This window comes from Mobula birostris, chromosome 13 (assembly GCF_030028105.1).
Source record: "Mobula birostris isolate sMobBir1 chromosome 13, sMobBir1.hap1, whole genome shotgun sequence".
Lineage (NCBI taxonomy): Eukaryota > Metazoa > Chordata > Chondrichthyes > Myliobatiformes > Myliobatidae > Mobula > Mobula birostris.
The window spans coordinates 33442047-33586225 of record NC_092382.1 but is presented as its reverse complement, the minus strand read 5'-3'; the positions used below and the strand labels follow the sequence as shown (position 1 = coordinate 33586225).

General features: G+C 45.3%; 1 pseudogene; it reads left to right on the top strand.

The window, feature by feature from the left end:
* The first annotated feature begins 49793 nt into the window (after window positions 1-49793).
* On the top strand, window positions 49794-108012 carry LOC140207884 (uncharacterized; annotated as a pseudogene).
* Window positions 108013-144179: the final 36167 nt, after the last annotated feature.

Sequence of the window (144179 nt, the reverse complement as noted above, 5' to 3'; positions counted from 1 at the left end):
CCGGAACACCGAAAGCTGTGAGGATAGGGTAAAATACAATCCTTACTTGCCGGATTGTCGGTAGAGCCATTTTTCGGGTATCGTACAAAATGTACCGCACTCCTTGCAGGAAGCGCCAGTCGCCTGCGTTCTGATCTCGCTGCCCTTTTAAATATTAATCTATACCCCGTTTAAAAAAAACAACAACAGCAATAAAGGTTGCACGACAACTCGAGTTAGTTATATTCAGTTAATAAACAAGGTGACGTTTCTACTTCTGTGTTCCCTCGGCACCAAGGGAAATACTTAAAGCTCAGTTCATAACACCGTCTAGTAAAGTAGACAATCAGAAAGTCTTTAACGCTGTTCCGCGCATTCCGGATTGAAATGCCCGTCATGACCTATCACCTACTTCTATTGTTGCCATCACATTCATTTTATTTGATATTAATTGTATGATATCTCGCTCTATATCTCACAAAGCAAATGTTAGCTTTGAGTTAGCTCACGATTTATCCTAAAGACAATCCCACATCGTATGAACTTTACAGCGGGCTTGCACAGTCTGTGTTATTTGCCCAGTGTAATTGTAGACCACAAGGATTTCATCATCTTATTCCAACTTTGTCCATACTTCTTCAGTCACACTGAACTCACCAACCCATTGTGCGGGCGTGATTGACAACGACAGCACGAAATGTATTGAAGTAACCCCTGATTTTTGACATTGAAGGTTAAAGATCTCGACAATAACCTCTGTGATGAATATTACCGATACCAAATGCGCATCGGCTTTTCTGGCGCCGAATAAGGTCTCAATAAATGGCGGTGCATATTATGGATCATCATTGGCTCCTCATTTCCATCATCAGAATCGGAACCAGAATCACGTTTACTATCTCCAGTAAGTGTCGTGAAATGCGTGTGCAGTGCAATACGTCCAAAAGCGCCAAAATGAGTAATAAGAAATAAACAAACAAGAGAGTATAGCGCAGAAAGAATGCAAACAGTGACGTAGTTTTTATAATATAGAAAAGTTTAGGAATAGTTTAGAAAGCCGATGCTTGAAGAGAATAAGTTCAACTAAGATATACGAGGCTTGGCGAGTATTTTGGTGATACTGACGACAACTCCCTGGACTTTTACACAACCATGGACAAGGATAGGAGTAGAATATATTGTGAAGTGTTTAATTTGTGGGAGTACCCATCATGACGCTATGAGGCAGGAGCCTGGGGATGTGAACTGGGAACGGATGTGTTCAGGGAAATGCCCAGCAGAAATGTGAAGGTTGTTTAGGTTGCCCTTCCTTGGTGTTCTGGGTAGGTTTGTCGCGCTGAGGTAGGGAAAGTATACTAACTCGAAGGGGTCACGGTTGTGACGAGATGTGGAATATCCATTCCCGAGGAAGAAAGAAGCATGCTGAAGGCTTAAGAAGCAGAGATCATCAGAGACGCTTCTGGAGAGTTACAAGGTCATCAAGAAGGAGGCAAACAGTGGACATAAGTGTTAGGAGTGTGCATTGGCGAGGAGGAGAACAGGAGGACGACAGCGTAGAAACGATGAAAGATACAAGAGGAAAGAAACATGTGCCTGGAGTCGCAGGCGGTAGTGGATGTTGTTAATGAATGCTTTGCTTCAGTATACACCACTGCAGAGCTTCCCAACAGAGTTGATGCCGTGGACCAGCACTATTAAGCAAGGAGTCCATAGACCACAGAGTAAGAACACCAGAAGGCACTTGATGAATGTGGGAGCAGCGTGAACAGGCTGATATGCTGGAATATGTCAAGGTTTAGAAAGAATGTGCATTGGAGATTTTGAAGAGTATGAAGACCCCGTGTCCGAACGGAATATTGCTCATGTTACTACGGGATGCGTGGAAAGAGATCGTTTCGACTTTGGTGATTATTTGTGCGTCATCACTGACCACAAAAATGGGACCAAAGGATTAGATAGTGGGAGGGTATGGACAAGTGTCATTATTTTGATCAACAAAAGGTAACAGGATTCACCCTGGAAATGATAGACCAATGGCTCTTACTCAATGATGGCAAAATTGCAGAGATTTCCTGGAGATACAATTTAAGAGGTCTCCGCACATCAACCTGTAACTGAAACTTAGACTTCCTCACCAGTCGTACCCAGACGGTGAAACTAAACAGGTGAACATCAAATCCTCAAACCCTGAACACAGGATCCTTACAGTGGTGTGTACTGAGCCCAGTTCTCTACTCTCCCTTCGCCTATGACTGCACTCCTGTTCACGCTACAAACTCAATCATCATAGTCGCAGAGGACACAATAGTGACTGGACTAATCACAAAGTCTAATGAATCTAAAGTTAGAGAGGATGAACTTCAGCCTTCCAGTCAACATCAAGAAGAAAATAGAAATGATAGTCGACTTCAAAAATGCCAGAAGTCTCGAACAAGGCCCATTGTTTCTAACCGGTGACGTAATGGAGAGCGTCATCAGGTGCAAGGTTTTGGTGATGAATATCACCGAGCAGCTCTCTCGGTCCATCATGAAAACCTCATTGGTGGCGAAAGCACAACAGTGACTATACTGTATGAGATGATTAGGGAGAGCTAATCTGTCTCAAAAACAGCAGGTCAACATTGTATGTGCTAAACTCTAGAAGCAGCGAGACAGATTGCAATCCTCTCAAACGGTCGATTAGGACTGCTCAAAACATCACTGGGACTCAACTACCGGACTCGGAGATAATCTTCAACTCCAGATGCCTACGGCAACATTAAAGACCCATCCGATTTCGGATATTGTCTGTTTAATTTCCTGCCATCCGGTAGGAGATAGGGAATCATCTTCTCCATGACAGTAGACTGAAATAACTTCTTCCTGAGGGCCATTGCAAATATCTGTTTTTGCCCAGTATGCGGGAGGAAAGTAATTTCGTTGTCTTCAGCAATGACAAAAAAGTTCCATTTTATTCCATTCATTTGCAGAAGCACAATCTGATTAAAGATATTCCACAGGACTTTCAGAAGAGCAGAACATGTGTCACGAACCTAAGTGAATTCCCTGAGGAATTGGAAAGGAATATTAATTAAAAACCGAGGACTGGAGGTTGTGAAAATTCATTATAGTATGGTATTTTCGCCCATTCAGTCAGCTCATTCAAGAAGGCAGGAGGCATGAGTTCCAGGGAAAATTACCTATGTGGATTCAGAGTTGGTTTCGCAGAAAACAAAGGCTGCGGTGGCCTTCATGAGATGGGCGAATGAGTGCAAGGGTCAATAGATGATTTGGCAGCTCTGTAAAACCCTGCTGAATCCGCATTTGCTGTCTTCTGTCCCGTTCTGGTCGTCACATTGTAGGAAGGATGTTGAAGCGTTAGAGACGGAGCAGAGGAGATTTACCGTGATTATGAAGAGAGGTTGTGCGAGTTAAGAATTTTCTTTAGGAGGACAGGATGTGAGCTGTGACGTCAGAAAGGCGTAGAAGATGATGAGAGGCAATGGTCGATTGCACAGCAAGAGAAACTGCATATTTCCCAGGCAGAAATGGCAAAAACATGGAGTCATAACCTTATGGAGTTGGGCGGAAAGTATTGTCGTGATGGCAGAGGCTTTTCTTTTACACAGTGAGTGGTGTGTACGTACAACCCTTTGTAACTGGTGACGTAGCGTCATATACGTTAGGGACATTCCATAGACTCTCAGATAGGCACGTAGATGAATGGAAAGATAAGGGCTATGTTGTAATAAAGGGTCAGATTGATCTTGGAATAGACTAAAACGTGGGCAGAAACGAGTGCCTACGATACCGTATTTCTGTATGCATTATGCGCTCATGTGTTGCTGAAACGCTCAGGGTGTGACTTGTGACCAGGTACCTCCTTACTGAAGACAGTAATGCAAAGTGTTCTGCACCTTGAGGGTCCGTAATGATGGATGCCGTCTTGTACAGGCATTGCTTTTTGAATATGCTGGGGAGCCTGATGCCATTACTGGAGATGACAACTTTACAACACTTCGTGGCTTTTTCCGATCTTCTGCATTAGCACCTCCACACCTGACGGTGATGCAACAGCCTGCACACTGTCCATGGTGGACCTCTATAAACTTTCTGGAGACTTTTGAGACATGATAAATCTTCTCAAAATTTCCTGTAATTGCATTAATTCTTCTTTCCCAATTCATCATCTACAGAGTTCTGGACCCACGGGAAATCGAAGCCGCTCGGCCTATCCTCTGCTGACCCGTCAATGAAGACGTAGCTGTTTACAGTTCAAATTTCAAAGTGTATTCATTATCACTGTACATTTTTTCAACATTTAGATTCGTCTCCTTACAAATAACCACACAACAAAGAAAGCCAATAGCACGGGTTAAGAAAGAAAATCGTCAAACATTCGATGTGCAGGGAATAAACAAACAGACCAATGCTGCAAAAGATAAACTTAAGCAAATAACATTCAGAACTGAAGTTCAGGAAAGTAAGTGCCCCCCGACAGACAGGAAGCCAGACATTGCACCAATCTGTCCCTTCTCCAGTCCATTGTCCAAACTGGTCCTTCGATGAAAACGTCCAGACATCACGTCGGTCCTCGCTTTCGGACTTGTGCGCTGCTGCTTCGATACGCTCTCGGGTCTGGCCTCACCGCCTCTATTCTGCTCATTCCGAACTTTCCAATTCGGCGATCTAGTCTCGGATCTGTCTTCGGTCTAGGGCACGGGGCCGAGCTCTGCCTCGCCTCCGCTCGCTTCTGCTCTGCCACATCGAATCGGCTCAGTCCGCTCCAGCGATGGCTGTACATTGGCTCGTTCTCGGATCTCCGACCCGGACCCCGACGGCTTGATTCGGCCTTCACGGCAGCAGCGTCCAGCGCTTTCGAGTTTTCATTTCACACTGCAAAAATGCCAGTTCATACAGGCGGTTTAAAAGCTCAACTCCGAATGGTAAGTTAGAGGCTTTTGTTAGCAGCGATCGTTTACCAGAATAAATTTATTAATAACGTAGTTTGTTGTTTTCTTTGTTTTTTATTGCCACCGGTAAGTGGTCACTGAGCTGCACCAGCACCATCTCAAACCGGAAGCTTCTCCGCCTCTTCCCACTTCTACTTCCTGGAGACCACAATCAATTCAATAGTTTCGGTGATGTTGGGTGTTGTTGTGACATCACTCAACCTGCGGATCTACCTCACTCCTATACCGTTCCTCGTCACCTTCTGAGATCCTGCCTATAACAGTTGTGTTATCAGTAAAATCATAGATGATGTCTGAGCTGTGCTTATGCCACTGTTACAATTGAAGAACGTTTACCGTGTCATCTGCAGCCGAATAGGCCTGGTGTACTCGTAGTCACCCGGACACAATGAACACGATCACACGGACAGAATTAGTAGGCCAAACCTAACGGCATAATCGACCAATCCCGTGATGTCACATGACACACCAATAAAGAGTCGCCTGATGGATCGGACGTCTTTCCGCCCCCTTTTTTTTTAGGTGAAGCCAACTGGATAATATTCCTCCTGTTTTCTGCTCCGTTCTGATAGGCATAATCCAGAAACCACAGGCTCGATTGATAGTCCGGATTCAGTGCTGTCAACTGGGGATTCTCTTCGACAAGTTGTGGGGCTAACCCGGCTTGTTCACTAGCCCGTTGTGGAACGACGGATTCACTTGGCCATCTGTTGAGGTAGTCTGGATGTCGGCGGCATACACTCAAGTGCTCAAGTAACCATCCTCAAGTGTTGAAGGAACTTGCTGGTCTCCTTTCATCCACCTTGGGCACTCAGGGCTCCGGCGGACATAAACCGGATCTCCCACCTCAATGTTCCAATGTTCCCTATTTCAGTCGTACCGCACTTTCATTGTCTCTTGTCTCTCTTACTCGTTCTTCCAGATCTGGCGCGACAAATCTAATCGGGAATGTAGCCTGCGGTCCATAAATACCTGTGTGGTGGTTTGTGAGGTTATCCGGTATCAAGAAAAACAGCCAGTAGATCCTGTGGTGCATGTCCCCATTAAACTCTTGAGTCCCCTGCATGACATCTGAGCAGCTCATTCAGCCATACTGTTTGAAGATGGGTGAAAAAGGGACGTATGCTGCGATCGAACTCCATAGTCTTCTGCAGATAGTTGGAATTCCTAACTTGTAAACGATGGACAGTTATCACAGACTACAGTATCAGGGATTCCATGCGTACAAAATACCTGAAGTGTTCATTGTCGTCCGGCTGGTTGAAGTCTTCACCGTTTCTGTCATAGTCCGGTCCGTGAATTCTGTATTCCGGTTCATGGTCCGCTCCATCGACCCTTGCTCCAGGTTTTCCTATCTACCCTGTTTCTGTCCTTGCTGAGCTATTTGAGGCAGCTGATGCTAGTTGGGGCTGGCTGCATAAATACCTCCAGAGACCAGGGCGTGGTTGCTAGATTGTTCTTGTCCTTACTCCTTGTATCCCTTCCCCTGCCTTCTGTTTGCTCGCCTGAAGCCCTGCCTTGTCTTGCCGGTAACTCTCACCTCGCCTGAAGTTCTGTCTCGCCTTGCTTTGCCAGAAGCCCTGCCTTGTCTCGCCGGTAACTCTCGCCTCGCCTGAAGTTCTGTCTCGCCTTGCAGTGCCTGAAGCCTTGCCTTGTCTCGCCGGTAACTCTCGCCTCGCCTGAAGTTCTGTCTCGCCTTGCAGTGCCTGAAGCCTCAATAAATGGCGGTGCACATTATGGATCATCACTGGCTCCTCATTTCCTTCATCAGAATCGGAACCAGCATCACGTTTACTATCTCCAGTAAATGTCGTGAAATGCGTGTGCAGTGCAATACGTCCAAAAGCACTAAAATAAGTAATAAGAAATAAATAAACAAGAGAGGATAGCGCAAAAAGAACGCAAACAGTGATGTAGTTTTTTTTTAAATATAATTTAGAAAAGTTTAGGAATAGTTTAGCAAGCCGATGCTTGAAGAGAATAAATATACGAGGCTTAGCGAGTATTTTGGTGATACTGACGACAACTCCCTGGACTTTTACATAGCCATGGACAAAGATATGAGCACAATATATTGGGAAGTGTTTAATTTGGGGAAGTACCCATCATGACGCTATAAGACAGGAAACTGGGGATGTGAACTGGGACTAATCACAAAGTCGAATGAATCTACAGACAGAGAGAATGGACTTCAACATTCCACACAACATCAAGAAGACAGAGGAAAGAAACATGTGCCTAGAGTCGGAAGTGGTAGCGGAGGTCGCAAATGAATGTTTTGCATAAATATTCACCAGTGCAAAGTTTCGCAACAAATTTGATGCCGTGGACCAGTACTATTAAGCCAGTACTCCGTAGACCACAGAGTAATTGCTTCATTGTGTTACTGAAAGAGATGATCCCCTCCGCTGCCAGATTCTTCACCAATTGTGCAATCCTAAGCAAGTTCCGATAACTACTACTTAGATGTTGACCTTTCGAAGACTCTATACCACAGATATTCCGAGATATACGAGAAACTCGGATTCAGCAGATGCTCGCTTCATGATTGAAACATTGAAAGGGAAACACCTGTTCCTCATTTGCTCTTTCCCATTTCTCACAACCTCACCGCATCTCCTTTAAGCTCGGTTAAGCATTTTCTATGAACAGTGGATGCATATCTGAGATATTTCTCCTGCAGAGAAGCGAATCTTTTTCCATCTGATAAACTCAAAATGATACCAAATGAGATTTTCTGCCTAGATATCCAAATGTTTCTTAACTTATATCTCTCTGACAGTCATGGTCCGGTCAGTAAAGTCCGCATTCCGGTTCACGTTCCGGTTCATCTTTCCTTATTCCAGGTTTTCCAGTTTTCCCCGGTTTCCGTTGAAGCACCTGATTCTCGTTTGGACTGGCTTCATAAATAGCTTCAGAATTCAGCCTCTGGCTACTGGACTGTTCCCTTCCCTTCCCTTCCCTTCCATTTCCTTCCCTTTCCTTCCCTTCCCCTTCCTTCCCCTTCCTTCTGAAGTCTTGCCTGAAGCCTTGCCTGTAATCTTTACCTGATGCCTTGGCGGGAAGACTTGCCTGCAACCTTGTCGGCGTCCTCGCCTGTATCGCTGTCAAGCTCTACAGCCGGAGCAAGACTGGAGCTTTGGTATGTCAAGATAAGGATCTGTCTATCGTCGATTGGAACTGTCCCTTTGTGTCCTCGCCTTCGCTAGGTAGGTCCGGCCGTTTGCCGCTACCTTGTGTTCTGAACCGTCTCTCTATGTTCTGGGTATGAGCCCGGCCCTACGTCCTGCTCCTTAGGAGGGGTCCTGACTCTGTGTAGAGCCCCGGCCCCAAGTCCTGTTCCAAAGGTGGGGTCCCGGCTCTGTGTTCTGTTTTCCTGTTCTCCCAAGACCACGGCTCTGTGTTCCTTTTCTCCCAAGACCACGGCTCCGTATTCCTGTTCTCCCAAGACCACGTCAAGGTCGGGTTCTCGTCCTGTATATGTGCTTTGTTCTGTGAAGGAGTTCCTCGTCTAGTCCTGCAACCAAGCCTTGAAGAACCCAAGCCCCGTCTTGTCCCGCAGCCAAGCGTTGAAGAACACAAGCCACGTCCTGTCCTGTAGCCACGTCATGTCCTCGCCTAGTTGCGAGTCAAGACGCAGGTTCTGGGTCCTTATCCATTCTCTGACGCGGAGACCAAGTTCAGGCTCCTAGTTCCCAGTTCCTTGTCCTAGTCCCGCTTTCCTAGCCTAAGTCTGTGTTCCTGTACAAGCTCCTAGTCTATGCCCTGTCCGGGCCCTAACTCTAGTTCAGTCCAGTTCCTTGTACTTCAGTGACTGCGTCTTGCATTTGGGACCGCCACCAGCACCCCCGTTATGACACTGACTCGCGATAGTTGGGAATTGATCGGGTCGAAACGGTTTAATGTATTGTGTGAAATGTCTTTGCAATTATGCCGTATAACGTTCTGGCCGTAGGCACATTTTAGAGGTCATTCAATTTGTTACTTTATCATTTTCTGTCAGAGTCATCTGATGTTCAGGTACTCCCATAACTAGCGTCGATTTAAGTACATGCACTCAGTCCACGTATATAAATTAACCCTATGTATTTACTACCTCATTGTACGTTTTATTTTATAGTATAAGTTTATATTGATATTTATTGTGTTTTTATGCTTACTTTGTTTTTTAAAGCTGCATCGGAATCGAGTAAGAATGGCTTCGTCTCCATTATGTTCGTGTGTTGATGCATGGCAATAAACAATCCCAATATTTGAGAATTGATATCGGGTTGGAGTGACAGAGAGGTACAGACTGTTCAGAGAGAAAACAATTAATGGCGAAAATGCACAAACTAAACAATAGTTAGCAGCATCTATTACCTTTACATATCGATGTTTCTGAGACAAGATTATTCAATGAAAATTATTGAACTAAGTTCAAGTGAATGCTCCTATGGGGTCCTTAATCTTACATCCCAGGATCATTATTCCCTGAGCGGTGATATTCAACAACTTCACAATCAGCACAAAAATGTTTACCGAACGACTTCCGAGTTGCTGTTCCAGTGAAGCCATTGAAAGTGTGCTGGAGTGGGTGATATTGAAGGACGGGTGACATCAGAGATCTATGCTCGGAACATCATAATGAATCCTAATGCGTGAGCATAAAGGGATATTCAGACACAGCATAACGTTTACGGTTCTCAGCTCACGGCTGTCTAGACACATATATCAGGACAATGCACAAAGCTGTCAAAATCCAGATATCAACAAGGACCATTGTTTACAACGCAGAATATGGCAGAAGGATAGGTGCAAAGTTAGTTATCTGAGCAGTCTCGCTAAAATTCACCACAGGAGGAAGTATTTTTTTGAGGGGGGGGCGTGGGGCGAAGGGGGTGTCGTGTGGGCAGAGAGGCTCCGGACACGAGTAAAATGAAATTCCCACTGGCAATTGAAGGGTGGCGGGCACCTGTTAGGCAGATATATCAGGTTATTTGTGCTCTTAGTTTACCAACGCCGAGGGTGAACCTCGTTACGTGATACAGCAAACAAGATAGGTTACGTTGGTGGCATGTTACCATTATCTTCAGTCACCAGTTAGCGTAGCTTCCAAAATAAAGCTTCGGATGCAAAGGAGCTGAAGTAAAAAATAGATCACGTGGATGAGATCGGGACAAGGAAGAGCACCTGGCCAGTGTAGACTGCTTCCCAGGTTTTACACTCTTTGGTTGTTCATTGGTGGGATGGGGGAGGGTGTCTGGGAAATTACTACGTGTTCACTCAGGTTTTCGGTTGTGTAAATTCACTTGTGTTTCAGCTGATTCAATAAGTACAGAATGTGCCTGTGCCGAACTGATCATTATTAATAAGGGAGTAATCCCTCACTCAGCATAAAGTGGTGTTAAATTCGGCAAAACATCGTGCACCAAATTCCCTTCAAGATGATGTGTATAATGTCCTCCGTTTAATTAAACCTTCACAACATCCGCAGTTAAAAAAAAACATGGTCCAGTATCTAGTGTGCTACTATGCTAAAGTGACTAGTGAAGGTTTGTTGCCATGACGATTCATGTTGCATGGAAGTATTTGTAATGTGACAGGGAATTTATTCGTCGGTATGCAAAACATTATCTACTTTGCAACTCTGATTTTGGAATTATTGTATATTTCATTTCACGGCCCCTGACAACTGGAACTTTCACCATACTGGCAGTGTCACAGTGAAAATAGATGTAGAATACTTTTTCAGAAAGACCGCCATTCAATTATCTCACATACTACCTCTTGATCATTGCTTTCCAGCGGTCCAATATCCACTCTTGACTCTCTTATACACCCTGTGTATCTGAAGAAACTTCTGTTAACTTCTTTAATTTTATTGTCTTCCATATTTTCTTTTACTTCTTAATGACTTATTAGTTGTCTTCCGTTGGCATCAGAAGATCATCATGCTTCCCAGTAATTCTCGCTGCATTGCAAACCTGCTCTATGGCTATTATGTTGGCTTTGACTTCTCTTGTTCGCCACGGTTGTACCATCTTCCCTTTAAAAGACATCTCCTCTTTCGGAAGTACATATCCTGTGCCTTCCAGATTCCTTCCGGAAATGACAGCCATTGCTGCAGTGCTGTTCATTGCTGTCAGTGTGACTTTCCAGGACAATGTTGACCAGCTCCTCTCTCATGCCGCTTTCATTCCATTTACTCCACTGTAACTCTGATGCGTCCCACTTCAGCTCTTTTTTTCGCAAATTTCAGGGTCAATTAGATCATATTGTGATCACTTTCTTCAAGGCGTTCTTTGGTGAATCTCTCCAATTATTTCCGGCTCATTACACTATACCCACTCCAGAATAGCTGATACCGTAGTGGGTTAACTTCGAGTTGCTCTAAAAAAAAATCACGTAGGCATTCTAGAAATTCTCACTGTTGGAATCCAGCACCAACATGATTTTCCCAGTCTTGCTGAATATTAAATCCCTCATGACGGTTGTTATTTTACCCCTTATGCATGGAGTTCTATCTCCCGTTGTAATTTGCATACCACATCGCAACTCTTGTCTGTGGGGTCTCTCTAAAAATCGCATCAAGGGGTTTTATCCTTACAGTTGATTAGCTCTGCCCACAATGATACAACGCCTCACGACCCTCTATCACCTCTTTCCGATGACTTGATTTCAGTTTTAACCAACACAGCAACACCACCCCTTTTACATTCTTTCCTGGACTTTTGCTACAATGTGTATCACTCACATTAAGCTCCTAGCTATAATCTTCTTTCCATGATTCAGTTGTTCTTTCCACAGCTTACACACGTATGCCAATATGTAGCTCTGCTAGAATTTATTCCACAATATCCAGTAAACAACACGCATTCAAATATAGCACCTTCAGTCCAGTATTCACCCATTTCAATTTCGCCGCCTTTTTAACTTGCAACTAATCTTCTTAATAGCAATTTTGCTCTATCATTAGCCTTTCCTTTCTAGCGGTCTCGTTACACATTGCCTCTGTTTCTCAAACAACTGCCGCATCTTTAGCACTATCACGCCGGTTCCCTGCTCCATGCCAAATTAAGATAAACTGACCAGAAAACCTCGAGCCAACTTGCCCGCTAGGACATTAGACCCCATGGGTTCAGGTGTAACTTGTCCCTTTGGTACAGATCGTACCTTTCCCAGAATCGCTTCCACAATCTCAAATGTGATCTCATTTTGATCGTTAATGTGAACGAGAAAAACGGCAACAGATCGCCCATGTGTTCGAGGACTCCAGGGATAATCAGTACTCTTCAAAGATGGTATGCCTGGCGTCAATGGTCGCGTAACCAGGACCTGTGATATACAGCATCTGCTCATAGGACCATCCTCCACCTACTCCCACATCTACACCTGACCCTGATCGGTGGGGTGGAGGGGTGTAGTGGGCGAAGCAGATGGACTCACCATAATCAAGTGTGACCTGCAGGCTAGCGGAGGAAAGGCGCGACTTACATATCCTTTATTTGGTCTATCTGCACAAAAAATAATTCCTGACATTGTTCAGTGGAGAAGTGGATAAAAAACCGAAAGTATGAAAGGAGGTTCAGCTTGTATTCAGTGGTGCAGATAATGGAACACTCATGGGAATATAATAATATCGAGTCTACATCAATTACAGCTTTATACAGCAGCTTCTTGTTCCGGTCTCGCACATTGGTAATGACATAGCAAATATGTTTCTTGAAATATCATGTATGAATATAAACACACATTTAACATATTTAAACACTTAAAAGTATTGTGATGAATGTTCCTAGTAAATGTTCAGGTTTGTTTTGATTCAACAAGGCTGTGTACAACAACAAAGAGAATTAATGCACATCACAAATCAGATTAATTGCAGTCAGAAATAGCTGTAGTTAACCCGTTGCAGCTCGGCACATCCAGAATTATGGAATACGCCATAAGTTTGTATTTAAAAAAAACACGCTATTCTTAAAGATCTTGCAATGATTTATAAACATTGCTCTAAAAGAGGAAAAGGAAGAGTTCTCCTTGATGAATCTGTCCAAAGTCTCAGCCGCTGACACGCAAACTGATCTCTCTGACCTCATGGAGAGCCACTCCCTGGATTGGAAATGCCGAACAGCAGTTATGAAACAGACACATTGAGTGTAATGCTGGAACTTCAGAAAGATTACGGGCACTTGCCTTTAATAAACAGAGTGTTCTACACTTTCAAAGTTGGTCAATTTTCACGCTGATGTTGTCATTGCTTCTCCGGATCTCAGCTCACTGAGCTGAGATGATGATCTCACTGCAGACCAAGCTGCCGACGTCATTACTATTCAAGGCCAATAGTTGACCATGATGATAATGTTGTCTCTTGAGCCATAACAGTGACCACAGTGATAATGTTACAGCCTGTCCTGGTCATTCACTGAAATGTATTCCTAAGACACCCATATTTTAAATTATTCTTCCCTGCATAGAATTCAACTGGAGATTTATCCAACTCTCCGACAATTCCCTTCAGTCAGCTGATCGCGATTACCTAGATCAAAGGCACCATAAATGCAGCATTGTATTTTGTACGTTACTGCCCCATATGACAGCGCAACCAGCAAGACAGGTGGACAATTTTTCCAGGTGCTACTGTCCTGCTCCTTCACCGTTAACCTCAAAAGCAGGATCACCGCCAAACCCATATACCGGCTTTTACCTTAAAAGTGCAACTGATGTGCCGTTATTCTGATGCCAATACAGAGATTGCAATTTGTCAACATGCATCTGGTATGGTTTCTGTATAGATCATCCTGTGCACAGCAGACTGGAAATTATATCAAATGATCACCAACAGAAATAACTTGCTTTATAGCCCAGATGTCGGAGCGAAGGGATTGAACAATTCAATGATGTAATTTGGTGTCACAAATGTTGACCATTTTAACTTTAGCTTTTGCGTAGCCGTTTCAGTCTCCACGTGTGTAGCACAAACACATACAGAATAAATCATAATCAGCATCTTCTTCATTGCTCCCGCTGGTGGAAATAATGCAAATGGAAGAGCCTTCTCACCCTGCGCGACGGGACACTATTTGGACAATAGAACCGTGTAAAGGGATTGGTAATACAGAGAGATCTGAAGAAGAACTTTTCCTACCATATATCGGAAGGAATCTCAAACGCATCGTAAGATGATTGGTGGTAGAGGATAATATTGCACAGTAGATTGAGAACGTTGCCAGATAGGAAAAGGGAAATAGTTTGGACTTCTGGAAGGTTACAACTATCAGAGACGTAGTTGATTTCTTAAATCGACCCTACGCAATACTAAATAAAGCAACCGCGAATCTTAGAAGCGAGTCACAGACTGTACACAATCAGAACCAGACAGAGGTTTAAAATCACGTTAGAAGATAATATGTAAAAGAGCTAAATTGAATTCTTCACAAAGAGCACAACATGTAGTGAGGGAGTTTTTATGGGCTCAATATCCATTCAGAAACCTGATGGCTGAGGGAAATAAGCTATTCCTGTGTTATTCACCGGTTTCCGTTCGGCCTTTGCAGGGTCACAGATATACCATATCATTAGTCTGGGGTAAAACTAAAACAACATTAGTTTCCAAAAACAAAAGAAAAATTGAAATAATATATGATTGCGTCTGCTGCTCAAGTGAGAGGAAGCATTCCAAGGACTCGAATATAGAAGAAAAATTCATAACAAAATAAATTGAATATCCGAATTAGAGCACTGGTGTTTTGTGTGATCTTCAATGGAGAGTAGATCGTGAAAAGTTACAGCGTCACCTTTCACTGCCAATAAATACAAAGTCATTGCATAGAAAGATGCTGATCCCCTGGATTAAAGTGCATCCTATCACACCGACACGATGCACCCAGCGGAACAGCATCAGCTGCCGTACAGTGACAAAGTCTGTATGACTGCTGCGTGCCCTCTTGTATGGAATATGCGTACGGGTATGGGGTGCAAGGAACATACTTTATTTTTCTCCCTCCGTTCTGATTCAACAGCTTCAGGATTTTGCAGCAAATTGGGACAAAGTACACATGCTGAAGATCATTAAACTACTAATATATCAGGATGACATGATAACTACCAGTCAGCCACTTGTAAAGGCACAGAAGGACTGTGTGCAAAGAATGATTATCGGCCACTCACTGATCTGATCCACATTGCGCTGGAGGGAACACAGTTCCCAACAGTTAATTCCATTATTTTCTGTATCTGTCCCCCTCTCTCACTGTCATTCTCACTCCCTGTCTTCCCTTCCTCCCCATGTCTGCCTTTCTTGTCTACCTGCTACTCCTGTCTCACATGAGAGCACGTTTGCACAGAAGGCTGATAGTCTTTTTTTCTCTCATAAAACCTCCACATTTCAAGCTAATGCCTCTCTCTTTCAGAACCGTCGTTCTCTGTCTCCCATTTTACGCCCGCCAAGGGAGGATCAAATGTTATTTTGACTAACTTAATTCTTTCCTAACACGGGATTTTTAAAGAAAATACATGTATTTTATTATTCTGTGTCCACGCATTCGCTAGGTATTTTCGGCCGTCTACCTCTTTTGTTGGGAACCGTCCCGTCGTATTCAGCATTCTGTGTAATGAGTCCCGGCCCTACGTCCTGTTCTCAAAGAGGGGTCCCGACTCTGTATTTCATGTTCCTGTCTCTCCATCGACCAAGGCTCTGCGTTCCTGAGTCTCCCTCGACCAAGTCAAGCCTTCGTGTTGTTGGCCAGCCCAGGAGTACCTCGCCCAACCCGGTGCTGGTGTTCCCTTGTCCTGTGCTGGTGTCTCTCGCCCTGTCCAAGAACCTCGTCCTGTCCCAGCCAACTCCAAGAACCTCGTCCTGTCCAAGTCAAGGCTTCGTGTTCTCGCCCTGTCCTTACGCCTCGCCCAACCCGGTGCTGGGGATTCCTCGTCCTGTCGTGGAGTGTCTTGTCCCTTCCTGTAGACAAGTCTTGTCCTCGCCTAGTTCTGGGGTCCGAGCCTGAGTCAAGACCCAGGTTCTGGGTCCTTGTCCAGTCTCTGGCTCGGAGTCTAAGCCCAGGCTCCGAGTTGCCAGTTCCATGTCCTGGTTCCCCTATCCTAGACAAGACCTGGCCCAGGGCCTGAATCCTTGTCTCGTCCAGGGCCTCGGTCAATGTCCAGCGTCATTTCTTCCCCTCTTCCCTTGCTTCCTTGTCACTCCTAGTCCTGTCCCTAGTACTTCAGTGTCTGTGTCTTGCATTTGGATCCGCCGCTGTCATACTTGCCAAAGGGGCTGTTGCTAAGTACTGACCATGAAGGGTGCCCAAACTTGCTTCGAGCTTTTTCATTTTTTGTTATATTGAAACTGTGAAAGATGGAAATTAAAATGTAATCCTCCTTAAAATATTAAAGAAATGTGTCATCTTTAACGTTATGCCTTTTGGAAATTAGTTCATCTTTTATTCGCTCAGCTATTCACAGTAACAGAAAATTTGACCGGGTGCCCAAACTTCCGCATGCCACTGTATTGTTGAAAGTGCTTGCTCCTGCTAGGTAACCCGAGCGGGAGCTGTGACTAAAGCCTGCTTCAGGTTGTGGAAGCTTTTCTCCCTTTTGGGTGGGTGTCCAGTCCATGATGGAGGGGAGCAACGCTTGCAGCACAGTAGAACACAATAATCTATCCTTCTTCCGGAATTCGTGAGTTCACTGTCGACGGCACCCTTCCATTCCCAGGAGAGGAAAAAAAATGTCCACTTTCGTTTTCGGGACTAGGATCTGCTTTATTGCTTTCATTCGATTGCATCCCAAACTTCGCCTACCTTTACTGAGCTGAAATCCAAGGTGTTAGATGTATCTTGGCAAAACTGTATTTTCTCCAAATACGCCCTATGCCCTCTTATCGCCAGATGTGCAAGGAAGTGTTAATCTGGGGCTGCTTCTTATAAGGTAATTAAATACTGGCTGTCCTTGTGCAAAGGAGAAAAGTGCTGAGCACAGATCGACTACAGTAAAGGTATAATCTTCCGCAGGTATAAAAGTGTGCGAGTAAATTATGACCTGATTTCAAAAAAGATGACACATTTCTTAAATATTTAAGCAAGATTATTTCTTTTTTTTTTATTTCCAGCTTTTATAGTTTCAAAATAACCAAAAAAAAGGAAAAGGGCCTGAAGAGAAAGTTTGGGCACCCTGTATCACAACTTGTAAATGCTTTTTGTAGCCAACGAAGAGTTGTTCAATTTTTGTACGGTGGATTTTCGCCCATTTTTCTTTGCAAAAGGCTTCTAGTTCTGTGAGATTCCTGGGCCGTCTTGCAAGCTCTGCTCTTTTGATATCTATCCACAGATTTTCGATGATGAGGTTCTAGAGATAGTCCATTGTGGATTTTGAGGTGTGTTTAGGATCATTATCCTGTTGCAGAAGCCATTCTCTTTTCATCTTCAGCTTTTTTTTACAGACGGTGTGATGTTTGCTTCCAGAATTTGCTGGTATTTAATTGAAATAATTCTTCCCTCTACCAGTGAAATGTTCCCCGTGCCACTGGCTGCAACTCAAGGCCAGAGCATGATCCATCCACCGCCGTGCTCAAGAGTTGAAATTCTGCAGCCTTTTTTCACCAAACATACCTTTGCTCATTGAGGCCAAAAAGTTCTATTTTAACTTCATCAGTTTCCAAAATGTATGAAGCTTGTTTAGATGTTTCTTTGCAAACATCTGGCGCTGAATTTTGTGTGAAGGACGCAGGAAAGGTTTTCCTCTGATGGCTCTTCCATGAAAGTCATATTTGTGCAGGTGTCGCTGCACAGTAGAAGAGTGCACCACCACTCCAGAGTCTGCTAAATCTTCCTGAAGGTCTCTTGCTGTCAAACGGGGGTTTTGATTTGCCTTTCTATAAATCCTACGAGCAGTTCTCTCGGAAAGTTTTCTTGGTCTTCCAGACCTCAACTTCACCCCCACCGTTCCTGTTAACTGCCATTTCTTAATTACATTGCGAACTGAGGAAACGGCTACCTGAAAACGCTGTGCTATCATCTTATAGCCTTCTCCTGAGTCGTGGGCATTATTTATTTTAATTTTCAGTGTTCTAGGCAGCTGCTTGGAGGAGCCCATAGCTGCTGATTTTTGGGACATGGTTTGAGGAGTCAGGGTACTTATGAAGCTTTCAAATTTGTATCACTTGGCCTTTCCTAACGATGACTGTATACAAGCCATAGCCCCTACAAGCTAATTAAGGTCTGAGACATTGGTAAAAGTTATCTGAGAGCTGAAATCTCTAGGGGGTGCCAAAACTTTTGCATGGTTCTCCTTTCCTTTTTTCACTCTAAAATTGTACAAAACAAAAGTAATACACTAATCTTGTTTAAAATGTTGAAAAGAATGATTCGTCTCTAACATTATGACTTTTGGAGATCAGTTCATCTTCTACTCACTTAACAATTCACAGCAACAGACATTTTGACCAGAGGAGCCCAAACTTTTGCATGCCACTATATACCCATGGACGTGGCCTCCACCTCAGTCTGTGGCAGAGTATACCACAGATCCACTACTCTCTAGCTAAAAGAAAAAAAAAATCCTCTTTGCCTCTGTTCGGAAAGGTGGTCTATCAACGTTGTCGATGAACCCTCGACTGGGTACCTCAAACATAGGAAACATCCTCTCCACATCCACACTATCCAGCCCTTTCAAAATCCCTTAGGTCTCAGTGAGATCCTCATGTATACTTCCAAATTCCAGTGAATACAGACACAAAACTGCCGAACGCTCTCCATATGCCGACCCAGTCATTCCGGGAATCATTCTCAACAATGTCCTCTTGACTCTCTCCAATAACAACAGATCCTTTCTGAGATATGGGGCCCATAGTTGATGACAACACTCCAAGATCGGCCTGACTAGTGACTTACAAAGGCTCAGCGTTATCTCCTTGCTTTTAAATCCTGTTCCTCTTGAAGTAAATGCTTTCATTGCATTTGCCTTCTTTACCACAGACTCAGACTTTAACTTATCTTTCTGCAAGTCTTGCACAAGGACTCCTAAGCTCCTCTGCATCCCGATGTTTGAATTTTCACCCCATTTTGATAGCAGTCCGCAATGGTGTTCCTTTTACCAAACTGATGATCTATTTTTTGCTCCACACTGTATTCCATCAGCCACATTTTTGCCCGTTCTTGCAATTTATCTGAGTTCTGCTGTAATCACATTGCTTCCTCGGCACTACCTACCCCTCCTGCAATATTTGTATCATCTGCAAACCTTTCCACAAAGCCATCAGTTACATTATCCAAATCATTGACAAACAGTTTGAAGAGTAGCTTTCCCAATACTGACCTCTGAGGAAAACTACTACTCACTGGCAGCCAACCACTGCTGCCTTCTGCCTGATTTGAATCTATTGGAATGATGAAGGACATTTTCAGTGGCTGATGCTCAAATTGGCGAACGTGCTGATTTACAAAACAATCTGATATGTTTGTAGCGAATTGCTTAATTTAAATAATCCTGGCACTGAGATGGACTTGACATTTGACTTACCTCAGCTCCGAAGGGAAACAGAATATCACACATCATCGACTTAATTCCGATGTACTCCTGGATACGCATTTGTATGTCGACGATCTATGGACATTGTGTCACGAATAGTGACCGCTCTGTATGGCTGTTGACGTACTCTCGTTTCATATTACATACAGTACCTGCCAGCGCACATGCACATTGTGGTTGATTGGCACACTGTGCTAATTTATCTAATTTACAAAATGTACTTTTCAGGAGTGGGCATCACTGATAAAGTTCAATATGCATCATTACTCGCACTTGTAGTCTGACAACTGCTGAGACGCCAACGTTGCTCCTCTCAAGCACATTAATCCCCGGTCCCAGCAATGAGCCGATAATTTTGTATATAATATTTTATAAGATCATAACAACACAAAAAAAAACATTTTGTGTCTCCCTACCCCCAAGTGCGTCAGGTATGAAGTTCCTTATCGACCATAAAATTTGTAGATGAAAAGGTGTAAGACAATCTTCCACATGGCTCTTTAAATCCTGAATATCATAGCGAATACTCTTGTCATACTAATCTCTGCTAATGGAAAGAAAATCTCACGGGAAACCTCTTCTATTTCATTGGTAATGTCGATTGCCCAGTAAAGGTGCAACTTTGTAATCTCTCCGATGAAAAGTTTCATCGGTGCCAGTGGTTTTGGTACCCACACCAAAGTAATGTGGAGGCACATGCGACTCTGAACGCTTCAATATCAGCATCTTCAGTCCTGCTGGAGATGATTTATATCTGCTTGTTTGGAGTAACTATATTGGATATAACAGTGAATCTCCACCAGCTATAACAGAATGTATCATTAGTAATGTTAGAGTAGGGTCACTACAGCATTGCCGGGATGCTGCATCAATTGTTTGGTTTAAATGATGTCACATTCAGGAAGGAATCACAAACTATAAGGTTAGACAAAGACTAACAGATTGACATTAGACTTGACGCATCATGATACATGTTATTGAAGAATTATTATGTGAAATGTAAAGAGAAGTGCAACATCAGTAATGTTATAGTCAGTAGGAATCAGCAAGGGCTGTGTAACAAATGCAGTTATCGAACGGAGCAGGACCTATTCACTGAATTACTGTGATACAGCAAAAGGCTGGACCTGGAGCGATGCTCTCCGCAGGCGAGGGGAGCGCTGACGTCACTCCCTGGGGGAGGGGGTGACACTGTTGTGTTGTGGAATGTGAGTGAAGGAACTTCATGATCCAGCTGCACAGTCTGTCAACTGGAGACCAGGTGGACCTGGAGCGGGATATCAACCCGTATTTGTTCATTGGCTGCAAGTAACGTCATGTATTGCACAACCCGTTTACCCATGACGGAGAATTCGTGTTTCCTATAAATTAGCAGGGTATCGTGATCCAAGTCATAAGCCGATGTGAACTACACAACGGGAGATAATTCAAGCAATTGAAAATGCGTCGATCGGCGATCCTACAGATGAAAGACGTTTGTTACCCTGTTCTAGTGGTGTTTGGTTTACCCGGTAAGTCGTATTAATACATTGTCTAACAGTTATTGGCCTTCTGCAGGACAATGTTTTTTTTTAATGAAGTATGATCAGAAGATGCAGCACAATGTATCCATTACACAAGTTGCTCAGTAAGTGCCTTATCGTTACCTGTCCACACGGCCGCTGAGAAGACTTTCTTCTGGACACATGAAGGCGTCACCTCATGTCCGGTGCAAAGAGAATGGAGGGATACCATCCCTGAAATAGCAGTAGTGTTTCGCTCAGTAGGTAATGTATTTTTTATCGTCCCTGTCAGAGAGTAACAGTGTACTGCAACACAAAAAGCGGCCATTCGGCCCGCCTTAGCGTCCTGTACCTCTGTTGTCCTCTCAACCGGCACCTGACTAACATTCGTCCACCTCCTTCCCATCTTGGCTCTGTGCAAACTTATCTTACGTGGCACAATAGATCCCACATCGTCCGCTCGCAGGAAGCTTCTTCCAATCTCTCAGCACCATCTGAGGAAATAACTTCTCTCAGATTACCCCGAAATATTTCAACTTTCACGCTAATCCTTTTATCGTTCAAAATAGTTTCACACAACCTGAGGGGAAAATGTTGGAATGCATTTAGACGAACTATACCCCTAAGATATACAAATATTTCTCAGTCCCGTCAGTATCCTTGTAAATATTCTGAACTCTGTCAGTAATTTTGATATAATTCCTTAAAGCCACGGTCTACGTGTTGGCAGTCACTCTGGAATTATCACGGTGGTACACCGTCGCCTTCACCTGTGATCGATATGTTGCCATATGCTGTCAGAAGTTTAAAACAAAATACTGCAGAGTGAAGATTGCGAGAATCCTGGCAGCAGTAATACTGGCAGTGCTTTGTTTGGAGAATATACCTTTCTTGTTTGCATTTCAGCCTCAACAAATAATTGGAAATATTTCGTGGGGTATTCGCCCAAAATTGGAATTCTTCAACTCTCCAATGTTTGTCGCTCTCAGCAAATTCAAATCCTTTCAAAACTTGCTGTGCGCATTTGGTTTAATAATTCTATTTAATGGGATGACAGCCAGGTATATCTTGGTGGCCAGCAAATCCCGGAGGGGCTTCCGAATCCATAAGAGTAAGATTGAACGTGACACGGAAATGGAGAACAGAAAAACGGGCATCATGTTACTGTTCTGTGTGTCGGGCAGCTTCATGATATTTTGGCTGCCTTCGTCAGTGACCAGTTTTATCGCCAGTCTAACCATGTATTATGATCGTGACTATAATTCTGCCCGATATATCGCTGCTCAAACCGGGGCAATGCTCACGAACATGAGTTCGTGTACAAACACGTGTATTTATGCAGCGACCCAAACTAACTTCAGGAGAGAGTTAAAGGCTTTGATACTGTCTCCATGGACCCTTATCCGGGCATTGACCAAGACAAATGTAAGTTCATCTAAGGCTCTCTCCTCTAAGTAGAATTCAGTCCCAGCTCGCACACGTCCTACAACAGGAAACATCTTGTAAAGGATCTGCGCTTTCAGTTTGATAATAAGGAAAAAAATCTCATTTAAAACATCCCCATACTGGTAATAGAAAGTGTCTCATTCGCATCTGATAATAATTAGCTCAACGTAGAAATAAAACGTCTGAATGCCTAGAATGGGCCGGATGGAAAACAGACTGGAAAACAGTCATTTCAATGCTAAAGAAACCAAACTATCTGTACCCTACATTGGATCACTGTAAAGCAGCAGAGAGTATTTCCCGAGCTGCCAAGCTGTATCATCTGAAATAGCGAAAAAGACGAGCAAAAACTTTTCGAATACGACACAACAGCCTCCAAAAACTTCAGAAGGAATAGAGAATAGAAAACAATTTTTCTCAATAATTAGTAGAAGAATGCAAATTTTGGAAATAAATTACCTGTGCCATCTTAGCTTACGTTGTGTTGTTCCGTTTGTTTCGTGGTCAGCAGTGCACCTTAACTGTATCAATAGCTCCTCAATTGACCACTCCACCTGTTGGCAATAGAAGACGATCTTCCATTCTCGATCCTGCATACATTATATTCTAGCTTACCCCGAAATATGTCAGTTTATAGAAATTAGCCCTCACTTAAGTCAGAGATCAACACCTAAATATTTGAGTACCTTCTGTGAAAACTAATAAATAAGCACACGATGCATTACTTTTCAAATTGATTTCCTTAAATCGTGTACAGATGACCCACATTCACTTTTTAATTAAATCTCAATATGGTTCATATTTTAGGGAGGCGTTACTATCACCAACACTCCACAGGACACCCAGGAATCCCATCCGCACAATGTGGGGATTACGTGAAAACAGATTTATTCAGGTTATTAACATGGAACACGAGAAGTTGATTCTCACCTGGTCTAAAGCCTACTGAGGCAAAACAACCAGCTTCAGTGTCGTTCAAACTTGTCGAACTGAATGCCTGATTTATTCACAGGGCCTGTTTATGTCATGGTCCTGGCCTTGAAGTCTGCATTCCGGTTCACGGTGCGGTCCTTATTGTTGATTTTCCGATTTTCCCTTGTTCTGTTGAGTGGCTAAATTGAAGCACATGATTTTCATCTTCGGCTGGCTACATAAACAGCTCCTGGGTTCAGCTTCAGTTGCTGGACTGTACCCTTCCCTTCCATTCACCTTCTGCCTGAAGCCTTACCTGAAGACTTGCCTGCAACCTCGTCTGCGTCCTCGCCTGTATCGCTGTCAAGTTCTACCGCCGGAGCAAGACCGGAGCCTTGCTGTGACTAGATAAGGAACTGGCTATCGTTGTTTGGAACCGTCACTGTGTCCACGCCTTCACTAGGAAGGTCCGGCCGTTTGCCGCTACCTTGTGTTGCGGACTGTCTCTCTCTGTGTTCTGTGTATGAGTCCCGGCTCCATGTCCTGTTCCCAAGGAGAGGTTCCGGCTCTGTGTTCCATGTTCCTGTTCTCCCTCTACCAAGTCAAGTTCTCGTGTTCTCTTCCTGTCCATGTGCTTCGTCCTGTGCTGGGGTTCCCTCCTCTTGCCCAGGAGTCTGTCGTTCTGTCCTGTAGCCTCGCCTAGTCCTGTCTCCCAAGACCACGTCATGTCTTCGCCTAGTTCCGGAGTCCGAGCCCGAATCAAGACCCAGGTTCCAGGTCCTGGTCCAGTCTCTGGCTCGGAGTCCGAACCCAAGCCTCGTCATGCCCTCGCCTTGAAAAACCCAAGCTTCGCCATATCCTCGCCTGGAGGAACCCAAGCCTCGTCATGTCCTCTCTTGGAGGAACCCAAGCCCCGTCGTGTCCTCGCCTCGAGGAACCAAAGACTCGTCGTGTGCTCGCCTCGAAGAACCTAAACCTCGTCGTGTCCTCGTCTGGAGGAACCCAACCCATGTCTAGTCCTGTAGCCACGTAATGTCCTCGCCTAGTTCCGGGATCCGAGCTCTAGTCAAGACCCATGTTCTGCGCCCTTGTCCAGTCTCTGTCTCGGAGTCCAGGCCCAGGCTCCTAGTTCCCAGTTCCTTGTCCTGGTCCCGCTTGCCGAACCAAACTCCTAGCCCAGGCCCTGCATCTTTGTCTCGTCCAGGGCCTGTGTCCATGTCCAGCGTCCTTTCTTCCCTACTTCTCCTGCTTTCTTGTCACTCCGTGTCCTGTTCCTGCTACTTTAGTGTCTGTATATTGCATTTGGGTCCACTCCCAGCGTCCCCGTTATGACAGTTTACTCCTTTCCTTTAACCGAGACACCAAAAAACAAAACAGGCCACTGTGTCCCTCCCGCACGCCATGTCATTCAGTAAGATCCATCCCTTCCCCGAACACTACTCCCTACTCCGCACTTGCAGCTTAAAAGACAAGTGGTGTCCGCCAACACATTTCATCTGTTGGTGTCAACTACTATTTCAGGTGCTTCTGGTGTGGCCTCCAGGTGAGACACAATGTAGATTGGGAGACTACTTTGCCGAGCTCCTATGCTCCGACCGCCAGCAAAAGCTGGATCTCCCAGTACCTCCCTCTCTCTCCATCACCATTTCCCATTTCCATTTCACTGTCTTACCTTGTCTCCTTACACTCCCATCAGCTCCCTCTTGTACTCACCGCCCACCCCCCGTTTTCTTCCTTTCATGGCATTCTGTCCGCTCACATCATATTCCTCCTTCTCCAACTCTGTATCTCATTCACTAAACAACTTCCCAGCTCTTTACTTCATCCCCATTTCAGTTTCACCTGTCACCTTGTGGGTCCTCCTCGCCTACCTCCACCTTCTCACTCTGACTCCTCAGATTTATTTTTATTTCTCCAGACGGTTTCGGCCCGAAATGTCGACTGTACTCATTTCCATTGATGCTGCCTGGCGTTTTGAGTTCCTCCATCATTTTGTGTATGTTGCCCTGATATGGATGTCACCCGCAACTTTCACTTATAGAAGTCAGTGCCAGATAATTGGACTATTTCCATGAATTCGGAGATTGAAGGATAACAAAGCACTACAGATTTTTGAAGAGCAGCTTTTAATTTCCGGGCTGCTCTGCAATGGAGATTAGGAGTGTTTTCCAAATTCTATTTCTGTCACCGAGCCGGGAACATTGCCAGCAGTTGGAATAGCCTATGGGCAGGAGATAGCTCTTTAGTGAATGACTGGACTGAGGACTAATGGGGAACATGGGTTTCTCAAAAGATGCTTAAGATCCTGAAAGTTGCCTCACAGGTGGATAGGGTAGTTAAGAAAGCTTATGGGGTGTTAGCTTTCATAAGTCGAGGGATAGAATTTAAGAGTCGAGATGTAATGATGCAGCTCTGTAAAACTGTGGTTAGGCCACACTTGGAGTACTGTGTCCAGTTGTGGTCACCTCACTATAGGAAGGATGTGGAAGCATTGGAAAAGGTACAGAGGAGATTTACCAGGATGCTGCCTAGTTTAGAAAGTATGCATTATGATCAGAGATTAAGGGAGCTAGGGCTTTACTCGTTGGAGAGAAGGAGGATGAGAGGAGACATGATAGAGGTGTACAAGTTAATAAGAGGAATAGATAGAGTGGATAGCCAGCGCCTCTTCCCCAGGGCACCACTGCTCAATACAAGAGGACATGGCTTTAAGGTAAGGAGTGGGAAGTTGTGGGGGGATTAGCGGAAAGTTTTTTACTCAGAGAGTGGTTGGTGCGTGGAATGCACTGCCTGGGTCAGTGGTGGAGGCAGATACACCTGTGAAGTTTAAGACACTACTAGACAGGTATATGGAGGAATTTAAGGCGGGGGCTTATATGGGAAACAGGGTTTGCGGGTCGGCAGAACATTATGGGCCGAAGGGCGTGATCTGTGCTGTACTGTTCTATGTTCTATGTTCTTTGCATCTATCCTTCGATACTGAAATAGCACAGGGTCTTTGAGGAATATAAGCCAGGAGGAGACGAGCGTGGAATCAAAGAAGGATATCAGTATAATGTAATGTCATTGCTGAGTAAGATTACAATGAATCCCACCGCAGTTGTACAGTGTAACTAGGAAGGCTAATTGGCAAAATACTGGAGGAAATCACAAGTCAGGCAGCAGCTATGGATGAAAATGAATAATCAATGTCTGTGCTGAGATTCTGAAACAGAAAATGTGCTCATTCAATCCAATCACTTGTAATAGGGATATTCAATCCCAAGCAATACCCTGCTGAATCTTCTCTGCACCCTGTCCAGTACAAACACATCCTTCCTGAGCAATTGTTACAGGATTGCACACGCTAATCCAACTGGCCCCACCCACAGTTCATAAAGCTGTCACAAGGTCTCTCTGCGTGTGTAATCTGTGCTGCATCTAATGACGGTAAACATGTTAACCATCACCACTTCACATTGTCTACCTGTGCAGTCACATTCAGTGATCTTCATATTTGGTAAAAGTTCAAAGTTCACTGTGGATGTATTATTAAAGACAATATATGTCACCATATGAGATTCATTTTATGGTGGGCGAGCTGGCAAAATGGCTACGAAGCTGGCCATGTGGAAGGAATCAGGGTTAATAATGGAATGCTGTTCAGATTGTTAGCTTGACCAGTGGTGTGAATGGGTGTCACGGCTACTGTTTACCATCTGTATTAATGATGTTGCAGATAAAGTCGTTAATTTCATTTGTAAATCTGCACGTGACATCAAAATTGGTGGTATAATGGACAATGGAGTGGGTTATATAAGTTTACAAGGGGGCTGAGGTGAACGTGGAAAGTGTGCCAAGGAATGGGTTCACGTTGTAACGTTAAACCTGGGCACGGCTTGCACAGTAACTTCTATGGCCCTGAAATATCTTACAGAATGGCGGGGGGAGGGGGCGGTTGTGTAGTCAGAATAAAGTTACGGATGCACAGTTCCCTGAGACTGTTGTTAAACTGTTTCTACAGAAAGATGGGGCACAGGAAGGATGTCATTGAGATGGTAAGGTTACAGAAAATATCCATGTGGATATTACCAGGATTGGAGGGCTTGAGTTATCAGGAGAGGCTGGATCGGCTGGGACTTTTCTCCTTGCAGCAGAATTAACTGGTTGCCTTGCCTTTGCTGAACAATATTAAGCCACTATCCATGTGTTCTTATCTTCGCAAGGAGCAGAAAAAGCTAATTTCACTGTCAAACTTCCCATTAGTGGATATGGAGGGTATTGGTGGTGTGTTTCATCTTGTTTACTGTCTCGGTGGTTGAGGTGAGCGTTTGAACAAGTGAAGGCAGAGTGTGTGCCCATGGTGACATGAGAAGTTCAGACAAACCCATGAAGAGGCTCCGTGGATGCGTGAGGGTCTGGCATGGACACAGGAATAGAAAAGCCTGCGTGAAGTGTTCGATAAAGCTCAGTCCACCACATGAAAATCCTTCCCCATTATTGCGCCCTCTCCACCTAGAAACCCCGTCACAGGAAAGCAGCATCTATCAACAACAGCCCCACCATCCAGGCGATTCACTCCCCTCGATGCTGCCGTTGGGCAGGAGGTACAGGAGCCTTTGGTCTCACACCGGCAGGATCAGAGACAGTTATTATCCTTTATCCGTCATGATCCTAAAACAGTGTGGATAACTTCACTTACCACAGCACTGAACAGAACCTTCAAAGGACCCACTGACTCTTGTTCTCATGTCCTTCGACTATTTATATATTTACTTATCTGCCCATTAATTTAGGTACAGTACTTGTTTGTTTGCTGTGTTTGCAGATCTTTCGTTTGCACATTGGGTGATTGTCAACACAAATTGAAAACTATCATTGATTGTGTTGCTTATCGTTGTTCTACTGTCAATGTACTTTGACATGTCAGTGGAGTAAAATCCGCATGTCTCTGCCCTCACTGGTAATGCACGGTGGCCTTTCCGACAGAGACAGTGAGAGGAAAGTTCAGTAAATTTTACAAATCCACATTAGGGTGCTGGGCGAGCGAAGACATCAGAAGACGTAGGATTTCCAAATTAGTGACAGGCTGAGGGTGTCTCTGTGAGGAGGATGAAGTAGATTTCTGAGAGTGATTTGCTATAATGCTGGCCACAGCAGGTACTGTATTTTTCCCAGGATTTCCCTATTGTGATTATCTGCGACCTGAAATTTAGTTCCCAGGCGCTCTGATAGAAGCCCGGTACAATCAGTGACCAACTGTCTCTGTTCCCTGTAGGCATTATGATTGTGTTCAACTCTGTGATTCTAGGTGGAATAAGACAGATTACAGCATGGACACAAGCCCTTTGGCCCAACTAATTCATTCTGATCTAAATCTTTCTGAGCTTGTCCCATTTCCCAGCAGTTTCCCCAAATTATCTCCTATCCATTTTCCTGCCCACACCTTATCCACATTGTAATTATAATTTTGTTCGGAGCCTCATCTGGATGCACGTACGTTATATCCGGTAACTTTCTTCGGAGGCTCTGAGTTAGCGAAATCGATTCTAGCAGAAAAGCGATGGAGCTCGTCTGGGAGAGAGGCCGCGAAGTTGGCGACGCCACAACGCGAATACAGGTGGTGACGACGGCTGCCGCCTCACGGTTAGGTCTCCTGGATTTTCAGTCGGCTTCTTTCTACGGGCCAGTTGATTTGCTTCATTTTATAACCATTCTGCTCGAACGTTGTGCATAATCGTCTTACTTCCCCGTGGGGACTCTCTGGTCCGAAATACTTCTCACACAATTAATCAAAGTATAATGAAACACTGTACGTTTGGAGGCGTGATGCTGGCAGATATTGTTGAGGTATAAGTCCGTGCGACTGGTTTTCCGATGGACGCTGTGTCCGAGGCTACAGACCGGTTTCCGTCATGTTAGAATCTCCAGGAATAGGAGGTAACCACTCTCCTCCATCTCCATCGGAAGTTGAATGTTCGGATATATAACTGTTCAGATGTCTCTGGAACGGCTGGAGTGTCTGGGGTCTATGAGGCCTCACTTAGAAGTGTAATTGACGTATCTGAAGAACCAGGTAGGGCGATGAAGCCAGAACACTCTCCTTAATGTTCCCCATGTAGAAATTAGCAAACGCCGGTCTCAAAAGCGATCCCGTGGTCATTCCGTCAATTTGTTCATTACAGTTTCACTTCCAGAGTAAGTACGTTGACGTAAGGGTGTGTTCAAAAAGACCACTGGGACTCTTTCAACGCTTGGCCGCAGGAGAACCAAGCTGTCCTTACTGCGAACTCATGTGAGCAGGGCCACCACGTGGAAACGTGGAAACGACGTGTCTTCCGGGGTCAGCTGGATGTATTTTAATCGCTTTTACGAAGTCGGTCGAATTCATGAAGCAATGCTCATACTCCAAACAAAGGGAGACAGCATAGTCGTTAGATGCGTAGTGGAGTGGTAAGTCTGGAATTGAATTGCAAACAGAGTGGAGCAGCAATGACCTGATTGGATGAAGACCAATGGAATAGGATAGATGGACGACATAGACCGTGCTGCCTGTGATGGGTTGGCCCCTTAATTATACCGGCTGCTTTTCCAAGTGAGTCGAAAGTGAAGTCAGAGTACATGGAGAGGAGGCTGGTTTCCGTGACGAGCTGAGCTGTATTCGTAACCCTCGACAGTTTCTTACAACCACAGGAGGAGCAGTTTGCTGTGCCAAGCCGTGATGAATCCGGTCAGGACACTTTCTGCAAAGGTCAGTGTGGACGTGGCTACAGGAGTGTGGGCTGCCATGATTCCCTGTATGAGGAAGATGGTGGCGGTTGGGGGGTGGGATGGTGATGGCGATGCTGGTCCCACAGATTGTCTCCATTGTCGTAGAGGGGGCAGGTGATGATGGCCTTGCATCCGTCTCTGTGTATTGATTAGGGAAAGGACCGCTCAGTCTCTGATGTGACTGCAGTTCTTTGTGCTTGAGGGAGGAAGTGCCGTGGCCCTTCACTCCTGCTGATCACTGTGTCCAGCTGCCCGGTGATGAGCAAACAGCTGGTCGTCCTCCAGCAGGTCTCACACCTGCTGCTTGTCGGGACTGCGCAGACTCAGCCCACTCCCGTGGATTCCTCCTTGACCAGAAAACTCTGGTTTTCTATAGAGCGCTGGTCAGGTTGCATCTGGACTATTGCATTCAGCTTCCTTCGCCCGGATTACGAATGATGCTGAGGATTTGGAAAAGCTATAGAAGAGGTTATAAGAAGGACCTTTAGGAAGAGATCTAGAAGGTGGAATTGTACAAACTTGGGTTGCTTCTTCCGGAGTGGCAGAAGCCAAGGGGAGAACTGAGACGATCACTATTGCCATAAAGGAAGTGATTTATCAATCTCTGCTTAGGTTCCATCTGGAGTTTGTATTTAGTTCCGGTCGCCCCATTACAGGAAGGATGCCAAAGCACTGGAAAAGGGTTAGTAGAGGTTTATAGGGAGGAGATCTACAAGGAGGATTTTCACGAACTTGTGTTATTTTTTTTTCCAGAATGGCGGTCGCCAAAGGGAGGCAGAGAGGCTTATAAGAGTCATAAATACAGTAGACAACTGTAATCCTTCTCACAGCATCAAAACACCGAATATCAGAGGACATGCAATGAAGGTGAGAGGAGAAAACGTTCAAAGGAGATGTGCGGGGGAATGTTTAAAATAAAACAAAGCAGAGAGTTGTGGGTGTCTGTAATGTGTTTCTGGGGTGGTGTCGGAGGCAGGTAAAACAATGCTATTGACGAGGTTCTGGATTATACAAACAAATACACAGAGAAGGAAGCGACATGGGCAACATGCTGGCAGATGGATTAGTTTAATCCGGCATGACCAGCTTAATCACATTAGCCCAACATCACAGACTACATTTTCATTTCCTGTCCAGCAGTTATATGGAGAAACTGAGAAATAATCACTGATGAAGGGAATTTCGTTTCCGCTCTGCCCTGAATATCAGGTCCTTCATTCTGAGTCTGTGACCCATGGTAATAGAATTCTCATTCAGGAGAAACATCCTCCCTGAAATCGATCCGGTCCAAATATCTGAAAGAATCCAACATTTTCCTGCCAATTGCAGAGAATACAGGCACAGCTCACCCACTGTCCCCTCACACAAACAGATTGCCATCTGTTGTACCAGTCCGGTTAGTGTAAGAATAGTCCCTCCACTCGCTCTGTTGCAGGGATATCTTTGCTGAGGAACTGTGACCAGACCTGGAAATGATATTAAAGGCGCTTTTTCACCAGAACCCCATAAGCCAACTCGCAGTAACACCTCTCTGCCCCGCTTCTCCAATACTCCTGTATTACAGGAGAAAATACCGTTTACCATACCATGTACCTGAATTTTAACTCACAATAATTTATTTTCAAGACCCCCCCAGGTCCCTCTGAACATTTCACTGTGCCACCACGGTAATATGGCATTTCTAGTTTGTATCTCTTGGAAAGAATGGTCTCAAATTTCCCCACACTTGGTCCATCTGCCACATCCTCACTCATTCAGTTCATTTGACATCCTCAAACTCTCTCCGAACCCCGCTCTCTCCTAAACCTGCCACCAAGCTTATAACAGCAGCAGACATGGATACAATAGATTGTGAACAGCTGTGGGGGTCTCGGACCAATCCCGGTGTCACCCAACTGGTCACTGCTTCCGAAATGGAAAATGGCCCATTTATCCCCTCTCTCTGCCTTTGACACGCTCATTGCATCTGAGTCCACACAAGCATATTATCCACAATCCCATGCGCTAATCAGAAACTTTCTTCAAATCCCTCTACACCACATTCATCAGTTCCCTGTTTTCCATCTGTTTGTCCTTTCTTCGACTCACACTGACTTTTCCAACGCTGTTGTTGCTGTCATCCGATCTATGTGGGTGGGTATGTGAGTTCTGGGTCTGTTTGTCTGCCTTTAGGACACTGTGTATAGAATACAATGGAAAATTTGACTGCCCGTGGTTCAGTGCAGCAGTTGTATTGGAAATGTCTGTCAGTGTCTCTGTGCTCTGTAACACACCCTGTGTGTAAGACAGAAGCGGCTACTCTGTACCTTGTCGCACCATAGGAGGGTATCGGATTTGAATGAAGTCTTTGCCTGTGTGTAGGAGAACGAAACTGGATCAGTGAGGGAGAATTAAATGTCAGACGGCTGTGTGAAGCCAATACCAGTCTGTCTGTCTCTCTGTCTGTCTGTCGTCTGTATGTCTGACTCTCTCTCTCTCCCTCTCTCTCTCTCTTTCTCCCTTCCTCCCCCTCCACCTCTCTCTCTCTTTCTCATTCCCCCACATAGATATACATACATATCTGAAATTGTATCTGACCCTTTTCATTCACATCCAGCCATCCTGCATCTGTTCATCTCCCAATTGATAGTACTGTTTGTACCGGTCTTCCCCTTCCTTTGCAGATTAAAACGTTTCTTCTGAATTTTCGTTTGGCCCCTGCCAGATTTGAAATGATCATAGTAGACTATTACTTCAGTAACATCACAAAATGCTGGAGGAGTTTAGTAAATGTGGTTTCTCTGTGAGAAAGCACGGGCTTTGTGTCTGTGTATGTGAGCATCAATTCTTTTGTGTGTGTATGTATCTGTATGATGGTGCTTTATCCGCCTGTGCGTGTGCCTATGTATGCCTGTGTGTATGTGTGTATTTGTGTGGGCTTGTGTGTTTCTCTGTTTGTTTGTGTGTGTGTGCTTGTTTGTGTGTGGGTGTATTGGGTCGGGGGTTGGGGGAGGTGGGTGGGGGTACTAAAGGACTGACGGACAGTTCTAAAAGGGAAAGCGCAGAACAGAAGTTCGGGGTCGGTGTTTTTGTTGGGGTCAACAAAAACGTGAAATCTGTAAATGCAGCTGCTCTGTAACAAAGCTCAGTTTTTTGTTTTTGTCATTAGCACCCCGGCATTATTTCCACCTGATGAGTCACTGCTGAGTTAATGCCCAAGAATTTTGATATGTTTGCCTGAATCGGCCAAATATTTACGTCAGAGACAATGGTGTTGAATTAAAGTGTTTGTTTCAGTAACGGTAACTAAGAAAGTTAGTCAGGGGTATAACCATATCTCGGGAGACCGATCCTATGTATAAATCAGGGGTGTTTGGAATGCATCAGGTCACAGTTCTTCCAGAGCTGTGAATTCGTGAGCAACAGAAGTCACAGATTCTCACTGAAATGGTGCATTCAGTCTTCCTGCGAATACGAGAAATTTACTATCCTTTTATTACAGCCTTTGGAATTCTCGGTAAGCCGCAGTGTCTGCTGCTCTTGCTGGAGACAGAAGATTACTTCCAATGTTGTGATTGTTTCTGTCGCTGCTATCCACTGTCACCTGTCCAGTCCCGGTGTTCCGCATTTCAGGAATGAAATGGAAGCACCGTGAGAGTAGATTCTGGGACCTGGATCGAAAACGCACTGCTGTAGAAGTTCAGCGAATCGGTTAACATCTGTGGAATTCAACGGGTTAGGCAGGGTTCTTCCAGCTGTTGTGTTCAATAACCTGATGTTCGGCTTTCTGTGTTTTTGGTCTTGTAGCAGCTGCCCTGTTTTGAGCAGCGTTGTGTTACACAGCCCGCTGAGATTACACGCATTGATTGTCTGCATTTGTATTTGAGCGGTTGTCTGAGTTAGGTGTAACGATCAAACCATCAGCTGGCAGTAACAATTTAGCAAATGTCAGGAGTTCCACGTTGCAGCGTAAAACCTACGGACTTTTAATAAATGTGTGCGCTGTGACTGAATGTGAAGCCGTTAATGGACAGCACCATGAAGTCGCTGCTGAGACAATTATCACAACCGACATGTTGCTTCCTAATTATCAATGATGTTGAACGTATTACATTACATCCACATCTGACGCCGTTACAGACACCTGTCTGCGGCACCGAGCTTGCCGCTGGCCGTAGAATTCCTCTGCCACCTTCCCCTGCAGTGAATTTAGTGGAGGCGTCACGTCTGCCTGAGTGGTTGTGTCAGATTACGCTGTATCTGTCAGAATCTGTCAATGTTCTGTTATAAAGTCAGTGAAGTGGCAAATGTTGGATTAGGAATCGGACACGGGGAATGCTAGAAGTACTTAGCCTCAGGCAGCTTGTATGGATGGAGAAACCAGTCAACACTCGTGTCAGGGGCATCTTTGAGAACAGTTCTGAGAGGAGACACTTTAACTGTTTTTTTTTCCCCACATATTCTGTTTCTCCTGGATGAGTGTTTCCAGCATTTCGTGTTTTTGTTCCGTCCTTCGGTGTTCTGTCACTGAGGGGGAGCACCGTGGAAGCTAATGATTGTCTAATGGAAGAATCCCACCATCACCGTCCGGATTTATTCATTTCGGCTGCACGTGACGGGGATGGAGCTAGTAGAAAATATTCTTACTCAGTATTGACTCCGAGGAGGTAGTTACCCAGCTATAGCTTTTCGTTCCCACTTCACCTTTCGGTAATCAGTATGGAGTCCGTATTCAGATCATATTGACTTCAGTTTACTGTGTAAACTCACTTTTCACGACTCTTGTGCACACCCTCTCGAGCCTTCCACTTCTAAATGCAAGAATAATGTGGAAATATTACAGAATCCCTTCAAGCAGCCTAATTCGTTCTGTTCTGTATTTTCTCAACTTGCTGTTCTCTGTCTCTCTTCAAGCGAACCTGGTGGCGATTGTGATCCTGTCCCGGGGAAAGTGCGGTCTTTCCAAATGTGTTACTCGCTACATGGTGGGAATGGCAGCGGCTGATCTCCTGGTCGTTATCTTCGATCCGCTACTGAGCTGGACTACTTGGCTTTATTTTCAGCGATCATTCCTGTTCATTACTGCTGTGTGCAGACCCCGTTCTTGGTTGATATTTGCGAGCACGGCGGCCTCTGTCTGGCTGACTGTCGCTTTCACCGTCGATCGATCTGTGGCTATTTGTTGTGAGAAGCTGAAAACAAAATATTGCACCGAGAGAACGGCGGCTGTGGTTATTGGGACAGTGAGTGTGCTGACCTGTTTGGAGAGTGTCCCCTGGGGGTTTGTATCGGAGCCTAGGGTAATAATTGATGGCGTTCCCTGGCATTGTGTTTATACACCGAGCTACAGGAACTCCCCCTCATGGGCGGCATTTACGATGTTTCACCGCATTTTAACCCCTTGTGTCCCATTCTTTCTGATTTTGCTGCTCAATATCCAGACTGTCAGGCGGATTCTAGCGGCCAGTCGAGCCCGCAGGGGGCTCCGGGGACAAAAGAGCCCAGAGAATGACAGGGACCGGGAGATGGAGAACCGACACAAATCCATCGCTTTGCTCTTCAGCATAACCGGTAGTTTCATATTGTTGTGGGTAACGCAGGTGGTGTTTTATATCTATCAACGGATTTCAAAGAGTGCTGTTTATTATTCTGTCATGGATCCACGTTTCATCACAGAATACACATCGGGAATGCTGCAGGTTCTCAGTTCCTGCACCAATACGTGTATTTATGCCCTGACTCAGAGCAAATTCCGAGAAGAACTAAAGAATGCGTTGAAATACCCACTGAATCGGATTTTGAAACTCATGGAACGTTAGAAATGAATGTTGAAACGTATTACAATTTAGCTGCCTTCCTTCTTCCTTTTCTATACCCCCACTCTAGGGTAAAAGGAAACAATGTGATGAGCAGAGTTACCAAACGAAGACGAGGAAATCTGCAGGTTCTCGAAATACAAAACAACACACACATAATCACATTGCAGGCTGTCGATCCGGAAAGTCGGTGATTTACTCCAAGTTTCAACGCGGCAAAGGACCAGTTTCATGTCAGAGGAATGTATACAATATACATCCTGACAACAGGAATTCTGCAGATGTTGGAAATTCAAGCAACACACATCAAATATACATTCTGAAATGTTTTTTTCTTCGCAAACATGCAGGAAAACAGAGAAGTGTCACAAAGAATGAACGACAGTAAAATGTTAGAACCCCAAAGTCCCCCCCCACCAACTCCCCCCTCCCGCGCGTAATCGGCGGCAAGCAAAAATGTTCTCTCCCCCCAGCAAAAAAGCGCAGCCGCTACCGAGAACAAGTGTGAGCAAGGCGACAACAAAGACACAGCCTTGCAATTACTCCGAAAGACTATCGCATTTCATCCGGTATTCGACAAACCACAGTTTCTTTCTCTCCCCAATAAGGGAGAGAGAGGTTTCCCCCATTTTCAGAGCAAGCGGGAGACATAACAGCGACCCGCTGGTTTGCAATGTTAAAAAATCCGTTTCTTCGCTTTTTTACCAGTCCTGTGCCTCTATATCGCAAAGATCTCAAGTCTTCGGACCCAGAGCGAAATATTTGCCGACCTCCCGGACGACACACGTGTCTCCTGCCGTGACATCGACTCTCGATCTGTGTGTCGATACGACCTGTGTTACCGACATGGCCGAACCCTTGGCCGGTCCTGAAATCTGCAGAACCGGTCCCATTCCCACAAGAACGTCTGTGTTTAACTCCAGGTCAGGGTCTTCAAACGAACCTTGAAAGGGAAAACCTAAGGATGTTAAGATGGGAATAAAGTTGTTTCGAAGATGCAAGCAACTGAGTCGCTGTTTAAAGTCACCTTAACTCCGCTTCCACCTCTTTTCCATTGTCGCTGCCTGGTATGCTGCGTTCCTGCAGCATTTTGTGTGCGTTGTGTTAGAGTTACAAAGCAGCTGTTTACAGCTGATCCCAACCGCATCACTGGCCTCAGCGTCCCTTTTGCATCTCAGATGCCGCTCCTCTCAAATTGAAACCTGGGACGAAACTTTTCTTTCCCCTGCTTTCCGATTCTGAAAACAAAAACTGCATGATCATGGAGTGTATATTCGTCTCGATCAAACACTCCTGCTACCGATATAACCTGTCTGTCTTTTCACCCTCTTTTTTCTCATTTTCATCTGGTTCTCCTTTTTTTCTGCCAATTTGAATTATATTCCAGTAACAGATTTTAACCGTTTTACAAATGGCGACAGAGTACCAATATTTTTACTTATAGTTCTGTGTGTGTGTGTGTGAGAGAGAGAGAGAGAGAGAGAGAGAGAGAGACAGACAGAGAGAGAGAGAGAGAGAGAGAGAGAGAGAGAGAGAGAGTAAGTTGTTGACTGTTGTGAACTATAGAAAGAAGGAGGGGATGAGAACTCATGTATTCAAATCCTGTTCAGTATCAATACGGCGCTGTCAACACGGATCCGCCTCAGGACAGATAAAAAATCGAATAGTGCGCACCGTCAATCACCCAAAGTGCAGGAAAAAAAGCAGAATGTGCAGACAATAAAAGTAAGCAAATAGAGTTCAGAACTGAAGCTCTTGAAAGTGAGCCCACAGCCACGAAGCCAGTCATCACGGCAGCTGACGCAGGAGTCCATTGGATGTCGGCCAGCGCCAATACCAGTAAACCTGACGGAGCAGTGAGATGAACCAGCCCTTCCCTCGCTCCCAGCCCCGACACCATGACGGGTTCAATCTGACACGGCAGTCAAATTGTCCAAATGTCCGATCATTCTTCGCTTTCAGTCCAGGGCCCTTCCGCTTCCATATTTTCTCAGCCATGTTAATCCGGAATGCAACAAAATAAAACGAGGTACGGATAGGAAAGGTGAAATATCAGGGTAATCCAAACAGTTACATACAGGAATAAGCCAAAAGTCTTTCTCAAATATTCAGTATAAGAGAGGCAAAATGGATATTGGCGCTGTACAATGACACTGCTGAGTGTGTAATGCAGTTTAAAGAAATGTCGTATGAACTCAATATCTATTATGCCTCAGCCTTCACTGTGAAACACACCAACAGTGTACTTAAAAGTGCAGACAGTCAGAGGAGTGGGTGCAGTTTCTCTTGCTAATGAGTAGGTACTTGGGATGCTGGAAGGTTTGATGGTTGATAAGTCACCTGGACAAGATCGACGACACACTAGGGTTCTGAAAGAGGTTGTTGAGGAGATGGAGAAGGGGAAGGAGTAGTGACAATAGTATTGGGTTGTTTGGTTGTATGCTGGCAGGATAACTATATCAGGCTGCGTCACTACGTCCAGCACCAACGTCCTATTTGAAATCCAGACCCTGTTTATTATTTCTCTCCGAATGGAGTTGTTGGCCCAGCAGTTTTTCTATCTGCTTTAGACACTGCGTTTGATCTCCACTGTTACATTTCTTCTCTGATAATGATTTCGGCATTACATTCAAAATGCGTTTAAATCAGTGTATATTTTACGCATTCCTTCCACTTTGCTACTCGCTAATGTACTTCTTATCACTCTTTTCTTTCACAAACCTTCTAAAACTGATAGAAGTATATCACGGAAATGCCCCTCGCAGCTGCCCTCCCCACAAATATGTTGCCTTCTTATTAAGGTGGTCAGCTTATCTTCAAGACGGGTCATAAATCAAAATTGCTACTTCTAATTAGTCCTTCTGTCACTTGGCTTGCTGCCTCCATTCCACCCAATTCCCCAATTAAGCATTCTTTTGAATTGGCTACGTTTAAATTTATTGGCTTACGAAGTCTCGTGAGCAATCCTCCAAATATTTATCACAGATTTTTTAAATTTTCCTTCATACCACCATGACCAGAGATGTCTCCACATTGAGGACAATTCCACGTTACCTACTTAACTATCAGAGTGCTTAAAAAAGGCAGATTTGAGTGTGATCTATAGTTATCGAGAACTTGTTTTCAAAAACATTGAATGGGAGCACCCAGCGACTAATGGATTGCAGGGAAGTGAATTCATTGAGTTATTGTTTTTTTTTTGACCCAATATGCGAAAGCACCGCAGAAAAGGGGAGGCCTGTCAAGATTTAACATTCTGTAACAATCAGGATAGAATTTTGAATACGGAAGTTGCAGATTATTTCTAAAATCGGCAGCATTTCTCATATTTTCTACATCAGCAACGTGGTCAGCTGACCGTTGCCATCCCGACATTGTTATGTCTATTGTGTGTGTGTGTGTGTGTGTTAGTTGATGGACAGAAGGAGAGGTCAGAATGGGTAACCGCAGGGGCAGTACATAAGAACATCAGAACATAAGAACATCAGAGCAGGAGTAGGCCATCCGGCCCATTGAACCTGCGCGGCCATTCAATAAGATCATGTTTCATCTGTCCGTAAACTCAGCTCCATCTCCCGTCCTTTTCCCCATAACTCTTAATTCCCTTTCTATGTGAAAACCTATTAAATTGTTTCTTAAATATATTTACTGAAGAAGCCTCAACTGCTTCCCTGGGCAGATAATTCCTCAGATTCACTACTCTTGGGAAAAATAGTTTCTCCTCATCTCCGCCCTAAATCTTCTCTCCTGAATCTCCAGGCAATGTCCTCTAGTTCTGGTCTCATCTACCAATGGGAGCAACGTTCCTATTTTTATCTTATCTATCCCTTTCTTTTTTTTTATTATGATTCTATCTGATCCCCTCTCATTCTTCTGAACTCCAGAGTGTATAGTCCCAGGTGCCTCAACCTGGTCTCATAAGTTAACCCCTTCATTCCTGGAATCAAACTGGTGAACCTCCTCTGCACTGCCTCCAAAGGCAGTATATCCTTCCTCAAGCATAGAGACTGAATTGCATACAGTACTCCAGGCGCGGCCTCACCAGTACCCTATATAGCTGCAGCATGACCTCCCTGCTCTTAAATTCAATCCCTCTTGCAATGAAGGCCAACATTCCGTTTGCCTTCTTGATAAGCTGCTGTACCTGATCGCCCAGTCACCTAGCCTATCTATATCCCCCTGTAGACTCTCCAGATACTCTGTACAATTGCTTTTCCACTCAGTTCAGTGTCATCAGCAAATTTTGCTACGTTGCACTCAGTCCTCTCTTCCAAATCATCACCGTAAATAGTGAACAGCTGCGGGCCCAGCATTGACCCCTGCGGCACCCCACTCACCACAGACTGCCAACCGAAGAAAGACACATTTACACCAACTCTCTACCTTCTGTTGGTTAACCAATCCACTATCCATGCCAATTGAGGACATAATGAGTGCAATGGATAGAGGGAACAGGTGAATGTTGTATACTTGTATTTCCAGAAGGCGTTTGATAAGGTGCCGCATAAGGGACTTATGAATAAGATACGGATGCATGGTACTTGCCCTTTCTGAATCCATGCTGCGTCTGTCTAATGGAACCACTCTGTTCTAAATATTTTGCTATTTCTTCCTTAATGACAGCTTCAAGCATTTTCCCAACTACAAATGTTAAGCTAACTGGCCTATAGTTGCTGACTTTTTCCTACATCCTTTTTTTTTTAATGTGGTATGATATTTGCGGTCTTCCAATCCGCCGGGACTGTAAAGAGTTTTGATAAATGCTTAGCAACGCGTCTACTATAATCTCCGTCAATTCCTTCAGCACGCTGGGATGCATCCCATCAGGACCAAGGGACTTATCTACCTTCAGATCCTCTAGTTTACTCATCACTATCTCTTTAGTGACAGTGATTTTATCGAGGTCCTCCCACACCCATTTCGTGCATAGCATCCTTCTTTGGCATATTAGACGTGTCCTCCACCGTGAATACCGACACAATACAGTCGTTCAATGCCTCAGCCATTTCCTTATCACACAATATCAATTTCTCTTCTCGTCTTTGAAGGCACTACGTTGACCTTAGCCATCCACTTCTGTTTTATATATTTATAAAATCGTTTGCGATCTGTTTTTATATTTTGTGCTAATTTACTGTCATACTCTATCTTCCCTTCCCTTATTTCTTGTTTAGTTGGTCTTTGTTGCCTTTTAAAGTTTTCCTAATCCTCCAGTCTCTCATTACTCTTTACGACTTTGCACAAACGAGCTTTTGATTTGATACTATTTTATTTTTTTTTATTTCCTTATTTATACAACGCTGGCTCTCCCCACACTTACTGTCCTTACTTTTGACTGAAATAGATTTTTTGTTGAGTACTGAGCTCTTTGAAAGTATTCCACTGTTCCTCAACTGTCCTACCAAATAGCCTGTACTCCCAATCCACATTAGCCAATTACTCCCTCATCCTGTTGTAGTCTCCCTTGTTCAAGCACAATACACTAGTTTCAGATCTAACTATTTCATCATCCATCTGAATAAGAAGTTCAGTCATACTACGGCAACTCTTCCCAAGAGGATCCCCGAGTACAAGATCGTTAATCTTATCTGTCTCATCGCACAGGACTAGATCTAAGACAGTATTTTCTCTTTATGCATTATATGGAGTCCTCCTCGAGACTTCCTTGACCAACCTGATTCACCCAATCTATGTGGATGTTAAAATCCCCCATGACAACTGTCGTTCCGTTTTTGGTTAATCGCCTGTGCCGCTGCAATATTTTTATTAGGTGGCTTATAGAAAACACCCACCACTGTGTTTTTCCCCTTTACTATTCTTAATCTCTACCCATATGGACTGAACATTCTGCTCCGTAGATCTTATATCGTCTCTCACAATTGCCCTGATCTCATCCCTAATCAAGAGTTCAACCCCACCTCCTCTGCCTTCCTGCCTATCCGTATTACCTGATAGCCTTGGATATATAATTCCCAGTCATCACACCTTGAAACCCCGTTTCTGTGATGGCCACTAAATCATATGCCTTTGTACTGATCTGTGCCACAAGTTCAGTAACCTTTTTTTTTTTCTAATACTAGGGGCATTCAGATAAAGAGCCGTTCCACCCATTGTCCTTTTACAATCTAGTGACCTATGCGATTTTTTTGTTTTTTGCTTTTATGCACTCTACTATAACTTTTTTTTCTTCACTAACTCCAGCTTTGGGCTCGGCATCACTTCCCTCTGTAGTTTGGGGCCGGACGGCGATGGTGAACTCTGTTTATAGATGAACAATTAGACAACAAAGACATTCAATCTGTAAGTGTGGCTGCTTAGTGACAAAGTTCAGTTTTGTCATTAGAGCTGCGGCGTTGATTCCACCAGATGAATCAGTGCTCAGGTAATTCCGAAGAATGTTGATATATTTTTTTTCCGCAATCGGAACAATATTTACATCTCGGCGTTCAACATCATCGTCCCAGAAATCCTCCACTCCAAACTCACCCAGCTCACTGTCTCCCCCGCCATCTGTCAGTGGATCACAAACTTCCTGACTGACAAGGTGAACAAGTGAGGCTGGGGAGCGTCATTTCTAGCACCCGGACAATCAGTACCGGTGGCCCTCAGGGACGTGTGCTTTCCCCACTGCTCTTCTGTCTTTACACTAATGACTGCACCTCACAGGAACCATCTGTTAAACTCCTGAAGTTTGCAGACGACACAAATGTCTTTGACCTTATCCGAGACGGTGATGAGTCTGTATACAGACGTGTGGTGGAACCGCTGGCCCTCTGGTGTGGTCAGAACAATCTGGAGCTAAATACGCTCAAGACTGTGGAGATGACAGTGGACTTCAGGAGGAGCCCCCCGCCCCAATACACCCCCCACTCACTATACTTAACAGTATTGTGTCTACTGTGGAGATCCTCAGGTTTCTGGGTGTCACGATCTCCCAGGCCCTGAAGTGGACACCCAACGCGGACACTCTTATCAAAAAGGCTCGGCAGAGGTTGTATTTCCTACGTCAACTCAGGAAGTACAACCTGCCTCAGGAGCTGCCGATTCAATTATATTCAGGAACAATTCAGTCTGTTCTCTGTTCGTCCGTCACTGTCTGGTTTGGATCAGCTACCAAACAAGATTAGAATATACTCCAAAGAACCGTCAGGGCTGCGGAAAGGATTATTTGTGTGAAGCTGCCCTCGATCCAGGACTTGGATGCATCTAGATTCAGGAAGCGAGCAAGCAGCATCATTGTAGACCCACCACACCCTGGACATCACCTGTTCCAACTCCTTCCTTCTGGTAGGCGCGTTAGATCACTGTATGCCAGGACAAATAGGTACAAGAACAATTTATTTCCGTATGCCATCAGTCTTATGAACACTTGAATTTTCGTCTATTATAAACCAAGTCCACCTGGACATACACAGGAATACCTCATTGTATATAGCTCACGATTATTTGCACTATTTTTCTGTTTGCTTTCTGATTCTGTAGAGCGAGATCTCAGGGAAACCGGCATCAAATTCCCTGTATTTGTCCACATACTTGGCGATAATAAAGGATTCTGATTCTGATCAGAGTCAATGATGTTAAATCATAGTTTCCGTTGAAGTAATTGCAACTAGGAAAGTTAGTCAAGGGTTTAACTGAATCTCTGGAGACCGATCCTCTGTATAAATCATGGCCATTTTGCATTAATACGCTCAGAGCTTCTGCCGCAGCTGTGAATTACGAGCAACGAATGTCAGATTCTCACTGAAATGGACTATCCAGTCATCGTGTGGATAGGGAAAGTTTACTATCCATTTATTTCAGCCTTTGGAATTCCCGGTAAGTCGCAGAGTCAGCTGCCGTTGTTGCGAACTTAAGTTTAATTCCAATGATGTGATTGTTTCTGTCGCTGGTTTCCACTGCCACATATCCAGTCCCAGTATTCCGCATTTCAGGAATTGGATGGAAACACTCGGACTGTGGGTCTTGGATTTGGATATAAAAACACACCGCTGCAGAAATTTAGCGAATCGGCCAACAGCTGTGGAATTCAACATGTTAAGCAGCGTTCTTTCAGCTGTTTGTGTTCAATAATGTGATGCTCGTGTCTCTGTGCTGTTAGTCTGGTAGCAGCGGCACAGCAATTGCAAATATTGTGATTAAACACTCAGGGAGATTATACCGACTGATTGTATTTGTACGTGAGCGGTTGTGTGACGTGTAATAATCAAACCATCGACTTGTGGTAACTCTTCAGCTAATGTGAGGAATTCCATGTGGTAGCACGGAGATTGGGGACTTGAAAAAAAAAATGCGTGTAATCTGACTGAATGTGAAGCCGCTGAGGAGCAGCAAAATGAAGCTGTTTCTGAGCAAATTAACTGATGTGTTGTTTTACAGTTACAAATACTCTGAAATGCACTCTATTCTACTTACATCTGACACCGTTACAGACATCAGACTGCGGTACCTAGTTTGCTGCTGGACGTTCAATTCCTCTCCCCAATTTCCCGGTGTTGGATTCAGTGGGAGGCGACACGTCTGTCTATCAGGTTGTGTCAAACTGCGCTGTATCTGTTGGAATCAGTCAATGTTCTGTTGTAAAGTCAGTGAGGAATAGGAAACAAACACGGACAATTCTGCAGGCATTGAGACCGAGACAGCGTGTATGGAAAGAGAATCCAGTTAACACGCGTGTCAGGGCCCTCTGTGAGAACAGGTTTGAGAAGATACACTTTTAATGCTTTTCCACACAGGTTCTGTTTTGTCTCGATGAGTGTTTCCAGCATTTTCTGATTTTGTTTTGCCCTTCGGCTGTTCTGTCGCTGACAGGGATCACCATGCAATTTAAAGATTGTCTAATGGAAGAGTCCTGCTATCAGCGTCTGGATTTACTCATTTGCTTCACACAAGACGTGGAGGCGCCGCTGGAAAATGTTCCATCCAGTACTCACTCTGGTGGGGTATTTACCCAGTGTTAGCTTCCGCTCCTACCTGATATTTCGGTCATCAGTAAGGAATCCGTGTTTAGATCACATTGATTTTATTTTACTGTGTAGTTCTCTGCCTCGTCCAGATCTGCACCATTTCGTCGCCCTTCCACGCTCACGTGTAATAATGAAGTGGAATGCTACGAAATTCCCTCAAATTGCTGCATTGGTTTCTGTTTAGTATTTTCCGAACTTGAGTTTCTGTGTCTCTCTTCCAGCGAACCTGGCGGCGATTGCGATCCTCTCCCGTGGAAAGTGCGGTCTCTCCAAATGTGTCACTCGCTACCTGGTGGGAATGGCAGCGGCCGATCTCCTGGTCGTTATCTCGCAACCGCTGCTGACGTGGACTGCTTGGATTTATTTTCCCCAGTCTTTGCTGTTCATCACTCCTGTGTGCAGACTCGGTACATGGTTAGTTTTTGCGAGCACTACAAACTCTATCTGGCTGACTGTCGCTTTCACCGTCGATCGATTTGTGACTATTTGCTGTGAGAAGCTGAAAACAAAATATTGCACCGAGAGAACGGCGGCTGTGGTTATCGGGACAGTGAGTGTGCTGGCCTGTTTGGAGAGTGTCCCTTCGGGCTTCATATACCAGCCTTTGGTAATAGTTGATGGTGTTCCCTGGTATTGTGTTCATACACCGAGCTACAAAAACTCTCCCTCATGGGCGGCATTTGAGATATTGCACCGCATTTTAGCCCCTTGTGTTCCATTCTTTCTGATCTTGCTGTTCAATATTCTGACTGTCAGACGGATTTTAGTGGCCAGTCGAACCCGCAGGAGTCTCCGGGGACAAAAGAGTGTACAGAATGACAAGGACCGCGAGATGGAGAACCGACGGAAATCCATCATTTTGCTGTTCAGCATAACTGGTAGTTTCATATTGTTGTGGGGAACACAGGTGGTATTTTATGTCCACAGACGGATTTCAATGAGTTTTGCTTTTTATTTTGTTTCTGATCCGCTTTTCATCACAGAGGAGACATCAGGAATGCTGCAGATTCTCAGTTCCTGCACCAACACGTGTATTTATGCCCTGACTCAGAGCAAATTCCGAGAGGAACTCAGGAATGCGGTGAAATACCCACTGAACCAGATTGCGAAACTCATTAAGCGTTAGAAATATATGCTGTAAAGTTTCGTATTTCAGCTGCCTTCATCCTCACATTCTGTACTCACACTTGTGGGTAAATGTAAGCAATGTGATGAACAGAGTTACAACACAAACACGGGAAAATCAGCTGATGCTTGAAATTCAAAACAACGCACACAAAATCAGCGTCCTGACGAATAGTGTCGGCCAGAAACGTTGACTGTTTACTCTTTTCCAGAATTGCTGCCTGGTCTGCTGAGATCCTTCAGCATGCTGTGTGCATTGCAGCAGAGTTACAAAAGCGCTGTTTGCAGCTTTACACCACGGCGTTTCCGGCCTCAGCGCGCCGGAAAACTCCCCCTTGCACATCACCTCCGGCCCCGAGTAAAGCTGGAGGTGAATCTGTTGCTCTGGTTTCTCTGTTCTGACAATGCTTCCTGATGTTGCAGCATGTTTTCCTTTTTATCAACAGCTCTTGCTTCCGATATAACCCATCTCTTCATTAAACCTCTTTTATTTTCCTCTTTCTGTACCTGCAGCCTCTCTCTGCCACCATGAACTATCTTCCGGTAGCAGATTTTGCGATTTTAAAACTTACGACAAGGAAGCAAGACAGAGTGGTAGAGCGAGGGAGAGCGAGAGCGATAGTGAGCATGGAGAGCGCGAAAGTCAGAGAGAGACAGGGAGAGAATAAAAGCGAGAGGGAGACGGAGAGGGAGGGAGATTCGGAGAAAGGGGGAGTAAAAGGGAGAGAAAGACTGCGGAAGAGCATGAGCTAGAGAGAGAGAGTGAGAGAGAGAGATGGATTGAGAGAGATGGAGAGAGAGAGAGATGGAGAACGCAAGAGTGGGAGAGCGTAAGGGAGAAAGTGGGACTGATAGCGGGAGACGGAGGGGCAAGAGAAACAGAGATAGAACGAGTGGGAGATAGAGAGAGTGTGGAAGAGGTAGAGAGATAGAGAGAGGGAACAAGTGTGGAGAAGGAGATCGAGGGAGTGCGAGAGCGATAGTGAGTGTGCAGAGCGTGAAAGACAGAGAGAGACAGGGAGAGAATGATAGATGTGATGGAGAGAGAGCGAGAGGGAGACAGAGAGGGAGGGATTTTCGGAGACAGGGAAAGCGAAAGGGAGAGAAAGACTGAGGAAGAACGTGAGCTAGAGAGAGAGGGTGAGTGAGAGAGATAGAGAGCGTAAGAGTGGGAGAGCGTGGTAGAGAAAGTGGGACAGATAGCGGGAGAGGGAGGGCAAGAGAAACAGAGATAGAACGAGTGGGGGAGAGAGAATGTGGCAGAGGTAGAGAGAGAGATAGGATGAGAGAGAGAGAAAGAGAACGAGTGGGGGGAGAGAGAGGAGAGGTAGAGAGAGAGGTAGAGAGAGAGAGAGAGAGAGAGAGAGAGAGAGAGAGAAAGAGAGAGGGAGAGAATGAATAGCAGAGCAAGAACGAGAGCGACTGACGCAAAAGGGGACCAGATATGGTCTAATCATATGCAAAATGCAGGAGGAATTGATGTCAGGCAGCAACTATTGGAAATTGTGCACTCGCCGTTTAGGTCTAAGGCTCTTCAACAGGTTTGGGAATTAAAAAAAAAAAAAGATCCAGCTCTGCTTAAGGTTCTCAGCTCATTACAATGACTGCTTACTCTCTTCCATAGATGCTTCCTGGCCTGCGGAATTTCTGCAGCACTTTGTGCGTGTTACCTGGATTTCTGACATCTCCAGACTTTTACTTGTTTGTGATTGGTCTAATACTGATCAATATCAGAGTGATATTGGATGGTGCCAACACGAAACCGACCCAAGACAAACATGAAGCGAATAATGAATGAAAAGGACCGTCTAATAGATTGCAGAAAGCAGAAATAGACACATGATAATTGATTGAATTATCAGTTATTTTTGAAATCACGGAAGCGGAAAGTTGGACAGTCACTCTGAACAAGCACAAACTGGAAGATTATCATTCAGCGGATTAGAACACAGATTACTGGGCGACGCAGTGATTCAGCCATTACACATGTTTGCTTGAGAGAAGGGCAGGATTAGTAGCTAAACATTCCAGATGACTCACGCAGACCAGACGAAGGACAAAGAGAGTGAGGAGCTGCGCTGCTGATGATGCAAAATGTCACAGAGGCAAAGTCATCCCAGATGCTCAACTAATCAGACAATGCGGAGCGAGCTCAAGAACTAGACATGTGGAATTACCGTAATGGGATTGTATCTGTAGCCTGTAAGAGAGATATGCCGGGAGTTTATGGGCTGATGTAAAAAACAATAGGGCAGCTATAGTGGGTGAATAATCTCCTCAGCGTGACTGTGATTCTCTTATAGCATTAGGTTTGAATGGGGTTTAGGGTTTCGGTGCGTTCAAGAAGGTTTCCATAATCAACATGTAGTTGGAAGACCAGGGAAAGAGATATTCTTGACTTAGCATAGGGAAATAACATAATTGGATTTCCATTGGGAAATATTTACGGAGTATAATTCTGGAGGTTTTTCAAACGGTTATTGATAAGAGTAAGAGTGGACCTGCAGGAGGATAAATGCAAATTCGGAGAAGTCTAATGTCAGTAGAAATGGGCTGGAATTTTAGAGAGTTGTCATTGTGCCGATACTATTAGTTAAGTAAAGTATATGAATGTCACTTACCGTCCTGTTGGTCAAAATTCTTTGGTACCATCCAGGTACCTATCCAAACTTCTTTTAGATGGTGACACCGAGCTCATATTCACCACTTGTGCTGGCATCTCATTCCACATTCTCACAACCATTTCAGTAAAGAGCTTTTCCACATGTTCCTGTTAAATTTTCACCTCTCCCACGTACCCATGACCTCTGGTTGTCATCCCACCCAACCTCAGTGGAAAAAGCTGCTTGCATTTACCCTATCTATACCCTCAAAATTTTGTATACTAACAAATCCTCAAAGTAATGTATAATTTCCTTGTTTATGTTTAGAGCCTTTTTTAGATGTATAAGATGATGAGGGGCATTGATCGTGTGGACAGCCAGAGGTTTTTTCCCAGGGCGGAAATGGATAACAGGAGGGGGCATAGTTTTAAGGTGCTTGGAAACAGATACTGAGGGGGATGTCAAGAGAAAGGTTTTTTACACAGAGAGTGGTGGTGCGTGGAATGCACTGCCAGCTATTTGTGTGAGAGTTGTTCAGTTACTGTGGGGCCAGGAACCCATGCAGTTCAGTGGGAACAAGGAATAATACCAATGGACAGAGTCAAACTGAGCCAAGTCACAGATTGGAGACAGTAGAAATGCCGCATTCTTAGAGAGACAGGAAGAGCATCAGAGAATTTGATGGTCATTCCAGATACCAGCACTGTGCCCAGTTAGAAGGTGATTTCTCTCCCCAGCTTGGGTTGAACCTCACTGTAACAGTGTGTTGTCAGATCATACCTAGTCAACTCAAGTGATCTCATCTGAAATACTGTCCTTCACTCATTGATGGATTTTGTAAATCTTTTTACAGGTTAAAAATGACAAGGAATTTGTCTACGGGAATCTCGAACACAACACGCTAGTTTTGCTGTCTCTGTCCAAATAGTTAAGAAGTGGAACACAGGATTCACTCAATCATCCTTCCTGCTCAGACTGTGGGGAGGGATTCACTCGATCATCTGAACGACTGACATGCCTGTCATATTACACAGGGGGGAGCCCATTCATCTGATTAGACAGTGGGAATGGATTCAGTCGGTCATTTCCACTGAAGGTGCATCAGCAAATTCACACTGGGACAAGGCCATTCACCTGTTCTGTGTGTGAGAAGGGATTCAGTTGGTCTTCCCACCTGTGGACACACCAGTCAATTCACACTGGGCAGAGGCTGGTCATCTGCTGAATTTGTGGGGAAGGATTCACTCGGTCATCTGACCTAATGGCTCACCAGTGAGTTCACACTGGAGAGAGGCCATTCACCTGCTCAGACTGTGGGAAGGGATTCACTCAGTCATCCACCCTAATGGCTCACCAGCGAGTTCACACTGGAGAGAGGCCATTCACCTGCTCAGTCTGTGGGAAGGGATTCACTGAATCATCCTCCTTAAAGAGACACCAGTCAATTCACACAGGGGAGCGGCCATTCACCTGCTTAATCTGTGGGAAGGGTTTCACTGAATCATCCTCCCTACTGGGACACCAGTCAGATCACACCGGGGAGTGGCCATTCACCTGCTCAGACTGTGGGAAGGGATTCACCTTCTCATCTCAACTGAAGGACCATCAGCGAGTTCAAACTGGAGAGAGGCCGTTCACCTGCTCAGTCTGTGGGAAGGGATTCACTGAATCATCCTCCTTAAAGAGACACCAGTCAATTCACACAGGGGAGCGGCCATTCACCTGCTTAATCTGTGGGAAGGGTTTCACTGAATCATCCTCCCTACTGGGACACCAGTCAGATCACACCGGGGAGTGGCCATTCACCTGCTCAGACTGTGGGAAGGGATTCACCTTCTCATCTCAACTGAAGGACCATCAGCGAGTTCAAACTGGAGAGAGGCCGTTCACCTGCTCAGACTGTGGGAAGGGATTCACTCAGTCATCCCACCTACAAGCACATCGGTCAGTTCACACTGAAAGGAGGGATTTCACCTGCTCAGAATGTGGGAAGGGGTTCACTTGCTCATATGAACTGAAGGTACATCAGCGAGTTCACACTGCAGAGAGGGATTTCAACTGCTCAGACTGTGGGAAGGGATTCACTTGCTCATATAAACTGAAGGTACATCAGCGAGTTCACACTGGAGAGCGGCCGTTCACCTGCTCAGTCTGTGGGAAGGGATTCACTGAATCATCCTCCTTAAAGAGACACCAGTCAATTCACACAGGGGAGCGGCCATTCACCTGCTTAATCTGTGGGAAGGGTTTCACTGAATCATCCTCCCTACTGGGACACCAGTCAGATCACACCGGGGAGTAGCCATTCACCTGCTCAGACTGTGGGAAGGGATTCACCTTCTCATCTCAACTGAAGGTACATCAGCGAGTTCACACTGGAGAGAGGCCGTTCACCTGCTCAGACTGTGGGAAGGGATTCACTTGCTCATATAAACTGAAGGTACATCAGCGAGTTCACACTGGAGAGCGGCCGTTCACCTGCTCAGACTGTGGGAAGGGATTCACTCAGTCATCCACCCTAAAGGCTCACCAGCGACTTCACACTGGGGAGAGGCCGTTCACCTGCTCATTCTGTGGGAAGGGATTCACTTGCTCATCTAAGCTGAGAGTACATCAGCGAGTTCGCACTGGAGAGAGACTGTTCTCCTGCTCAGACTGTGGGAAGGGATTCACTTTGTCATCTCAGCGACTGAGACACCAGTCACTTCACACCGGGGAGTGGGCATTCACCTGCTTAGTTTGTGGGAATGGATTCACTCAGTCATATTACCTACTGGTACACCAGTGAGTTCACACTGAGGAGAGGCCGTTCATCTGTTCAGACTGTTGGAAGGGATTCACTCGGTCATCCAATCTACTGGCATACTGGTCAGTTCAGACTCGGGAGAGGCCATTCACTTGGTCAGAATGTGGGAAGGGATTCACTCGGTCATCTCAACTACTGAGACACCAGCGAGTTCACACTGGTCCGATCCCCGACTAAGAGTTAAGGAAGAGATTCTCTCAGCCAAATCAACCATCATTGAGTTCCCACTGGGGAGAAGCTGTTCACCTGCTGTGAATGTGGGAAGTGATTCACTCAGTTATCTAACCTTGTGACACCTTACGGGGTTCACACTGGGGAGAAAGTTTCAATAAGCTGCATGCTGGATATTTGTCCATCACCGTTGCTGAATGTAATTTCGAGAGTGTCTGACGGTGCTGAACTGTGTAATTATTGCTGCTGCTCAGCACACCCAGTTCTGCACCCTGGTCACTGGGAATGGGAGGAGTTTCTTCTGCTGCACATTCACCTTTAATGGGACTGGAGTTTAATATTCTGGATCTGAGATAGATAAATCAGTTCTATTTTAAACTCTGTCTCTGGTACTTAGTGAATTTACAACACAACTAGTGTACAGTAGAGAATCAACTCAGGCCGGCTGGACCCTGCCAGTGATTCTGTTCTACAACAGTCCTTTTAATTCCTCCCCTGTTGTCCATCTCTCGCTCTCCCTGTGGTGATGGGTTCCAAACAGTCACCACTCTGTGGGTGAAGAGGTTTCCTTGAATTTTCTGCAGACTGAAGAAGTCGAGCTGACTGCAGTTCTGTCTGAGATGTTCTTCACCCCTCTAATCTCTGGGCTGAGGAAGAAGGACATTGGGAGATAAACTTATTCAGGGCTCATTTCCACATTATGGGTCATTTTCCCTGCTTGTAAAGGATTGTCAGAAAAAAAAATACAGTCCTCTAAAGACTGAAAGCAGAATGGGAAACCATCAGTTGGATGTTCAACGAAGCAGGGTCAGAAACCAGAGGCTGGTCTGAACAGGGCAAAGTTTTGGGCTCTGGATGATGGTCGGGGTAAGAATGTATGATGAGGAGAAGGGAATCAGCAGCGGGGCGTTGCAACGAATGACAGAGTAACCACGTTTGGAAACTGATTGGCAGAGAAAATAATTCAGTTGTCTGACTGATGACACAAACAATGCCTGTGGTGAGGTGCTCCACTGGTCGAGGACATGTGTGTGTTGAGAATGGTTTTATCTATTGAGGGAGTTGTTCCTGCTTGTTTATCCCGTAATATTATATCTGGATGGTTATTTTAGATTATCCTATCAGATGTATTGATTATCATATAAATTGTGAGATTCTGTCCCTAACTGGATCAGGCTTGAATTTATCGTGCCTAAATGAAGTTATGGTGGTCATTCATGAGTAGGTATTTTAAAGCAAGATTTTGGTGAATGATATTTGCCACTTGATTGTACCTGCATAAGTAATCAGATTGAGTTTACCTGCTGCAGGATCCTGGAACGTGTTGGATTGTGTCTGGTTTCTCTTGGCAATTTCTGCATTTCCTTGTTTGTTTGTTTTGTATGTTTTTTTTTTCTTTTTGTTAACCACCTTGTCCAGTATTTCTGCAAGGAACCCCTCTGTTTCTGGGAAGAGGTCTCCAACTCTCAGTCAGGTGCTCGATGCTTCCTTGTCACCATCTTGTCTGCTCAGATCATTGGGATGTCTCCCATGGAGGGTCGTACTCATTCCACTGGTTAATGTTTTCTTCCATAGTGATGATTCATTTTTCTGAGTTAGCCTCTCATTTAAGTTTTTTCGTCTGTATCTCTTATCACAATTGCATATGCACATGGGGCACTGAATCCTGTTATTTTTTGATGAAAATATATACTTAGAAGTTTTCTCTGACTGTTGTGTGATTTTTTTTCATGTGTGTTATTCTTCCTCCTTCTATCCAGGGTAGTGTTAATCTAAGTGGGTTTCAGTGTAAATAGTCTTCTCTAAATTTGTTATTTCGGTTCTTATTTATCTTTGTAACTTTTACTGATTGAAATGGGTCCAAGATATTTTTATATAAAAAAGTCAATGTCGGTATTGATGAAAGTGTTTATTGCCTTTGTTGTATTTGTTAACTACTGAGCTCTGTTTGGCAGGTTTTTTTAACAGCCTTGAACTAAATTTTGTCAAAGGTTTTCTCGATTTTGCACTACTTTCTATTGTTTTTGCTTGTTGATTTTCCAGATATGTGGGTATCAAGAGTCCCAAAGATGGGTCTTGGCCCGAAATATTGATTCCCATCCATAGATGCTGCCTGACATGCTGAGCCCCTCCAGCACTTTGTGTGTATCTCTCTAGATTTCTAGCATCTGCAGGTCCTTTTGTTTCCCAGATACTAATGTGTTTCTTGAAAGAACAAGCCACGAACAAGCTGGTAGTGGGGTTGTGTGGCCCTGTTGGTAAAATATTAAATAAAATCATTAGAAAGACATGGCATAGGGTTGGAAGGTGTACAATCTGTGGGTAGAACAGCAAATGTAAAACAAAAAAAAAATCCCTGATGGGAATTGTATAGAGGCTCCGAAACAGTGGTCCACAAATTACAATGGGAGATAGAAAGTGCGTGCCCAAAGGGCAATGTTACAATAGTCATGGGGGATTGTCATGCAAGTGATTAGGAAAATTAGGATCATGTTGGTCTCAAGAGGAGGAATTCCTGGAATGCCTACAAGATGCTTTTTTTAGAACAGCTCTTGATTGAGTCCACTTGGGGATCGGCTATTCTGGATTGGGTGTTGTAATGAACCGGACTTAATTAGGTCACTTTAAGTTCGAAGAACCCTTAGGGGCAAGTGATCTTAATCTGATCAAATTCACCCTGACATTAGAGAAGGAAAAGCTAAAGTCAGATATGGAATAAAGAGAATTTAAGAGCAAGAGAGAAGAAATGGTCAAATTTGATTTGAAAAGAACATGGGCAGGGATGAAAACAAAGCAGTGATAGCAATTCGGAAGGCACAGGATAGACACATCACAAAGAAGTAGTAGTATTCTGAAGGTAAGGTGACAAAACTGGCTGATAAGAGAAATCAACGACAACTTAAAAACCAAAGAGAGGGCATAGAGCAAAATTTACTAGGAAGTTAGAGGATTGGGAAGCTTTTAAAAACCAACAGAATGCAACTAAAATAAATAAGAGGGAAAAGATGGAATACATAGGTGAGCTAGCCAGTAGTGTTAAAGAGGATACCAAATTTTTCTTCAGGTACATAGAGTGTAAAAGGGAGGTGGAAGTGGATATCAAACCACTGGAAAATGATGCTGGAGAGGTAGCAATGGGGTGGGGGTGCAAGGTGAACTGATGAACTGAATAAGTATTGTACATCACTCTTATCTGTCGAAGGCACTGGCAGGAATATGGAAGTCCCAGATGTCAGTGGTCAGAATGTGTAAAGTTATGTTACTCGGGAGAAGGTTCTTGGGAAACAGAGATGGTCTGAAGGTAAATAGGTCACCTGTACACCCCAGAGGTCTGAAAGAGGTGGCTGAAGAGATGTGGAGGCATTAGCAATGATTTTTCGAGAATCGTTAAGGAAATTATATCCTCAGAAGTTTTTACATTCACTACTCCCCCTCTCCCACTTTCACCGATCACCTACCACTTCTTCCACCCCTCTCACCCCCACACTTCTTCATCTGACGTCTCATCTTTTTCCCCAGTCACCATGAAGGGTCTTGGCCCGAAACGTCGACTGTTTACTATTTCCCATATGTGCTGCCTGAGCTCCTAGCTTCCTTCAGCTTTTTGTGTATGTGTTGCTTGGATTTCCAGCATCCACAGATTTTCTCCTGTTTTTGATCAAAGCTGGAGCGAGGTCATATAATATAGCAAGAAAGTAAAGAGACAGGGTGAGAAGAGGAATAGTCCAGATAGCTGTGAGATTCAGTAGGCTTATAGTAGACATCAGTGGATAAGCTGTCTCCAGAGACAGAGACAGAAAGATCTTAAAGGGGAGGGAGGTGTCGGAAATGGACCAGGTAAACTTGAGGGCAGGGTGAAAGTTGGAGGCAAAGTTAATAAAGTCAACGAGCTCTGCATGCATGCAGGAAGCAGCGCCAATGCAGTCTTCGATGTAGCGAAGGAAAAGTGGGGGACAGTTACCAGAATATTTTTTTCCCAAAAATACTTTATTCAGAAATATTACAAAATAAAAATAATTACATACAGGAAAAGAAAACCATTCGTTGACTGTGAGTCCTTATTCAATACAGTTATTAACAATAAAATTTTGCGTTGACTCTCTTCATTTATAAATGAAAGATGTTTAAAGTAAATCATGCGTTTACTCTCAACCCTTGGTCAAGAGTTAAGACTTAATAACAATCAAAATTTTCAACAATAAAGGCAGGCAATGGCTCTAATACTTTCCCAAATTAACAATTCCACCCACTCCTTGGGCACCATGTTGATTATCTGTCCACACCGTTACCAGAATAGTCACGGAACATAGATTGTTCCACAAAGCCAACAAAAAGGCAGGCATGGCTCGGACCCATACGGGTGCTGATAGCTACACCTTTAGTTTGGAGGAAGTGGGGGGAGCCAAAGGAGAAATTATTAAGAGTAAGGACTAAATCCGCGAGACCGAGCAGAGTGGTGGTAGAGGGGAACTGATTAGCTCCGCCGTTAAACTGTTTCAGCTCGAGCACAGCAGCGCGTGCGTGACGTCAGGTACGCGCGATGGGAACCATGTGTGACGTCAGGCTGGTGGGTGGGGGTGCGCTTGTAATTAAAAACACCTGAATGGACGTTTCTTATGATTTCAGTGGGACAACAACATTAATCACGGGTTTCATCACTGAATCCAGTGTTGTGAGATGTAAACTCCCCTGTTATGTGTCCGGCTGTGCCGTGTTGTTGGTGGAGTGGGCAGCGTGGTGTTTGTCTCGATTCGGGTCACAACACCAGAATTGCCAGCGGGGTCCACACACAGTGTATTAGTGACCAGAAAACCTCCCGTCCCTGCAGTCTTTGTCTCCTGATAAACTCAACACCCTGACAATGTGGATCATAGATACCCCTTCCTCACCCGCTCTGTTTTGATTCAGATATTTTCCCCCTTCCTTCTCAGTCCTGAAGGAGGGTTCAACTGGGTACGTTGACTGTACATAGATGCTGCCAGGCCTGCTAGGTTCCGCCAGCATTTTGTTTGTGTTGCTCTGGATTTCCAGCATCTGTAGACGTGTTTGTGATTTATCTCTCCGTTGTCCCTCCCGCCTCCGGCCACTGGTGGCGCTGCATGAACCTCCGGCCACGGGTGGCGCTGCGGCGAACCTCCTGGTAAACGCAGGCGCAGTGCCAACCGCAGCTGTTGCCTTTGCCGGTGTGTCTGCCATTCAGGCGGCGGTGAGTGAGTGGGTTATTCCTGGAGTGCGTGAATCGGGGGCCTGCTACAGTGGGAAAGGGCCGGGACCGAGTTCTGCCGGTCGTCCCGCAGCCCCGGTTTTAGCTTTGCGCCCGAGCCCGGGCTGTGGGATCAGTTCGTTGTGGTTCCCAGGCTGGGAGGGGGTTCGGGGTGAAGGGGATCTGTCGGTGTGTGTGGGTAGAGGTTATGGGTGGACTGTGGGTGTGGGGTGAGTGGTTGGAAAGATGTGGGACCGTAGTCGGGTGGGGGGAGGATGGGGTTGCTGTTGTGAGAAAGTGGGATGATCGGACGTTCCGTGACCCGGGTCAAATAAAGTTGTAAACAGGGGAGGATCTGCTCCGTTGTATCGGACGCTTGGGTATCCGTTCAGTGAGCAACAATTCTCTCCTCAAATTAATTACTGTCTAATCTTGCTGTTAACATTGTGTTTGTTACAAAGTCCCAGAGTCTGGGAAGAGCTGTCACCGTCATGGGCTGACAGTGACCTCTGTCTGCACAGTGGGTTCTGGTCAGTATACACATCTGGAGTTTGTAAGGGGAAAGGGAGAAAGGAAGGGGCTGAGGAGAAGAGTTTTAAGCAGAGAAGCGGGGTGGAGGGGTACAGGAGTTGTCTGATAGATCATTTTAATTGTTTTTGTTTTATATAATCTCACAGATGGTGACTGAGGAAGAGGCTTGGTCAGGGAGGATACCCGGAGGTGAGCAGGTCACACATGGTATCAGGAGAGTGACAGTGATGTGATTTCCTGTGTCACGGGTACAGACAGTCGTCTCAAGTGAGGAGTGTGTGTGGAGATGCAGCTTCCCTGGAGGTGGAGGAAAGAGGACACACCAACAGGTGGAACCAGCTGTGGGAAGACATGGTTTGTCAGGTCTGACGATGAGCTGAATGTACCATAACCTTCAGACTGAATCAGAAAACCATTCTGAGGGTATTTGAAATGTCAGAATCAGGGGAGATGTGATTGCATGTGCAGAGGGCAGGGGTTGTGTCTCCATCAGACCCTCGGTGAGGTGGTTCAAGTTACAATGTGCAGGGATAAAAGCACAGTGTTTGGGGCCGGATTCAATCACTGATTCTGACACAGTGACAGGGTTAGTTTTGCTGTAAGGAAGCAACATTAATGGAAGAAGACACAGGAACTTCATCAATTGCCAGTTGTTTAGCAGAAGTGACCAATCTGTATGTTACCCTGTCAGAAACAGATTTTCACAGTGGTGACAAAGGGGTTCAGTCTGGTTTATTTCAGGTTGGAGAGGGGTGTGGAGTTTTGAAATCAATGCCTTGCGGTGCCACCATCGTTAATTTGTTATGTCCGGAATGGTGGATCACACAGCACGGAAATGGGCCTTGATCTCCACATGCTCCACTTCCTTGTCTTTGGTAAATATTGATGTAAAGTACTCTATCAACTTCAGCCATATCTTTTGTATCCAACCAAATGCTCCCCTCCCCCTTTGTCCTTGAGTGGTCCCACACTCTCCCGTGTTATCCTCTTGCTCCTGATATATGTATAGAATTCTTCAAGATTCTCTTTAATCATACTTGCCAAGGAGTTTTTATGGGCCGTCATGGCTTTCCGAATTCTCCTCGAGTTTTGCTTTTATTTCTTGAAGTTCATTTCTGGCTTCATATTAATCCTCCATGTCCCTGTTTGATTCTAGCTTCCTAAGCTTTCCCTACTTTCCATTTTATTCTGGACTGCATTCACAACATCCTTGCACGCTCTCTATCTGTGCTGGGTTAAGAGCTGGTGCTCTCAAGGCAATGGCAAACCCCTGCTATAACTTGCCTTGAATGTGATTTCCCAATACGTCAGAGCAGTGCAGGAGGAAATTGTCCGCTAGCTGGAAATAATTCCAGATGCGACATACCTTTCCTCATCTGCCTCAGGATAGCAAACATCCCCTCTTCTTTAATCTGTACAGGGACCATGATGTTAATGCCACTTTCCCACACTTCCATAGACTCTGTGTCCATCTCCTGAGTAAGTATTTCAGATCTTCCCCGTCTGCTTTGGTTCCAAACATAGATTACCATTCTGGTCTTCCAGAGAACCAACTTTGTCCCTTGCAATACTTTTGTTCTTAATCTATCTCTAGAATCCCTTAGGATTACTCTTCATCTTTTTTCTGTGAGGGCAACCTCATACCTTTTTTAGACATTCTGATTTATTTTTTATGTGTTCTCTTGCATTTCTTATACTCCATCAGAACTTGCCTGCCTATCCTTGTGATGCAAATCCATTTTGTGCTTCACTGGGGTCTCAATATCTCTTGAAAACCAAGGTTCCCCACAGTTTCTATCATTACATTTTATTCTGACAAGGACATAACTGCTTTGTACTTTCAAAATTTCGCTTTGAAGGACTCCCATTTATCAAGCAAATCTTTGCCATAAAGCAGCTTGTCCCAGTACTCAGTTGCCAGATCCTAGTGTCTTAATTCCGGGTGTTGTTCCATGCCCTGAACACATCCGCCTTTCCTACACTGCTCCTTGTATTGAAATATACAGGTTTGAGCATATTCACTGCACCATGCTCAACTTTTTCATTCCTGACTTCGTCTGAGGTCTGAACAATATTTGTCTCTGCAACCCCTCCACTATCTGTTCTGTTATTCAGGCTCCCATTCCCCCTGCAACTTCAGTTTAAACAACCCCCCCCTACCCCCACCTCCCACCAGCTCTATCACCCCTTTGGCCTTCATCTTCCAGATCAATAAAAACAGGGTGCATACCAGGTACAGGCAGATAGGAACAAATGGGGTACTTATGAAGTACAGGATATTCAAGCAAACACTTATGAAAGAAATAAAAGAAGGCATGAGGTTGCCCCAACAGACAAGGTGAAGGAGAATCCTCAGGGATTCTGCAGAGATGTTAAGAGCAAAAAGGTTGCAAGGGACAAAATTAATCCTCTGGAAGATCAGAATGGTAACCCATATGAGGAGACCAAACTGATGGGGGAGATTTTTTTTTGCATCCGTATTTACACTGGAGATGACACAGTCGACGGAAGTGAGGCAAAGCAGCATCAACTTCATGGCCACTTTACAGATTACAGAGGTGGAGGTGTTTGCTATCTCAAGGCAAATTACCATGGTTAAATACCCAGGGCCTGACAAGTTGTTCCCTGGGACATTGCAGAAGACAGTGCAGTAATTGTCAGGGCCCAAGCACAGATATTTAAATTATGCTTAGTGACAGGTGAGGTACTGGAGGATTGGAGGACAGCATCTGTCCAAGAAAGGGTCTAAAAATAAACTAAGATATTGTATGTTGGTGAGTTTGACATAAGTAGGGGGAAAGTTATTGGAACGTATGTGCAGGAACCGGATATATAAGTATTTGCATAGATGTGGGCTGATTAATGATAGACAGCATGGCTTTGTTCATGGTAGGTTATGTCTAACTAATCTTATAGAATGTCTCAAGGAAGTTATCAGGAAAGTGGATGAAGGCAAGGCAGTGGATATTATCGACATGGACTTTGGCAAGGCACTTGACAGAGTCTCATATGGGAGGTTGGTCAAGAAGGTTCAGTCACTCAGCATTCAAGATGAGATAGTAAATTGAATGAGACACTGTCTTTGGGAGAAGCCAGACTGTGGTAGCAGATGGTTGCCTCTCTGACCGGAGGCCTGTGACTAGTGGTGTGCCACAGGGATCAGTGCTGGATCTGTTGTTGTTTGTCCTCTATATCAGTAATCTGGATGATAACATGGTTAGCTGGATCAGCAATTTTGTGGATGACACCAAGACTGGGGATTTAGTGGACTGTGAGAAGACTATCATGGCTTGCAGTGCGAACTGGACCAGCTGGAAAAATGGGTTGAGAGATGGAGAATGGAACTTAATGTTTACAAGTGCGAGGTGTTGCACTTTGGTAGGACCTGCCAGTGTAGGTCTTACACAGGGACTGGTAGGGCACTGAGGACTGTTGTTGAAGAAAGAAATCTGGGAATACACGTCTAGGTTTCACTGAACGTGGTATCACAGGTAGATAGGGACAGAACGAGAGTTTTTGCACCTTGGCCTTCATGAACCAAGGTACTGAGTACAGGAGATGGATGTTATGTTGACGTTGTACAAGACACTGGTGAGGCCTAATTTGGAGTATTGTGTGCATTTTTGGTAACCAACCTACAGGAAGATGTAAAAGCGGTTGAAAGAGTTCAGAGAAAATTCACAAGGATGTTGCCAGGTCTGGAGGACTTGGGTTATAAGGAAAGATTGAACAGGTCAGGAATTTATTCCTTGGAACGTAGAAGAGTGAGGAAAGATTTGATGGAGGTAATCCACAATTTTGAGGGTCATTGATGGGGTAAATGCAAGCTGGCTTTTTCCACTGAGATGGGGTGGGACTACAACCAGAGGTCATGGGTTAAGGGTGAAAGGTGAAACGTTATGTGGAACAAGAGGGGAAACTTGTTCACGGAGACGGTCATCCAGGTATGGAGTGAGCAGCCAGCACTAGTGGTGCTTGCAAGCTGAATTGCAACATGTTAGAGGTTTGTATGGGTAACTGGATGGTAGGGGTATGGGAGTAGGAAGTTTAAGTAGCTCGACACAAAATTGATAGGCCAAATGGTCTGTTTCTGTGTTGTACTTTTCTATGACTGTGACAAGAATCTTAAATAATACTAATATTCACTCTATTTCCTTTTAACAGCTGTGCAGACCAACCATACATCTGAGTAGGAGATATTTACATGGCGTTAAAACTGTGGGACTTTAAATTAACAGTAAATAGAAGAAAATCCCAGCTGCAAGTTAACAAAGGCTGTTTGTGTGAGAGTGTTTCAGTTACTGTGGGGCCAGGCACCCATGCAGCTCAGTGGAAACAGGGAGTAATACCGATGGAGAGAGTCAGACTCAGCCAGGTCACAGATTGGAGATGGCAACAATGCTGCATTCTTTCAAGACAGGAAGAGCATCAGAGAGTTTGATGGTCATTCCAGATACCAGCATTGTGCCCAGTTAAAAGATAATTTATCTCTTCACCTTGGCAACTAGAGTGATCTCAACTGAAATGTTGTCCTTCACCCATTGATGTATTTTGTAAATCTTTTTACAGGTTAAAAATGACAAGGAAATTGTCCATGGGAATTCAAACACAACACATCAGTTTTGCTGTCTCTGTCTAGATATTTAAGAAATGGAGCAAGGGATTCAATCAACCATCCTTCCTACTCAGACTGTGGGAAGGGATTCACTCGATCATCTGACTGACTGGCATGCCTGTCATTTTACACGGGAGAGGCCATTCACCTGCTCATTAGGCAGTGGGAATGGATTCACTCGGTCATCTGAACTGAAGGTACATCAGCAAGTTTACACTGGGCTGATGTGTGTTCATCTGTTCTGTCTGTGAGAAGGGATTCAGTCGGTCTTCCCACCTGTGGACTCACCTGACAGTTCACACTCAGCAGAGTCTGGCCATCTGCTGAATTTCCGGGGAAGGATTCCCTTGGTCATCTGACCTAATGGCTCACCAGCGAGTTCACACCAGAGAGCGACCATTCACCTGCTCGGACTGTGGGAAGAGATTCACTTGCTCATCTAAACTGAAGGTACATCAGCGAGTTCACACTGGAGAGAGGCCATTCACCTGCTCAGATTGTGGGAAGGGATTCACTCGGTCATCTGATCTACTGACACATCAGTCAGTTCATACTGCAGAGAGGGATTTCTCCTGCTCAGGTTGTGGGAAGGGATTCACTCGGTCATCCTACCTACAGAGACACCAGTCAGTTCACACCGGGGAGAGGCCATTCACCTGCTCAGACTGCAGAAAGACATTCACTCAGTCATCCCACCTACAGATTCACCAACAAGTTCACACTGGGGAGAGGCCATTCACCTGCTCAGACTGTGGGAAGGGATTCACTCGGGCATCTCACCTACTGACACATCAGTCAGTTCACACTGCAGAGAAGGATTTCACCTGCTCAGTCTGTGGGAAGAGATTCACTCAGTCATCCAACCTACGGAGACACCAGTCAGTTCACACTAGGGAAAGGCCATTCACCTGCTCAGACTGTGGGAAGACATTCACTCAGTCATCCCCCCTACAGAGTCACCAACGAGTTCACACTGCGGAGAGGCCGTTCACCTGCTCAGACTGTGGGAAGACATTCACTCATTCATCCACCCGGAGGAGTCACCAACGAGTTCACACTGGGGAGAAGCTGTTCACCTGCTCAGACTGTGGAAAGAGATTCACTCAGCCATCCACCCTATTGGCACACCAGTCAGTTCATAATGGGGAGAGGCCATTCACCTGCTCAGACCGTGGGTAGGGATTCACTCAGTCATCTTATTTCCTGACACACCAGTCAGTTCACACTGGGGAGAAAGGTATGATGAGGAGAAGGGAATCAGCAGTGGGTCGTGGCAACGAATGACAGAGTAGCAACATTTGGAAGCTGATTGACAGAGAAAATCTTGCAGTTGTCTGACTGATGACACAACTAATACCTCTGGTGAGGTTCTCCACTGGTCGAGGAACATGTGTGTGTTGGGAATGGTTTTATGTATTGAGGAAGTTGTTCCTGCTTGTTTATTCTCTAATATTATATCTGGACGGTTATTATAGATTGTCCTATCTGTAATAATGTATCGATTATCATATAATTTGCAAGATTTGTAAGAAAATATAGTAATAATTATTATAGGTTTACAAACCCTCTATAGACAAAGAGTCTCGGCCCTAAACGTCGACTGTACCTCTTCCTGTAGATTCTCCTTGGCCTGCTGCATTCACCAGCATTTTGTGTGTGTGTGTTGTTTTTTGGCGAATTATATTTACCACTTGATTGTACCTCTGTAAGTAATCAGATTGAGTTAAACTGCTGCAGGATCCTGGAATGTGTTGGATTATGTCTGGTTTCTCTTGGCATTTTCTGCATGTTTCATGATGTTTGCTTCTCTTTTATGTACTTTTGATTATTTTTAATGTTAACCTGAGTTTCTGTAAGGAACTTTTCTTTCTGCGAAGAGGTCTCCAACTTTGAGTTGGCTGTTCAATGCTTCTTTGTCAACATCTAGTCTGCTCAGATCGTTGGGATGTCTCCCATGGAGGGTCATACTCATTCCACTGGTTAACATTTTTTTCCATAGTGATAATTCATTTTTCTGAGATGGCGTCTCATTTAAGTTTTCTGTTGTGTACTTCATGTCAAAATTGCATATGCTCACATGGAGTGCTGAATCCTGCTTTTTTTTTTAAACAAAATATATATTTAGGAGTATTATCTGACAATTGTGCCAGTTTTTAATGTCTGTAATTCCTCATCCTCCATCTGTCCTAGGTAGTGTTGATCTAACTTTGTTTCAGTGTTAATACTGTTTTCTAAATTTGCCATTTCAGTTCTTATTTTTCTTTGTAAATTTCCATAACATATCGGAACGGGACCAAGATATTTTTTTCCGAAAGAATACGTTAATATGGGTATGGTGAAAGTGTTTACTGCCTTTGTTGTATTTGTTATACTATTGAGCTCTGGTTGGCATATTTTCATAAGACTTGAAGTAAATTCTGTCCAATGTTTTAATTATTTGATACTGTTTTCTATTTTTTTGCTTGGTGATATTCCAGATACCTGGGTATCAAGAGCCCTGATGAGGGGTCTTGGCCGGAAACATTTATTCCCAGCTCTTGATGGTGCCTGACCTGCTGAGGTCCTCCAGCACATTGTGTGTATTGCTCCAGATTCCCAGCATCTGCAGTGTCTCCTGTGTCCCATATACTTGTATGTTTCTTGAAAGGAAAGGGGTTGATAGATTCATCATTGGTCAGGGCATGAAGGGATACAGGGAGAAGGCAGAAGATTGGGGCTGAGGGGAAAATTGAATCAAACATGATGAAATGGTGGAGCAGACTCGATGGGTCAAATAACCTAATTCTGCTCCTATGCCTTTTGGTCTCATGTTTCATATTCATCTCTCGGTTGTATTGTACCTTACTGATCTGTTTCATATTCCACCAGCTGTATTGCAACTTTCATGTTTTATTGCTCTTCACTGATCCTGTCCAATGTTCATGTTTACATTTTTAGAAATGATTAAGGTCCATCTATAGAGGGTTTGTAAACCTATAATAATTATTATATTTTCTTGTTTCTCAGCTCCAGCTGATAAAACTTGAGGTACAGGCATCATGAAGCACACTGATTTCTCAGTTTTCTAGCAACTTGTCTGCTTAAATCGCAGGGTTGTCTTCTATGGTGGGACATGAGTGGTTAACTTGATCTTCTATCGTGACCATTTCTTCATTTTCTTAATTGTGTTTTTATTTCAGTGTAGAGATTGTGAAGGCATTAGAGTCATAGAACACCACAGCACAGAAAAATGCCATTCGGCCAATCTAGTCTGTGCCAGAGCATTCATCTGCCTAGTTCCAACAACTTCCACCTGGACCATAGCCCTCCATATCCTCCTCATCCATGTACCCATCCAAACTTCACTTAAATGTTGAAATTTCCCCTGCCACTTACTCTGGCAGCTCATTCCACATTCTCACTGCCTCTGAGTGAAAAAGGTTCCCACTCATGTTTCTCTGAAGGATTGGGTAATGAACTTTAAAGTGTCTCTGGATTTTGGAATGATTCTGGCAGACTAGAAAATTGCAAGTGTCACTTCACACTTTAAGAAGGGAGGGAGACAGAAGAAAGGAAACTATAGGACAGTTAGTCTGACCTCAGTGGTTGGAGTCCATTCAGGATGATTTTTCAGGATTGTTGGAGGTGCATGTGTTACGTACCCCGTAACTGGGTTACCAAACCAGCAGAAATGGACCACTTAGTTGGAGTCTGGATTACTGGAACTAAGAAAGTTTTATTAAAGAAATAAGTAACACAGTACTCTAATAGTAAGGATATAAATGCAACAGGTTAGCAATGATAAAACACACATGTACACAGAACTAGGATAATAGGATCAATCAAGCTCTATCGCAGTCTAGGGGTAAAATGATCAGTCACAAGTGACAGAGGTCAGTTTATTTCAGTTCGCAGTAATTGCCGTTGGGGAGAGAGAGAGAGCGAATGCTGATATTCAAATCGGATTCAACAGACCTTTGATATTCCTCGCAGTTAGCTTTCAGACGAGCCCTTTTTAATGTCTCCTGAGGTCACCGACTGTGACCCCTCCGTTCCGGATACAATCGTTCTTCTGCGGTGAACTCGGCACCCAGGCAAGGGTGGACACACACACCAGGTTCCTGCCGATCGTACCGTCTCACCCTGTGCATCTATGGTTGGTCCCGCGACCAGACCTGCAAAACTCGCACCAACTTGTGGGGGCACACCGCACTTCCAGGGTCTCATTATCTCGTGGTGTCGTGGTGTCTTGCCTGAGCGAACCTGTTCCTTTTATCCCCCTGCTGGGGTATTGCCTGTCCATCAAACTTCAAACAGTCCAGGTTCAAAGCAACCGGTTTCTGACAATACTCGGAACTGTGTCTCCTTTTTGAAAATTCTTCTCGTCTCTCTCTTATTAGCATTTTGAATGTTTCCCCCATTTGTCTCTTTCATCGGCATCTTCTGATAACTTGGTCACACATGATCTAATAGGCCTAAGTCAGGGGAAAACTTGTTTGAGAAATCTGTTGGAATTCTTTAATGAAATAACAGGTAGGATAGACAAAGGAGAGGCAGAGGATGTTGTTTGGATTTTCAGATGGTCTTTCACAATGTGCTGCACATGAAGCTGCTTAACAAGATCACAGCTCAAGGTATTACTGGAAAAATACTGGCATAGATCGAAGATTGGTTTACTGGCAGGAGGCAAAGAGTCAGAGCAATGCGAGCCTATTCTGTTTACTGCCGGTAGGGAATGGTGTTCCGCTGGGGTCGTTATTGAGACCGTTTCTTTTCATGTTAGATATCGACGATTGGATGAGAGAATTGATGGCCTGGTGACCAACTTTGCAGTTGATACGAAGGTAGTTGCCGGACATGTAGGTTAGAGTAAAGCGGGTGTCTGCAGAGGGACTCAGACAGGTTTGGAGAACAGGCAGTGAAGTGCCGGATGAAATACAGTGTAGGGACTGCAGTCTGCAGTCGGGGACTCGGGTTCACTCAGCATAGTGTTGCACGAACATTATTAGCAAAATGTTCTGATACAATACGGGTTTCATTTTGTTACAGACAACATTAACATTTTGGTACTGCAAGTAAAGTACATTTCCACAGTGGTGGAGAAGTGTCCTGACACCCCTCACCATCCCTGAAAACCCTTCAAACCCCTACATCACTCTCCATTTCTGTAAACCCCTCCGACCCCTACAGCACTCGCCATCTCTGCAAAACCCTCCACCATCCGCCCTGGTGCGTTCAGGTGACAGATGACCGGAGAAAGACACTGCCCATGGCAGACGGCAGGGATCATAAAACACCCTCACACTTTCTCTTGGTAGACTTATCGATCTGCATGGCTGTCTTGACTAAACCTCTTCCCACTTCACTCCTGTAAACAAAAAAGAAGCAAGCTATCCCCTTTTCTCAGTTCCTTTGTCTCCACCATATCTCACAGGGTGAGATTTTCCTTTCCAGGACATCAGAGATGGTCTCCTCCTGAACAGAATGGGTTTCCCTTCCTCCAGCATTGATGCTGATCTCAGTCCAATCGATTCTATTTCCTGAAAATCCGCCTTCACTCCATCTTATAGTCACCTTAACATTGACAGAGTCCCTCTTGTCCTCACCTGCAGCCCCATGAGCCTCCATATCCAAGGCATCATCATCCACAACTTCTCTCATCTCCAACAACCAAACACACCTTTATCCCACCGCAGCAAATGCCCCACCAACACTCTTCTTTCCAGAGAGATTTCCCTGTCTATTCGCCCCTCCCCACTAATCCCTTTCTTGGAACATGTCCTTCCAAGCGAGGGAAGTGCTACACCTTCCTATTTACCTCCTCCCTCAGCTCCATGCAGGATCACCATCAGCCCTTCCAGGTGAGGCAACACTTCACCTGCGGGTCTGTTGGGTTCATCTACTGTATCCGGCGCTCCCAGTGCGGCCTCCCGTACATCAGTGAGACCCGATGTAGATTGGGAGACGGCTTTATCAAGCACATTCGTTCCGTCCGCAACAAACTGTGTTTCCCGATGACCAACCATTTAAAATCCACGCTTCATCCCAATGTGACATGCCGGTTCATTGCTCTACTAACAAGATGAGGCCACTCTCTGGTTGGAGGATCAACACCTTATATTGCATCTGAGTCACCTCCAACTTGACGTCATGAGCATCGATTCCTTTAACTTCCACCTCAACCTTCTCTTTTCCCTCTCCCATTCTGTCCTCCCTCCTCGCTTCTCCTCCACTGCCTCATATTTCTCTCCGGTGCCTCCTCTCCTGCTCTTTCTCCCATGATCCACTCTCCCATGCTGTCAGATTCCTACTTTTCAGCCCATTGCCTTTTCCAAGCAATTGTGTGCTTGTCGGCGTCTAGAACAGAATTTTTAGCTGAGATAAAAAGTAAAAATAGGAAACATGCAATTCTACTGGAGTGAATGTAGAGGGGAGTCGGATGAAAATTTGTTAGAAATCTGGAAGTGAGATGTCATTATTTTCCTCGAAGCAGAGTAGGCATCGGTGGTTTCGGTCAAAAAAAATTGCGCAATTCGGAATCAGTGCTGTGGTGTTAAATATTCCTCCATAACATTTTTGTCTAATGTGACGGACAAGTGCAAGCTTTACTGTAAGTTCGTGTTAACTTTCTTTTCCATTTAATTTTTATGCAAAAGACTAAAGTAGGAAATGAGCGGCATTTTTGCCGATTTGGTCTTGAATGTCCCCAGAACCTGTCTGGCTTTCTCAGACCGAAAAGGGTCTGGCGGTGACGAGTGCGGGAATATGGTGGAAAGCTGAAAATAAAAGGTAGGATGAGCTTAATAATCGGTAGGAGTGGAGTCGCGGGGTGCGGGTGTCGGAGAGTCTGTTCCTGGGCTGTGTTTCTCTCGGGTACTAAACCAGATTTACTCTCCCCGCTGCCACGTTCTCTGATGACTGCCGGTTCTGTAGAGTCAAGATCGAAAACATTGCGACCGCCTCCGAGAAGAGCTCAGATATTTTTTTATTAATTAGTTGAATAATTGACGTGAGCGGATATTTTGCTGCGCTGATGAACTGCTCTCTGAACTTGGACTGCTTTACTCCATAAACAAACGTGTTTGTGCAACAACATAATATCATCAGCATGTCTCCGGTGTGTTGAAAAATGTGTTCAGAATCATTTTAATTATTTGTGTAGCCCCGCCTGGCCAGCCTCAGGGTCGCTCAGCTCGCCGTCGTCTGGGGAAACAGCCCTCATCCCCGCCAAACTAGATGATTGGTTTGTGTGGATGCAGTGTGATATACCCCACCCCGCCCAAATAACAGACAATACACCAGATACGATTAAATGAATTACAGTTTTATAGATATTACTGGAACTATATAATTAATAGAGAATAAAATATAAAAGGAAAATAAAAGGCGCCACACCTATCAAAGTTCTATCGCTTAGTGTACAAACAGTTGGAGCTCAGGACCCTCCTCGTTCACCCTGCGTCTCCCCTCGGACCACCTCGACCTGCCGCCTGGGACCAACAACGATGGTCGACTAGACGCTCCACACGCGTCCGTCTCCGTCTCCTCTCCTCGCCGAACACCCTGGACCTCGGACTCCTGCTCGGGGTCCGACCCTGTTAGCGGACTCACAGCACCTTGTCCATCCTCTGTCTCTCTCTCCCGCCTTCTACCAAAAACCCACATCACGATAACTTACAGACACACAGAAAGAATAGCATCTATCCCAATTGGTTTGTTCACCCTCTTATCTGTACGTAATCCAATCAAACTGCTAGCGGGAGGACTTTCTCAGCAGTTAACATAACAAAGAAGCCATTTCAATTATAACATAACAAAGAAGAAACGCCTTACACTCTTCCCCACCAAATAAAATTCATGTCCTCATGACATTAACAGAGTTCACCATTTCTCCTTACAAAACACAACACTCAACCCAGGTGCATAAAGCAGTGACATAACTTCCCAGGGTTGTAGAGATCACACCATTTTCTCCCGGCGCTGTATAAGTCAACCTCTCCGGGGGGTGCCTACTCCTCTGAGACCTCTGTACCTCCTCAGCTGACTCTTCTGGCTCGGACTCCACAGGTGACACCCTGGGCCTACCTGTCGGACCCTCACCCTCACTGGGATCCCTCGGCACCTGTGAGCCCTCTGCCTCGGGCTCTGGTTTCACCCTCTCTTTCCCCAATGCTGGCTGTATTTCAGGTGGCTCCTCAGCACCCTCCCTCCTCTCCCCTAACTCAGTGGGGGAAGGGCCAGGAGCCTCTTCTTCCGGTACCGGGGAATCAGTGAACGGAAAGAGGCGCCACACGTCCGAATCATCGTCTTCCGATGACATATCCCTTTTCGGGGTGTGGACCGGCCCTGACCCTTTCGCAGCGGGCTCTTCCCTCGCCCTGCGCCCTTGCAGAGTTCTCATACCAGCCGTAAACTCCCATTCGGGCTCTGGGTCTACCTTCACCTCTCGACCCAGAGGCAACAGGTGGTTCTGATGGAGTACCTTGACAGGCCCCTTCACACCCTCTGGCCTCACCCGGTAAACAGGTAGATTTGGCATCTGGCTCTCTACCACATAGGGGGTGGCCGCGCAGCGATCCGCCAACTTGTGATTACCAGGTAGTCCTAAATCCCAGATAAAGACCCGGTCTCTCGGCAATAGTTGGGAGAATTTTACTTTCTGATCATACCTCTTCTTATTCCTCTAATTCTGCTTGGTGGCCGCCGTTTCAGCCAACTCGTACGCCCTTTTCAACTCTCTCCTTATATCGGACACATAATTCAGATATGGCTTCAAAGGTAATTCACCCACTTCAGTCCCAAAACACAGATCAATGGGCAACTTCGCTTCCCGCCCGAACATCAGATAATAAGGCGAGTACCCCGTAGGGTCATTGCGACTACAATTGTAACAGTGAACCAAATGGCCGATGTGCTGACTCCACTTACTCTTCTGTCCAATCTCCAAGGTGCCGAGCATGTCCGGCAGGGTCCGGTTAAACCTCTCGGGCTGAGGATCACCCTGCGGGATATAGGGTGTGGTCCTGGATTTCTCAAACCCAAGCATACTCAGTAATTCATGGATAAGTCTGCTCTCGAAGTCCCGTCACTGATCACTATGGATCCACCAGGGGAGGCCATAATGAACAAAGTACTTCTCCCATAACAGTCTTCTGTGTCTGCAGGACTGGCTGGCGGAGTTTGGTGCAATGTGAGAAAAATGACCGGACATACCAGTTGCATGTCCTGTTGATGGAACATATGGCTGGGAACCAGGGGTTTTTGGCGGGGAGTTGGAGGAGAGACCGTGAGGAGAAACGGAATTCCGAGCCGACACTATGGTCATGTACTGATGAATTAATTCAGAAAAGATTGGAAGACTTACAAGTTGGAGAAGATCAAGGAAGTGGTCTGACTAAGGTGAACAGAAAACTGAGAGCCCAGAGAGGGGAGTTTGACTACACTCCAGAGGAGATGAAGCAAAGGAGAACAGACCTCGGAAAAGGTACTATCGACAGTTTAAATGAAGTGGGAAAACTGAAAGTTGACCCAAAAGAAGTCATCAGGAAGAAAAAAACTGGAGGCTGAACATCCTTTACCTGCTGCTTTTCAGGTCAGGGTGGAAGAAGCTGGTGGGGTGCGAGAGGTCCCGGGTTCAAATCCCGGACGAGCCCCCAAATGTAGCCCCCATGGCCAGCCTCAGGGTCGCTCAGCTCGCGGTCGTCTAGGGAAACAGCCCTCGGCCCTGCCAAACTGGGTAATTAGTTTGTGTGGATGCGGTGTGACGTACCCCACCCCGCCCAAATGACAGACAGTACACCAGATACGATTAAATGAATTGCAGTTTTATAGATATTACTGGAACTATATAATTAATGGAGAATAAAATATAAAAGGAAAATAAAAGGCGCCACACCTATCAAAGTTCTATCTCTTCGTGCACAAACAGTTGGAGCTCAGGAACCTCCTTCTTCACCCTGCGTCTTCCCTCGGACCACCTCAACCTGCCGCCTGGGACCAACAACGATGGTCGACTAGACGCTCCACACGCGTCCGTCTCCGTCTCCTCTCCTCGCCGAACACCCTGGACCTCGGACTCCTGCTCGGGGTCCGACCCTGTTAGCGGACTCACAGCACCTTGTCCATCCTCTGTCTCCCTCTCCCGCCTTCTCCCAAAAACCCGCGCATCACAATAACTTACAGACACACAGAAAGAATAACATCTATCCCAATTGGTTTGTTCACCCTCTTATCTGTAACATAATCCAAACAAACTGCCAGCGGGAGCACTTTCTCAGCAGTTAACATAATAAACAAGCCATTTCAATTATAACATAACAAAGAAGAAATGCTTTACACTTGGATCCAGTCCGGCAATGGTGTAATAAAGGAATTTGACAACATTCACTGACCACAGGATGATGAAGCTTCCGGAGATGGTGAGAAGTAAGATCACAGACCTCCTCCTGCTCCCCATCTCTGGGTCACTGCGGTTCTTCGCCTTGCTCTGACCCCTCAGCCCTTTACGGACGCGACTGGTCACCAAAATGTGTCTGACTGTCAGAGCGTTGAACAGTAGTATTAACAGGAACTGGAGTAATGGCGTGAGGACGGTAGAAAGCCGGTCATATCCCACCCACCCGGGATCCATATAGTAGCCCGGTATTTCAATACAGTCCCAGGGTATATTGTCAATCACTTTCACAGGATGATATATAAAGACGAAGGGCACATTATTAAAGCAGAGCAGAACGCCGGTTGTCGTCAGAACCACAGCTGCAGTTTTCCCGGTGCAATATTTTATTTTCCGCTTCTGGCAACAAATGGCGACAAACTGATCAAAAGTAAAAGTGACGGTGAACCAGACAGAACAGTCTGTGACTGCCTCTCCCAGGGCAGAGATCACACTGCACACGGGGGTGATGTCCAGGAAAGTCCCGGGGAGGTAATAATAACTGCACCGCCACAATATCACCGCAAACACGATGGTCAGTAGATCCGCCGCTGCCGTAGCTGTCAGCAAAACAGAAAATCTAAAGCAGCACTTCAACACTACACATGCTGCCAGTTTCAATGCCAAATACCCTGCAAAATCAGATCAACACTAACAAAACATCGCAAATATAATAACATCATAAAGCACTCCATTTCTACCAGCTATAGGTCAACATCTGCGCAAGAGAGCACAACAGCTGCATCATTGCATGTGTCATGGGATCTTGCCAAAGCTAAGAAGCCATTCGCTGATGCCGAGTTGATTGAAACGTGAGCAATTGATACAGTTGGCGAAGTTTTAAGTCATGATGAGAAAACGGTTGTGGAGCTATTAAAGACGGTGCCATTGTCGGCTAACATGGCAACAAGAAGAATAGAGGTTTTAGCGGAGAAGTGTACATGTGTGAGTCATTGTTTCCTTCAAAGAACTCTATCAAGAACCAGGACAGAAACAGACTCTCCAATGCACATCTCGGCCAGTGCCTCAGGATTCCCACAACAGAATACAGGCCCGACATCAGAAGGATTGCCTCATCCCGTCACTGTCACTTCTCTCACTGATTGGTGAGTCAATCAATTTATTTTTTCCATTTGTCAATCTTATTGCAGTAAAATAATATTACAACAACAATAATACTGATAATTTCATTTATAGCTACACTTCATACTTCAAATGCTACATAGCTTAATTTAAAAGAAGAAATAGATTAAATGAGAGAAGAGAAACAGTGGAAAAGGCAGTACTACCAAAACTTCGTGTGGAAGATGTGTTATTTGTGTGGAAGAGAAGTGGTGAAGACTACCATGTTTACTGTGTGTGTGTGTGTGTGTGTGTGTGTGTGTGTGTGTGTGTGTGTGTGTGTGTGTATTTTAACTCCCAGATGAGGTCTCATGTTATGGTCTGGTCCGTGAAGTCCGCATTCCGGTTCACGGTCCGGTCTGTGGACTCGGAACTCCGGGTCTTCCAGCTGTCCCTTGTTTTGGTTGAATTATTCATAGGCACCTGATTCTCAACTTGGGTCTTGGAAAATAAGTAGCCTTGGGATTGAGTGTGGGCTGCTGATTTGTCTTGTCAAGATCCCCTGGGAGCAACCTGCCGATGGAAGGCTGGAGCGGCCACTTGCCATCTTTAGGCCGCGATTGGGGAACCATCCCCTCATTGAGCCTTGCTGGCAGTAGTCGGAGCTGTCTTTGCGGTATGGATTCGGCCGTTTCCTGAGCCAGCCGAGTGGTCGTCAGTCACTCTGAGCTAGACAGAGATCCGGCTGTTTCCGTAGCCAGCCGAGTTTGCTGGCCATAACTGCTACTTGGAGCAACCCCCATGCAGAGATTGAACTGTCTGTCATTCTTTGGTGTTTGTCTCTTCTTGTCCTGGCCTCCGTGGGGTAAGTCAGGCCGTTCTGCCATTGCCCTGCGGGGGGGATGTCATGTCTTGTCTTGTCCTCGCCTCCATGGGGTAAGTCAGGACGTTCTGCCGTTGCCCTGATGGGGGGACCTGTCTTGTTTTGTCTTTTCCTCTGTTGGGTGAGTCCAGCAGTTCTGCTGTTACCCAACGGATGGTCCTGCTCCACCTTGGTGTGGAGAGGTTGATTCCCGGCATGTCTAAGTATAAACCCGGTTCTATGTCTTTGTACTGTCTTCTCTCATGTTGGTGTCGTGTTAAAGATAAGTCCCGGCTTTTCGAAGGATAACTCCCGGCTCTATGTTGATGTACATTTCCCAGTCTGTCTCCAAGTTCCAGCCTCCGAGATATCAGCTTCCTCATTCCAAGTCCCAAGACCCCTGCCTGCAGCCTCGATACCCAAGACCCCAGCCTGCAGCCTCGAGACTCAAGACCCCAGCCTGCAGCCTCGAGACCCAAGACCCCTGCCTGCAGCCTCAAGACCCAAGACCCCAGCCTGCAGCCGTGGGACCCAGACCCCAGCCTGTCTCCAAGTTCAAGAGCTAAGACCCCAGTCTGTCTCCAAGTTCAAGAGCAAAGACCCCAGGCCCAAGCGTCAAGAGCCAAGACCCCAGCCACGTCCTGTCTGGTAGCCATGTCATGTCCTTGCCTGGTTCTGGGGTCCGAGCCCAAGGCAAGACTCAGGTTCTGGGTCCTTGTCCGGTCTCTGGCTCGGAGTCCATGCCTTGTCTCCTAGTCCACAGTTTCTAGTCGTGGTCCCGCTCTCCCTAGCCCAGGCTCCTAGTTCATAGTTCCTTGTCCGGTTTCCCTGTTTCTTGTCCAGGTCTTAGCCCAGGTCCTGCATCTTTGTCCTGTTCCTAGTACTTCAGTGTCTGTGTCTTGCATTTGGGTCCGCTACCAGCGTCCCCTTTGTGGCATCTCAATGTGACAGCTGACAGCTGCGAGAGCTAGAGTTATAACTAAATGGTTGGTTTTGGACTTATTTTGTTTCAAGAGTGCATTTTTTTCTTGTGTGACCCATAACACAGGCTTTCAGAATCCCAGGCCTATATTATTACTACTACTACTACTAATAATAATAATAACAATTAATGATTAATGTTAATAGCAGCAACAGCAACATCTGCTCATAAAACAACTTACTGGCGCAATGAAAAAAAAATCCCTGGACGTTGTGGCCCTCGGCTTGGCATGTTTGACACAATTTGGCCCTTGTGGGAAACTAATTGGGGAATCCTGACTTAGATCACATGAACCTATCCCTCTCCGACGCGTGTTATTCTCCCAGCTGGTCTGCATAGATTTATTTGTTACTTCCTCCACGTGGATATTAAAGTTTTCCATTTAGTCCCTGTATTACATTTCCAAATTGCCTCTTCTGCTTTTATACATTTAAATACATCCTAAGTTCCCTGTATTGGGCAAATTTCATTTCTCAATTTTTTAATTTCAGCATGGCGACAGGCATCTGAACCGTTCCTCAGCTTTGGGGTTATCCCAACATAACCGATACAAAAGGGTTCCAACACCCGGCTTATCCAATGTTTGTCCCAATCTTAAAGTGCCAACTCCTTAACTTATCTCTATGTACTAGCCCAGTGTCTTTGCTCTCCACACACACACTTCAGGGTCGTGACCTTTGTGTGGGGGACTTCCCGTCTTAACAACCGGTCTGAGTTGAGATGGACACTGTAATTAACCTTATTTTTGGGGACTCGAACCCCATTATTGGAGGACTCTCACCTCCTTTTCCGAAAACTTGCAGCTCTGAGAACTCTAACCTCCGAACTCTGGGGGACTCGAACCTCCCTGAGACGAATCCGTCAGCGTACTAGTGCGTAAGGTATCCCAGGGATTCCGTCACTACAGAGCTCCAGCGGACGAGGGGTCGACTGAGTGATAGGTTAATGAGAGAGATCAAGTTAAATCTTACCTTGTGGGCCCATCCGTCTCACGTCACCATCACACAACTGATCACTTATTCATTCCGCCTAGGAGCTCCGTTTAAGTTATAATCCCATCCTCGTCACCACGTCATGTCGGTTTGTTTTCTTGAGATTCTTACACAGTTGATACAAATGCAATACGCCAACTTCTGTGGATAGCCACGATTCTTTATTTAAGCAAAGTACAAGCTTTTTGGAGGATCGCTTAACAAACTTCGCAGTACTTGCAGAGCCCTGTCAAGCGATGCTCTCTGAACAGGGGAACAGTCCTCCCTTTTTATAGGGTTTTACACCACAGTCAGTCACGTATACAAGATACAATTTTTAGCTACTCCCACAGTCACGTGACTGGCAACACTAATAGTACGAGACAAAGAATACTTCAGCACCTAAAGCAGAAGCAAAGGTCATCCACCCAAGTACTATGTGTGTGATTAGTATCAAAATTCTTGCATGTCATCAGCACAAATTAACCCTTTAAAATCTCAATAGTACTTGACAAAGACCACGTAATCACCTGAGAGCATCTAATTTCCAGCAAGTTAACAGGACAAATTATCCTTTAACATCTCATCTGTTGGGTGGAAGAGTGAGGGAGTCCTTTCCCACAGTCTGACAGGTGAACGGCTTATCTGCAGTGTGAACTTGCTGGTGTCTCTGTAGGTCAGATGACCGAGCGAATCCCTTCCAAGTCTCAACAGATGAACTGCTTCTCCCCAGTGTGAACTGACTGGTGTGCCAAGAGGGAGGATGACTGAGTGAATCCCTTTCCACAGTCTGAGCAGGTGAACGGCTTCTCCCCAGTGTGAACTCGCTGGTGACTCTGTAGGTGGGATGATTGAGTGAATCCCTTCCCACAATCTGAGCAGGTGAACGGCCTCTCTCCAGTGTGAACTTGCTGATGTACCTTCAGTTTAGATGATGATGTGAATCCCTTCCCACAGTCTAGGCACGTGAATGGCCTCTCTCCAGTGTGAACTCGCTGGTGTCTCTGTAGGTTGGATGACCGAGTGAATCCCTTCCCACAGACTGAGCAAGTGAATGGCTTCTCTCCAGTATGAACTCGCTGGTGTCTCTGCAGGTTGGATGACCGAGTGAATGTCTCCGCACAGTTTGAGCAGGTGAATGGCCTCTCCCCAGTGTGAACTCGCTGGTGCACCATTAGGGTGGATAACTGAGTAAATCCCTTCCCACACACTGAGCAGGTGAACGGCCTCTCCCCAGTGTGAACTGACTGGTGTGCCAGTAGGGTGGATGACTGAGTGAATCCCTTCCCGCAGTCTAAGCAGGTGAATGGCCTCTCTCCAGTGTGAATTCGCTGGTGCAGCATTAGGGTGGATGACTGAGTGAATCCCTTCCCACACAATAAGCACGTGAATGGCCGCTCCCCAGTGTGAACTCGCTGATGTACCTTCAGTTTAGCTGACCGAGTGAATCGCTTCCCACACAATGAGCAGGTGAATGGCCGCTCCCCAGTGTGAACTCGCTGGTGAGCCATTATGTCAGATGACCGAGTGAATCCTTCCCCACAAATTCAGCAGATGACCAGCCTCTGCCCAGTGTGAACTGACTGGTGTGTCCACAGGTGGGAAGACCGACTGAATCGCTTCTCACACACAGAACAGATGAACAGCCTTGCCCAGTGTGAACTTGCTGATGTACCTTCAGTTCAAATGATCGAGTCAATCCAACCCACTGTCTGAGCAGATGAATGGGATCTCCCACTGTTACAGTGAAGTTCAACCCAAGTTGGAGAGAGAAATCATCTTCTAACTGGGCACTGTGCTGGTATCTGGGATGACCAACAAACTTTCTGATGCTTTTTCTGTCTATATAAGAATGGGGCATTTCTGCTGTCTCCAATCTGTGACCTGGCTCAGTTTGACTCTCTCCATTGGTATTATTCCCTGTTCCCACTGAGCTGCATGGGCGCCTGGGCCCACAGTAACTGAAACACTCTCACACAAATAGCCTTTCTTGACGTGCAGCTGGGATTTTCTTTTATGAACTGTTAATTTAAAGTGCCACAGTTTTAACGCCATGTAAATATCTCCTACTGAGATGTATGGTTGGTCTGCACAGCTGCTAAATGGAATTACAGTGAATATCAGCACAAACATGAGGAATTCTCCTGACGAAGGGTCTCGGCCCGAAACGTTGACTGTACCTCTTCCTAGAGATGCTGCCTGGCCTGCTGTGTTCACCAGCAACTTTGAGAGTGAATATCAGTATTATTTAAGATTCTTCTCACAGTCATAGAAAAGAACAACACAGAAACATGTCTGGCCCATCTAGCTGGTGCCGAGCTATTCAAACTTTCTACTCCCATACCCCTACCATCCAGGTACCGATACGAAGCTCTTAAATGTTGAAATTGAGCTTCCAGGCACCACTTGTGCTGGCTGCTCATTCCACACCCGGATGACCATCTGTGTGAAGAAGTTTCCCCTCATGTTCCCCCTAACGTTACACCTTTCACCCTTAACTCATGTAGTCTCACCCAATATCAGTGGTAAAAGCCAGCTTTAATTTACCCTGTCTATACCCCTCAGAACTGTGGTATACCTCCATCAAATCTCTCCTTAATCTTCTACATTCCAAGGAATAAAGCCATGACCTGTTCAATGTTTCCTTATAACCCAAGTCCTCCAGACCTGGCAACATCCTTGTGAATTTTTTCTGAATTTTTTCAACCTCTTTTGCATCTTTCCTGCAGGTTGGTGACCAAAACTGCAACAATACTCCAAATTAGGCCTCACCAATGTCTTGTACAACGTGAACAAAACATCCATCTCCTGTACTCAGTACTTTGGTTTATGAAGGCCAACATGCCAATATCTTTCTTTCCGTCCCTATCTAACTGTGACACCACTTTCAGTGAATTATCGACCTGTATTCCCAGATCCCTTCCTTCTACAGCTCTCCTCAGTGCCCTACCAGTCACTGTGTAAGATCAAGGTCCTACCAAAATGCAACACCTCGCAATTGTCTGCATTAAATTCCGTTCTCCATTTCTCAAACCATTTTTCCAGCTGGTCCAGATCGCACTGCAAGCCATGATAGTCTTCCTCACTGTCCACAACACCACCAATCTTGGTGTCAGCCACAAATTTGCTGATCCAGTTAACCACACTATCATCCAGATTACTGATATAGATGACAAACAACAACAGATCCAGCACTGATCCCTGCGGCACACCACGAGTCACAGGCCTCCAGTCAGAGAGGCAACCCTCTGCTACCACACTCTGGCATTTCTCAAAGACAGTGTCTCATCCAATTTACTATCTCATCTTGAATGCTGAGTGACTGAACCTTCTTGACCAACCTCCCATATGAGACTTTGTCAAATGCTTTGCTAAAGTCCATGTAGACAACATCCACTGCCTTGCCTTCATCCACTTTCCTGATAACTTCCTCGAGAAACTCCATAAGACTGGGTAGACGTGACCTACCGTGCACAAAGCCATGCTGCCTATCCTTAATCAGTCCACATCTATCCAAATACTTACATATCTGGTTCCTGCACATATGTTCCAATAACTTTCCCACTACTGATGTCAGGCTCACCAGTGTGTAACTTCCTAGTTTATTTTTAGAGCATTTCTTGAACAGCGGAACAAAATTGGTTGCCCTCCGATCCACCAGTACCTCTCCTGTCACTAAGGATGATTTAAATATCTGTGAATGGGCCCCGACAATTTCTGCACTTGTCTTCCAGTAGGTCCCAGGGAACAAATTCACAGGCCCTGAGAATCCATGCTAATTTGCCTTCAGACAGCAAACATCTCCACCTCTGTAATCTGTACAGGGTCCACAAAGGGTCCTGCTTTGCCTCACTTCTAATGACTGTGTCCCTCTCTGGAGTAAATACAGTAAAATCTCCCCCATATATTTTGTGTCCTCGTATGGATTACCATTCTGATCTTACAGAGGATTAATTTTTCCCTTGCAATCTTTTTGCTGTTAACATATCTGCAGAATCCCCGAGGATTCTCCTTCACCTTGTCTGCTGGGGCAACCTCATGCCTTCTTTTACTTCTTTCATAAGTGTTCACTTGAATTTCCTGTACTTCTTAAGTACCCCATTTGTTCCTATCTGCCTGTACCTGGTATGCACCTCGTTTTTATTGATCTAGTGGAGGGGTTGTGGAGACAGATGCTGTTCAGCCCTCAGACAAAGTCAGGAATGAAAAAGTTGAGCATGGTGCAGTGAATATGCTGAGCCCTGTATATTTCAATACAAGGAGCAGCGTAGGAAAGGCGGATGTGTTCAGGGCATAGAACAAATCCTGGAATTATGACACTCGGATCTGGCAACTGTGGACTGGGACAGGTTGCTTTATGGCAAAGGTGTGCTTGGTAAATTGAGGCCTTTAAAGCAAAATTTTGAGAGTACAAAGCGGGTATGTGTTTGTCAGAATAAAAGGTAAAGATAGAAACTGTAGGGAACCTTGGATTTCAAGAGATATTGAGACCCTGGTGAAGCACAAAATGGAGTTGCAGAACAGGGATAGGCAGGTAGCTTCTTATGGAGTGTAAGATATGCAAGAGAACACATGAGAAATAAATCAAGATGGCTAAAAGAAGGCATGAGGTTGCCCTCGCAGAGGAGATGAAGCATTATCCTAATGGACAGATTAAGAGCAAAAGGACTGCAAGGGGCAAAGTTGGTCCTCTGGAAGACCAGAATTGCAATTCATGTGTGGAAACAAAGCAGATCGGGAAGATCTTAATTTTTTTTTCATCTCTATTTACTCAAGAGATGGACAGAGTCCATGGAAGTGTTAGAAAGCGGCATTAAAATCATGGACCCTGTGCAGATTAAAGAAGAGGAGATGTTTGCTATCCTGAGGCAGATTAGGGTAGATAAATCTCCAGGACATGACAGGGTGCTCCCTCAGATGCTACGGGAGGTAAGTGCAGAAGTTGTTGGGTCCCTAGCGGAGATAAATAAGTCATTGTTAGCGACAGGGGGACGTACCAGAGGATTGAAAAGAACAGTCGATGTTGTTCCGCTGTTTAACGTAGAACATAGAAACCTACAGCACATTACAGGCCCTTCGGCCCACAGTGTTGTGCCGATCATGATACCTCCTCCAGAAACTGCTGAGAATTTCCCCTAGCACATAGCCCTTTAATTTTCTAAGCTCCACGTACCTATCTAAGAGGCTCTTAAGAGACCCTATTATATCCGCTTCCACCACCACTGCTGGCAGTGCGATCCACACACAAGCTACTCTGTCAAAAACTTACCCCTGACTTCCCCTTGGTACCTATTTTCAAGCACCTGTGTCCCCTCGTGTTAGTCATTTGAGCCCTGGGAAAAAACCTCTGGCTATCCACATGATCAATGCCCCTCATCTTATACACCTAAAATAGGCTCTAAACATAAACAAGGAAATCATACATTGCTTTGAAGATTTGTTGGAAGTATACACAATTATGAGGGTATAGATAGGGTAAATGCAAGCAGCTTTTTCCAATGAGGTTGGGTGGGACTATAAGCAAAGGTCATGGGTAAGCGCCTCCCACATTTAACGAAAATTTAATGGGAACCTGTGGAAAACCTCTTCACTGAAATGGTTGTGAGAGTGTGGAATGAGATGCCAGCACAAGTGGTTCATGCCAGCTCGATTTCACCATTTAAGAGAAGTTTGGATAGGTACCTGGATGGTAGAGGTATGGAGGGCTTTGGTCCTGGTGCAGGTCTTTGCATTTGTCAGCTTAAAAGGTTTTTCAGCATTTACTAGATGGGCCTAATGACATGTTTCTGTACTGAACTTCTTCCTGTTTCTATTGTAGAAAAGCTGGCCAAACTTCATTGGTAGGGAAAACTGTTGGGAATGACAAAGGAGCAGCAATGGCTGGAGTTTCTGGGAGCAATTCGGGAGCTGAGTGATCGATACATCCCAAAGTGGAAGCATTGGAAAGGCAGGAGGACACAACTGTGGCTGAAATGAGAAACCATAGCCAACATAAAAGCCAAAGAGAAGGCAAATCATAGCATAAAAACTATTGGAAAGCTTTCAGAAACCAACAGAAGACAACAAAAAAAAGAAAACGGATGAGCTCAGGCGTGGAATTATGATATTGTAGTCATTAACGAGTCTTGGTTGCACCCAGCAGCGTGAGGCACTTAGAGGAACAAGATATCCGGGGCCTCAATATCTCTGGAAAAGCAAGGTTCCCTGCACCAGTTACTTTTCAACTTCTATTTTGACAGGCACATACAAACTCTACACCCTCAAGAATTAACTTCTGAAGGCCTCCCACTTACCAAGTACTCCTTTGCAAGAAAACAGCCTGTCCCAATCCACTGTTGTTAGATCCTTCCTGATACCATCAACATTGACCTTTCTCCAATTTAGAATCTCAACCCATGGTCCGGATCTTTCCTTTTCCATATCTACTTGGAATCTCATGGCTTTGTGATCACTAGATGCAAAGTGTTCCCATACACTAATTTCCGTCACTAGCCCTGGATCATTTCCTAACAGCTTATTGCACATGACCATGTCAGGAATTCTATTAACTGAGGGCACATTTGACAAACTCTACCCCATCTAGTCCTTTCACAGTATGGGAGTCTCCCAGTCAATATATGGAAAGTTAACAAACTTTGTTTCTTGGCATAGTCTGTGATCTCTCTGTAAATGTGTTCCTCTCAATCTCTCAGACTGTTGGGTGCAACTAACTCCCAGTAATGGTAACAATATCACCATTCAATGCACTGAGCTCATCTGGCTTTCCTACGATGCTTCTTGCATTTGATAAACACAGCTCAGCATATTTGTCGCACCATGCGCAACCTTCTCATTGCTGACTTTGTCTGAAGTCTGAACAACATCTGACTGGTGTCAAGCAAACAACCTCTCCCTCATTGTCACAAAAACAAAGGAGCTGATTGTGGACGACAGGAGGACTGGAGACAGGGTAACTCTTCCTGACATCAATGGATCTGGGGTTGAGAGGGTGAACAGCTTTAAATTCCTCGGCATAAACATCACCGAGGATCTCACATGGCTGTGTTTTGAAAAGAGCACAGCAACACCTCTTTCATATCAGATGGTTGAAGAAGTCTGGGATTGGGCCCCAAATCCTAAGAACCTTCTAAAGGGATACAGTTGAGAGCATCCTGACTGGCTGCATCACTGCCTGGTATGGGAACTGTACTTCCCACAATCGCAGGACTCTGCAGAGAGTGGTGCGGACAGCCCAGCGCATCTGTAGATGTGAATTTTCCACTATTCAGGACATTTACAATGACAGGTGTGTAAAAAGGGCCTGAAGGATCACTGAAGACCCGAGTCACCCCAGCCACAAACTGTTCCAGCTTCTACCATCTGGGAAACGGTACCACAGCATGAAAGCCAGGATCAACAGGCTCTGGGACAGCTCCTTCCACCAGGTCATCAGACTGATTTATTCATGCTGATAAAATTGTATTTCTATATTATACGGACTGTCCTGTTTTAAATACTATTCACTATAAATTACTATAAATTGCACATTTAGATGGAGACAGAACATAAAGATTTCTACTCCACATGTATATGAAGGATGTAAGTAATAAAGTCAATTCAATTCAATGACTCCACTATCTGTTCTGGTATTCAGGCTCCCATCCGCCCTGCAACTTCAGTTTAACATCCGCTAGCACTAGCAAGCATGACCACTAGGATATTAGTCCCCTTCTAGTTCTGTTCCCCTAACTAACGAATCCCCTATCAGCCCTTTGACTTTCCTGTGCCAGCTAATTCCCTGCCAACAGTTTCTAACGTGGTCTACCTGTTGTTGTGGGAGTTGGCCACAAGAGTACTCAGTGATGGCTATTTAACCTCATTCCCCTTCCTGACCATCACCCAGTTTCCTGTGTCCTGCATCTTGGGTGTAACTCACCTCTCTTCATGTCATATCTATCACCCCCTCCGACTCCCGAATGATCCGGAATTCATCCATTTCCAGCTCCAACTCCCTAACGTGCAGGGTTACAGGGAGTCAGGTATGTGAGGGTATCAGGGACACTGTAGTTCTCCCCTCCTTCCCACCAATGTCCCCTCTAATTTGTAATGACCAGTGTGTGCAAAAATCTTGTGCTGTACAATTCTTGCCCAGTGACAACAACATGTATAAACTGTATTTTATATAGAGAGCTATTCATTTCAACAGCAAGCAAATCACTGGCGATAAGAACTTTGATCTCCTCTGGGTTCGATCACGTTCATCTGCACTCTCACACAACCTATGTAGCAGGCCTATAGCAGGTAATGAAGGATTTTCTAACCAGAGCTTTTGCACACCGCCTATATGTGATTTTCTTGCTAAATGATGCTTGAAAAAGTCAGATTTCCAAATATCACTCCACTTCCTCCCACTTGTAAATTCTCCAGCAACTTTTGCATTGTCACGATACACACAGGTAACACCAGTTTCTGTATTGTACATAAATATTTCCCATGAACCCTCCCCCAGGTGACTGACGGTGGTGAACTCATTGATGGCAATGCCAATGAATAAGAAGGGAAGGGCAGTCGTCTGTCTCATTGGAGTCTGGCAGATTTGTGATGTGAAAGCTACTTGTTGTCAAGGGCAAAGGTGTTTGATACCATTATGTACCCAGAGAGAATGGGTCAAAACATGTCCTCGCGGGTAGAAAAGTCCAGAACAAGAGGAGGTAGAACAAGCAACACACACAAAGCTGGAGGAACTCAGCGGGCCAGGCAGCATTTATGAAAAATAGTACTAATGATGAGTTCCTCCAGCATTTTCTGCGTTTTGCTTGGATTTCTGCAGATTTTCTCTTGTTTGTCATTGGAATTAGAACAAAGGTGATTTTCTCAACTGCTGATGTAAAAGATTTTGTTCCCTCTCTCCGAGTTCCCAATCCTTGCATTTAGATAGCTGGAGCTCAGCTCTGTCTGAGAGATCCATCAGTTCCCATTCCCTCATCAGCCGGAAGCTCCCCGGGGCCCGTGTACGGATGGTGGGGCTGAGAGAGAGGGAAGAGAGCAGGACTGTCCCGGGATTGTGGGCCACGGCGCCCGCAGGTCACAACAATTGTCCCTCAGTCGGTGTTGAAAATAATCGCCCCGAGATACTCGCTTACCTGCATCCGATCCTGCGTCCGATCCTGCAGCCATGATCCTGAGGGCTATTGTGTACTGCGCGCATGCGTGATATTGCAAATCTAATCAACCTTTACGCCTGCGCATTTGAGCGGTGCTTCGGCGCCGGCGACGTAAACAAGGTGCCGTTAATAGTTTCGGCAACCACCGGTTCCATGTCCATACCTCAGTTTTTTTTTGTGTATATAGAAACCTCAGCAGCTGTTTTAGCGCAGAAAGCGGCTCCCATAAACAATACACACAATATCAAACTGTATGTACAATCCTCTTACAAAGGCAGATATAATACACAGCTGCAGTTGCTGGACATCGAGAGACGCACACGCACAAAACGCAGGAGGAGCTCTGCAGTTCAGACAGTAACTAAGCAGAGTATACAGTCTAGGCATGCTGAAGGGGCTCGGCCTAAACGTTGTCCAGATATTCCTCTCCACATTTGCTGCCTGATCTGCTGATTTCCTCCAGTGTTTTGCATTTTTTTCAATCAGTTTCCAAATGTTTCTGATCTTTCATCTGTAGGAACATCCTGTGGGCCTGATTCCTCTTCCTCCTCCTCCTCGTAAACTCTAGACCCCATATCTCTCTGGAGCTCCAAAGCCCTGACTCAGGCTGGCAACCCTTTGGTTTCTGGCTCTGCTCCATCGAAGATTCACTCACTAGTCTGCTGTTAGACTTTAGAGGTGCATTGCAACAACCCAGCTGTCTAAAGCACAGTCCTTTGAAATGAGTGAAAATGACACAAAACGTTCAAAAGAGCAGGGAAGAAGTTTAACCACCTTAGTCTGGAGCCCTGGGGAATGTCAAAACCACACTGAGCTCATCGTCGTATTCAAGCTAGAGAAAGTCATGCAGGAAATCCATACAGGTGATGATGAGAGATATTGGTCGTGGAATAGCTGGAGGCTTTTTTCCCCACGACTGAAATGGCTAACACAAGGGGGCATAGCGTTAAGGTGTTTGGAAGTATTTGCAAGAGAGTTGTCAAAGGTAATGCTTTTACATGAACAGTGGTGGGTGGATGCAATGCACGGCCAGTGACGGTGGTGGAGGCAGATACGACTGAGTCTTTTAAGAGCTTAGATAGGTACATGGAGCTTAAAAAATAGAGGGCTACCTGTGAGGATAATTCTAGGTGGTTTCCAGAGCAGGTTACATGGTGTGGCACAACATTGTGGGCTGAACAGCCTGTAATGTGCTGCAGATTTCTATGATTCTATAAAATTCAAGAGAAATCTCTTCTCCAACGGAGTGGTGACTAGTTCCAACTCATCATCACAGGGAGAGAGAGAGAGAGGAACGTCAGAGATGGATTTTAAAATATGGAACAGAAACATGGGCAGGGACCAGATGGACTGAGTGGCCTCTCTAGTGTACAGTGTGAGTGTGGTAGAGAGAGTAAGTACTTGTGACACGGGATTTGACACAGAACTGATTTATCTTTCACAGATCCACGATGTTAATCACTGGTCTAGTTTAAAGCTTATAACAGCAGAACAGGCTCCTCCAATGCTCAGTGACCAGGGTTCAGTCCTGGGTGCGATGAACAGCCGCAAGAACTGCAGAATCTGGCAGCAACAGTCCCTCATGAACCTGATCGAGTCAGATAGGTTTTTACAGAGTAAGGGAATCAAGGGTTATGGGGAAAAGGCAAGTAGATGGAGCAACTTGCTGGATGATCTTGCATCCAGCATCATTTTTCAGTGGTCTGATATCCACGTCCACCTCTCTTTTACACTACATGTACCTGAAGGAAAATTTGGTATCCTCTTTAATATTACTGGCTAGCTCACCTATGTGTTCCATCTTTTCCTTCTTAATTATTTTAGTTGCATCCTGTTGGTTTTTAAAAGCTTCCCAATCTTGGAGGAGGAGAAGGTGGCAGCAATCCAGTGAATGATATCTGTAATCTGTAAAGTAGGGTGCTGTGCACAATTCTGATTTGATGGAGACAGACGTGAGAGAACGGAGGAACATCTGGAGAAACTTCTGAGATGCCTTTTTTGCTGCCGCTGTTACTGTGTGGTGCTGAATCTCTGGAGGGGAAGGCCCGGAGTCCTCGGCTTTGCTTGCCGCTCGGCGGCCGGAATGGAGTCGAGGTGCTTGGCAGAGATGGTGCTGGATGCTTGGTGTCAAAGGGCTCGTTGGAGGCTCGAATTTTTCAGACGGACTCAGAGTCGGCTGGGGTCGGATGCTTCCAATGCATCAACAGTTGTCAGTGCCTGGAGGTTTATGACAGAGAGAGTTCCTCACTTCTGCCGCCTGCTATCAGGACTATTGGGAGTCGATGGGAACTTTGCATCTGTTTTTTTTTTACCATTCCCATGGTCTGCTCTTTATCAAATTATGGTATTGCTTTGCACTGCTGTAACTATATGTTATAATTATGTGGTCTTGTCAGTGTTAGTCTTTGGTTTGTCCTGTTTTTTTTTTTGTGGTATCACTCTGGAGGAGTGTATCATTTCTTAATGCATGGATGCAGTTCTAAATGACAATAAATGAGGACTGAGTGTCCTCATAATCCTAATCCTCTAACTTCCTAGTAATTTTTGCTCTATGCCCTCTCTTTGGACTTTATGTTGCCTTTGATTTCTTTTATCAGCCACGGTTTTGTCACCTTTAGAATACTACTTCCTCTTTGTGATTTATATATCCTGTGCCTTTCCAACTCCTTCCAGAAATTCCAGCCATCGCTGCTCTGTTTTCATCCCTGCCCATGTTCTTTTCAAATTAAATTTTGACCAATTCTTCTCTCTTGCTCTCAAATTCTCTTTATTCCACATCTAACTTCAGACTCTCCTTCTCTAATGTCAGGGTGAATTGGATTATATTAAGATCAGTTGCCCCTAAGGGATCTTTGATCTTAAGTGACCGCATTAATACCGGTTCATTACAACACCCAATCCAGAATAGGTGATCCCCAAGTGGGCTCAACCATGAGCTGCTCTAAAAAAAAAACTTCTTGTAAGCATTCTAGGAATTCCTCCTCGAGACCAACACCATCCTAATTTTCCTAATCGCCTGCATGACAATCCCCCATGACTATTGTAACATTGCCCTTTTGGCACGCACTTTCTATCTCCCATTGTAATTTGTGGATCACATACTCACTACTGTTTGGAGGTCTCTATACAATTCCCATCAGGGATTTTTTTTTACATTTGCTGTTCCTTAATTGTACCCACAGAGATTCTACACCTTCCAGCCCTTTGCCACCCCTTTCTAATGATTTTATTTAATATTTTACCAACAGAGCCACGCAACCCAACTACCGGCTTGTTATTTCAAGAAACATACAAGTATCTGTGAAACAAGAGGATCTGCAGATGCTAGAAATCTAGAGAACTACACACAAAGTGCTGGAGGAGCTCAGCATGTCAGGCAGCATCTATGGATGGGAATCAACATTTCGGGCCAAGACCCTTCTTTGGGACTCTTGACACCCACGTATCTGGAAAATCAACAAGCAAATACAATAGAAAGTAGTGCAAAATCGAGAAAACCTTTGACAAAATTTAGTTCAAGGCTGAAAAAAAAACCTGCCAAACAGAGCTGAATAGTTAACAAATACAACAAAGGCAATAAACAGTTTCACCAATACCGACACTGACTTTTTAATGAAAATATCTTGGTCCCATTTCAATCAGTAAAATTTACAAAGATAAATAAGAACTGAAATGACAACTTTAGAAAAGACTATTTAAACTCAACCCACTTAGATTAACACTACCTTGGACAGAAGGAGGAAGAGAAAAAACACACATGAAAAAAAAAATCACACAACAGTCAGATAAAACTTCTAGGTATATATTTCCATCAAAAATGAACAGGATTCAACGCTCCATGTGTGTATATGCAATCGTGATAAGAAATTCAGACCAGAAAATTTTAATGAGAGACCAACTCAGAGAAATGAATCATCACTATGGAAGAAAACATTAACCAGTGGAATGAGTATGACCCTCCATGGGGGACATCCCAATGACCTGAGCAGACGAGATGGTGACAAGGAAGCATCGAGCACCTGACTGAGAGTTGGAGACCTCTTTCCAGAAACAGAGGGGTTCCTTGCAGAAATACAGGACAAGGTGGTTAACAAAAGGAAAATAAAAATAAAAAAGACATGAAATACACACAAACAAGGCAGTAAATGCAGAAAATGCCAAGAGAAACCAGACACAATCCAACACATCTCAGGATCCTGCAGCAGTTTAGCTCAATCTGATTACTTACAAAGGTACAATCAAGTGGTAAATATCATTCATCAAAATCTTGATTTAAAATACAAACTCATGAATGCCCTCCAGCACTTCATAACGGCACCATAAATTCAAGCCTGATCCACTTTCAGTCAAAATCTAACACATTATATGATAATCAATACATGATTTCAGATAGGACAATCCATAATAACCATCCAGATATAATATTACAGGATAAACAATCAGGAACAACTCCCTCAACAGGTAAAACCATTCCCAACACACACATGTTCCTCCACCAGTGGAGCATCTCACCACAGGTATTGTTTGTGTCATCAGTCAGTGAACCGAAAGATGTTATCTCTCAATCAGCTTCCAAATGTTGCTACTCTGTCATTCATGGCCACGCGTCGCTGCTGATTCCCTTCCCTTCATCATACGTTTTTACCCTGACCATTGTCCAGAGCCTCAAACTCTGCCCTGTGCAGACCTGCCTCTGGTTTCTGATCTTGCTCTGTTGAACATCCAACTAATGGTTTCCCATTCTGATTTCAGTCTTTAGAGGACAGTGGTGTTTTCTGACAACTCTTTAGAAGCACAGAAACTGACACGTAATGTGGAAATGAGCCCTGAATGTGTGTGTATATGCAATTGTGATAAGAAATACAGACTAGAAAACTTAACTGAGAGGCCAACTCAGAAAAATGAATCTTCACTATGGAAGAAAACATTAACCAGTGGAATGAGTATGACCCTCCATGGGAGACATCCCAACAATCTGAGCAGACGAGATGGTGACAAGGAAGCATTGAGCACCTGACTGAGAGTTGGAGACCTCTTCCCAGAAACAGAGGGGTTCTTTGCAGAAATACTGAACAAGGCAGTTAACAAAAGGGAAAAAAATACATGAAATACAAACAAACAAAGCAGCAATGTCTCTCTAAAATCCTAATATATGCCTCAGAGTCAATGGTACCTTCACATACATGCAACTCACCCATGCCGTGGGCACTGATGCACCCCCATACCATCACAGATGCTGGCTTTTGCACCTTTCGTTGATAACAATCTGGATGGTCATTTTCATCTTTAGCACAGAGAACTCGACGCCTGTTTTTTTTTTTCTGAAAACTAGCTGAAATGTGGACTCATCTGACCACAGCAGACTGTTCCACAGTCTTTCGGTCCATCTGAGATGAGCTCGGGCCCAGAGAACTCACCAGTGTTTCTTCGTAGAATTGATGTATGGCTTCCTTCTTACGGAATACAGTTTCAAGTTGCATTTCTGGATGCAGCAACGGACTGTGTTGAGTGACAATGGTTTTCCGAAGTACTCCCGAGTCCAGGTGGCTATAATTGGCACAGTAGCATGATGGTTTCTTAGGCAGTGCCGCCTGAGGGCTGGAAGATCACGCGCATTCAACAGTGGTTTCCGACCTTGCCCTTTACGCACTGAGATGTCTCTGAATTCTCTGAATCTTTTCACAATATTATGTACTGTAGATGTTGAAAGGCCTGAATTCTCTGCAATCTTGCATTGAGAAATGTTCCTTTTGAACTGACTAACAATTCTCTCACAAATTTTGGCACAAAGGGCTGAGCCACGACCCATCCTTGCCTGCAAAGACTGAGCCTTTGATGGACGCAACTTTTATAGCCAGTCATGATACCTTACCTGCTACCAATTAGCCTGCTTAATGTGGAGTCTTCCAAACCGGTGTTACTTGAATATTCTGTGCACTTTTCAATCTTATTTTAACTCTGTTCCAACTTTTGTTGAGTGTGTTGCAGCCATGAAATTATAAATTTGTGTATGTTTACAAAATACAATTAAGTTGGTCAGTAAAACTATTGAAACTCTTTTCTTTGTACTTTTGTCAGTTAAATAAAGGTTCGCGTGAATTAACATATCACAGTTTTTTGTTTTTATTGCATTTTGGAAAATATCCCAACTTTTCTGAAAATGGGGTTTGTGTATATCCTGTGCCTTCCGACTTGCTTCCAGAAATTCCAGCCATTGCTGCTTTGTTTTCATCCTTGCCCGTGTTCTTTTCAAATCAATTTTAACCATTTTTGTTCTCTCATGCATCTCTAATTCACTTTATTCCACATCTGACTTTAGCTTCTCCTTCTCTAAGGTCAAGGTGAATTTGATCATATTAAGATCACTTGCCCCTAAGGGTTCTTTGAACTTAAGTGACCTAATTAAATCTGGTTCATTACAACACCCAGTCCAGAATAGCTGATCCCCAAGTGGTCTCAACCATGAACTGCTCTAAAAAAGCATCTTGTAGGCATTCTAGGAATTCCTCCTCTTGAGACCAACACCATCCTAATTTCCCTAATCACCTGCATGACAATCCCCCATGACTATTGTAACATTGCCCTTTTGGCACACATTTTCTAACTTCCATTGTAACTTGTGGACCACATACTTACTACTGTTTGGAGGTCTCTGTACAATTCCCATCAGGGATTTTTTTTTTTTTTTTCATGTGCTGTTCCTTAATTCTACGCACAGATTCCACACATTCCAACCTTATGCCAACTCTTTCTACTGATTCTATTTAATATTTTACAAACACAGCCACACATCCCACCACCAGCTTGTTCTTTCAAGAAGCATGTAAGTATCTGGGAAACAAGAGGACCTGCAGATGCTAGAAATCTAGAGAACTACACACAAAGTGCTGGAGGATCTCAGCATGTCAGGCAGCATCTACGGATGGGAATCAACATTTCCAGCCAAGACCCTTCATCGGGACTCTTGACACCCACGTATCTGGAATATCAACAAGCAAAGGAAATAGAAAGTAGTGCGAAATAGGGAGAACCTTTGTCAAAATTTAGTTCAAGGCTTAAAAAAACCCTGCCAAACAGAGCTCAATAGTTAACAAATACAACAAAGGCAATAAACACTTTTATCAATACCGACATTGACATTTTTTATATAAAAATATCTTTGTCCCATTTCAATCAGTAAAATTAACAAAGATACAGAACTGAAATGACAGCTTTAGAAAAGACTATTTACACTCAGACTCAGTTAGATTAACACTACCTCGGACAGGAGGAGGAAGGGGAATAACACACATGAAAAAAAAAAATCACACAAGTCAGATAAAACTTCTAAGTATATATTTTCATCAAAAATGAACAGTATTCATTGCTCCATGTGTGTATATGCAATCGTGGTAAGAAATACAGACCAGAAAACTTTAATGAGAGGCTAACTCAGAAATGAATCATCACTATGGAAGAAAACATTAACCAGTGGAATGAGTATGACCCTCCATGGGAGACATCCCAATGACCTGAGCAGACAAGATGTTGACAAGGTAGCATCGAGCACCTGACTGAGAGTTGGAGACCTCTTCCCAGAAACAGAGGGGTTCCTTGCAGAAATATAGGACAAGGTGGTCAACAATATGAAAAAAAATCGAAAATACATGAAATACAAACAAACAAGGCAATAAATACAGAAAATGCCAAGAGAAACCAGACACTATCCAACACATTCCAGGATCCTGCAGCAGTTTAACTCAATCTGATTACTTATGCAGGTACAATCAAGTGGCAAATATATTTCACCAAAATCTTGCTTCAACATACAAACTCATGAATGACCACCGTAACTTCATTAAGGCACTATAAATTCAGGCCTGATCCAGATAGCGACAGTATCTCACAATTTACATGATAATCAATACATTATTACAGATAGGATAATCTAAAATAACCATCCAGATATATTATTACTGGAACAACTCCCTCAATAGATAAAATCATCCCAACACATACATGTTCCTCGACCAGTGCATCACCTCACAACAGGCATTGTTTGTGTCATCAGACAAATTATTTTCTTTGCCAATTAGCTTCTAAATGTTGCTACTCTGTCATTCGTTGCCACGCCTGGCTGCTGATTCCCTTCTCCTCATCATACATTCTTACCCTGACATTGATCCAAAGCCCCAAACTCTGCCCTGTGCAGACCCGCCTCTGGTTTCTGCCCCTGCTTCATTAAACATCCAACTGATGGTTTTCCATTCTGATTTCAGTCTTTGGAGGTCAGGAGTTGTGTTTGCAAGCAATCCTTTAGAAGCAGGGAAAATGACCAAAATGTGGAAATGAGCCCTGAATAAGGAGGTTAACTCCCAATGTCATTCTTCCTCAGCCCAGAGATTTCAGAGGCGAAGAACATCTCAGACAGAACTGCAGTCAGCTCGACTTCTTCAATTTGCAGAGAATTCAAGGGAAATCTCTTCACCCACAGAGTGGTGACTGTTTGGAACCCATCAGCACAGGGGGAGCAAGAGATGAACAACAGGGGAGGATTTCAAAGGACTGTCATGGAACAGAATCACTGGTAGGGTCCAGCAGGCCTGAGTTGACTCTCTACTGTACACTAGGTGTGTTATATATTCACTAAGTACTGGAGACAGAGTTCAAAATAGAACTGATTTATTTGTCTCAGATCCAGAATATTAAACTCCAGTCCCATTAAAGGTGTATGTGCAGCAGAAGAAACTCCTCCCATGCCCAGTGACCAGGGTGCAGAACTGGGTGTGGTGAGCAGCAGCAATAATTGCAGAGTTCAGCACCAACATTCACTCTCGAAATTGCATCAGCAACGGTGATGGACAAATATCCAGCATGCAGCTTATTGAAAATTTCTCCCCGGTGTGAACCCAGTAGTGTGTCACAAGTGTAACACGCTGCAAGGTTTCACTGCGAATGTAATGGCCTCTCTGTAATGTTTCACATCTGAGGTAATGGTTTTTCTGTAGCAGCAATGTTTAGGTTACGACTAGATATAACAGGGTTTTGGAATGCGGCACTATCCAATGACAGAAATGTTGTTCTTTCTTGTGAGTCTGGAAGAGAGATTTTCATGGTATTTTGCTGGGAGAGATGAGAAGACACGAATGGAGAGAGTGGACCTTTTTTTTTTTGTTTACTTCACTAACCCTGTAGTCAAAGAAAGAATTATAAAGCTGAAACGTTTAATCACGTATTGTGTACCATTTGTTATTTCGGAGTACTGATTTGTAACAGGGGACACATCATGCAGCATCCACCCAAACAAGATTTCTTAAGCTTGGCCGGGCTGGGCGGCTATTTCCCCCTATATTAAGCTGCCAGCTGAAGGTTAGATAACTGAATGAATCCTTTCCCACATTCACAGCAGGTGTACAGCCTCCCCTCAGTGTGAACAATGATGCACATTTGGTTGGTTTGGCTGAGAGCATCTCTTCCCAGAGTCTAAACAGGAGATTGGCCTCTACCTAGTGTGAACTCGCTGGTGTCTCTGTAGTTGAGATGACTGAGTGAATCCCTTCCCACAGTCTGAGCAGGTGAAAGGCTTTTCTGCAGTGTGAACTCGCTGATGTACCTTCAGTTGAGATGACCGAGTGAATCCCTTTCCACAGTCTGAGCAAGTGAATGGCCTCTCCCCAGTGTGAACTCGCTGATGTACCTCCAGATTGGATGACCTAATGAATCCCTTCCCACAGACTGAGCAGGTGAATGGCCTCTCCCTTGTGTGAACTCGCTCATGTACCTTCAGTTGTGATGACAAAGTGAATTCCTTTCCACAGTCTGAGCAGGTGAATGGCCTCTCTCCAGTGTGAACTCGCTGATGTACCTTCAGAATAGATGACCTAATGAATCCCTTCCCACAGACTGAGCAGGTAAATGGCCTCTCCCCTGTGTGAGCTCTCTGATGTACCTTATGTTGAGATGATTCAGTGAATCCCTTCCCACAATCTGAGCAGGTGAATGGCCACTCTCCGGTGTGAACTGACTGGTGTCTCAGTAGGTGAGGTGAGAAAGTGAATTCCTTCCCACAGACTGAGCAGGTGAATGGCCACTCTCCGGTGTGAACTGACTGGTGTCTCAGTAATCGAGATGAGAAAGTGAATCCCTTCCCACAGTCTGAGCAGGTGAACGGCCTCTCCCCAGTGTGAACTGACTGATGCACCTTCAGTTGGGATGAGCAAGAGAATCCCTTCCCACAGTCCGAGCAGGTGAATGGCTTCTCTCCAGTGTGAACTCTCTGATGTACCTGCAGATTAAATGACTGAGTGAATCCCTTCCCACAGTATGAGCAGGTGAACGGCCTCTCTGCAGTGTGATCTCGCTGGTGAGCCATGAGGCCAGATGACCGAGTGAATCTTTCACCACAAATTCAGCAGATAACCAACCTCTGCCCAGTATGAACTGACTGGTGTGTCCACAGGTGGGAAGACCGACTGAATCCCTTCTCACCCACAGAACAGATTAATGGCCTTGCCCTGTGTGAACTGCTGATGTACCTTCAGTTGAGATGACCGAGTGAATCCATTCCCAATGTCTGAACAGATGAATAGCCTCTCCCCTGTGTAAAATTATGGGCAAGTCAGTAGGTCAGATGATCGAGTGAATCCCTTGGTCCACTTCTTAAATGTCTGGACAGAGACAGCAAAACTTGTGTGTTGTGTTTGAGATTCCCGCAGACAAATTCCTTGTCACTTTCAACCTGTAAAAAGATTTACAAAATCCATCAATGGGTGTTGGACAACATTTCAGATGAGATCACTTGAGTTGTCAAGGTGTGATCTGACATCACACTGTTACAGTGAAGTTCAACCTAAGTTGGAGAGAGAAATCATCTTCTGAGTGGGCACAGAACTGGTATCTGGAATGACCATCAAATTCTCTGATGCTCTTCCTGTCTGTATAAGAATGGGGCATTTCAGCCATCTCCAACCTATGTCCTGGCTCAGCTTGACTCTCTCCATTGGTATTATTCCATGTTCCTGCTGGCTGCATGGGTGCCTGGCCCCACAGTAACTGAAACAATCAAATGCAAATTAGCTGGCAGTGCAGTCAACGCACCCACCACTCTCTGTGTAAAAAAACTTACCCCTGACATCCCCTCGGTATCTATTTCCAAGCACCTTAAAACTCTGCCCCTCGTATTAGCAATTTCAGCCCTGGGAATAAAACCTCTGGCTATCCACACGATCAATGCCCCTCATCATCTTATACGCCTAAAAAAGGCTCTAAACATAAACAAGGAAATTATACATTGAAGATTTGTTAGCAGTATACAAAATTATGAGGGTATAGATAGGGTTAATGCAAGCAGCTCTTTCCACTGAGGTTGGGTGAGATGACAACAAAGTTCATTCGTAAGTGAGGAAGGTGAAAATTTAAGGAGAACGTTTGGAAAAGCTCTTTACTGAAATGGTCGTGAGAGTGTGGAATGAGATGCCAGCGCAAGTGGTGAATATGAGTTTGGTTTCACCATTTAAGATACGTTTGGATGGGAGCCTGGATGGTAGGGGTATGGAGGGCAATGGTCCCGGTGCAGGTAGTTGCATTAGACAGCTTAAATGTTTTTCAGCATTGACTAACAGTCTGAGGCATTTAGAGGAACAAAATATCCAGGGCATCAATATCTCTTGAAAACCAAGGTTCCCTGCGCCAGTTACCTTTCAATTTTTAATTTGGCAGGCCCATACAAACTCTACACCCTCAAACTTTCACTTCTGAAGTCCTCCCAAATACCAAGTACTCTTTTGCCAAAAAACAGCCTGTCCCAAACCACACTTGTCGGATCCTTTGATACCATCAAAATTGACCTTTCTCCAATTTAGAATCTCAACACATTCACCGCACCATGCCCAACCGTTTGAATGCTGACTCTATCTGAGGTCTGAACAGCATCTGACTGGTGTCAAGAAAACAAACTCTCCCTCATTGTCACAAGAACAAAGGAGCTGATTGTGGACAACAGGAGAAATGGAGACAGGCTAACCCCTATTGACATCAAGGGATTTGGAGTTGAGAGGGTGAACAGCTTTAAGTTCCTTGGCATAAACATCACCGAGGATCTCACATTGTCTGTACATACCGGCTGTGTTGTGAAAAAAGCACCCCTTTCCCCTCAGACGGTTGAAGAAGTTTGGGATGGGGCCCCAAATCCTGAACTTCCTGCAGGGACACAATTGAGAACATCCTGACTGGTTGCATCACTGCCTGATATGGGAACTGTATTTCCCTTAATTGGAGGAACCTGCAGAGAGCGGTGCGGACAGCCCAGCACATCTGTAGATGTGAACTTTCCACTATTCAGGACATTTACAGAGACAAGTATGTAAAAAGGCCCCAAAGGATATTGGGGACACAATTCACCACAACCAAAAACTGTTCCTGCTGCTACCATCCAGGAAACGGTACCACAGCAAAAGGACCAACAGGCTCCGGGACATCATCTTCCGCCAGGCCATCAGACTGATTAATTCATGCTGATACAATTGACTGTCCTATGTACAAACTATTTATTATGTTATTATAAATTACACATTGCACATTTAGAGGGAGACGTAACGTTAAGATTTCTGCACCTCATGTATATGAAGGATGTATGGAATAAAGTCAATTCAATTCAATTCACCCTCTCCACTATCTGTTCTGTCATTCTGGCTCCCATTCCTCTACAACTTATTTTAACCACATCACCCCCTCCCCCCACGCGAGCACTAGCAAGCCTTACCACTGGGATATTAGTCCCCTCTTGTTCTGTTCCCCTAACTAACGAATCCCCTATCATGCCTCTGACTTTCCTCTGCCAGATAATCCCCCCAACAGTTTCTAAAGTGGTCCACCTGCTGTTGTGCGGGATAGCAACAAGAGTACTCTGCGATGGCTATTTAAACTCATTCCCCTTCCTGACTCTCACCCAGTTTCCTGTGTGTAACTCACCTCTCTTCATGTCATATCTATAACCCCCTCTGACTGTCAGATGATCTGGAATTCATCCATTTCAAGTTCCAACTCCTTAAAGTGCAGGGTTACAAGCTGCAGCTGGATGCACATCTTGTTGGTGAGGGCATCAGGGAGACTGAAGGTCGCCCCACCTTCCCACCAATGTCTCCTCTCTAATTTGTAATGACCAGTGTGCACATAAATCTTGTACTGTGCATTTTTTTACCCAGTGACAACACGTGCACAGTGAATTTTATATAGAGAGGTATTCATTTTAACAGCTCGCAATTCACTGTCGATAAGAACTTTGATATCCTCTGGGTTCGATCAAGTTCACCTGCTCTCTCACACAACATATGTTAGCAGGCCTGTTACTGGTGATGAAGGAATTTCTTATCAGAGATTTTGCACATTGTCCATGTGGTTTGCTTGCTAAATTATGCTTTAAAAAGCCAGATTTCCAAATATCTCTCCACTTCATCCCACTTGTAAATTCTGCAGAAACGTTTGCATCACCACAATACACACAGGTAACACCAGTTTCTATATTGTACATAAATATTTCCCCTGAATCCTTCTGAGGAATTGAGGATATATAAAAAAATCATTTTGAACCTATGTAACCTCTGGTTGAAAGAATAATTGGGACTGAATAGGAATTTTTTTAACTGAAGTAAACTCTGTATTCAGCGGTTAGCTAAGACAGGCTCATTACTAGTTCTCTGCAGCTTGCAGAGAGACAGACTGAGAGCTGATAACATTATACATTGTACTCTCATTAATTGATAACATTATACATTGTACCCTCGTTTGAGTAAAGGGAGGAGGACTCACTGATAAGAACAGGAATGAACATCTGTCTGTAATTAAGTCAGGGCTTTGCAAAGGGAATAACTGGGAAGTACTGAACAGTACATCCGTCTGTAGTTAGATTAGATTAGATTAGATTTTTTTAGATTAGATTATGAGGACACTCAGTTCTCGTTTAAAAACTTTATTTAACAAACTCTCTTATCTAAGTAATTAAGTTTTGCACCAACAGACTTGGTAGGCGTACCAGTTCAAATAACGTCTTGCGAGAGTAATGTATGCGGCTTACTATATATAAGTATATGGCTGTAACCCGACTAAGTCAGTCCACTTTTCAGATGGTGGCAGTGCTTACATGCCTTCCCTTTGACAACTGGGTCTCAAACATCCTGCAGGAGAATATGCAATAAACTGTGGAGACAATAAGAAGCTGGTGTCCCAAGTTTTATTCAGATTCAACTTTAACATTTGGTGTCACGAACAGGATCCCAATATAGGGAGTGCCAAGCAGACAGGCTGAGTAAGTGGCTGGACCACTCTGGGGACTGCAGAGACCGACCGGGCGCCCAATAGGTATTTTACCTTTTGTCGCTCTCCGTTAGTTCCTTTGGAGGTTCCGTCCCCCGCCCAAGGCTGATCTCATACCTTGACGGGATTGGGAAAAAATCTGTCGGGAGACTCGTATAAGGAAGGCAAAATTTTACTGAGTGGACAGGAGGCGGTACCGGGTAAATTTTACTGAGTGGACAGGAGGCGGTACCGGGTAAATTTTACTGAGTGGACAGGAGGCGGTACCGGGTAAATTTTACTGAGTGGGCAGGAGGCGGTACCGGGTAAATTTTACTGAGTGGACAGGAGGCGGTACCGGGTAAATTTTACTGAGTGGACAGGAGGCGGTACCGGGTAAATTTTACTGAGTGGACAGGAGGCAGAACCGGGTAAATTTTACTGAGTGGACAGGAGGCGGTACCGGGTAAATTTTACTAAGTGGACAGGAGGCGGTACCGGGTAAATTTTACTGAGTGGACAGGAGGCGGTACCGGGTAAATTTTACTGAGTGGACAGGAGGCGGTACCGGGTAAATTTTACTGAGTGGACAGGAGGCGGTACCGGGTAAATTTTACTGAGTGGACAGGAGGCGGTACCGGGTAAATTTTACTGAGTGGACAGGAGGCGGTACCGGGTAAATTTTACTGAGTGGACAGGAGGCGGTACCAGGTAAATTTTACTGAGTGGACAGGAGGCGGTACCGGGTAAATTTTACTGAGTGGACAGGAGGCGGTACCGGGTAAATTTTACTGAGTGGACAGGAGGCGGTACCGGGTAAATTTTACTGAGTGGACAGGAGGCGGTACCGGGTAAATTTTACTGAGTGGACAGGAGGCGGTACCGGGTAAATTTTACTGAGTGGACAGGAGGCGGTACCGGGTAAATTTTACTGAGTGGGCAGGAGGCGGTACCGGGTAAATTTTACTGAGTGGACAGGAGGCGGTACCGGGTAAATTTTACTGAGTGGACAGGAGGCGGTACCGGGTAAATTTTACTGAGTGGACAGGAGGCGGTACCGGGTAAATTTTACTGAGTGGGCAGGAGGCGGTACCGGGTAAATTTTACTGAGTGGACAGGAGGCGGTACCGGGTAAATTTTACTGAGTGGACAGGAGGCGGTACCGGGTAAATTTTACTGAGTGGACAGGAGGCGGTACCGGGTAAATTTTACTGAGTGGACAGGAGGCGGTACCGGGTAAATTTTACTGAGTGGACAGGAGGCGGTACCGGGTAAATTTTACTGAGTGGACAGGAGGCGGTACCGGGTAAATTTTACTGAGTGGGCAGGAGGCGGTACCGGGTAAATTTTACTGAGTGGACAGGAGGCGGTACCGGGTAAATTTTACTGAGTGGACAGGAGGCAGTAACGGGTAAATTTTACTGAGTGGACAGGAGGCGGTACCGGGTAAATTTTACTAAGTGGGCAGGAGGCGGTACCGGGTAAATTTTACTAAGTGGACAGGAGGCGGTACCGGGTAAATTTTACTGAGTGGACAGGAGGCAGTACCGGGTAAATTTTACTGAGTGGACAGGAGGCGGCACCGGGTAAATTTTACTGAGTGGACAGGAGGCAGTACCGGGTAAATTTTACTGAGTGGACAGGAGGCGGTACCGGGTAAATTTTACTGAGTGGACAGGAGGCAGTACCGGGTAAATTTTACTGAGTGGACAGGAGGCGGTACCGGGTAAATTTTACTGAGTGGACAGGAGGCGGTACCGGGTAAATTTTACTGAGTGGGCAGGAGGCGGTACCGGGTAAATTTTACTAAGTGGACAGGAGGCGGTACCGGGTAAATTTTACTGAGTGGACAGGAGGCGGTACCGGGTAAATTTTACTGAGTGGACAGGAGGAGGTACCGGGTAAATTTTACTGAGTGGACAGGAGGCGGTACCGGGTAAATTTTACTGAGTGGACAGGAGGCGGTACCGGGTAAATTTTACTGAGTGGACAGGAGGCGGTACCGGGTAAATTTTACTGAGTGGACAGGAGGCGGCACCGGGTAAATTTTACTGAGTGGACAGGAGGCAGTACCGGGTAAATTTTACTGAGTGGACAGGAGGCGGTACCGGGTAAATTTTACTGAGTGGACAGGAGGCAGTACCGGGTAAATTTTACTGAGTGGACAGGAGGCGGTACCGGGTAAATTTTACTGAGTGGACAGGAGGCGGTACCGGGTAAATTTTACTGAGTGGGCAGGAGGCGGTACCGGGTAAATTTTACTAAGTGGACAGGAGGCGGTACCGGGTAAATTTTACTGAGTGGGCAGGAGGCGGTACCGGGTAAATTTTACTGAGTGGACAGGAGGCGGTACCGGGTAAATTTTACTGAGTGGACAGGAGGAGGTACCGGGTAAATTTTACTAAGTGGACAGGAGGCGGTACCGGGTAAATTTTACTAAGTGGACAGGAGGCGGTACCGGGTAAATTTTACTAAGTGGGCAGGAGGCGGTACCGGGTAAATTTTACTGAGTGGACAGGAGGCGGTACCGGGTAAATTTTACTGAGTGGACAGGAGGCGGTACCGGGTAAATTTTACTGAGTGGACAGGAGGCAGTACCGGGTAAATTTTACTGAGTGGGCAGGAGGCGGTACCGGGTAAATTTTACTGAGTGGACAGGAGGCGGTACAGGGTAAATTTTACTGAGTGGGCAGGAGGCAGTACCGGGTAAATTTTACTGAGTGGACAGGAGGCGGTACCGGGTAAATTTTACTGAGTGGACAGGAGGCGGTACCGGGTAAATTTTACTGAGTGGACAGGAGGCAGTACCGGGTAAATTTTACTGAGTGGACAGGAGGCAGTACCGGGTAAATTTTACTGAGTGGGCAGGAGGCGGTACCGGGTAAATTTTACTAAGTGGGCAGGAGGCGGTACCGGGTAAATTTTACTGAGTGGGCAGGAGGCAGTACCGGGTAAATTTTACTAAGTGGACAGGAGGCGGTACCGGGTAAATTTTACTGAGTGGACAGGAGGCGGTACCGGGTAAATTTTACTGAGTGGACAGGAGGCGGTACCGGGTAAATTTTACTGAGTGGACAGGAGGCGGTACCGGGTAAATTTTACTGAGTGGACAGGAGGCGGTACCGGGTAAATTTTACTGAGTGGGCAGGAGGCGGTACCGGGTAAATTTTACTGAGTGGACAGGAGGCGGTACCGGGTAAATTTTACTGAGTGGACAGGAGGCAGTACCGGGTAAATTTTACTGAGTGGACAGGAGGCGGTACCGGGTAAATTTTACTAAGTGGGCAGGAGGCGGTACCGGGTAAATTTTACTAAGTGGACAGGAGGCGGTACCGGGTAAATTTTACTGAGTGGACAGGAAGCAGTACCGGGTAAATTTTACTGAGTGGACAGGAGGCGGCACCGGGTAAATTTTACTGAGTGGACAGGAGGCAGTACCGGGTAAATTTTACTGAGTGGACAGGAGGCGGTACCGGGTAAATTTTACTGAGTGGACAGGAGGCAGTACCGGGTAAATTTTACTGAGTGGACAGGAGGCGGTACCGGGTAAATTTTACTGAGTGGACAGGAGGCGGTACCGGGTAAATTTTACTGAGTGGGCAGGAGGCGGTACCGGGTAAATTTTACTAAGTGGACAGGAGGCGGTACCGGGTAAATTTTACTGAGTGGGCAGGAGGCGGTACCGGGTAAATTTTACTGAGTGGACAGGAGGCGGTACCGGGTAAATTTTACTGAGTGGACAGGAGGAGGTACCGGGTAAATTTTACTAAGTGGACAGGAGGCGGTACCGGGTAAATTTTACTAAGTGGACAGGAGGCGGTACCGGGTAAATTTTACTAAGTGGGCAGGAGGCGGTACCGGGTAAATTTTACTGAGTGGACAGGAGGCGGTACCGGGTAAATTTTACTGAGTGGACAGGAGGCGGTACCGGGTAAATTTTACTGAGTGGACAGGAGGCAGTACCGGGTAAATTTTACTGAGTGGGCAGGAGGCGGTACCGGGTAAATTTTACTGAGTGGACAGGAGGCGGTACAGGGTAAATTTTACTGAGTGGGCAGGAGGCAGTACCGGGTAAATTTTACTGAGTGGACAGGAGGCGGTACCGGGTAAATTTTACTGAGTGGACAGGAGGCGGTACCGGGTAAATTTTACTGAGTGGACAGGAGGCAGTACCGGGTAAATTTTACTGAGTGGACAGGAGGCAGTACCGGGTAAATTTTACTGAGTGGGCAGGAGGCGGTACCGGGTAAATTTTACTAAGTGGGCAGGAGGCGGTACCGGGTAAATTTTACTGAGTGGGCAGGAGGCAGTACCGGGTAAATTTTACTAAGTGGACAGGAGGCGGTACCGGGTAAATTTTACTGAGTGGACAGGAGGCGGTACCGGGTAAATTTTACTGAGTGGACAGGAGGCGGTACCGGGTAAATTTTACTGAGTGGACAGGAGGCGGTACCGGGTAAATTTTACTGAGTGGACAGGAGGCGGTACCGGGTAAATTTTACTGAGTGGGCAGGAGGCGGTACCGGGTAAATTTTACTGAGTGGACAGGAGGCGGTACCGGGTAAATTTTACTGAGTGGACAGGAGGCGGTACCGGGTAAATTTTACTGAGTGGACAGGAGGCGGTACCGGGTAAATTTTACTGAGTGGGCAGGAGGCGGTACCGGGTAAATTTTACTGAGTGGGCAGGAGGCAGTACCGGGTAAATTTTACTAAGTGGACAGGAGGCGGTACCGGGTAAATTTTACTGAGTGGACAGGAGGCGGTACCGGGTAAATTTTACTGAGTGGACAGGAGGCGGTACTGGGTAAATTTTACTGAGTGGACAGGAGGCGGTACCAGGTAAATTTTACTGAGTGGACAGGAGGCGGTACCGGGTAAATTTTACTGAGTGGGCAGGAGGCGGTACCGGGTAAATTTTACTGAGTGGACAGGAGGCGGTACCGGGTAAATTTTACTGAGTGGGCAGGAGGCGGTACCGGGTAAATTTTACTGAGTGGACAGGAGGCGGTACCGGGTAAATTTTACTAAGTGGGCAGGAGGCGGTACCGGGTAAATTTTACTAAGTGGGCAGGAGGCAGACGTGCTGGGTAAATTACTTAGTGAACATGGGTCAATTGCAGTCGATTGACATGAGTGGGCCAGGAGCAGCCCTACACAGTATGTGTGAGAGTTTTCCAGACAAGGAAAAGGATTTGTGAATGCTGAGTGCAGAGCTGAATAAGAAATTGGGGAACAAAATGTGGCCACTGGGGGGAAGGGGGGAACCTGGGATATTGCCTCATGAGAACAAGCAGTAAATTCGATATGGAAAAAGAACTGTGGAAAGAAGTGGAAATTGTTGAAATGGGAATGGAAGGGAAAGGCAGATGTAAAGAGGAACAGTATATTATTAGCAAGTTGGAGGAAAACTGCATGTGAGATTGGGATAGAGGTATGTACTGCAGAAGGAACGCCAAAGGTTGGGAGACGCTAAAAACGGAGCGTGAATGGGTGGATGGGCACCGGAAACGAGAGCAGGAAAAACAACACAAGCAAACCATGGCCGGCCTAGATAGGAGAGAAGGGCAGGAACATCACACTAAACTTCGAACTACATCGAACAGACTGCAAACGTGTTACTGAAGGAACTGAGTAGCAGGACTCTCTCGGACTAAAGGAGAATGTATTGGTTGATGGTGGTATTTGTGTTTATGTCCTTGAGAAGGCTCACCCCAGCATCTGGGGTCCCCCATGTTAACACCTTTCTGTCTCTCTGTCATGCCTATGCCAAACAGCTAGAACTAGGGGCCTGCTGGGTATGGTAAGGGGGGGGGGGGGGGGCATTAATGGAAGTTAGAGAAGCCAATGTTCATACCATCAGGTTGGAGGCTACCCAGACGGAATATAAGGTGTTGTTCCTCCAACCTGAGTGTGGCTTCATCTTTACAGTAGAGGAGGCCATGGATAGACATGTCAGAATGGGAATGGGATGTGGAATTAAAATGTGTGGCCACTGGGAGATCCTGCTTTCTCTGGCGGACAGAGCATAGGTGTTCAGCAAAGCGGTATCCCAGTCTGCGTCGGGTCTCGTCAATATATAAAAGGCCACATCGGGAGCACCGGACGCAGTATATCACCCCAGTCGACTCACAGGTGAAGTGTTGCCTCACCTGGAAGGACTGTTTGGAGCCCTGAATGGTGGTAAGGGAGGAAGTGTAAGGGCATGTGTAGCACTTGTTCCGCTTACACCGATAAGTGCCAGTAGGGAGATCAGTGGTGAGGGATGGGGGGGACGAATGGACAAGGGAGTTGCGTAGGGAGCGATCCCTGCGGAATGCAGGGGGGGGGGGGAGGGAAAGATGTGCTCAGTGGTGGGATCCCGTTGGAGGTGGCGGAAGTTACGGAGAATAATACGTTGGACCCGGAGGCTGGTGGGGTGGTAGGTGAGGACCAGGGGAACCCTATTCCTAGTGGGGTGGCGGGAGGATGGAGTGAGAGCAGATGTACGTGAAATGGGGGAGATGCGTTTGAGAGCAGAGTTGATAGTGGAGGAAGGGAAGCCCCTTTCTTTAAAGAAGGAGGACATCTCCCTCGTCCTGGAATGAAAAGCCTCAACCCTAGAGCAGATGCGGCGGAGACGGAGGAATTGCGCGAAGGGGATGGCATTTTTGCAAGAGACAGGGTGAGAAGAGGAATAGTCCAGATAGCTGTGAGAGTCAGTAGGCTTATAGTAGACATCCGTGGATAAGCTATCTCCAGAGACAGAGACAGAAAGATCTAGAAAGGGGAGGGAGGTGTCGGAAATGGACCATGTAAACTTGAGGGCAGGATGAAAGTTGGAGGCAAAGTTAATAAAGTCAACGAGCTCAGCATGCGTGCAGGAAGCAGCGCCAATGCAGTCGTCGATGTAGCGAAGGAAAAGTAGAGGACAGATACCAGAATAGTCACGGAACATAGATTGTTCCACAAAGCCAACAAAAAGGCAGGCATAGCTAGGACCCATACGGGTGCCCATAGCTACACCTTTAGTTTGGAGGAAGTGTGGGGAGCCAAAGGAGAAATTATAAAGAGTAAGGACTAAATCCGCTAGACGGAGCAGAGTGGTGGTAGAGGGGAACTTATTTTTTTGGGGGGGGGGGTGTTTCCTTTCCTATTGTTTGAATATTTGTGGAGAATACGGGAAACCTCGTGGGTTAACAGACAAGCATTTGCTCTACAGCTATAGCACGGCCGCTTTAGACAATGGGGACTCTGGTAAGTAGTTGCTGCGTGTGATTCGCCTGCCATTTTTGCCACTTCAGCTCAAACATCCTCTTTATTTCTTTCTATAGATCGGCCTGCTTTGGCCATAAACTTCTGGCATCTTATACCCACTATTTTATTCCAGCGTGAGTCACATGACAGATTTTGAAAAAAAGCTAGTACTGGAGAAAGCCACAGTCAGAGACATAAAAAGTCAGTGTTAAACAATTAAAAAGTGATAAAATCAAGGGGCTGAGGGCCAACTACGTGACCATGAGGAATGAACACTCAAACTCAACTCGGTTGTTTGGTTTTCCTCTCTAACGTAGTGGAGACATAATTGTGAACACCGGAAGTGCAGTCGCCTGGATCGGCAGGTTTGCAATTTAATTTCTGTGTCATTTCCTCACACCGACACCTTATGCTAATGACGCTCAAACTTACACTTCCAACTAGCCGATGCTTTTCGTATTAGATTCAGCTGACATCGGGAAATGCTTTCACCACTGAATACTTGAAATAAAGTTTAAACGTCTGTGAGAAGCACGTCTTCCTCCCCCACTTCAAGGAGAGAATTACATATTCTCCGTTACTATCTGAATTGTTCTATTTCCCGAGGCAACGTAATCACGTCCTTAACAAGATCTATAACCGAGGCAATTCACAAAGTGAAACGGAGCACCCTACTGACCGTATGTCATTGGTCTGCGATGACAAAGTCCATGCAGCATAGGAATAGACAAGATTAACAATAGCAATCATGAAACCGAGAGGTGAGCCTGAGTGTGTTTCGCAACAACTTCTCCAATCGTCATTTCTTTGTCTTTGAGATTTTGTGATTTATTGTCAAGCTCTCCAGACCTCATCACAATTGGGATTTTACTTGAATGACATCATGTTTATTTTTACTCCAGCTGTTGGAAGACACGTCAGCCTTGTGTAGTATTGAATATTCGGTGTGCTGGAGCGAGTATAAATTAACGACCGCGGAGATTCATCAGCTCAGAGATTCTTCAGCGAGATCGCGGGCAGCTGGAAGACGGATTGAATATCACACAGCATTTTACCGTGTGAGAAAGAGATACTTCATGATCATTGCAGTCATTGGTGTCCCTGGTAAGAACACAGGTGAACTAACATTTGCTGTTGTTTGTGCGCGGTTTCGAGACTTGTTCAGTTATCGAAAGCCTTGCGACACGGTTGTATTAGTGAATGCGGTGCAGACATTGTGACCATCCCTGTGTTCACTCAGACGTTCCCTTGCAGTTTAACGCGTGGCTTTAGCTGAAATACACCGACAGTTGAAACAGATGTAGAGTAGAAACTTCAGGTTAGGGGTTTATTTTGTGGATTCATAGCAGGCAGTTTTGATTTATCGATGCAAAACCGCTTTCAAAGTAAATGCTGATAATGCAGAGCGCTCGCCACCTTTACGGGTTATTGTTGTTATTTCGGATCCATAATGGAACACGTTTTAAGTTCCAATTTAAAGGTATTGCATTGTGTTTTAAGAACTTGCTGCAATTTGGAAGGGAATGTAGGAAAAGAATCACCGGTAAGATCCAGGGGAGAACGGTTGACATCGCTTGAGAGTTACACTCACAACACGTTTTTGGCGGAGACCCCAGCATCTGCAGAGTATTTTGTGTTTATCCATGAACGTTCAAAATAACTGTAAGTTTCAAAGAGCCAGGCAAAATCTTCAAAAGCGAATATTGAAACTTCCTGATTGGTTAACCTTGACACGGCGTGAAGGAACCTGGGCCAAATTTACAGAAATTAAAAAGAAGCAAGGCCAAGCTTCCGTGGGCGGTGGCAAAAGGGAGTCGAGAAGGAGACGAAGACATGCAGAAAGGGGAAATAAATTCGCTTTCGAGTTTGAAACCTGTAAATGGACAGAGGTGGAGGTAGCAGGATTCGTTGTGTAAGGGGAACGCCAGAATAAAGGTGGCGGGAATCACTATCACTGAGAAATTCGCCGAGGTATCGAGGCTTTACCCATCAATCAAATCCCTGATGGTGGCCGTTTTATATTAATCGCTCTAAAGCTCCCTCGGCGTTCAGTTGACAATGCCTGTTTCCCAGATCCTGCTCTTCTCCCAGTACCGAGTACAGTACCCTTTCAACAAGCACGCACTCCTTTGACGCATCTGCGAGTTGTACTTTACTATTTTTAAATCTCCAGAAATGAGCTATCTGAAAAGTTTGGTTATTCTCAGTTTCCAGCTTATCTCTACCCTGAAGACCGTGGAGCAGAGAGACAGTAATTCATTTATTATCTTTGCTTGTTTCCCAGTGAATTTAGTGGCGATGGTGATCCTGTCCCGGGGAAAGTGCGGCCTCTCCACCTGCACCACTCTCTACCCGGTGGCCACGGCAGCGGCGGATCTACTGACCATCGTGTTTGCGGTGATATTGTGGTGGGTCGGTTATTATTACTTCCCCGGGACTTTCCTGGACATCACCCCCGTGTGCAGTGTGATCTCCGTCCTGGGAGAGGCAGCAACAGAAAGGTCTGTCTGGTTCACCGTCACTTTTACGTTTGATCGGATTGTCGCCATATGCTGCTCGAAGTGGAAAACAAAGTATTGCACCGGGAAAACTGCGGCTGCGGTTCTGACAGCCACCGGCGTCCTTCTCTGTTTTAAAAATATGTCTAACTTCTTTATATATCGTCCCGCGAAAGTGATCAACAATATACCCTGGGACTGTATTCGAAAGCCGGGCCACGATACGGATCCCGGGGGGGGGGGGGGGGGGATATCGGTGGTTTTCTACCGTCCTAACGCCATTACTCCCGTTCGTGCTTATACTCCTGTTCAACGCTCTGACAGTTAGACACATTTTAGTGACTAGTCGCGTCCGTAAGGAGCTGAGGGGTCAGAGCAAGGCGGAGAACCACAGTGACCCGGAGATGGAGAGCAGGAGGAGGTCTGTGATCTTACTTCTCACCATCTCCGGAAGCTTCAACATCCTGTGGTCGGTGAGTGTTGCCGAATTTCATTACTTCACCATTGCCCGATTGGATCCAAGTAATTACAACTATTCGGAATACATATTTGAACAGTCAGGAAACATGCTGATGATATTAAGTTGCTGCACAAACACTTTTATTTTTGGGGTAACTCAGTCTAAGTTCAGAGAGCAGTTCATCAGCGCAGCGAAATATCCGCTCACGTCAATTGTTGAACTAATTAAACAAAATATCTAAGTTTGTCTCCCTGGCAATCACAGTGTTTTCCATCTTGACACTGCAACACTGCCGGTCACTGGAGAACGTAGCAGCGTGAGAATAAAACTGGCTGAGTGGCCGAGAGAGACACAGCACGAGAACGGACCCTTCCGCGCCCGCAGCCCACGACATCCACCTCCTACCAGTTATTAAACTCATCCAAAGTTTAGATTTATTTGTTCACCATACTCCCGCTGTCGTCACCGCTGCACCTCCCGACAATGTATCCTGCGGCTATCGTAAATGCACATCCGTCAATTTTCCATCGCAAAGTGAACGGGCGGAATTCTCAGTGATCTGATCGGGCCTGGTACGTGCTGGGAGAGATGAGACAGCGCCGCAAAAAGATTTAACTGATTGCATCCAACATACTATGAAAAGGCCACATCCACGTATACAAATATCCTAACTTCAACTGACGGTGTCCAATGAGCTGGCATCAAAATCGTGGTGTGTTTACTCGCACAAGCAATGACTGTCCAGGGTCCAATTAGCATCTGCATAAAGTCTATTTCTGAAGGTCTATTGATGTCCTTGTAAGAAAGGCGCCTTTCTTCCAGGGTGTGTTATACCGGGTAGGAAAGACGTTCAATGAACGCAACGCGGTAGGAGCTCTCGTTAGGCACTTTATCAATACTTTGAGAAAAGGGATCATTGTTAATTAACTCGGCCGAATGACATGAGATAAGACCATTGGACCGAAGGATAATTGGGTCATTAGTTCCTCTGCCGTTCTTTCCTGGGTGACCTGTTTGTCAACCCCAGTCTGCTCGCGTCTCCCAGAAACCGTTAACACTCTGAACATCAAGAACTATTCAACTTTTTTTTTCTTAAATACAGAGAACTTACGCCCCACACGATCAGTGGAATTAAATTTGATCTCACTTGAAATACAAGCCAGCATTGAATTTACTTTCGTTACAGCCGAAATAACCTTCCCGGCATCCGGAAGTTGAACTCATAAGTCAATGTCCATCTCGTCTTCCTGAGTTTTCCCTCCGGTTAAAAAAAAAACCTTCAATCCATTACTCCGAAGTGCATGTCCCACTCCCCTGTTACGTCATTGCCTACTCTGTCAAATTGAACATCTTTCTGTCGTCTCACTGCAAGTAAACTTTGTCATCTGAATCCCATCATGAGCTGACTCATGTCCCAATTGTTCCCCGGCACATCGCTGCATCCCTTATATAACGTCAGCTGCCTCCTGGCCTTTCGATTCCCTGCTCTTCGATAAGGGCAAAACCATCTCCGCTGTAGTTTTCCAAAACACCCTCGGCTAGGGCAGGTCAGGATCTGACGGCATTCAAGACCAAATCGGTAATAAAAGCAACTCATTTGTTATTTCAGTCTTTTGTATAAGAATGAAACAAAAAAGAGAATTAGCAGTCTTCACGAATTTGGAGTAAGCCTTGCACATGCGCTTCGCATTAGATAAACCTGTTGTGGAGAAATGCTTAGCACTACAGGGATGGGGAAGTGACCGTGAAGGGAGAGACAGTGTAGAGAGAGAAGGGAAAGAGAGAGAGAGAGAGACTGGGGTGAGCGAAAATTGGAGAAAAGAGAATCTGGGGGACAGAGATATTGGTGAGAGAATGAGAGAGAGACTGGGGAGAGAAACGTGGGAGAGGGACGGGAAGTGTGGAAAGCAGAGACTGATACAGGGGCGAGAGTTTAGGTGAGGATAAAGGGCAGAGGGCGACAGACTAAGGGAGAGAGAGAGATAAACTGAGTGAGAGAAAGAGCGAGACTGTGGAGAGACAGACTGGGGGAGAGAGAGAAGGGAAAGAGGGACGAGGACATTCGGAGTGAGAGAGACCAGGGCTTGAATGGTCGAGAGTGACAGAGTGGGAAAAGAGAAACTGAAGGCAAGAGACAGAGTGGAAGGAGTGTGGGAGAATGGACTGAGAGAGACAGCGGGAGGGATTGGTAGAGAGCGACTGGGAGTTAGGGACTTCGGGAAAAGTAAGAATAAGAGAGAGTGGGAGGATAGCGAGAAGGGGGTGGGGTGGTGGCACAACGAGGGACCAGGGTTGGAGAGTGGGCGTGGAGAGATTGACAACGGGAGAGAGACACATGCAAAATGCCGGAGAAACTCAGCAGCCCAGGCAGATCTATGGGAAAACGTACAGTTGACGTTCCGGGCAGAAACCCTTCGGCAAGACTGGAGTAAAAAGTGCTGAGGAGTGAATTTAAAAGGTAGGGGGGAGGGCGGGGAGAGAGAAACACCGGGTGACAGGTGAAACCTGAATGGGGAGGGCTGCAGTAAGGAGCCTGGAAGTTGATTGGTGATAGTGACTCCGGGACATTGAGGAATGAAAGAGACAGCAGGAGCACAACAGGGAGGCAGTGGGCTGGCAAGAGATAAGGTGAGAGGGGAGAAACATAGAAACATAGAAATACAGAGACATAGAAAACCGACAGCACAATACAGGCCCTTCGGTACACAAAGCTGTGCCGAACATGTCCTTACTTTAGAACTACCTAGGCTTACCTATAACCCGCTATTTTTTCCAAGCTCCATCCAGGAGTCTCTTAAAAGGCGCCATCGCTTCCGCCTCCAGCACGGTTGTCGGCAACCCATTCCATGCACTCACCACTCTCAGTATATATATATATATAAAAAACTTACCCCTGACATTTCCTCTGACCTAAAGAAAGGGGATGGAGAATGGTGAAAGCCGGCCGTGGGCATTGCCAGAAGTTTGAGAAATTGATGTTCATGCGATCAGATTGGAGACTATCCAAACGCAATACAAGGTTTTGTTCCTTCAGCCTAAGTGTGGCCTCATCGCAACAGTGGAGGGGGCCATAGATGGACATATCGGGATGGGAATGGGACGACGAATTAAAATGGGTGGCCACTGGGAGATCTCGCTTGATCTGGCGACGAGAGCGTAGATACTAAACAAAGCAGTCTCCCAGACTATGTTATATGTCACCGATATGCAGGAGGCCACACCGGGCGCAACGGACACAGTAACGAAATCCAACAGAATCGAAATGTTGCCTCACCTGGAGGTACTGTTTCAGGCCCTGAATGGTAGTGAGGGAGGAGATGTATGGACAGGTGTAGTGCTTGATCCGCTTGCAAGGATAAGTGGCCAGAGGAGATTAGGGGAAGGGGCGGATGGACAAGGGAGTCGTGTTGGGAGCGATCCCTGCGGAAAGCAAAAAGTGGGGAGGGGTTGTAAGGTAAAGAATTGCTGAGGGCCTCCAACTTATTTCAACAATCAACATCCCAGCTTCTTACTTCATCCCTACCCCTCCAGGGTTCACCTATCAACTGGTATTTCTCTCTCACATCCCCCACCTTTTAAATCTACTCCTCAGCTTTCCCCCCACTCCTTCCGAAGTATGTCGGTCCGAAACAACCACTGTACTCTTCTCCATAGGTGCTGCCTGGCATGCTGAGTTCATGCAGAATTTTGTGTGTGTTATTCCGATTTCCAGCATCTGCAGCTTTCCTCTTGTTTGTGAGCGTAGAGAAAGATTGATTTAGAGGCGAGATAGAGCGGAAATATCTGGGGGAAACAGGAAGACGAGAGATGTAAAGACTGGAGAGGGTGATAGACACTGGGGGTTGAGAGAGAATGGGATTAGGGAAGGTGGGAAACGTGAGTCGAAGAAAAGGCTTACGTACCTTGACTGTCTCGAGGGCTCTCTGGGATTTGCATTTCCACGATTCTAAAGTCCTTCGGAAAAATTCAACCCTTCCTGTCTCGCTAAACCCTCCATTCCAGTCTCGTCGAACCCACACCTTCCCAAACCGCATCCTTTCTCTGCCTCCTGCCAGCCCGTCTTCGTGACCATCACCTCCCTTCCCCTCTCTGTTAACTCCTACTTCCCTCTCCGTCATCAGAAGGCCAGGTCTTGGCGAGTAGGATTATGAAAACCCCCAAGACGTTGTGAAGAGGATGAAGAGAGTGAGGATAGTTCGGGTCAGGGATAGAAGATAAAACATGCTCTGGAGTCGGCGAGGTGGGGCAAGTCCTTAATGATGACTTTACTTCCGTATTCGCCAGTGAGAGTAGTCTTGAAGTTTGTGAATGCAGCATTATATCCTCTTGCGGGGTCAGGATATAACCCAGATTAATGCTGGAAGAGGAGTAAAAGATTATGTTTTAAAGCAAGATTTTCGTGAATGATGATTTCCACTTGATTATCCTTGTGTAAGTAATCGGAATGAGTTTAACTACTACAGGATGATGTAATAAGCTTGACTGTTCCTTGTTTCTGTTGGAATTTTATGCATTTATCGTCTCCAAGTCTTAGACTTTTATTATGTTTTTTTTAAATATATTTTTTTTGAGTGTAGAGTTCTCACTGTGTCAGAAGGCTGCGAGTGGTGGGGGGTCCGCGAGAAGAGGGGTGGCCGTTAGCGTGTGCTATAACTGCGGTAAAGAGGGACATTTTTGGAGAGAATGTGAGTGGCACGGGGTGCGCTATAACTGTGGGGAAGAGGGTCACTTCCAGCAGAAATGTGGGCAGCAGGGAATCCCTCCGAGGGGGAGTCCCCGGGCATTCAAGCAGGGAGAGGTGTCGGGAAATTTAGAGGAGACCCAGTGAGGGAACGGTCTGGTGTCTCTGGGGGAACACGATGTACCAAGGAACCCTGAAAGCGAAAGACCCGATTCCAGAAGGAGTAATGGGTCACCGATCCAGCGTGCCGCTATACGGGGTCGCAGGTCGCGTTACTATACCGTTGGTTTTACAACCAGTGTTTAAAGCATTTGTCCGTGACCCCATTCAGTGCACTGGAGAACTGACGCGTCAGTGCTGGTGATTATGCGTATGACGCGTATTTGTCAGAGAGACTGGAGTTTTCAGTAGCCGATGTGGGGTTGTCCGAAGTTCGGGAGACGTTAATGCTGGTTTGTCCGGACCTGGTTGAGACGGGGGGTGATTCAATTCTTGTGGGGACCAACACCCCTGTAATACGGAGGCTCATGGGGGCCTGCCAGGAAAGGGCGGGTGAGAACTTTTTCGAGACCCGGTCTGTGCACCCAATGTTTCGAGCTGCTTTTGTGGCAGTGCGGAGCTACCCTGGGCCGGATACTGAACGTAAGCGAGGGACTGTGTGGTCTACCCAGTCGAAGCCTAAGGCAATAAGGCCCGGGGAAGTAGCGAGGGTGATGGGAACCCCCAGATTTCCCTGTGTGCTTGATGGTGAGGCCTTTTAGTGGACCTCGAGGGGGAGTAAAGATTTCCGGCTGGGTTGCTGGTGAGGCCCGAAGTGCAGAGGCTCTCGGTGGTACAGGCGAACAGGATTGCTGTGATTGTCAGAACAGCACAACGAGAGAAATCACCTTTAAGAGAGGGTTGCCGCTGGCACATTTGTTCCCGGTAACTGTAATGTCGAGCGCCCCCTTGAGGCCTGCTGGAAGGATACGATTGGAAAACATAGAGAAGCTGACTGCTGAGGCTTTTAACTTTGGGAACTCGCCGGTGCCGCCGGGTTGGAAGAAGAGGCTGGTGGAGAAGATGTTGCAGCTGGAAGATGTTTTTTCCCTTGGCGATTTCAATGTGGGTTGTTTCAAGAGCACTCGCCGCACCATCCGGGTGACTGAGGACACGCCGATCGGAGAGAGGTCGCGGCGATTGTCCCCTGCCGATGTGGAAAATGTGCGCCAGCACCTGCGTAAGTTGAAGGAAGCAGGGATCATCTCTGAATCACGAAGCCCTTATGCATCTCCAATAGTAATGGCCCGGAAGAAGAACGGAAATGGACGCATGTGTGTGGACAATAGGACTCTAAACCGGCGCACTGTCCCCGACCAGTATACAGTCCCGAGCGTCGAAGATGCGCTGACCTGTCCCAGTGGAGCGAAGTGGTTCAGTGTTCTGGATTTGAGGAGTGGATACTACCAGATCCCGATGAGCAATGCCGATAAAGAGAAGACGGCATTTATATGCCCTCTGGGATTTTCCCAGTTTGAAAGAATACCCCAGGACATATCAGGAGCCCCTGTCACTTTCCAGAGGGTCATGTGGAAGAAGGTGGGGGATATGAATTTGTTTGATGTGTTGGTGTACTTGGATGACTTGATAGTATTTAGATACACCTTGGAAGAGCATAAAGCGAGGCTACTGAAGGTGCTAAGCCGACTGAATGAGGAAGGGTTAAAACTCTCCCTGGACAAGTGCCAGTTCTGCAAGACGTATGTTAGCTATGTTGGGCACATAATCTCGCGGGATGGAGTAGTTAATACCCAGCTAAGATAGAAGCGATGACAACGCAGCCGGAGATTCGTGAAGGGCTACGCCAAAGTGAGTCACCCCTTGAACCAGCTTCGGCCTGGTTACCCTCCCTTGGGGCAGAAAAGGAAAAAGGGGAATGCAGACCGGAGATTATCTCTACCGAGCGGAACCTTTCGGACAGAGGTGGGATGCAAAATGTAAGGAGGCTTTTAAATTGCTGAAAGAGTTGCTGACCCAGGCGCCGGTGCTGGCTTTTGTGGAACCCCGGTTACCTTATGTACTACACACCGATGCCAGCCGAGAGGGATTAGGGACCGTCTTGTATCAAGATCAGGGTAGCCGGTTGAGGCCTGTAGCGTTTGTCATCCGGAGCTTGTCGCCCTCCGAGAGGAACTATACCGCCCACAATTTGGAGTTCCTACCGTTGAAATGGGCATGGTCGATAAGCTGAGTGACTGTCTCTACGAGGCCAAGTTTGAGATGAAGACGGACTGTTGTCGCATGGTCACTTTACATCCTGACGTCCGCGAATTGGATGCTGCAGGCCATCGGTGGTTGGCGGCCTTGTCGTCTTATGATTTCAGCCTGAACTACCGGCCGGGGAGCCAGAACGTCGATGCCGACGCTTTGTCCCGACGGGTGCATCAGGAACTGGAGAGTGACCAGGAGTGGGAGAGCGTTACTGACCCTGCGGTGAAGGCCATGCTTCAGTTCGCTATGACTGTGAAGGCCGACGAAAAGGAGATGCCGGTTCGCGCAGTGGACCCACTGGGGGCTTCTGACGACGCCCTACCCCCTGTTTACTGTGACCTGACTGATCTGAAGACCAAGCAGCTGCTGGAATTGAGTCCGGGGGAAGTGGCTGCTGCTCAGCGAGATGGTCCGGGCATTGGCATCGTTTGATACGCGGTAGATAAGGGGGAAATGGCCTGGGCGGTGAAGAAGAAACACGTTTCAGTGCCTCCGTTACTGAGGGAGTGGCCTCGGTTGAAGTTGAGGAAACAAGTTTTATACCGGGTAACGTCATCCCCGGACCGACCTCGGTGTTGGCAGTTGGTCCTGCCTGAGAAGTATCGGAAGATTGCCTTGAAGTCACTGCGCGATGAGTCTAGACATTTGAGGATGGAGACCTATGGGTTACTCAAGGACAGGTGTTACTTGCGTCGAATGAAGTCGGAGTTTTAAGAGTACTGCAAGCCGTGTATTCGCTGCATACGCCGGAAAACACTGCCAGTGAAGGCTCTTCCTTTCTCACTCTTGCAGAGTGCAGGGTCCTTGAACCTGGTGTGTATGGATTTTCTGTCTATAGAACCCGATGCCAGCAACACGCCAAATGCCTTAGTCATCACGGACCACCACACCAGATATAATCAGGCTCTTCCGACCAAGGACCAGAGGGCGACTACGGTGGGAAAAGCGTTATGGGTGAGTATTTCTTGCATTATGGCCTTCCCCGGCGGATACACAGTGATCAAGGACGGGACTTTGAGAGTAAGCTCATCTATGAGTTACTGGGCATGCTGGGAGTTGAGGAATCGAGGACCACGCCTTATCATCCGCAGGCCGGTCCCCAGGCGGAGAGGTTTAATCAGACCTTGTTAGACATACTTGGGACTCTGGAGGTCAGCAAAAAGAAATGAAGGAGTCAACATATTGGGCATTTGTTTCACTGTTACAACTGTACAAGCAATAAAGCTACTGGGTATTCGCCCTGTTATCTGATGGTTGGGCGTGAGGCGAGGCTGCCCATTGACCTCTTTTTCGGGATTGACGCGGGTGAGGTGCAGCCGAAGTCTTATCTGAAGTATATGTCTGATATGAGGAGAGAGCTGAAAAGGGCTTACGAAATAGGCTGGGGCGGCGGCCGCCAAGCAGAATCGGGAAAGTAAGAGGAGGTATGACCAGTGTTACGTGGGCGACAACAATGGATATGGAATTGAGACAGGTTTTTATAAACAAATATAAACATTTATTAAAGACTGATCAAAAATAGTGAAAAGTAAAAAAAAAGACTAATTTAACCGGAAGTAAACTGCTTTACGGCAATTTAACAAACCGCCAAACTTTGGAATAGTTCTTACAGTGGTAAATGCGAACACAGTCTTAAAGTGGCAAATTGGAAAGTTCGAGTGATTTATACAGTCAATTAGGAGAGGCCTCCCTGAAGTACAGAATTCCTCGAATACGTGACGTTACTGCTGATCCCAGCAGAAATATGCCTTGTACGAAGGATTCGCAACGAAGGAAAATAAAACGGTTTAAAGGAACTGACCTTCTTCTCTGGAAGGTGAACACTGCACCAAACTTTTCTGCTCTTGCAGATGTTATCTCAGATGTAGGCCACTATTGTTGAACGAAGATTCAATAAGGTCGATCCTTTATAAAACTACCGAATGACAGCAACTTTCCCCAGTCGTTCGGGTTCCCGTACATTGGTAAGGTTTTCACTCTCCAATACTGGACTGTAAAGACGAATCAAAGATGCTACAAACAAAGACTGGCAGCGATTGGTGAAACTGCCAGCAGCAACCTTTCCATCTTAAAATATGAACTAAAGCTCCGTTTTGAAGTGAAACTGCGTCATGAGACGAATACGCAGCCAAACTAAACACCGACGAACCAACCAACACAAAACTCTTGCGTCACAGCAAGGCTTTCCCGGTTTATACCTGTTGGAACAGGCCATCACGTGACTTCACACCGGCGGGAAAATTGCATCATGTGACCTCACACTGGCGGGAGAATTACATCACCACACCATCACAGGACCATTACATCATGCTCACAAGATACTCTATTACAACATGGTCCTAGAAGAAGCGATATCTGCTATTGGTCACCTAGTTTCATGCCACTTCCCATTCCCATTCCGATATGTCAATCCGTGGCTTCCTCGACTATCGCCACGAGGCTATACTCAGGTTGGAGGAACAACACCTTATATTCCGTCGGGGCAGCCTCCGAGCTGATTGCATGAAGACGATTTCCCAAACTTCCGGTAATGGCACTCCCACCTACCTTCACCAAGCCCCATCCCCTTTTCCGTCTCTCTCCTTATCTCCTTGCCCGCCAATCGCATCCCTTTGGGGCTTCAACCTGATTTTCTTTCTTCCATGCTCTTCTATTCTCACCTGCCAGACTTCTCCAGCTCCGGACCTCTTTCACCAATCAGCTTCCGCAGCTATTTATTTCAACCCTTCCTCTCACGGGTTCACCTATAACCCTGTGTTTCCCTTTTTAAATCTACACCTCACCATTTTTTCTCCAGTCCTGCTGACTGGTCTCGTCCCAAGACGTCAACTGTCCTTTTACCGATGTTGAGGTCTACCAGCACTTTTTACTTGAATTTCCATCGTCTTTATTTGTGAGAGGGAAGGAGGAATTTTGTTAGTCGGAGGGTAGTGTATCTGTGGAACGCTCTGCCCCAGACTTCGTCGGAGGCACAGTTTCCGTCTATATTTTTGTGTATAATCAAGAAGTTGATCATTACTTGATCGGTTAGGACAGCCAAAGATATGGCAAGGTGTAAGGGATTCAGTGTGGGATCTAGGATCAGCGGAGCAGACTAGATGAGCTGAATGGCATAATTCTACACCCAAGTCCTATGGTCTTATCATATTATGGAACAAGCCCCCACATTCATGATGAATCTTCTCTGCAGTCTTACAGCACAAAAGATCCTTTGCACAGAATACTAAGTAGAAATTAATGAAACTGTTGAAGAAACTTGGCAGGTCAGCCAGGATCTATTGAGAGGAATAGAGTCACTGTTCGGATGAAACTTTCCTTTACAGCGTTGACACAGAATCTTCGGCCCAACCGTTCCATACCGTACTGCTGTCCATTTAAATTAGTCACATCTGCCTGCCTTTGACCTAGCACTTCTGGGACATGAATTAGTTTGAATATACATCTAGATCGTAATGGCATACACGCTGAAGGGTCTTTTCCCTGCTGTAAAAGTCTGTGAAGAAACGCTTCCTATGCTGTACTTACCAAAACTGATTCGTTTTGGAAGCTCGGGGCCAATGAAGAGATAGTGCTAAAGAGCAGTGAGCTGGGTAATTTTCAGGGCCCACTGGGCTCTACTGCATATTATTCCGAGAAGCAGGAGTTGAGATTACTGTGGTCTAGACCAGTATATTTGCATTCTCTGCAGCCACAAACAAGACCCCAGAAAAGCTGTGATAAATATTAAGACGTGGAATTGATAATGCAGGAAAATATAGACGAGTGAGTTTCACGTCAGGGGTTGGAAAGATACTGGAAAGGACACTTTGGGTTAGGACGTTGAGCTATCGAACACCACACACATAAGTAGACCGCCTCACTCTTCTGATTTGTGACAGCATATTGTCTGGCCCAGTCCCATTTGCCTGCACAAGAACCGTCGCTTTCATTCCATTCGCATCCATGTACCCATCAGCGGGTCTTCTGAATGTTGATATTCAACTTGCATTTACTACTGTTTCTTACAGCTCATTCCAGACTCCCACTGACCCCTCCGTGAAGATGTTTCCTCTCATGTTCCGCTTAAATATTTCAACTTTGTCCATTAGTCTATGATTACTTGTTTCAGTGCCACCTTACCTGAGGAAGAAAAGCCTCAGTTTGGATGAGACTAAATCTTTTAAAATATTTTTATTAATTTTCAAAATTATAAACTTAATAACAAAGTTGGTACAAAGTTATTGGAATAATCTTAATCAGCAAATACAAAACGGATTTTAAGTAACATAGATATAAAAGACTTCAAAACTCATAATGAAATTAGTCATTAAAAAAAGAAATAAAAAGAAAAAAATATATATGAACAAAAAAATCCCCAAAAAAGAACAAAACAGGGCTAGACCAATATCTTGTATCAGACACGTTCAGTAATGCCGTCAACTTCACTCCTCTAATCATATAATTTAAGTTTAAAAAAATGATTCAGAAGGGTCAGATTGTATCATATGAAAATGTTGAGACTAAATCTATTGAATTATTCTCTCTAACGCTGGCCATCAAATCCTCAGAAAATCCTGATACGTGACGTTTGTTTTATTCTTCTCTCTCTGTGGAAAGGGGTGAAACCTCTCTCTGTTTCTAAGATTGGGAACATGAGACATGCCGATATTACCAGATGATTAATAGGTTTGTTTACCTCCGTCACTCTTCGTGGGGTTTGCTGTTACTTGTTTGTTTGTTGGGTGGTCAGCCCTGATGCTTCCTGAAGGAGCAAGTGAGGGGGTGGGGGCGGGAGATGGGGCTGGTGATATTTTTCGTGGTTCATTATTTTTCCAGGGTTTTCTTCTGTTTCGAGGATGTATACGAAGAGCAAGAATTTCAGGATGTACATTCTCTGATAATACATGGAGCCATTAGACCTGTCGGATGCCAAAAGGACTCGATGGAGTTTATCTGGCGAGGACGTTCCCGCGCTGGGGGAATTTCGGACCAGAAGACGATACCTCAGAGCACAGGGCCAACTATTTAGAATGCAGAAGAAGAGGATTGTATATAGGCCGAGAAATGAACTTCTAGACTGCGTTGCCACAGGCGGCTGGAAATTGAGAATATTCAAGACAAGAGTTTATAAACATATAAAGGATGATGGGGAGAAGGCATGAGTCTGAGGCTGAAAGGGTAATGGATCAGCGGGAAACAAATTGCGAAGTCGTCTCGCTGGACGGAATGGCCAAATTCTGCCTCTACATCACATGGCCTTATGGTCGTATGGCATCCAGGAATATTGAGGGGCCACCGCTCCTCTCGCCTCGCTTTGCCCGCAATATCCCAGAGTGCCTCACTGCAATCCTGACACACGGTTCTGTCGGCTTATGTACGTATCCACCTATCCACCTATCTATCTATCTATCTGTCTATCTATCTATCTATCTATCTATCTATCTATCTATCTATCTATCTATCTATCTATCTATCTGACTGTCTATCTATCTATCTATCTACCTATCTATCTATCTGACTGTCTGTCTATCTATCTATCTGTCTGTCTGTCTGTCTGTCTGTCTATCTATCTACCTATCTATCTCCATCTATCTCTCTATCCAGACATGCTGTGCGGAACAGCACCTCCCAACCCTGACTGTCGTCGAGAACAAGGTAATGTGGTAATGGAGAAGCTGAAGTTGGTGATTTTACGAAACGGTGTGAAAACTTTGAGTTACCATTACAATCAGGTGCGCGTTCATGATTTAAAAGGTGGAACTTCACGGGAGCATTTCAGATTTTGACTGTGATCTTTTCTATCAGGTCCGCTCTCAAGTTTTAAAAGACAGAACTTTTCGGAGTTGGACTGAGGCCAATAGTTGACCGGGATTCATTAGAAACGTTGAGTTAAAATAGCATAATTTTGCGGGGCGGCCATTCTGGGAAAGGGCATTGTTGCGAGTGGGCCAGTGTTTGGAGTGGCTTTGGATCACCAGGCTTCGCGAGATCAGGTTTAGGTGAACTAATTATCTAATCGATTTCTCTTTTTCTCCCTAATTTTTCATTCCTCGTCCATGAGGGTACAGTGGTGCAGAGAGAATGTCTCCAGTGGCAGACTTTTGTTCCGTGCTTCAGATATGGTCTTCCGGATAACCAAATTAGCATCAGAAACATCGAGCTGTGGCTCCCCCGTGAACACATTAAGCAACTGGCGCTGTCTCTCGATGAATTTTGGCTCACAAAAGCGACTGTGGACAGGTAGGAGCTGCAGGGAGGCCGGTGTCTCTAGATTGCAGGAGGGAGGCAACTGGGTTTTTGTCAGCAGAAGGAAAGGAAACGGGAGCCAGTGCGGAGTTTTCTGTGCCCTTTCCCCTCTCTATTAAGACACTGTAAATACCGTTGATGACTGCCTACAAGAAAGGGGCGGGGGTCGCTGTGGCCCGGTTTCTGGCACTGAATCTGCGGCTGCTGCTCACAAACGAAGAGTATTGAAGAGGACTACAGGTTTTGAAGGAGGTTGAAATGTCCGAGGAGCAGAGTCGAGATTCTCTAGGCGCGATAGAGACTCCTGGATGATATGTTGACTCTCAGCTGCCAGGATCAGGGATGTCTCAGATCGGAACCATAATATTCTGACGTGGAACAGTAGGCAGCTAGGTGTCTTGGTACCTATCAGTACCAATGACATCGATAGAAAAGATAAAGTGGTACTGAAGAGAAATGTTAGGTTGCGAGATGAAAACGGAAAAACAGGACATCCACTGGTCGGGAAATCGGTGTACTGAGGGTTACAGTCTGCGTTTACTTCCGCGCCCCTCATGTGTTAACGGGCGGCGAACCTCCCAAAACCGCAACTCTTCCCTGAACTTTCAATTATCACCCGGCGGAACTTCCATCATTTCCACAGAAAATATATATTAATAAAAACCCGCAGAAATCTCAGCCAAGTGCATCACGGGGACCAGCCTTTCAGACATCGAAGGCATCTTCGAAAATAGATGATTAGAAATGGGGCATCCATCATTAAAGATATTCAATCCTGGACATGCCCTCTTCTCATTGCTGCTGTCAATGAAGAATTGACGGTGTCTGAGGCCCCACACACCAAGTTTCAGGAAGTTTATTTTCCTCCAGCACCAGATTTCTAAGTGGACAATGTACCCCTCTACACTACCTTAATATTCACCCTCTGTTTAAGAACTACATATTTACCTTAAAACACTTATTTTAGGAACACATTTCAGTATTTATTTTACCGAACGACTGCCGTAAAACAACAAATTCCAAACATCGGACTGTGATATTATGCCTACTGCTGAATCCGTTCTCCTCCACGCCCCTTCCCCCGTCCCCCGTAAGCTCGATGTCCGTTCTCTCTGAAAGCCATCTATCCGCACGAGTCACCTCTATAGTCACCTCCAGAAATGCCACCCTCTACCCACCCTCAACGACCCTTACTTTGGTGTCAAACGTTTCTCTCCACCGACCAGTCATTTATCCCTCCTCCCACCCTCACACTCGGCATCCTTCTGCTTGTCCTGCAGTGAATGCTGCACTCCCCACCGTGACCATTAATGTCCCTGATTCCCACACACCCGACTGCCATGTCTTCCATCCCTGGTGTTACTGTCTCCGAGCGATAGGGGTTCAGTGACGCGCCCCGCGGTGATTTACAGCCCTGGGATTGGAGGGGGAGAAGCGTAGGAAAACCGTCTGCCCGGAGTAGGGGAGACCCTGTCCGTCACCCGGCTAACACCCACCTGCAGTCTGCCCAGCTCAGCCATCGCTTCAGACCAGAGTACTTCCACGCCAAGTGATATCATACCGACGGGAGTTCGTTTTGCCTATCGGACCCAAGAGAGTAATGCCACTGGTGACAGTCCCTGCGTCGGTGTGCCGCACCATTTCCTCACCCTCACACACCAGGCGGCTTCACCAGCAGCTTGCAGTTGCCTCAGAGTGACTCGGCATTGGGAGGGAATTGGGATGGGCTGTTTCAGGCCACTGCATTGTCTGCTCTGGGAGCAGGCTGCTCTATGCGTCCGGTGGGGCTGCACAGACCTTCCTAATGGCCCGCCGGTACCGAAGGCAGCGAGCTTTTAGCAAGAGACGGAGACCAGTTTAATGCAAACAGCGTCAGTTTTATTGAGTCATGCAGCTGGATGGATTAACGGTTATACGACGGCGGGACAGCGATCAGCGGGATAGTGTATAGTCAGTACCGATACCAGAGAGTGTGAACACCGGAAAACTTTAACCCCTTCCCATAATCAGAGCACAGGAGAATTATTGCAGTTACATGGAGACAGGAGGTGGATCATATCGAACGTCCACTGCCTGTTCTGCCCAGTGTCTGTAACGCTCCAGTGCCGACAACCCGTGCGGCCAGACAGAAGTGGTCTGTGGCCTTCATCTTCCCCAGTGCGTTCCCCGAGGAGACACAGACATCCCCTCCAACCCCAAGCGTCAACCTGCGTGACCCGCGGTTTTGGATGTATTTCCGATCTCACTCTTTCACCAGGAATGCAAAAGAGCCCGGGGAAGGACTCATCTGAATGTTCACCGTGACGCGGCGCCCCACACCAACATGGGCAAAGTTTTCTCAAGGCTGCTTCGCTTATCAACGCGGCCCGATGTTCTTGGGTCAGTGGAGGATCATGGTGGCCGGAAGTCCTAGAACTGGGCTCCTCAGCCAGCCACATTGCGGTTACTGTGGGGGTCGGTGATGATCGGTCACGTGTTGGTTATCGGGTGCCGAGGCCAGGCTGGGTGAATAGGCCAGTGCTTTGATTACTGAATAACGGTATGGGAATGCGTTATTAGCGGAGTGCGTGCCGAAAGCGGTGATTGATACGAAGCAAGGTGGGGGGATCCAAAGCGATTTCCGTCGTCCTCACATGCGTGGGCAATCCGCTCTGCCAGTGGCAACGAACCAGATCTCCACACTGAAAGGTGTAAGAGAAAGGTGAGGGGAAACTTCCTGAGTGCAACCGCTGTCCCTTTATTGACGAGATCGTCCTCATCAGCAGAGAACCGGCCCCAAAAATCGGCAGTGCTTGGCCGGCTGAGTGTGGAGAGCCGGCGGCACAGATGCGCTGAGAAACGCATTCCTACCGTTAGAGAGCATGGGATCTACGATCAGACAGGGTAAAAATATCGCCAGCAAGGAGACTAAATATCCAAGGTGTTTTCCACGGATGTGGGGAACTGAAGGATTACATGTGTCACGACAGGACTGATCAGGAATAACAGAGCCTGGTGTCGGAGAGGTAGGAAAGGTCCTTAATGAATATTTCTCTCAGTATTCATGATTCAGAAAGATCTTGACAAATGTGAGCACAACTATAACAGGCTGATATGCTTGAACAGGTCAATGTTAAGTACGATGAGTGCATAGAATGGACGATCTGACAATTCAGCTGCAGATTGGCCAATATGACGTTGAGGTTATCTCTGAAACTTGGCTAAGGGATGGCTGCCATCGGGATCTGAACCTCCAAGGATATAAGATATATCGGAAAGATAGGTTAGTAGGCAGAGGGGGTGCTGTAGCTCTGTGTATAAGAAATAATATTAAATCATTGGAAAGAGGTGACATAGGATTGGAAGGCGTCGAGTCTCCATGGGTTGAGTTAAGAAATAGCAAGGGTAAAAGGACATTAATGGCAGTTGTATACAGGCCTCCAAACAGCAGCCGGAATGTGGTTTCCAAATTACAGCAGGAGATAGAAGACTCATGTCAGAAAGGCAATGTCATGATAATCGTTGGGGATTTTAACATGAAAATGGATTGGGAAAACTGGGTCAGTACTGAACCTCGAGAGAGAATGTGTAGAATGTTTAAGGGATAGCATTTTAGAAACCGTTTGTTGCTGAGCCAACTAGCGGATCGGCTGTGCTGGATTGGGTGTTATGCAATGATTGGAGGTGGTAAGAGAGCACAAGGTTAAGGAACCATTAGGGAGCAGTGATCGCAATATGATCGAGTTCATATTGATATTTGAGAGGGAAAATAAAATCTAATGTGTGGAATTCCAATGGAATAAAGGATATTGCAATGGCATGGAAGGGAAACTGGCCGAAGTTGACTGGAAAGGGACATTTGAAGGAAAGACAAAGAAGAAGAAATTTCAAGAAGAACAAGGGCAGAACCGCGGCTGGCAAGTAGAGTCAGAGCCGATGTAAAGGCAAAAGACGGGCCATAAAATAAAGCCGCAGCTAGTGCGAAGATCGAGCATTGGGAAGCTTTAAAAAATTTGCGGAAGAAAAACTACGAAGGTCATTAAGAAGGAAAAGATGAATTACAAGAGGAAGCTGGAGACTAATATCAAAGGAGATACCAAAAGCTGTTTATTGTACATTCAGGGTAAAAGAGAGTCGAGGGCAGAAATAGGATCAATACAAAATGACGCCGGAGATACTGCAATGAGAGATGTAGAGATGGCAGAGGAACTGAATGCGTATTTTGTATCAGTGTTCACAATGGAAGAGTCAGCAGTATACCGAACATTCACGAGTGTCAGGGAAATGAAGCACGTGCTGTGAAAATTACGACTGAAAAGGTGCTCAGGAAGTTTAATGGTCTGAGGGTGGATAAATCTCCTGGACCTGATGGATTGCACACCCGTGTTCTGAAAGAAGTAGCTGGAGAGAATACAGAGGCATTAACGATGATCTTTCAAGAATCGATAGATCCTGGCATGGTAGCGGATGACTGGAAGATTGCAAATGTTACTCCTTTATACAGGAAGGGTGGGAGGCAGCAGAAAGGAAACTATAGACCTGTTAGCATGACATCAGTGGTTGGGAAGTTGTTGGAATTGATTGTCCCGGATGAGATTACGGTGTACGTGAAGGCACATGACAAGAAAGGTAAAGCCAGCATGGTTTCCTGAAAGGAAAATCCTGCCTGACAAACATACTGCAATTCTTTGAGGAAATTAAAAGCAGCGTAGACAAAGGAGATGCAGTAGACGTGGTGTACTTGGATGTTCAAAAGGACTTTGACAAGGTGCCGCACATGAGTCTGCTTAGCAAGAAAAGAGCCAATGGAACTACAGGGAAGTTACTAGCTTGGTTACTAGTCTGATCGACAGAAAACAGAGAGTGGAATGAGAGGATCGTATTTTGGTTGGCTACGGGTTACCAATGGAGCTCCACAGTTGTCACTGTTGGGACCGTTACTTTTTACGATGCACGTTAATGATTTTGACTACAGCATTAATGGATTTACGGCCAAATTTGCCAATGATACCAGGATAGGTGGAGGAGCGGGTAGTGTTGAGGAAGCGGAGAGCCTGCAGAGAGATGTAGGTAGTTTAGGGGAATTGGCAAAGTATTGGCAAATGAAAAACAATGTTCGAAAGTTTATGGACTTGCACTTTGGTGGAAGAAATAAACAGACAGACTATTATTTCGATCGGGAAAGAATTCAAAATGCAGAGCTGCAAGGGAATTGGGACCTCTTGTGCAGGACACCCTAAAGGTTAACCTCCAGGTTGAGTCGGTTGTTAATCAAGGCGATTGCTATGTTGGCATTCATTTCTCGAGGCACAGAAACACAGAATCATAGAAAACCTGCAGCACGATATAGGTCCTTCGGCCCACAAAGCTGTGCCGAACATGTCCTTACCTTAGAACCTCCTAGGCTTACCCATAGCTCTGTATTTTTTCGAAGCCCCATGTACCTATCCAGGAGCCTTTTAAAAGACCCTATCGGTTCCCTCTCCACCACCGCCGCCGGCTGCCTATTCCACACATTCGCCACTCTCTGCATAAAAAAATACCCCTGACATCTCCTCTGTCCCTACTTAAAAACACCCTAAAACTATGTCCTCTCGTACTAGCCACTTCACCACTGGGAAACAGCCTCTGACTATCCACATGACCAATGCCTCTCATTATCTTGTACACCTCTATATGGTCATCTCTCATCCTCTGTCGCTCCAATGAGAAAAGGCCCCAGTTTATTCAATTGATTCTCATCAGGCATGCTCCCAATGAAGGCAACCTCATTATAAAATTCCTCTGCATCCTTTCTATAGTTTCCAGGTCCTTCCTGTAGTGTGGCTACCGGAATTGAGCACAGTACTCCAAGTGGAGTCTGACCAGGGTCCTATATAGCTGCAAATTACCTCTCGGCACTTAAACACACGGCCAATACATTGTATGCCTTCTCAACCGCACAGTCAACCAACGTAGCAGCTTTGAGTGTCTTATGGACTTGGAACCCAAGATCCCTCGAATCCTTCACATTGCCAAGAGTCTTACCGTCAATGCAATATTCTGCCATCAATATTAACCTACCAAAATATACCACCTCACACTTATCTGGGTTGAACTCCATCTGCCAATTCTCAGCCCAGTTTTGAATCCTATCAGGGTCCCGCTGTGACAGCCCTCTACAAGATCCACAACAACCTCAACTTTCGTGTCATCAGCAAATTTACTAACCCATCCCTCCACTTCCGCATCCAGGTCATTTATAAAAATCACGAAGAGTAGGGGTCCCTGAGGCAAACCACTGTTCAACGACTTCCATGGAGAATATGACCCGTCTACAACCACTCTTTCTCTTCTGTGGGTAAGCCAGTTCTGGATTCATAAAGAAAAATCCCCTTGGATCTCATGTCTACCTACTTTCTCAATAAGCCTTGCATGGGATACCCTATTAAAATGCCTTGCTGAAATCCATACACACTACAGCTACGGTCATACCTTCATCAATGGGTTTAATAACATCCTCAAAGCATTCAATCAGGCTCGTAAGGCAACGACATGCTGACAACGGCATGCTGGCTACTCCTAATCATATTATGCCTCTCCAAATGTTCATAAATCCTGCCTCTCAGGATCTTCCCTATAAGTTTACCAACCACTAATGTAAGACTCACTGGTCTATAATCTCCTGGGCTATCTCACCTCCCTTTCTTGAATAAGGGAACAACACCCGCAGCTCTCCAATCCTCCGAAACCTCTCTCGCCGTCATTGATGATGCAAAGATCATCCCCAGAGGCTCATCAATCTCCTCCCTCGCTTCCCACAGTAGCCTGGGGTGCATTCCTTCGGGTCCCGGTGACTTATCCAACTTGATCTTTCCAAAAGTTCCACTACATCGTCTTCCTTAACATCTACATGCTCAAGCTTTTCAGTCGGCTGCAAGTCATCGCTACAATCGTCAAGATCCTTTTCCGTAGTGAAGCAAAGTATTCATTAAGTACCTCAACTGTCTCCTCCTGTTTCATACAAGTGTTTCCACTGTCACACTTGATTAGTCCTATTATCTCACGACTTATCTTCTTGCTCTTCACATACTTGTTCAGTGCCTTGGGGTTTTCCTTAATCCTTTCCCACAAGGCCTTCTCATGGCTCTTTCCGTCTCTCCGAATTTCATTCTTAAGCTCATTCCTGCTAGCCTTATAATTTTCTAGATCTCAATCACGGTCTAGTTTTTGAACCTTTCGCAAGTTCTCCTTTAAGTATAACTGTCTTTGTACACCACGGTTCCTGTATCCTACCATCCTTTCCCTGTCTCATTGAAACGTACCTCTGTAGGACCCCACGAAAATATCCCTTGAACATTTTCCAGAATTCTTCCGTACGTTTCCCTGAGAACTTTTTTTTTTTTTTTTACAATTTATGCTTCCATTTTCCTGCCTGATAGCCTCATATTTCGCCTTGTCCAATCAAACCTTTCCCTAACTTGTCTGTTCCTACCCCTCCACAATGCTGTGGCAAAGGAGAGAGAATTGTGATAACTAGCTCCAAAATGCACTTCCACTGTGATACTTGACAACTGACCAGTTTCATTTTCCAATACCTGAATAAGTACAACCTCTCCTCTGGTAGGCTTATCTACATATTGTGTCAAGAACCCTTCCTCAACACACAACTCCATCCCATCTAAATCCTTCACTCCAGGAAGATGCCAATCAATATCTGGGAAATTAAAATTTCCCACCACAACACCCCTGCTATTATTGTACCTCACTTCACTTGGAATATAAGAGCAGGGATGTGATGTTGAGGCTCTACAAGGCACTCGTGAGACCACACTTGGAGTATTTTGGGCAGTTTTGGACTCATTATTTTAGAAATATATTCTGACATTGGAGAAGGTTCAGAGAAGCTGCACAAGAATGATTCCAGGAATGAAAGGGTTACCGCATGAGGAACGTCTGGCAGCTCTTCGGCTGTATTCCCTTGAGCTCAGGAGAATGAGGTGGGATCTCAGAGAAACATTCCGAATTTTAAAAGGCGTGAAAAGATATGGCAAAGTTATTTCCCATGGTAAGGGACTCCAGGAAAATAGGGCAGGATTTCAGGATTGAAGGACGTCCTTTGAGAACTGAGATGCGGACAAATTACTTCAGTCAGAGTGTGGTAAATCTGTGGAATTTGTCGCCACCAGCGACTGTGGAGGCGAAGTCGTTGGGAGTATTTAAGGCAGTGATAGATAGGTTCTTGATTAACCAGGGCGTCAAAGGGTATGGGGTGAAACCGGGCGAAAGGGGATGACTGGAAGAATTGGATCAGGCCATGATTGAATGGCGGAGCAGACTCGATGGGCCGAATCTGCTCCTGTATCTTCTGGTCTTATGAGCTGAATCCTTTCAAGAACCTGAAGATAGTTAAGTCTCTGGTGCCGGGGGATATTTACTCCAGTTTTCTAAGGGAAGAGCAGTAAGGTCTTTAGGCGCTTTTGGCGATGGACTTTGCGTCCTACTGCCCTCTTCAGTCGTACCGGCGGATTTCAAGGAGTAAATGTTTATTTTTTGTTCAAAGAATCTAATGGGGATAATGGCGGGAATCATAGAGCAGTAAAGCTTATGCCATTGTGTGTAAAATGCTCCAGTAGATATCCAGGCAGTATATACAGGCATTTGAAGAAATAGAGTCTGATTAGAGATGGTCAGCATGGTCTTGCCAGGTGCAGGTCATGTCTCAAGAATGTGATTGAATTCTTTCTGATGCTGCAAACCACGTTAATGGTTTGTAGGAGGATGGTGTATACATGAATTTTATTAAGATGTTTAATAAGATTCCTCATTGTTGGCCCACTCAGAAAGTCATGTGATAGGGGGTCCAGAGAATCTTGTCTGTGTAGATAGGACTGGCGTGCCCAAGAGACAGTGGGCTAGCAGTTGGAGATTATTGCACCTGGAGGTCAATGAGATGCTGTGATCCGTAGCGATCTGTTCTGTGACTCCTGGATTTTCTGAACTTTACAAATGAGTTGGATGAGGAAATGGATAGACATAGTAAACAGGCAAGACATGGATGCTGTTATGGATCATGTGGTGGGTTATCTCAAGTTACAAACTGGGCATTGATAGATGCAGAGCTGGGTTGAGAAATGGCAGGTCAAGTTGAGTATGGGAAGAGTGAAGAATTACACTTTGAAAGGCCGTATTTGATTGCAGAATCCATGGTTAATGACAGTTTACTGTAATTGAAAATATTGAAGAGCAGAAGCACTTTCAACGTTGACGTCCATTATCCCTTAATGTTTCCGCGCCATTAAATAGAATGGTTCAGAGTGTCTATGGATGGTTTAGGATAAACCGCCTGGGGAACGAGTTCAATAGCCGCGAGGTAATGTTGCAGCTCTATAAAACTCGAGTTAAACCACACTGGGAAATTGTGCTACACCCCAGATTGGAAACATCTGAAAAGAGGAGGGAATTTTAAAGCGATTTTTTGGTAATGTATAGGGGCTGCCAAAAGTGTGTTTTTACGCATAGTAGTGAGTGTGTGAAACGCAGTATCAATGGTGGTAGTATAGACACATGCATTAGGATCAATTCAGAGATTTTCTTAGCACACGGATAACGGAGCAATAGACGGCTTTGTCGGAGAACAAGTTTAGAGGCGCTAAAACATCAAGGACCAAAGGGGCTACAAAAACCTGCACTGTTCAGTGTTTTCTTATCTATGTACAGGATAAACTAGGATGGTCCGCACAGTTTATAATAGGGAGGATCATGCCTGGGCAATGTTTCAGGAGGTCAGGGTAGGGACAGAGATCAGTGACCACACCGGGGTCGTGGAGACATTACAGGAGCCGAAGGAAGCTGTTCAAAACCGTTCCTTCCCTTGAAAGAGCAAAGTGAGGAGAGTTTCTTCTCTTTCTCGCCGCTTCGCTCCCCGCCCGACCGTGCATGAGCACAAGGCTGGTACTGTAACGTCTCTGATTCATTAACTAACGCAATCACGGACAGAGCATTCGGATGCCACTTACCTTGACGGCTTCGTGCTGAAGTAATACGATAACCTGACGGAGAGGGTGGAAAAATAAGAAAAAATAATTAATGCTCCGACATCGTGAAGTTAATTGTCACCCACAATCCACATCTCACTGACACTCAACACTGATCCCTTCCCGATATGCTCAGAGGCAGCACCGGGACATCAAACTACCTTCCCTTTGGACACGTTGACCCTCCAGCTTCAACATCAAGTTCAAATTTTCCACCAAACTCCTTTCCTCCGTTTGCTCCAAACCGTGGAGCCCTACTGCGGTTCGCTGGGGCACCGGCCCAGCTTATCTCCCCTCTCACACAGACACACACAATGCAGCAGTCACACTTTATCAGTTCTTGGAGGAGTAGCGTGACGACGGAGGCTTCTGGAATAGAAAGCGTACGATCACACTGACTGGTTTGCACTACAGGCTCTGCAATAGCTGCTAGAACATTAATGAACAGCCATGTAATGTGAATAACAACATGTGTAAAATTACAAGTTTGATCTCATGGGGATCTTCATCTTCCCCGATACAAAAATGTACATTCTCAGTGCGAGTAATAGACGGGGAGAATGTATTAAATGTATCCAGGATGCTTTATTAAATCCAAACGTGCACACTCCAGCGAGAGGAGGTGCTGGAGTGAAAAAGCAAACGTATGTAAAGCTCCCTAAATTCGGATCAAACGGTAGAAATCGAGAGTATAACGAAGCCAGTAAAGAACGAAAAATGCGAACGAGGAAAACCAAAAGGGGACGTGAAAAGTCCCTGGCAAGCAGGATTAAAGCGAATTTAATTAAGCAGTATTCAATAGAAACATCAACAGCAAATGACTAACTATGGACAGTGTATAATCATTTCACTTTGGGGAGCTAGGGAAGGCTATGTTTGCTTCAATGCGGAAAATGTAAGTGACGTATTCACTGAGTATTTTGCTTCCGTATTTATCAAGGTAAAAGACATGGAGGAGCAACAGATCGGAGCTCAGTGTATAAATATGTTAGGTGTTTAGAGGTGAAGTAGGAGAAGGAAGTGTTGGGCCTCCGAATGAGTTTTCAGGTGGATAAGTCTCCAGGACCTGATGGAATTTCCACAGGTTAGAGAAGGAAGAAAGAGACGGAATTGCACGGTCCTTGGCAAATATTTCCTCCCTAGCCACGTGAGAGATCCTAGAGGACTGAATACTGGCTAACATTTTACATCTACATGAAAAGGGGAAAAAAGAGAAATGCTGGAAACTATTTACACGTCAGTCTCACGTTAGTTTCTTACAAGAGAGAATTAGTTGCTGAAGGGCCTTTTTGAATCTGGAGTTCTAATTAGTGAAGCTCAGCAGGGATCTGGGCTGGGACCCCTTCTGTTCGTGATGTGAATAAATAAGCGGGATGCAAATGTCGACAGATTTGTTAGTAAGTTTTTGGATGATACCTAGATTTGTGGAGTTGTGGATAGTTTAGAAAAAACTTGCAAAACGTACAGCACAACATAGATCAGTTGCAGATATAGACAGAAAAATGGTAGAAGGAGTTTAACCCCGATGAATTTGGAATGTTGCACCTTGGTCGGGCAAATGCGAGGAGCAAGTACTCTGCTATTGAAAAAAACCCTTAATTATTTTGCTGCTTAGAGAGATCTTGAAGTCCAAGTACATAGCACCTCGGAAACAGTTACAAAGGTCGATAAGGCGGTGAAGGAAGCTTATGCAATGTTTGCTTTCATTATTTAAGATATTTAGTACAAATGGCAATAGGTTATGTTGTAAATTTATGAAAATCTAGATTATTGCATATAATTCTAGTCATGCCACCGTAGGAAGGATGTTGAGGGTTTGGGTAGAGAGCAGAAGAGGATTATCAGGATGCTGCCTGGTTTAGAAGCCATGTGCTAACATTAGACACGACAACTTTTGTTTGCTTTGGAGCGAAGGAAGCTGACTGGGAATTGTGAGAGGCGCAGATAGAGTACACAGGTAGTTTCTTTTTCCCAGGGTATATATATCTAATAACAGAGGTCATGGATTGTAGATGAGAGAGGGTATGTTCGAAGGCGATGTGAGGGGTAACTTTTAATCCAGAGAGTGGTGAATGTTTGGACTGTGCTGTCTGGCGTGGTGGTAGAGGCAAATACATCAGAGGTTTTAGGAGATGGTAAGATAGGAAACCCTGTGATTGTGAGGAAGACGGAAGAATATGGGCATTGTGTAAGTAAGAGGGATTCGTTTGGCGGGGGGTGGGGTTCATTTACTTTCCAGTTCGGCACAATATTGTTGACCGAAGGGCCTGTTCCAATGCTGTATTCTTCTATGTTCTTTGTTCTCTCCCTCCCACCCTTCCGGCAGCATGAAAGCACACCCAATGTTGCGACGGGCGTGGTTCATTTAACGCCTCCAGACAAACACAGCTTTCGAATTCCACTTACCAGCCGATATTGACTTGTTTTACCCAGAACCATCTCCTATTTGAAGAATATGAAGAAGATACAAAAGTTGGTTATGTGAAAAACTCTCTGAGAAACGGTGCAATATTCACTCAGCCTTCTCTTTGTGCGCACTATGGGTTGAGGTGCTATTTTAAGTGGGACGGTACAGAGGGTCCATATGTTACCGACACTCAGCACTAAAGTGACGTGAGGGACTGTAGGATGTGTGAGGCCAAACAGATTGTAAGCATTTTCGTAACACTGTGCATATATTGTTATTACGTTTTCTTTATTTCCATAATTCATTGTGAGTTATATATAGGAGGTACCTGAATGGCATACGCCATTATGGCAATACGTTATATGTGAGTACCTCACGAATAGAACAATAAGTAGACAAGTTACCCCGGACATCTCTGTATTTCATTGGATTATTTTCCAGAGTTAGTGAACATAACGGCACGGGAAACAAAGGCGTCAATGTTTTGGGCAGAGTGGGGGAAGGATATCCTGGGTCAGATCTCCTTGTTCTCATAAAACAGGACAAAAGTGTGAGCACATTTCCCGTATAGTATCTGCAGGGACTGGGAGTGTTGGCTCTAATAACCAGGCGAGACTATAGCTGCGCGACGTGTGCAGACAAGGGGAGCACAACATTTCCAAGAAGACCATATTTTAAGGTATAAGGAGAACAAACGAGAGATTTCAGGGCATATTGGACCAATTGAAAGTGACTCTCCACCTCATATTCTCGATATTGATATTTATTGCTTATTCAGCTATTATTATTATTTCTTATTTTCCATTTTGCCTTCCAATACTTTGTTGTATCTGGTACATTGGTCGCCAATACCATAAAATCAGAAGAGCTTAGGATCATAAGACATAGGAGAAGGATGCGGCTATTTGGCACATGAAGTCTGCTGCACTATTTTATCATAGCTGATCCATTTTTTCCCCTCTCAGTCACAATCTCCTGCCTTCTCAAATATCCTTTCATGTCCTGACTAATCAGGGTTCAATCAAGCTGTGCCTAAAATATACTAAATAACTTGGCCCCACAGCTGCCCGTGGCAACAATTTCCACATATTTACAATTGTCTAGCTGAAGACATTCCGCCACATCCCCTTTCTAAAGGACATCCCTCTATTCTCCTGTTGGCTCTGGCCTCAGATTCCCGCACAATGGGATGCAAGCCTTCCAGAGTTTCCCTATCAAAGCCATTCAGCGTTGCAAGGGCTTGAATTCTAGACAGTAGAGGCCGAGAGCCATCCAATCTTCTTCATATGATAATCCTTCCAATCCTGGACTTATTTTCCTGAACCTCATACATCCTCTGAATTTTCAAAAATGTCAGCACATCCTTTCTTTGAAAAGGGGCCCGAAACTGTATACAATCTCTAAGTGAGTTCTCATCTCTGCTGTATAAAGCCTTAATAATACGTCTTTGCTTTCTTTTATTCTACTCCTCTGGAAATAGATGCCTAACATCGTATTTGCCTTCCTCACCACCGATTCAGCCGGGAAACTTAACTTCACATTCTTGCCCGAGGGCACCCGAAATCATGTGCTCCTCAGATTTTTGGTTTTGTTTCTGCGCTTGGAAGATAATCTGCCCTTTTATTTCTTCTGCCAATTTCCTGACTATCAACCTTCTGAAAAGTACTCCATCTGCCACTTCTTTGTGCATTTCCCTACTCTGTCTAGGTCTGTCTGTGGGGTCTCATCCTCCTCCAAACTTTCTGAAACTTCACCTATTTTCGTATCATCTGCAAATTTTCCACGAAAGAAGATGACAGTTTCCTCATCCAAAATCATTGACATGTAACGTAAGAAAGAAGCTGTCCTAACCCAGATCCCTGAGGGCAACCCGAGTCACCGGCAGCCAAACAGAAAAGTCTCCCTTCTTTCCCACAATTTGCCTTCTGCAAATCAATGCTAGTGTAGTTTTTGTAATACCATGGACTCTTACATTATTATGCAACCTCACGAGCGGTACTTTCTGAAGATTCATGTACACAACATACCGTTTTTCTATCCTGCTTGTTAGTTTCTCAAATTATTCCAACAGATTTTCAGGCAAGAGGTTCCGTTGAGGAAACCATGCTGACAAGTGACTATTTTACATGCGCCTCCAAAACGCCAAACCACATCCTTATCAACTTACTCCAACATTTTACCAACCACTGATGTCTAACGAACTTTCCTACAATTTCGTTAGTTGTGCCTCTCCTGCTTCTTGACGAGGGGCATGACATTTGCAATTTTCCATTCCTTCGCAACAGTGCCAGGATTTCTTTCTTGAAACATCCCAACTAATGCCTCTACCATCTCTTCAGTCACCTTCTCAGAAGCCTGGAATGTATGCCATCCTGTCCAGGAGACATCCACATTAGACCTTTCAGTTTCCAAGAACTTTCTCCCTTGAAATGGCAACTTCTGACATTTCTGCCCACAGAGACTCTCTATCTGCTCGAGTTTCCATAGTAACGTTTGATGCAAAATATATATTCAGTTCGTCCGCCATTTCATTGTCTCCTATTACTAGCTCTCCAGTATCATTTCCCAACAGTCCGATATCCACTCACATCTCTCTTGTACACATGATGTATCTGAACAAACCTTTGACATCGTCTTTAATATTATTTAGTAGTTTGCTACGCATTCCATATTTTCCTTTTTAATAACTTTTTATTTCTCTTCTGTTGTTTTTTTTAAAAAGGCTTCCCCATCCTCTAACTTCGCACTAATTGCTTTTGTGCTAGTTTTGACATCTCTTTTCAGCCAACGTTATGACGCATGTCCTTTATAAGGCTTCTTCCACTTGTGGTTGTATACATTCACGCCTTCCTGATTGTTTCCAGAAATTCCAGCATTGATTCTGTGTCTCCAGCCATCCCAGTGGTCTTTTCCAACTAATTTTAGTAAACTCCTTTCTCATGCCACTGCAATTCCCTTTACTCCACTGTAATGATGATACATTTGACTCTAGCTTCTCCGTCTCAAATGCCAGTGTAAATTCTATTATAGTATGATCACTTTCCCCATGACGGCTATTACCTTAAACTCTCTGATCTAAAGAGCAATCTTGTAGCCATTCTAGAAATGTCCACTCTAGGATCCTGCACCAAAATGATTTTCCCAATCTATCTGCATATTGAAATCCCCTATGACTATTCTAACATTCCATGTTTTGGATGCATTTTTATCCCGTTTTCCTTTGTAGACCATATCCTTACCGCCCAAGAGACAGTTTGTATCGAAAGGGCTTGCCAGTCTGTATATCAGCTTTTTTTTTTTACCCTTGCTGTTCCTTAGATTTACCCACAACGAATCAAAACATTCAGACCCTTTGGTAACCCTTTCTAATTAGTCGATTTGAGTTTTTATCAGCAGAGGTATGCCACCCCCTGTGCCTACCTGTCTGTCGTTTCGATACAACCTGTGTCTTGGATGGTAAGCTCCAAGCTGTCATCTTTCAAAAAAAGATTTAGTGATGCCATAACGTCATACGCGTCAACTGTGACACAAGACCATCTCACCTATTCCGTATATCACCTTCAATACCGAACTCACCCTTTTACAAACGTTTGTGCATTGCAACTCACGTTGCCAACTGCCATTCTGTCGCATCGTCAGAGCGCTCCGTGCTCGCAGTCTCACTGCATACTGTCTCTGTCTGGAAACCAAATACCTCATGTTCGGCACTCGCACTCTGGCTGCCATTTCTTTGCCAAATTAGCTGAAACCGTTCATAAATCTGAAGGACTGACTCCTACACCAATTCCGCAGCCACGCATTCACCTGTCAAGTCATCGTATTCTTCCCCCACTGGCGATATCGAGACATTAATCACGCTATTACTATCCTGCAGGTCATTTTTTCAGCTTTTTATCCAGCTCCCTCAATTCTCTCTTCAGGACCTCCTCACTTGTTATAACTACGTTATTGGTGCCAGAATGCTGACCTTCACCCCGCAGAATGTCTTGGACCTGATCAGAAACATCTCTGATCCTGTCAGCAGGGAGGAAACATACCATCCGAGTCTGGCTATCGCGCCCACACAATCTTGTCTCTGTTCCTCCGACTATGGATTCTCCTATCACCACTGCAGTCTCCTCAGCTCTCTTATTCTCTGAGCCACAGCACCAAATACAGCGCCAAGGGCCGGTCAGTGCTGCTCGTCCATGCTCTCAACAGCATCCAAGTTGGTATACTGTTCATTAGGGGAAGCGACGACACTTCCTTTCCTTCTCCTGACAGTCTCCTAGTTGCCTTTCTCCTGCAACCTCAGGGTGATAAACTGCCTATAGATCCTAGCTATCAGCTTCCCATTCTCAAGTTTGAGTCAAAGGTCATAGACCGGCAGCTCCAGTTCCTTATGACACTGCGGATCTGCAGCTCGGTTCTCCTGGTGCAGATGTGCACCGGGAGACTGGGGATCTCCCAGAGTTTCCATCTCGCACATACCGTACGAAACACTGCCGTGCAGCCATTCCCGCTATTGTTCCATAACAGACGGGAAATCAAGAATTAAGTATCAAAGAGAATCTTGCGAACAAGAGGAAGGTTCTGGAATCCAAGAAACACACAGAATACTGGACGAATTCAGGAGAGGAGGCAGCATCTATACCAAAAAACGTGCTCTCGAAGCTTCAGGCTGAAACACTTCGGCAGCACTGGAGGAAAAAAAAAACTGAGCACTAGATGGAAAAGGTGTGTTGCGGGGAGTGAAGGACAGAAACACAATGTGATAAGTGAAACAAGGGGGAAGAGTGAAGTGCAGAGCTGGGAAGTTGATTGGTGAAAGAGAAATAAAGCCATTGGGGAATGAAGGTGGTGGAGGGGTGATTTGTAGCTCCAGAGAGAGGCGACGTGCGGCAAAGGACATAAGTTGCGAGAAGGAAAAGGGCATTGGAAGTGGTAACGAAACCATTTTAAAATCACCATATTAACAGCGGAGGTGGTGAGGCGATACATTCTGAAAGTTACAGGCTTGTGACCCTTATTTCAGTCGTTGGTAAAATGTTGGATGCTGCTATTACGAGTGCGCTTTTGATGTACTTGGACTCACGTTATGTGTTAGGCTCAATTCAGCATAGTTTCCTTCAGGGGAATAATGACTGAAAAATCTGTTAGTATTTTTTGAGGAAATAAAGGAAGGCTTGATCATAAGACAAGAAAAACATAAACATATAAGACACATGAGCAGACTTTGGCCACTCACCGAGTCTGATCCACCATTCCATAACGGCTGATCCCGGACCACACTCACCCCATAAACCGGCCTTCTCAATATCCTTTGATGCTCTCACTAATTAGGGAAAGATCAACTTTCGCATGAAAATGCGCAAGAACTTACCCATATTGTGTTCTTTGGGTTTGTCTGGCAGTTTCCCGTTGCAATAGCTATAGCACTCATGCCTGCTCCTTGGCGCTCACGGACCACTGGAACATTGCTGGTGTCTTCGTCAATGAAGCGGATGTAAACCCAAATTCAGTCCGTCTGCCATTGGTTTGCCTTCCATTTCTACATCACCAGCATAATTTTCCAGTGGCCCACTACCAACTCTCAGCTCCCTTTTACTCAAGATAATTGGAAAAAAAAAAGAACTTTTGATATCCTACAATATATTATCGGCTACTCTGCAGTCAAATTTCATCTTTTCCCTTCTCATCACTTTTTAGTTGCCTTTTGCTGGATATTTAAATAAGAAACTTACCAAACATCCAACTTCCCGCTCACTTTCGCTACCTTATATGTGCTTCCTTTTTTTTAATACAATCCTTACCGCCGTTTGTCAGCCACGGTTGCCTATCTCTGCCGCTTGACAACACTTTCCTCTGCGGCACATATCTATCCTGCGCCTTGTGAATCATTTCCAGTAATTCAGACAACCGCTCTGTTGTCGACCCCGCCAGTATCCTCCTCCAATCCACCTCAGCAAAGTCTTTCCTCCTGCCCCTGTATTGCGATATTGATTCATGTGAGTCATGCTACTCCCTCTCAAATTGCAGAATTAATTTAATCATATTATGGTCACTGCCTCCTAAAGGTACTTTACATTAAGCTCCCGAATGCGACCTGTGTTATTACAGAACAACCAATCCAAGATTGTCTTTCCCCGACTAAACTTGAGCACAGGCCGCGCGAAAAAGCCATCTTGTAGGCGATCAACAAATTCCCTGTGTTGCAATCCGACACCAATCTTTTTATTTCCACAATCCCCTTGCAGATTGCAGTCCTGCATCACAAATGTGTCATTACAATTCTTACATACCTTTTCTGGCTCATTTTGCAATCTGAAGCACACATCTTGGCTACTAATTTGAGGCCTATATATGATTCCCACAATATTTTTTCCCAGTTTCAGTTTCTTCACTCCAGCTACAACGGTTCAACACACTTTGACGCTATGTCACCTCTTTATAATGATGTAACACCGTCTGAAAGCAACAGATCCACAACATCGCCGATACCTTCCTTTCAGTACACAGTATATCATTTGATGTTAAGCTCCTAGCTATGCTCTTTTTCCGCCACGACTTACATATTACATCCCTAATTGCGCCACGAGTTCGTCCACCTTATTTTGATTGCAACGTGCAATACGTACAGCACCTTCAGTTCAGCAGTTTTAGTCCTTTTGAATTTTGCCTCTGTGGCAGAATTTAACTCTTTGTTCTGTCTACATTTCTACCCAATCATTAACTTCTCCTCCATTACATGCCCGTTAAACCCATCATCTGTATATAAACCCGCGGGATCATGCTCAACAATACATCTTGCTTTCCGTTACACTGCCATGTTGTTTCACACCACTTTCGACAGCTCTACAAAATCTGAGAAAGTCAATTGCTGTTGCTTTCTTAGATTTTCAGAAGGCCTTTCACAAGGTGCCGCACATGAGGCTGCTAAACGAGCTAAGGTCACATGGTATTACTGGAGCACTCCCAACCCTTCCGTCAGCTTGAGCCCCCACCCAATACAGCAGCTCTTTTGGCTCACTTATCGCCCCGCGCACAGTCACAATCTTCAATATCCACTTACCTGTAATAAGACGCTTCCTGAGATGAAGGAATTCCTTCTACGTCGTACCTGTGTTCAAAAATAGAAATAATTATATCCCGGCTCATCAAACCATTATTTCGTTCGTTTCCCGATCCTGCGTGAGCGTCCTACTGGTGTGATTCGCTTTAAAAACTTTCGAGCATGTCAGTTTGAAAATAAATGAGTTTGAAGAATGTGAGGAAAACAAAGAATTAGAGGACGTGCCAGCAAAGCAGGATGTTCAGCGACGCAACACTACGACGGGTAGGGTGCAGAGAGGCGAGTTCGGAGCTGGTGCAGAGAGAGGAGCTCGGAGATATTCCAGAACTCGGGTGATTATTAAACAGGGCAAAAGGCTGAGCACATGAACTGGGTTGAAGAGCTGGCCGTGAATGATCACGTGAGATCTCAGCACCTCACTTTGTGCAATTTAGACGGACAAAGAAAAATAACCCTGGAAAAACTCTTTTGTGCATAAGGAAACAATAAGCGATAGGGGAGAAGGGACAAAACATTCAAATTGAACATAATGCTGGAGAGGTTTGAATATGATTCAGGGAAATGATCTATGATCGCAATAAATACTTTGCATCCGTTTTCACTGCAGAAGGCACCAGTAACTTGACCAATTTTCAAGGGGAATGCATTGTGTGGCCTTTCAATCAACAGAGGTGGATTCATTAGAAAAGGCAGAAAATTCAAATTCAGGTGTCACGACAGATCCTTTGAGTGTGCTCGGCTTTAAATAGTGCCAGTCTAAGATCCCCAGGCTCAGGCGAGGGCAAAGCATCTGAAAACTTTATCATTGTGTTCCTATTTCTCCATTCTGTTGGCGAGAATTACTACATGGGCAGTGTTCTGTGTTTGCGATGCGGGAAATTAGAAACACCAGGATAATCAAGTCTGCCCCAGTGCACCGAGCTGCAGCTTCTGAGGGAAAGTTTGACGGAACTGGAGCAGCAGTTAATGATCCACAACTCATTCGGTAGAGATGTCTCAGCTCGGGTGCAAGGGATCTCCGAGGGCAAGCGTGAGCAACAATGATAAGGTGAGGAGGTCCAGAGAGAGTTTCTAGGGAGCTCGATATAAAGCTGACAAACCGAATCTCCAGGGCTGCAATCCCTGCACAATCCAGTGCGTGAATAGAGATAGCTTTTCATCAGTGCGACTGAGACTTTGATTGTAGAGTTTCTCGTCAGTTGTTTATGTTTTCGGAATCGAGGAGCGACCAATCAGCAAGCGGTAGTGCGTAAGCAGTGATACTTTTCAGTCAGGGACAGGCAAAAGATTAAAAATGAACATATTTTCCAGCCATTTTTTTCCTGAGGACAGGGGTGCAGGAAAAGAGTTTTTATTTAATCCGGTGACGATTCAGATTTTGAGGGAAGTCTGTCTTTTTTTTTTCAGGCTTTTTATCTGATTTTAGGAGCAACCACTCAGAAAGTGGGATTCATTGGAGAAGGCCCAGAAGACGACGTGATCGGTCGGAGCTACCGGTTTGGAGAACTAAGCGCACCAACAAGTTTGCGTGTAGCACAACAGTGGTTGATCTCCCCTAGGGAACTAATATCCTGGAGGGGCGGTTTGCGAAGGCTACTGGGGACAGTTTAAGTTAGAATTGCTGGTGGGTGGGAACAGAACTAAAGGGATGAATAAAAGGGAGGTTGGCTCACCAATACAGAAAGCTTGGAGAGTGTGTGAAAGGGAGGATAGGCCGGTGATAGAGAAGGAACACGCTCAGACCGATGGTTTGAGATGTGTCTATTTTACTGCGAGGAGGATTATGAATAAAGCGGATGAGCTTAGAGCATGGATCAGCA